This window comes from Malaclemys terrapin, chromosome 2 (assembly GCF_027887155.1).
Source record: "Malaclemys terrapin pileata isolate rMalTer1 chromosome 2, rMalTer1.hap1, whole genome shotgun sequence".
In the NCBI taxonomy this organism is placed as follows: domain Eukaryota; kingdom Metazoa; phylum Chordata; order Testudines; family Emydidae; genus Malaclemys; species Malaclemys terrapin.
The window spans coordinates 138,587,499-138,711,926 of NC_071506.1; the positions used below are offsets into that span (position 1 = coordinate 138,587,499).

Genomic DNA, 124,428 nt, shown 5'->3' on the forward strand with positions numbered 1-124,428 from the left:
CTGTCTGTACCCCACCAAGGGATGCAAAGCAACTGAAGACAGTCCCAATCCTGAAAAGCGTACAGTCTAAGTAAAAGAATAATTATTGGCATCCCACATTTTGGGTCTTTGTCCCCCCGCACCTTTGGGCCTTGGAAGGTTGAGAGGTATAAAAATAACAATAGGTAACGGAAAACTTCTTGAGTCAGTGAAGGGTGAGCCTCAGAAAGGTAGTAGTATGGATTCAGGAATAGATCCCTATTCAGGACAGTACTTAAGGATCTGTTTACATTTAAACACCTCCCTGGTCGGATGCTTTTGGAGGAGGTTTATTTTTTTTGCAGGACAGAATTTTTTTTGTTTAGCTGCTCCTATAAAGACTTTCATTCCAGGACTCTCAAGGCCGCAAAATATCCTTAAGCTTTCCCATTGGCTGCTAAGATAGCCAATGACTATGAAGGGTGTCGTCATTTTATCCCCTGACCTGTGGGCATGTCTAGGCTGCGTTAGCTGATGCATAAAAACTCCAGTGCCTGAAACGGTGCCTCCGTGTGTGAGACTGGAGCACTGAGATTGAAATATTGAAAGCGTCGTGATGAGTTCGAAGGCGGTAACGCTGCCCTCTGGGGGAAGCATGCCTTTACTTGGCCTAGGGACCTGGCAGGTAAGCTCCATAGCAGCAATTCTCTGGTCTCATTTTCTTTCCAGACTAAGAGAACATCAGTAGTGTCCTGGCTCCCAGGGAACGAGGCGCACACCCAAAGTTAATCTCATCGGACCGTTCTGCACTTGGGGCAGAGTGAAGTTTCTGGTGAGGTGTATCTGACGCTGTGGTGAGCAGCTGAAAGCCGAAGGGAGAAAAGTGCTGTGGAAATACATCCTTGGCAAGCTTTCTGAATAGCCCGGGCCCCCCAGGTGGCTGGATTAGACAGGGTGATTGTTGGGTTTATTTTTTTAAATCCTCCATTTATGCTCTTCTAATTGTTCTTTTAATTCCTGAGGTTGACCACTTGAGTGCGCATAGAGCGAGGGTGGAAATCTGCATGAAAGCAACGGGAAGCTTAAAAATCGAAACCCCTAAAGGCCAGTTCCTGTTTACACTAAAGCCATGTCACAGGGTGGCCGGCCCCTTTAAACGAGGCAGGACCAGCACACCTGTGTTAGAACAAGGGCTCCCAATTAAGAGGGTGGGGCAGCAGCTGGGACTACATAAAAGAGCCAGACTGTCCCTAAGGAAGGGGGAGAGGGGAACTATGGGGCAGAAAGGTCCTGCAGGGACAAAGCCATGGGAGGTGTTGCTCAATGAAAAGGGCAAGGAAGTATCCAGCAATAGGCCCTGACACGGACTGAGAGAGTCAATGGGAGAATTCTCCTGGGAGCTGTAGCCCAGGGTGGGCTGAGGAACTGTTTGTGTGTGTTTGGCTTAGGTGTGGAGAACAACACTTTGTCTGGCAAGAGACTCTGGGTGGGGCTGGCGATTCCCAAGCTTGGTGAGGAAGGCAGTGTCTTACAGGCCACTTTGCGTAACTCTGGCCATGCCAAGGGGCTGGGAATTAAGTGTTAATATTCACTACCACAGCCAGGCTGCCTTACCCCGCCAGCGTGATGCAAAATGGCCTCCGTGTAGGTCAGAATCAGACAGACAAAAGTGAAGGAAAACAGTTGACAGTTCTCGTTCCCAGGTTAATCCGCCTACACAGCATGTTTGTACAGTCAGGGCGGGAACGGCCTGAGCTGGCGATCTTTACTTGGGTAATTCTCCTCCACGTTAATGGTTGTGCTGCCAAAGTCTGCAGCTCTGGATCTGGCAAGTCAATATTGCAGGGAGAATTTGTTGTGGGGGCGGGGTAGAGTCTGCGAACCGCTCCCATTAAAACAGGTTTGTGCCTTTAAGAGGCAATTACGGCCATCTAGCTCTGCTCAGAGGAGGTCTAATTGACGTGGTGCTTAAAAGGCTGGTGGATCTGCTCTAGCAGGGGGGCCCGATTTTCCTAAGAGCCCGTTCTCCTTTAGGCACATAGATGGAGAGAGGAAACAGGAGCTGCTGTTTGCTGAGCTCGCCTTAAAGTCAGACCCTGGGCTCCCACCGGAGCCAGCTGGTGAACGTGTGCCAGGTGGGTCCATCTTTCTGCTCAGTCTACACAGCATAGAAAGTGGTTACACCTGCAGCTAGCGAATCTGGCTCTTCAGTTCTGGCTGTAGCAGTTGATGCTTTTCAGCTCACTCCATTCCCAGTACATTGGCCAAATCAGCAGCTGTTGCACACCCAGCACTCTTGGAAAAATAACCCTCGTGCAGACCAGATCTTGGGCAAATCACTTAAACTTTCTCCTTCCTGTTTGGGGCAGGGAACGCATTTTTATGATGTTTGTACAGGGCCTAGCACAGTGGGGCGCTGATCTTGGGTAGGGACTCGAAGTGCTACCGCAATACGAATCATTCTACTTGCCTACTAGCTATTAAATAACAGCAAACAGCTGTATATCAAACGGCTGTAAAGCTGCTGGAGATCTCTGGCCAAACAGATTCTTACGGTCTAACAAGGGAACCCAGAGCCCTCTTTCCCCTGCTGTTCGTGTTAGAACACTGGGTGTTCAGTTGGTGCCTGGCTTGTCTGGCACCACATTGGGTAGCAAGCACTGGGTGGTGTGTGACCGTCTCTTTGTCAGACAGGCAAGATAAGATAGTCTGCTTAACTGAAGATTTTCAGGGTGCATTGGATTTTTTTTTTTAAAAAGTTAATTACATGAAAATAATTCAAGTTCACATGGTCTCCATTTAAATTTCCTGACCCTGGTGCCCGTGAGAGCTCGCACCGCAAACCCAGCATTGCTCTAAGACACAATAGTCTTCCAACGAGCTATATGGACTTCTCATTGAAATCTCTTGTGTAGCACCTACCGAAAGAACCCTGTTGTAGAGGGGCTCGGCCAAGGCTCGTTCCTCCACGGGGCTGTGGGGTTTCCCACCGCCTCGCAATAGTTCACTATGGGCCCAGGCCCTGGGTCAGGGCGGGCCAGTAAACAAACAGTCAGGAGCTCAGGCCCTTAGGCAGGGGCTGAGCCAATAGTTCAATATGAGCCAAGGCCCTGGGTCAGGGCAGGGCAGCAAACAAACAGTCTGGAGCTCAGGGTTCTGAGCATCTGAGGCGAGGGGGAGACTGCCTCCCATGAGTGGGGTAGCAGGGGGGATGCAGACCCACCCACTCCACTGCGTCCCAGCCCGGGGCCCTAGCAGCGGCAGAAGGCTCGCTGCTGTGTCAGTGGGGATCCTGACCGCAACACACTGACATTGGTTCTGGCAGAGCTGTGGCCAGACCAGGGTCAGCTGCCCCCGGGCTACTTCCGGACTCCCCTTCATAAGGTACCTGGCTTAGGGCGGTGTCCTTGGAGGTTTCCAGCACAATCGGTTTTTCCGGGTAACTGGTGAGGGGTAGGCTCAGCTGATCCTCAGGGTAGCCGGCAAGGGGTAGGCTTGGCTGCTCCTCTGGGTAGCTGGCCAGGGGTAGGCTTGGCTGGCCCAGCCAGTCCTCGGTTCCGCCGCAGCCTGCTGGCGTTTCCCAACCCGGAGCTAGGCCACAGACATTTGGCCTCTCCGGCGGCTGGCTTTCAAGTGAGCTCTGCAGTTGGGCTTTTCTACTTCCTCTCCTGCGCCGTGACCTCTGGGGGGCGGGCGCAGGATCCATTGGCTCAGCCCATGTTGGTGCTAGGGGAGGCTCGTCCCTCAGCGGGGCCGTGGGGTATCCCACCGCCTCGCTACACCTGTTATCAGTAGTCAGAAGGGGAAGGAGAAAATGGTGCTGCTGAAACAACACCCCTTCTCCCAAAATAGCTGGAGCCTTCTGCTGAAATGGACAGCGCTGAAATAAGGAGCAAATTGGCATTTTAGTTGGTCAGTAGGCTTCAGAGTTAACCCACAATTGAGCTGAATGGGGCATCCACATCTCTTGAAACTACTGCTTTAGAAATATTGCTACCTGAAGACTCAGGAAGTCAGCACTACGGAGGATCAGGTTGGGGAAAATTTCTTCAACTATAAGAGGTTAGAGTGTTTTAAATATAAAAGCTTACAGTCCGCAAAAAGCTATGGGGCTGGCTAACTAACTACTGGCGCAGTGTGCTGGTCAGTATCGCATCAACCTCCCTCCTGCCTTCCACTGCTAAATGTGAGAGCCAGATGATGTTTGGCAAAAGCAGGGAGTCTGTCAAAATACATGTCGCCATGTCAGTCGATGGCTGGGAATTCAGCAAGATGCCTGGTATACGGAATTTGGCTTTGTCGTTTTCTCAAAAGGAGAGTCTCATCTGCCGGGGAAAGGCAGACGTCCCCAGTGTCAAATGAGCCATGTTATCGCCTCCCTTTTCTTTATTTTTCGCTGATATACTATGTTGGGCCCAATCCTGTGGTTGCAAGATGAGGCCCTGAAATACAACACCTTCCACTACCCCTAGAATTCACTTTATACACCGAAATATATGCACTATAATAACCCCGTAGAAGTGTTTGCCACATCTCTCTTAATCCCAAGGGAGCAGATGACTTATCAAAAGAGTCAGTAAGATTTAGAACTTTGTTGCTGAGGGATTGTTAGCTATCTAAAGGATTATAATAATTTATTTGGATTATGGTAGCATGTAAAGGCTTTGTCCGAGCTTGGGGCTGTATTAAACACTTCTTGTTCCAAAGATTTTACAATCGAAGGTCCCAATCTTGCAACTGACTATGCATGGACAGAGCGCCAGTGGCTTCCTTGGGGGTCTGTATTGGGCACAGCAGCCCACCGTTTGCAGGACCAGGGCGTAACTAGATAAGACAGGCAAAGGAAGCATTTTCTCCATTTGCAGAGGAGGAGCTGACCAGAATGACTTGCTCAAGATTGCACGGCTGGGGATAGAACTCACAAATAACAGTTCATTGCTTTAACCACTAGGCAAGGTGTCTTTCTTTTTTGGGAGGGTGAGGGTGGTAGGGATGAGTTTTAATTTTTCTAAAACTTGTTTCTTCAGGAGTTATAAATGTGACTAGTTTATGAAATGACCTCATTCAAGCAATTGTATAAAATACTCCTTAGCACATTTTACTTTGTTTTTTAAAGATTTAGCCTTTGATTGTACTCCCAGTATTTCATTTTTACTACAGCGACCTGGCAAATGAACAATGTGGTTAGGAATGCATTTGCCATGCTTGTAATTAAATTTTTTTTGAAAGGTGACAGAAGCATTACTGAAGTGGAGAGCTTCCTGGAAATTGGACATTTTATTTTGGTATCCGTTTGTTTTGGCAATTGTGTTTTCAAAGCAGATTCTCTTGGAGGTTAAATTTTGACTGGAGGACAATGGAAGAGTCTGCTTGTTTTGCAGTGGTTCTCAACCAGGAGTGGTACGCATACTCCTGGGGGTACGCAGAGGTCTTCCGAGGGTAGATCAACTCATAGAATTGTAGAATATCAGGGTTGGAAGGGATCTCGGGAGGTCATCTAGTCCAACCCACTGCTCAAAGCAGGACCAATCCCCAACTAAATCATCCCAGCCAGGGCTTTGATATCTAGATAATCTGCCTCATTTTACAACAAGCTACATAAAAAGCCCTAGTGAAGTCAGTACAAACTAAAATATCATACAGACAACGACTTGTTTATACTGCTCTACACAGGGGCGGCTCCAGGCATCAGCGCACCAAGCGCATGCCTGGGGTGGCAAGACGCGGGGGGGCAGCCTGCCAGTCACCATGAGGGCGGCAGTCAGGCAGCCTTCGGCAGCATGCCTGCAGGAGGTCCGCCGGTCCCATGGTTTCGGCGGCAATTTGGCGGCGGGTATGCCGAAGGCGCGGGACTGCAGGCATGCCGCCGAATCCGCGTTACCAGCGGACTTCCCGCCGAAGGCTGCCTGACTGCCGTGCTTGGGGAAGCAAAATACATAGAGCCGCCCCTGGCTTTATATGCTATAAGCTGAAATGTAAGTACAATATTTATATTCCAATTGATTTATTGTATAATTATATGGTAAAAATGCCGGGTTTGTGGGCATGTGGATGGAGATGACAAATATTATGGCCCAGCGCTTATGATATTTCAATGCCACTTTAAACTGTTTGATTTTCATAAGGGCAGAGTGACCACAGCTCCCACTGGCCCTGTTTCAGAATGTTTCGTATTGGAGATGGGTCTGTACTGCTGGATCCAGTTCTGGGATCCAAACACTGCAAAACTCAAGGTATTAAGTGCTGGGATTCTAGCGCAGGGGGGCCTCTGATTCCCTCCCCCCCAAATAGCACTGATGTGCTGGAGAGCTAACCAGGGAAAGCTAACGTCTGGCAATGCTCCAGTGTAACAAACCAGTGTCATCCCTATACGTGTGTCTTTCCCCATCTCTGTATGTCTTTCTGCACGTTCCCATAATCTAACAGAAACAAATCACCGTAGGACAGAGCCCATTTTACTCTTAGTCTGACCAGACAGCACGTGTGAAAAATCGAGACAGGGGGTGGGGGGTAATAGGCACCTATATAAGACAAAGCCCTAAAAAATCGGGACTGTCCCTATAAAAATCAGGACATCTGGTCACCCTAGCCTTCCTGAATTTCTGTGCACTTGGGTGTCCAGAGCATCCATTGGATGCAAATTTAAAGCCTATTGCATGGCATGTAACTCCCGGGCATAGTCAGCTACAGGATGGTTCTCTTAAAACAAGAATGTGGCATCTACATGTTTGCAGAGGGGACCTGAATCTTGTCACACCTCTGTGCTCTACGACTGCAGCATCTAAATTAATCGTTTCATATTTGGAATTTGATTTTGACCCTGTGCGACTTCCATGGTGAGGTACTTATCTGGTCCCCAACACTGTAGGGTGTGGGCACCTCCCAACCTTGAATATTTTTAGCCTCACAACCCCCCTGTGAGGCAGGGCAGTGCTATTACTCCCACTGTACAGATGGCGGAAACTGAGGCAGAGAGGCTAAGCCAACTTGCCCAGGTTCTCACAGGATGTTTGCAGCAGAGCAGGAATTGGACCTAGGTCTGCCACAACCCATGCTAACCACTGCCCCTCCTCTTCCTCATTATAGTGAATCAGATTTCCAGCTAAGTGTATTAAGAGCCACATATCTAAGCGATGCCAAGAAAAGACCCCAAGCCACACAGTTTGGATCTGTCTCCAAAACTCGTGGCTGGTGGATTTGGGATTTTAGTGTGAGCCAATAGCTGTGGGAAAATGCAAAGTTTGAGACAAGATAGAACAATGGTCCAATACAGAATGGATCTTCCCACATATCCCAAATTGCCTCTAGGACCTGAGATTCTGCTCTATTAACTAGAGCTATTTGGGAAGTGGGTCCCATACCCAGTGAACGTTTGGATTTTTAACTCAGAAAAATCAAACAGCCCCCGAAACTGAAGATTTTCTACCAAAATCCTAAAAGTTTTCTGACAATTTTTCTCCAATGTTCTCTTTTTGGGGGAGGGTGATTTGAGGGATTTTTTCAGCTAAACACTGTTAGCAAAACCATTTGGTTTTCTGCCAAAACGATTGGTTTTCCAACAAAAAAGTTCAAAGTATTTTTTTCAAATCTATTTTCTAGACACTTTTCATGAAATTTCTCACTTTGTCCAAACCCCAATTTTTCATCAAAGCAAAGATTCAATAAAAAATTTCCAATGGCTCTCAAACCCTGCTAAGCGTATGCATCACCGTTCTGCCCCTTTATTGGGCGCCAGGCTGGGTGCTGGGCAAATCAGAACAAGACCCTGCAGGCCTGGATACCAGCTGCCACGTGGGATACATGGCCTGCTTCTTTGACTTCTAACCCCAGCCCACGTGCTCTCTCGTGGACGGCTCTCTGCTCCTTCTTCTGCATGCCACGTAGTCCAAATCTAAACCAAGGTGGCTTGAATTGAAAGCAACTGATTTGTCAGGCAAGGGGCTCTGGTTTGAACGGAGCTGAAGCTTAGCACAGAGACAGGTCGAAAGCAGAACCACTGATCCAGACCACGCCCCACTGGGCCCCTGGAACTCTGAGCTGACATGAACCCATCAGCCTTTGGTTCAATGTTATCTTAGCCTGTTTCCTCCTGTCCTCTCCCTTTGTGTGTTTAAAATCAAAGCTGCCAAAACAAGAGAGAACACAAACCCAGAAGCCCAAGGGCCTGATGACTAAGGGGCATTAGAGACTGGCACTAGTTGAATTTCAGTGCTATTGCTGGAGTTCAAATAGAGTTTAAACCCTGCATGGCATCTCGCTGTCTTTTCAGACAGCAGACTCATGTCAGCTCTGACAACACAGACGTGTTAGTCTGTATCCGCAAAAAGAAGAACAGGAGTACTTGTGGCACCTTAGAGACTAACAAATTTATTAGAGCATAAGCTTTCGTGGACTACAGCCCACTTCTTCGGATCCGAAGAAGTGGGCTGTAGTCCACGAAAGCTTATGCTCTAATAAATTTGTTAGTCTCTAAGGTGCCACAAGTACTCCTGTTCTTCTTTCTGACAACACAGGCTCTCACACAGCCCAGCGGCTAGAGCTGTCCTGTCCCCGCAGATATGCTAGAGGTTTGCTGCGGCAACCGCCATTGTATTACCAGGCAGGGAAGGCAGCAGCGTTCTGGGCTGCAGTTGGGTATTTCTGGGTCTTTTCCAAGGGGTGGTTCAGAATCCGGGCAATGCAATCTTATTTATTTATAACCCGTTACTAATTCCTTGGGCTATGGATGCTCCCATTCTCAGTCACGTCTTTGCTAGACTTTTTCAGCTCCGGGTCACTGACTCGCTGGAGGTACGGAACACATTTGTAAATACTAGCCAGGATGTTCCCCTCACACTTGATCCGGGTGGCACGTGGTTGTAGTTTACCGTCAGCTGATCCCTCGAGAGAGCTCTCTTGAAGCAAAATCCTACTGGAGAGAAGGCAGTGGTAGCTTTTATCTCCATGTAGCTAGTTGGGGTCAACCCTCTTCCCCACCCTTCAACCATCAGGAGTTTACTTTAAGGGGTACATTGGGGTAAAAAAATAAAGCCCTGTGCCTTGTCTCTACTTGGAATTTACATTGAAGTAGCGATCTCTGCGTAAATGCACCTCTTCTTGCAGTGAAGACATAGCACCAAGTAAGCCACAAACATGCAGGGCCTTGATTAGATGTGTGAGGAGTGTCCATACTAGCCTTTACAAACATGTTAAGTACCATTGCCCCCTTGGTCCCAGCCGTGAGGCAATTTTCAGGGTCCGGCAAGTCTCTTTCAGTTAGGAAAAGAAACTGACAATATGTATTTGTTTGGTTGGATCCTGTTTTGTTAACAAAGAAGGCATGCATACAGTTTGCTTGTTTCCCTGAACACAATAGAAACAAACAGCAAGCAGTTTCCTGGCTTTCAGTTTCCAGCAGTTACAGGCCACAAGGAGCTCTCTCTCTGCTCCCCCACACAACTGCTTCTCTCGCTGGCTGACACACACACACACACACTTGGGCCTAGCCTCTGTGTTTGCAATCAGGGAAGCCCACATGGCTCAGCTTCTGATCTTGCCATTGACTTGGGTGGTGACTTCTACTGTTGCCATGTATCTCATGACATAAAGGGGCTTAATTGCTCCTTCTATTGAGCCTGGAAGAAAGGTGCTTAGCACATGTTTTGGCTTTAATCACAGGGCTGTGATTGTATGTAGATCAAAGAGCATTAACATCCTCCACATAACAGTATTTTGAGTTCCCTAGCAGTCGATTTACAGGAGGCAGATACTCATTCGAGGACCACATTCTAGACCCACTGAAGTCTAATGCTTAAACTCCCATTGACTTCAGTGGTCCTAAGAAAGAGAATGGGACTTGCAGAATAAATGCATAACACCTATGTAAAGTGCTGGCTTGCCAGTGCTGAGAAGCGCTGTCCTCTGTTTGTTCTCATTGGGTTCAATCAATGCAGTAAATGCTGATTTTTTTTTTAACAGCTAAGTACAAGCGGGAGATAGCTAAGGTGTTCCTACAACTCTAGCAATCCTGACAGCCAAAGTGGCGCATATGGGGTGTGGGCAGGCAGGGTGCATAGAATCATAGAATATCAGGGTTGGAAGAGACCTCAGGAGGTATCTAGTCCAACCCCCTGCTCAAAGCAGGACCAATCCTCAGTGCAACTGTAACCCGAACAGGGGGCAAAGAAGTCTGAATATAAGGGAAGCACTAAATCTGTCGTGTGATGAGTGGAACTTGAGAAAGAGGGTCAGGTTTCCGGAGGGATCTGGTTCGGGGAGGCACCAGGGGCTTAGCAATGCATGCTGGGGCCAGGCTGCTGGGGCACAAACACCGGAGCTTTGGCATGTAACACTGGCCTCTTAGGCATATTTGATAAAGTGTTATCTTTTGCACCTGTGCCTGCCTTCCTCCTCCCTTATTGTTAATGACACCCCCGGCCCTGGTCAGACCTTACATGCAAACTGTGAACAGATATGAGCTAGAATCACTGCAAGCCAATAAACCTGGCAGCTCCTGGTGCCATTTCGGTCACTTTTCAGAGCACTTGAGCATTTTTGACGTTGAATATCAGTATTTCTTTCTGTGAGCTGGAAGATCTTCTGCTCTTCCCTGAGGCATGAGTCTGAATAAGTCTCTTAACTTGAATCCTGGCTGGTCCAACTGCAGATGCTCTTTGTGTCTAATTCTTCCCTGAATTGTGTCAAGTGTTTGATGAGATCCTTCAGCAGTGAGTCCTACAGGCTAATCACGTACAGGACTTGCCTATACTACAAAATTGTGCCAACCTGAACTATCCTGGTACAATTTTGAAGTAATACAATTCCCCTATAAAGATCAGGGCAGCTTATTCCTTTTCTGTGTGGTTTTAACCACACTAAGGTAAAAGGCAAAGCCACATCTTTGTCCGACCTGACTATTTTGGAACAAAATTGCACCAAGCAAAATAATTTGACTGGTCTCACTTTCAAGTGTTGATGAGGTCTTAATGGAAGGCCCTTCTGCAGCGATAGTGTTAGCCTGTACCAAAAAGAGGAGCCAGGAAAAATGGGGTGGGGAGTTGGATGAGAGGGAGAAAATAAGAGAGAAGGGACTGGGGGGGGGAACCAATTCCACCGGGCCCACACTGCTTTTGTTCTGAAACTTTTTCGCCAGAGTAGACCTGTTGGCAAATACTTGGATGTTATGGTCTATGAAAAAGCTAAAGTCAGCCAACCAATCGACCAAATGTTTTTTACTGACTTTTTTTGGATTTTGATTTTTTTTTTAATCCCATTGTTTTTGTTGCTCAACAAATTTGACAGCCGTGGAGGGTTTTTTCTTGCAAACATCTCCATTTCATCCCAAAGGCATTTAAAACAAAACACAACAAACTTCAGACAGCTGACCCAAAGTCCTCTGACGTCAATGGGAGTTGTTCCATTAGGATCAATCCATGAAACTATGTTGGCTACTGAAGTGTAGAAAGCGGCCAGCAAAACCGTTCCTTTTGGTAGCCCGCTGGCCTACTGGGGTCACAGAGTAGATGTAGCTGCTCCCCAGCCCTGGTCCTTACTTTCACAAAGGATCCTGGGTCCCCGAGGTGGTTTTCATGTCTCCGTGCCAGGGCAGAGCTCCGTTTGAGGTGGAGGAAAGCGGTGTCCCATCGAGGCTAATCGGGATCCGTTTGCTTTGTTGTGCAATTAAATAATCATTGTCGGTTTAATCCTTTAATAAACTTCTCTGGGACACAGAACGCTTGTGGGGTGCCTTGGGGCTCTTTCAGCCTTGTCTCAGGCATCTGCTGCCAGCTGCGCTCAGGAGACCCGAGAAAGAGCTGGGAGAGGTAATTGTCTACCTTAATCTCCTTTCGAAGAGGTGGTTGATGGGAATTGAATTCTGATGAAAGACTGCTGAGTTGGCAGCCTTGGAGATGGGATGTTCTCTGTCAGCCCCATGGGAGAGATACAGGGCGGGAGTCATCTGCGCCAACGTACCATGCCACCCATGGCGCAAGCCCTGATCTTGTTGAATTGGTATTTTGGGATGAGAGGGGGGCGAATTTCCAACCAGGGCCTGAGATCTAAAGCTCAGTGTTGACACATGAGACTGCGGAAGACGGGAGAGGACAGCTAGAGCGAAGAGCAGGACATTGGAAGAACAGAGGTGCATGCAAAGTCTTGAAAGCAAGAAGATCTGGAAGTAGAGACGCACAGCAGGACGCCGGCGAGCGGGTGGGAGCTGGGAGAGGAGGGGTGGCTTGACTGAGGACTTTAGCAATGTTTTGGCTAGATGGGAGAGGGAGGCAGGGAGCCCACCCAATTACGGGCTCTCTCATGTACTGATCATCCGATAGCGAGAGCAGATTAAACACTGATCACTTTCAAGAACAAGAGAGCCCTGGCGCTACAAGGGGTGGTGCAGCTGTGTTCAATCCACTTCAGGGATCCTGCCTCTTGACATAACTCCTGCTGGGTCTACACTTCTCCCCACCTGCTTTCTCTTTGTTCCAAGGCAGGAACAACCGTGTATAAGTGCTGGTTAATCGGGTTGGGTCGGACACTGCGTTTGCTCTTTGTCTCTATGTTCTTTGCAGGCAGAGGCATGCCGGCCTCCACTCTTGGGTAAATGCTTTAATTAAAGCAGGCTTGGTACAGAGAGGGCTCTCAGCAGCTCTGTTCCCCACACAGCCAGGGTGTGGCTGGGTGTCAAAGCAGATGAATCTGCCTGAGCATTAACTCAACCTTGTAAACAGCCTGTGAAATTAGTGGAAAGAGACCCATTGAATTCAAGGGACATAGGATCAGCCTTTTTGATCAAGAGAGAACATGGTAATTCCCGAAGACTCTGCTGGGGCTGGTAGCAAAGAGAGAGGCAAAGACTCTTAGCCTATTAGATGTGCGTGAATGCTTACTGCAAACCCATAAAGGGCAAGAGCACATCGAAACTAATGTTTGAAGTGCCTATGAGCCTATGGATGTTGGTAGTTTGGCGTATGAGCCCCCAGGGACCAGTGAAGCAAAGGACGACCTTGTTATCCCCGTCTATGCAAAGCCCTTTTAGTCTCCAAGGCAACAAAATATTCCATGAGGCTTGGCTCTGCAAAGTTGCAGCTGAAGCTCTCTTGCCTGGAGTGCCGTGGGACCCTTTTAACAACCGAATGTGGGCAGGAGTGCCACTATGCACCGTAGCTGAAAGGTGGCATCATGGGCACCACAGCGCCCCCTAGTGCCATGCTGGGGCCTTGGTTGAACACTGACTTGGAAGTACGAGCACCACGTGTGGAGTTTGCAGCACCTAACCGTTCCGTTAGGGTACCTCCTACCCAAGTGTGGACAAGGCCTGGCCCTGGGTTTGGCTTGACAGATCCCAAGCTATTGGGCTGGTGTAAATCAATGTAGCTCGTTAGCCCCAGGAGTGTGGCTCTGGGGAAGATTACATAGCAAGCAGTGATGCATCTATTGCTTTCTTTACAGTCTCCCCCGGGGGCCGTTCAGGAAGCCGTGGAGGTAGCTTTAAATGCTGGATATCGGCACGTCGACTGTGCTTATTTTTACCAGAACGAGGCCGAGATCGGAGCAGCCCTTCAGAAGAAGCTGGGGGAAGGGAGGCTGAAGAGAGACGAGCTTTATGTGGTGAGCAAGGTGAGCCCCGTTTTCCTTCCAAACAGAAGCCCAGGATTGCCAATTCTTTCTAAGTTACCCCAAGACTTGGGATACTGGGTGGTTGTTGTTTTTTCTCATGGCCTCTGCGCCTGGACTCATGATACGGTGAAAATTTCAGCCTCCGCTAAATAAAAAATGATTTCCTAATCCCCTCGGTTATTCACAGAAGCTGCAAAATGAGACCCACGAAAGGCCAGAAGGCAAATAAGACCCTATGGCTTTCTAAGCCAATCTCATGAATTCTGGGGGACCTGACTCATGAAGGCTTGATGTTGGCTGTACTGTATGTCTTGTGGATTGAAATGCAATTATCAAAGGGCTGCCACTCGCAGTGCAGAACAACAACTTTATTAAACTTTCTAACTTACTAGAGATGATCAAAAATGGACAATGGGACCGGTTTCCATTGGAAAATGCAATTTTGTCAAAATCTAAACCATTTTGCAGAAACATCTCAATTTTGGTGAAATTGCGATGGAAAAATGTCAAAACACATTGTTTCGACTGTCTCATTTCATTTAACTTCCACTTGCATATGTTTGTGTTGTTCCAGACTGTATTATGTTGACCTTAGTAAAATGAAAAGTTTCAATGTTTCCAAATAGAAACTTTTCAGAATTTTCACCCTACTAGAAATTTCAATTCGTTGGAATTTTCCACGGATTCAAATTCTGTTTTTTGCCCAGTAGTGCTCCATGTTCTTATATGCCATTCGATAGTTAATAGAATTAGTGCTAGCTACATATATACAAACATCTCACTTTTGTGGAGCACACCCATAGCTACTATAGAATCAAGAAATGTCAGGCTGGAAGGGACCCTAAGAAGTCATCAAGTCCAGTCCCTTGCACTGAAGCAGGACCAGGTAAACCTTGACTATCCCTGACAGGTTTTGTCCAACCTGGTCTTAAAAACCTCCAGCAAGGGGATTCCACAACTTCCCTTGGAAACCTGTTCCAGGGCTTAACTACCCTGAGGCCTGGTCCATACTAACCCCCCACTTTGAACTAAGATACACAACTTCAGCTATGTGAATAACATAGCTGAAGTCGAAGTACCTTAGTTCGAACTTACCACAGGTCCAGACGTGGCAGGCAGGCTCCCCCTTCGACTCTGCGTACTCCTCTCGCGGAGCAGGAGTACCGGCGTCGACGGCGAGTACTTCCGGGATCGATCCCAGAAGATCCATTGCTTACCGCCGGACCCGGAGGTAAGTATAGACCTACCCTTAGAGTTAGAAAGGTTTTCCTAATATCTAACCTAAATCACCTTTGCTGATGGTTTAACCCATTACTTTTTGTCCTACCTCCAATGAACATGGAGAACAATTGATCAAATATTTTATAACCGCCCTTCACATATTTCAAGACTGGTATCAGGTCCCCCCTCTGTCGTCTTTTCTCAAAACTAAGCCATAGTTATGATATTATCTCAGACTCTGTTTATGATGCAAGTAACAAAGGCCCATGGTAGGTTCCTACAACAATAAGCGGCAATGGAATGCTAAATAGAAGAGATTCCCAAACTGGGTGTACCTGAGAGCTGATTGGTCACATGGTGCTGGCTCCTCCTCCTGGTTTCTTGCTGAAAAGAGCAGACCAATAGGAGCAGGGACATGGAATGAAGAGCAACATTTGACTTGTTGCTCTAAGGCCCGGTGGGAACACATAATCTGTATAGAGTAAAATGCTGGGGAAAGGGATGTCGGTTTTGCTCTTGGAGAGGAAGGATGGTGCTGGGGTGAAGCCACTGGACTGGGATTCAGGAGATCTGGCTTCGGTTCCTGGCTCTGTCACACCCTCCCTCTCTCTGTGCCTCGGTTCCCCATCGATACAGCTCGTTATACTCCCGTTCTCCTACTCTTTGTCTGATTATGCCCCCATATCACAGAGGCAGCCTGGTCCACTAGAACAGATGGTGGATTGGGAGTCTAGAAACCTGGGCTCTATCCCTAGCTTTGCCACTGACCTGCTGTGTGACCTGGAGTAATTCACTTCCCCTCCACGTTTCTCCTCCCACCCCGGGTCTGTCTCTTCTATTTAGACTGAGCTCTGCAGAGCAGGGACTGCCTCTCTCTACATGTGCGTATAGCGCCCAGCATAAGGGGCCCTCATTTTGGTTAGGTGCTCCTGGAATACAACTAATAATGCAACTATCTTCTCTGGGCAGCTGTGGAACAGCTTCCACGCCCCACAGGATGTGAAACCAGCTTTCCTGAAAAGCCTGACGATGCTGAAGCTGGATTACCTGGATCTCTATCTCATGCACTCTCCAATGGGCTTTCCGGTAAGGTGGATTCTCTCTGAGCTGATGGCATTTATTTCCCTTTCTTCCCCCCAGCCACACAGCAGTTTACATGGCGACGAGTCAGTGCAGGACAGAACTGGGTTTCCGTTTGTAATTGTCAAGAGGCAAAACAAGGAAGGCTGGGTTGTCCCTCCGTGGCAGGTCGACAGCCCCTGAGTGTGTTGTCTGGTTTCCTTTTGCAGTTCTAGGAAGCATGCTCGAGTGGCTAAAACGCAAAGCTGGGACTCAGGATTACTAGGTTCAACTCCCAGTTTAACCACAGACTTACAACACGACCTTGGGCAAGTCACTTGATAGACCCTGGGCCTCAGTTCTTTCTGTGTCACATGGAACTAACATTACTGTCCTGCCTCACAGGGGCGTGAGGTGCTCAGATAGTATGGTGATAAGATAAAGGTTCTGTTGCACCTTCCATCCAACTAGCTACAAGGGCTTTAGAAACATGGAATAACTGGGCCCCTGTAGCGGGGTGAACACCCGCTCCAGCCCTGAAGGGGCTGGAAAAGCCCTGCAGAGGGCTGGGGCTGTAAAGGAGCAAAACCCTGGCTGATTAGGGAAGTGGCTGCAGCTGGGGCCATGCCCCAAACTGAGCCACTCAGCCTTATAAGAAGGCCAGGATAGCCAGAGCTGAGGAGTCTCCCTCTGACAGGAGAGAGAGACAGGCCTGGCTGCAGGGAACTCACCTGGGACCTAGAATGAGGTGGGGCTGGGAAGCCCTAGGCCAGGAACTCCCCAGTCTGCAGGGCCTGGTCCTAGGCCCATATAGGTATTGGGGTTGCAGAGGGGCAACCTGAGGGTGGGTAAAGGCAGCCAGTCCAAACCCCTTGTTGCCTGTGATGATTGGCTGATAGACTGCAGTCTGCCCCAGGGCGTGGGGGCTAGATGGTGACTGGTAATAGCCATGAATGAGGTAACATTGGGATAGGGGGTGAGGAGACCCAGAAAGAGAGTGGGGTACTGCCAGAGGGGCAGCACCCAAGCCAAGGGCACCAGGGTCTGGGAGGGACACGGGGGCCAACGACAGGTGGATCACCGGCCTGCAGAGGGTGCTCTGGATGCTGGGTGAGCTAATTCCTGAGACAACCAGCAGGAGGCGCTGCAGAGGTGAGTCCACGCCTGATTACAGCCCCACTGTCTGACTTCCATGGATGGATGGCATGAGCCGACAGAAAACTTGGCTCATGTAGGCCCATGGGAGACAGTTAAAGGATAGCTTCTCTGGCAGCTGGAACACTGCCACCTCTGGGGTGGCACACAGCAACTATTTAACAGCAAAATAATCTAGGCTGGGAAATGAAGAAAATGAGAGGATCCAATTGAACTGTAGGGGAAATCGAGGGTAATCGGGTGTTGGGCAGGGTGTAGGTGGGTCTTCTGGATGGGACATAGAAGAGTCATCCTGACCAGGCATGATCAATGAGGATCTCTTGGCGATTTTGGTAAGAGGAGGGGGACTTGTGAGAACACCAGCGTTACACTCCATTGGGGTAATTACGCTTACTGCTGAATTGGATCTGCACTGACTCAGCAACACCAGAGCAGGGGAGTCTCCTATCCAAGTCGTGACCCAGCCTCATTCTCCTTTGAGCTCAGGAGCCTGGACTGCCTCGCCGTGACTGCAATAGCGGGAGCGGGGTCAAGCAAACAGGCCGGGATATTCACTCTCTAGAAAAGCCTCATGCAGACCTCGCTGACGCTGCATCATCCAGCGCCCCTGCCTTTCTTTAGCACTTCCTCCTATTGCAGTAACTCTGACAGAGGTGGTGAGTGTTCCCCGAGGATGGACGGGCCAGCTGGGGTGTTTGATGCCTCGCCACTCATTCGGGTCAGGACTCTTAGCAGTTCCAGAGATGCACATGGGATGCTTCCCCCTAGAAAGTGGCTCTTGGTCTGTTCCCCTGCAGAATATCAACGGGGAGCTCGTGCCTCAGAAGGACGGCTTGCTTCTGCAGTCGGATGTGGACTACGTGGACACCTGGAGGGTAAGAGGCAGTACATCAGGCCAAGTGCAATGATGTTCATTGGAGGTCACAAGCAGGAACAGAACCTGGGACCTTCTGCACCTCAGCCCAAGCTGCTACTGCGTGAGCTAAAGGCGCAGTAGCAATGGGATATGGCACCTGAGCTACATGGAGGTATTTAGGATGGAGGGGGTCTCTCTAGGGTTCCTTGAAGGGGTCCCTTACCAGGGGAAGCTCTGATTTTCCACCTCCTGCGTGCCTCGGTGACGTGCACTATTGATGGATACCATAAGCACACAGGGCCTGATCCAAAGCCCTTTGCAGCCAGTGGAAAGACTCTCATTGGCTTTGACGGGCTTTCCCATAGCGCACAGTGAGCGGCGGGGAAAGAGCAGCGTAGGCTGCCCATCCCCCTCCAGTCGTAACGATCTTCATGGCTGGCTCGCGTTCCTCGCATATATTTCCCATCAGCAACCTCTGCTGTCTGGTTGCGAGAGACAGAGAGACAGGCTGAACGCGCCCACCGCCGTAGCAACTGTTAATTACCAGCGAGGTTAAGAGCCACGAGCTGGGGCAGGGTTTTCGTCTGGCTGGAGATAATGGAATGGCCTCATTTAAAATGTACAAAGGCTCTGAGAAGGAGCTAATTCGTCACGGGAGGAGACAGGCGGCGCTCGCATGCCGACAGAAATATTTTTAAACCTGTTCGGAAGGGGAACTAGAGCTATGATTCCAGTCAGCTCCATTTCACCTCTGTCGTTCTGGGTGTGTGCAGAAGGCCGAATTCGGGCACAGCACTGCAGCTTCAGTGGCAAAGCTGTCCTGTGTGGGCGCCCGAGGCGGAGGCTGCGTTTTAAGGCGCTCCGTTCTCAGCACTGCCTGAAGGCCCAGCCTAAGTACGTGGAGAGATGGAAATCTGCCACTTGAATCCGATTGATCACAGTCATCCTAGGAGCTGCACACCTGCCCTGGGTGGGCATGGAGGACAGAATCAGGGCTGGCTCCAGGCACCAGCCGACCAAGCACGTGCTTGGGGCGACACCTTGTAAGGGGCAGCCAATCTTGCAGGGCGGCGCTCGGGGTTGGTTGGTTTTGGTTCAGCGGGGCAGTGCTCAGGGGGGAGCGAGGGGTGTTTGGTTCAGCGGGCCGGTGCTGGGTTTTTTTTGTTTTTTGGTTCAGTGGGACAGTGCCTGGTGGGGGTAAGCACAGGGGTAGGAACTTCTGTTGCACATGAGAGCACCAATTGCTGGGCCTGGTCCATGCACATGGGCCCACCTCCTCAAAGGTATACAGGCAGACGTTCCTAAGGAGGTGGTGGGCTTTGACACAGGTGCTGAGCACCCACAGCTCCGGGTGGAGCTGGTGGCAGCTGCAAGTGTTCCTGCACCCTGGCAAAGCCAGCCAGAGCATTGTCACTCGCCCGTTATTCCAGCATCCCTCTGGGTTTCCCTAGCTGTGCGGGCCCAGCCCATGACCTGCTGCATAGAATCATAGAAGATCAGGGTTGGAACTTGGGACCTCAGGAGGTCATCTAGTCCAACCCCCTGCTCAAAGCAGGACCAATCCCCAACTAAATCATCCAGCCCCTCTTTGTTTTCTTGGCAGGCGATGGAGAAGCTGGTGGACGAAGGCCTGGTGAAATCGGTAGGGGTTTCCAACTTCAATGTCTCCCAGCTGGAGAGGCTGCTGTCCGTGTGCAGGATCAAACCTGCCGCCAACCAGGTAAAGGCTTGTGATTGGGCAGCATCTGAGTTACACCTGTAACGGTGTAGTTTGCCGTGGTGTTCTAGGCTGGTCCCCAGCTATGAGAGAGACAAGGCAGGTGAGTCCCCTTCAGCTCTGTGCAGCTCGAAAGCTTGTCTCTCTCACCTGCTCTGCCTGTAGCAATGGTGTCTCCGCTCCAGGGAGTGCTTATGCTAGCTTTGCATCGGGCTGCTTATAGTTGCAAATGTAACCCTTCTGCCCATCTAAGTTGGCAGCAACAAGGGCCGGGTTCTGTATCTAGGGGTTCCGTTTCAATAACTCAATGCAAAACCGGCTCGAGCCCCCACCCAGTGACCTGGGATAATTACATACCACCCCCTGGGCGCCTCTAAGAGGCAATACTTCCCCTCTCGCAAGCACAGAGTCTGAGTGTAATAGAAAATGTTTAATAACATGAGGTAAACGACATCAGCGTTAAATTGGAAAAACACCACAAACAGGCTTCATGAGCAAAAAACTCACCCCAGCAAATTGGGCTGTGTCCTTTCCCTTTGGTTCTTGAAACCAGCAACCCAAGGATCACCAAAGTCCCAAAAGTCCAACAACCCCCCAAAGTCTCTTGGGTCCAGTAACCCAAGGATCACCAAAGTCCCAAAAGTCCAACAACCCCCCAAAGTCTCTTGGGTCCAGCAACCCAAGGATCACCAAAGTCCCAAAAGTCCAACAACCCCCCAAAGTCCCTGTCCCTGGTCAGTGCAGCCCCAGAGTTCAAGCAGGGGGGGGAGGCACGCAGGGTGTTAAGGGGCACCTTACGTGATCCAAGGCCGACCAGCTGCCTCTCCGTGGGGTTCCGCCGCAGCCTTCTCCACGAGCCGCTCCACTCCACCAGCTGTCCCATGAGCCGCTCCCGCCGTCCACGAACTGCTCTGGCAGCTGCTCTGCTCACCGACCTGTGAGCCACTCAGCTCTGCTCCACTTCAGCCGTTCCTTGGGCCGCTCCCACAAGGCTCCGCTCTGCTCACTGCTTCTCCAGCTGCTCTGCCCTGCTCACCGACCTGTGAGTCGCTCAGCTCCGCTCCAACCGTCCCCATGAGGCTCCACTCTGCTAGCTGCTTCGCCAGCCGCTTAGCAATATAGCTTCAGGCTCCCCCACTAGTTAACACAGCCTCAGTGATCTCAGCTCTTTTGTGATTTCAGCTCATAGTAGGGGAGCCCCAGTGCTAGTGCACCATTGGCCCAAAGTGAATTCAGCTCAGTAGTCTGTAATTAGACTTCTAATGGAATCAAAGTTAACTCTGACATTCAACAGTGGAGAGGAGGTAGTGCAATTGGTGTTTCAACCTCTCGGGGAGGGGGGCTATACCATCAGGTACAAATACCTGTCCCCATCCTCTCTCTATTCACTGGGTTTTGTATCCCATGCCCCTTGTCAAGCAAGTGCTACTTAGGTAATGGTGATGGACTCACTCAGTCCTTCTGTCATACAACAGGTTCACTGCCCTTGATTCACAGAATCAGGGTAACAAAACTTTATTCTTCCTGCCCCAATAACAAAGAAACTGGGGATCCCACACCAGCCAAAGTAACCACTTTGAGTTGCTGTTGTTTCATGCCAGGCGAGTGGGTGTGCCTATGCAAACAAGATCAGCCCCTGGAGTTCTTTTCCACACTCGCCATAATTCACCACCAGATGTCAGGGTAAAGCTCATCCTGACTCTGCTTACACAAATAGTAACTGAGAAGCTGCCGCTGTGGCGTCCTCTGTACTGTGCTAAGCAGACTTTGGGTGTTTAATGCAGCATTCGAATGCCCGGGTTCGCAGCTTGGGCAGAGCCAGAGAGGTTGTGCTCGCTCTTTGAGGGCGTGGCCCAAAAGGACTTCTTTGTATCCCAGAAGCACAGAGCCCAGCCAAGCTTGGGACCCCACTGTGCTCAGTGCGAGACAGTCCTTGCACTGAAAAGCCAGCGGTCCAAATAGACCAGATGGGCAAAGGGGAAACAATCATGGAGAGGGGGAAGCTAAAGCCCAAATCTCATGGCTCCGAATTGCCCCAAACTAGGCCAAGCTGCCTCTTAACATGGGGGGCGTGGTGTGGTGTGGAGAAGGCTGAGAACCACCGGCCTAATCAATTAGGTTCTGTCTTCCTGCGGCCAGTCGCTGTCACTGCCAATAGCTAACTCTGCAGAAGGAGGCCATGGGGAATGCTGTGAAGGGGGATTGATCGGTCCTGATCCACTAGGAGGGTGGTGAAGCACTGGAATAGGTTACCTAGGGAGGTGGTGGAATCTCCTTCCTTAGAGGTTTTTAAGGCCCGGCTTGACAAAGCCCTGGCTGGGATGATTTAGTTGGGGGATTGGCCCTGCTTTGAGCAGGGGGTTGGACTAGATATCTCCTGATGTCCCTTCCAACCCTAATCTTCTATGATTCTATGTTCTGGCAGAAAGCTGTAGCCTGAGCCTTGCTTCCCCTCTCTTAGGCCAGGGTGTGGAGGAAGGAAGCCTCATCTGATGTTCGGTCCAGAATGCTGGGAGAGGCATGTGGGATTGAGAAGAGAAGACTTGGCCAGGGCAGGAGGGAGGCTCATCTGACCCTGGGGTTATGGGGGCTCCTAATATTCAGCAAACCAGGCCCCAGCTTTGGGCTTTCCGATGAAAGCTGCACCCATCCCTCCTAGGGAAGGACTTCCTGGCACTTCAGAGCCCGCTCATGAGCACCTTGAGGCAATGGGACGTGGGCATGAGATACAATAATTGTTTCTCCACCAGGTGGAGCTGCACCCCTACCTGACCCAGTCCGAGCTGGTGGAGTACTGCAAGTCTAAGGGGATTGTCCTCATCGCATATAGTCCCTTGGGCTGCCCTGCCCTGCCCTGGTAAGTCATCCCTAACGTGCACCCTCGGAGGGTAGATCGAAAGCAGTGGGCTATGCTGGAGGGTGATGTAGCAGGGTGGACATCTGCTCCTGCCTGGAAGGGCCTGAGAGAGCCCAGGGAGCAGACAGCATGAAGGCTGAGCTGACTGGGGGAAGTGGCTGCAGCTGGGGCCATGCCCCAAACAGCCTCAGCAGGCCCTATAAAGAGGCTGGGAGCCAGGAGCCCAAGAGTCTCTCTCTACCTTCAGGGAGAGAAGGGCCTGGCTGCAGGGAGCTAGACACAGGGTACCTGTAGTGGAGCAGGGCTGGGAAAGGCTGAGGAGCTGGGGAACTCCAGCCTGGAAACCCCCAGGCCAAGGGGTACTGGGGGTTGCAGAGGGCACCCCAGGGCTAGTCCAAGGCAGCAGGTCCAAACCCCCCTTTCCAGTGATGAGTGGCCTATACTGCAGTCTGCCCCAGGGAGCGGGGGCTAGTTGATGACTGGCAGTGGCCTTATTCTGAAGCGAGGTAGGGATAGTGGGTGGGGGTTCCCCAGGGAGGGGAGACCCTAGTATTGAGGGATGTACTGCCAGGGGGCAGTGCCCCAGATACAAGGGCACCGGGGTCCGGGAGGGACACGGGGGGCCAGAGGACAGGCGGATCACTGGCCTGCAGGGGGCGCTCCAGGACGCTGGAAGAGCTGATTCCCCGAAGCAACCAGTAGGGGGCGACGCAGGGGTGAGTCCAGACCTCTACAGGTGAATACACACAGGACCCAGGCAGTGCTGTTTGCAGTCCTGTCTGCTTGTTAAAGTTCAGAGATCAGTGTTTCCTCCCGCTAGGGAGCCGGATTCCAGTCTGGCTCGGGTATCCCTAGGGGAACCACTGCCTGCATTCCAGCAGGAGCAACTGCCTTGTGAGCGTAGGCACCAGAAGGAAGCCAAGGTCTGGGATCCTGGGGTGAGGTTTGCACGGCCGTTAGGGGAACACGGTGCACGTGTGATCTGGAGTCACGGACGCCAATGATGTTGGTTTCTCAGAGCGGAACTGTGCTCCAAAAGTGACCTGTAAAGGGAGAATGTCCAGTGAGCTAATCAGAGACGAGGGGGAGGTAGAAGGGGTGGGGGTTTTGCTGCTCCACAGTCCATGCTGGTGACTGGCTAAGCAGCAGTTCTGCAGAAAAGGAGTAGGGGTTACAGTGGACAAGAAGCTGGATATGAGTCAACAGTGTGCCCTTGTTGCCAAGAAGGCTAACGGCATTTTGGGCTGTATAAGTAGGAGCATTGCCAGCAGATAGAGGGACATGATCATTCCCCTCTATTCGGCATTGGTGAGGCCTCATCTGGAGTAGTGTGTCCAGTTTTGGGCCCCACACTACAAGAAGGATGTGGAAAAATTGGAAAGAGTCCAGCAGAGGGCAACAAAAATGATTAGGGGGCTGGAGCACATGATGTACGTAGAGTGTCTGAGGGGACTGGGATTGTTTAGTGTGCAGAAGAGAAAAATGGGGGGGGGGGGAGGGGTTTGATAGCTGCTTTCAACTACCTGAAGGGTCTCAAATTGCAGTGGGGGAAGTTTAGGTTGGATATTAGGAAACACTATTTCACTAGGAGGGTGGTGAAGCACTGGAATGACTTCCCTAGGGAAGTGGTGGAATCTCCATCCTTAGAGGTTTTTAAGGTCAGGCTTGACAAAGCCCTGGCTGGGATGATTTAGTTGGGGGATTGGTCCTGCTTTGAGCAGGGGGTTGGACTTGATGACCTCCTGAGGTCCCTTCCAACCCTGATATTCTATGATTCCATGACTCAGAAAACACCTTCTGGGGACAGTAGATGCCCACAGCACACAGTTGTAGCACAAAGGGGCAGTTCTGCCCTGAACTGCCATCGCAGGGCTCTGTGTTGACTGTCTGGCAAATGGAGTGAGTGTGAGCTGGAGGCCTGAGAGGTGTTTCTGTAGCCTGGGCTGGCTCTGAGATACAAGCTGGGTCCTCTTCCTTCGTGACTGGTCACGCTGGCCCACCCAGCCAAGGTCTGGCTGAGATCTTCGCTAGGCTAACTGGGCCGGATTCTGCTCTCACTCCGGTTTGATTTCACTGACTTGGGTGGAGTTGCTTGGCCCAAGAGCATTTACTGGATTCTTTTATCTTTATCAAGAGCCTGGCCAACGTAACAGGGGTCCCACTGCGTGATGAGTTCTGGGGTACAGCCCCGCCACACGGTGACAAAGCAGGGGAGAGGCTGAGTGAGCTGGGCCAGGGAGGGCTCCTGGCTGTTATTCGCAGCTGTTGTTTGCACAGCAGCACCAAGGGGCATTTGTCGACCCTGTCGCTGGCTCAGGGGGAGTGACAGACTCCCTCAGTGCCTTCCCTTCCCTGTTCCTCCAGCCAGCAGCAGGAGGCTCTGCTGCCTCCCAGCGGTGCTGTGAAGGCGACTGCAAACAGAAGGCTGGTGGGGAAAGTGCTGCCTGCTCTCCGAGAGCAGCAGCCCTTGTTCAGGACTCTCCATATCCTCTTCCCTTAGCCCTTCGGGGGAGAACAGCCCTGTGCCCCTCCTGGAGAATCCCACGGTGAAGGAGATCGCTCAGAAGCATGGAAAAACCAGCGCTCAGGTGAGGGGGGGACAGCACTGGCCTTAGTGGCGTTTCTCTATATAGACGTGCAACATCCTCTCTAAGCTACACTGGGGCGGGGGGGGTTGTGGGTGCAGTGTGGAAAAGCAGGTCTCTTGGTCTCTTCACGCTGACTGTGCTCCTCCTGGCCACCGCGCCAGCCACGTATCCTGGCTAACCAGCTCCTGCCCTCTCCGCAGGTTCTCATCCGCTTCCACATTCAGAGGGGCATCGCCGCCATCCCGAAAAGCATCACCCCGGCCCGCATTGTGGAGAACGCAGAGGTAACGGGGATGGCTAGCGAGCCGGGAGCCCTCTTCCACTCCTTGCAAATGGCTGAGGTGTTACTGTCACCAGAGCGGGGTGAGACTCTTCACACAAGCGACGGCTGGAGACTTTGTACCAAAGCCGAGCTGTACCCAGCAGGATTTGAACAGCTAGTTTGAGGGACCCTTAAGTATTGCTAGCCTGAGGGTTAGCCCCTCTGTTCGGGGATACGCTCGTAGGCCCTCTGCTTGGAGACCTAAGTGGGTTTGCTCCTCGCAGAACACACAACACAGAGCAAGGTCTGGCTGTTAAACAGCCTGCGTTGGCTGTGAGAATAGCTTGTGGCCCAGAAATCTGGGGGTGGGATTTTTGTCCTTTCACTGAAGAGTTGAGTGGGTGGCCATGCCCATCTGGTAGAGCTGTGCTGAACAAATGCTCAGGGCCGGGCACCTAACAGAAGATCTGCCATTTGCCTCAGAGAGAGAGAGAGAGAGACACACACGCAAAGGCCGGGGGTGAATTTCAGCACAGCAGCTTGAGACGCAGTAACTTCCCATGCACGCGCTGGGGAAGTCCCATGCCCACACCCTGCCATTCCCCGTATCCAGCCTCCTGGTCCCACTCAGACTCCAAGGGGCTGCATTTCCCAGCCTTACAGACTATCCGCCCGCGTCTTCCATGCTTTGCCGTGGACTTGCGTCTCCTGGCAGACTTGGGAGCCTGGGCTTGGAGTCAAAAGCTGTTTCTTCTGTGTAGGTATATGACTTTCACCTGACACACACCGAAATCCAGACGCTGGAAGGACTAGACTGCAACACACGATTTATTAAATGGAACCTGCTGGGGTGAGTGATTGAAACAGGCTCTTCTAACTAAAAAAACGTAGCCTTCAGAGCTCGGCTAACAATATTACACAGGGAAGCTTGCAGGCTAGGAAGCAGTGGGTGCTTTCAGTCATGTGGCACTGGATGGGGATGCAGGAGACCTGGGTTCTATTTCTAGCTTTGCCTCTGGCCTGCTGGGTGACCTGGGACCAGTCACTTCCCATCCTTTACCTCAGTTTCCCTAAATGCAAAATAGGGATAATGATACTTTGCTTTTCCTCCACAGGGATCAAGGTAGATAGGCGGTAGATATTCAGTAGCATCTACTCTTTAAGGCTTTCGAAGCACCTTCCCAACGTTAATTAACCCACAGTGAAGTAGGTAAGGGACCAAACCCAGCAGGGATTGTCCCCGTTAGCTTCAGGTGGGGTTGTTCCCAAGCCAGTGTGGGTCTCCCCTATTATAAAGGGAGCTGTTTCCTCTCGGGTGCGAACCCATTCAGAGGCAAGGAATACATCACAAAGGTTTGAGCAGCACATTGAAGCTCCAGTGTAATACGTGCGGAGTATTGCTATTGTTTGTTTAAGCACTGACTGTAGGCTTGGCCCGCGTACAATACACACAATCAAATCTTACTTCATGGCAGGGCTCGCAAATAAGGCCCCGATCCTGAAATCGGAGAGGCCAGCGTGGGACCCAAAGAGATTTCATCTGGGTGGAGGGCAGGGGTCGGTAGATGCATAACCCAAGCTAGGAGAATGTGGATTTGATGCTCTCTAGTGGCTGGTGCACAGAGATGTTTCAAGCCGCTATAGAGCTGGTTAAAATATAAAGCTGTCTTTCTTTCTGAAAATATAAACAAAATGACCCCCACCCTGAAAACCTTGCTACAGAACTTCTGTTTTTTTACTATAAGAACATTGGAAAAATTTCCCTTCCTCTTCCCTGTTTCCACTGAAAAGAGGGAATGGACCCCAAAAAGAAAACTTCTGGTTTTCAACAGCTGAAAATTTTCAATCAAAGTACATTTTCATTTTGATCAAAAAGCCATTTTTAATTGGGGAGGCAGCATTTTTGGTGAAAAATGCTGACCAGCTAAGGCGTGGGTTCTCAACCTTTCTCCTACTGGGTCCCCTCTACCCTCTAATCAAACCTAGCTCCTTATATAACCCTTTTCAGCAGTAGATCTGAGAGGTCCAGATTCATGAAAGTACTTAGGCATCCCAACGTCTTAAACCACCCCCCACCTCCCCTGGGGCCCTGCCAACAAGTGGAATTCTCAGCCCAGCTTTGTGAATCTAGTCCAAAGTGACTTGCTTCAGAGTCATCCAAGCAAAACCCCCATCTCCCGTGTCCCAGTCCACTCGGCCATGCTGCAGGGAGGGCAGGGATTTCACAACCAAACTCTGTTGGCAGCCCATGAAGTTGAGCCCCTTTTCGTCGTTAGAGGTTGAAGTTAATGGGAGTTTTTCTATTGACTTAATTGGGAGCAGGATCAAGGCCCTTAAGTCTTTGACTGCAACAGGGGCTAAAAAGCAGGATTGGCTCATCCTTTTAGTTGGAGAGATTCTGGGTTTAAACGCCTCTGGTGGTGCAAGGTATCACCAGCAGATCCAGTTGCAGGATGGGCACCTGATGGAACAGAATGCACCGGCAAATCCAGAGAGGGATGGGCTTAGTTTATTTGTGTTTCTTTTAATTAAACTCATGGGTTAATGTATTTTAAATTAAAGGTTTGAATTCCACTAAAATTCCCTGTTTTGGCTATTCCTATCACATATATAGAAGAGGTGGCTGGCTACCTGCACTGTTTGCTTCTTAAAAAGCTTTTACATGGAAGATTCTGAATGGTTGTGATAATTATTTACTTAGGATGTATTTGTCTCTTATTCCAGGATGGAGACACACAAACACTTCCCATTCAGTGACAAGTAATTATCGCGGCCTAAAGAAATGGCAAGTCAGTCCTGGAAGATTCGGTTCCCAGTAAATCAACTGCATGTATTGGCAAGCTTTTGAAATGATCCATATCAGCCTCTCAAAATCCTTCTGAAATGTCCTAGGCAAGGTAAACTAAAATCTACTTGCCTACCTGTACACTGGGGCTAAAACTAATTATGTTTTATGTATCCATTTTAAGTGATGTGAGAATGGAGGAGAAGAATTTTACAAGGGTGATTTTAAATATTTGCTCAGCAAAGGGTAAGGGGGGGATCTTGATAAGCTATTTGTTCTCTGGAGACAGTTTCTAGATGTGGGGGTAAAGGATTAGACCCTTCTGTAAGGTTCCCCTGATTTTCTTTCAGTAACACAATAAAAAACAGCTGCCCAATGACAGCATTTAGCATTCCCAGGTTCATGTGTTGATTTTTCAGGGGACTTTCACCATGCACTGAACATACTGAGGTTTTGTTAAACAGCAGACTGTACCAACGCGCCTTTAACTTGATGCAACATGGGATTTGCAGTCTCCTGTTCAAAACCGTCAGCAATGTAAAGGCTTCAGCTATATTCTGCACCACCGTGTTATAAATCAGTTAGTTTACTGGGGGGGGAGAGAGTCATACCAACCGGAATATTCCTATCAATTGGAGTCACAGACTTCTTTTACTGTGGGCAGAATTCACCCCTGTACTGGAGACCAACCCGATCACTTCAGTCCCACTTAGGTTGTGCCTGTTCTGGCCCCTTACTCCTGATTAAATGGGATGTAAGCGAGGTATAGCCCTTGTGCTGGATAGCCCTGGATGCATAGGTGAATGTCTGTTGGAGACAAGAGTCACAGTTTTCACTGCATGTTGCTTACCTTTTGAGAAGCACCCTTTCCCTTCAAGTGCTCAGCAAACAGGCTAGTTCACTATATGCATGTGCATAAAAGTCAGCATGTCCTGATGGACTGCACAGTACAGCAAGCTGACCTTGACAGATCACTGGGAGCAACAGTTTTGCGGTGGACTTCAGTGAATGTATGGTCAGGCCCAGTATTAACTTGGAGAGACTTAAACCCTTTAATGTACATTAGATTTATGTGTATTTGGGTTTTTCACCTTCCTCTGCAGCGTAGGGCATGGGCAGTGATGAACTGCCAAAATCTTAGGAACCAGTTCCCTACCAGCCTCTTACTCCCACGGGGGCCCAGCCCGGAGCCAGGGCCGGGGCCCGGGGTCAGGCAGTGCCGCGCAGCCGGAGTTGGGGCTGGGCTGGAGCCAGGCCAGAGCCAGGCAGTGCTGCACAGCCAGGGCTGGGCCGGAGCTGGGCTGGGCCACACGGTGCCTGGAGTCCTCCTCACGCCCCACCCCCACCCCAGCTCACCTGCAGGAAGCCCTGCTTCCCACAAATCTAGGGTTACCATATTTTGTGCCTCCAAATGGAGGACACTCCAGGGGACCCCGGCCCCGCCCCCAGCCCCGCCCATGCCCCCGCCCCAACTCCGCCCCCTCCCCAAAGTCTCCGCCCCCTCCCCTGCTTCCCGCGAACATTTAATTCGCGGGAAGCCTGAAGCAGGTAAAGTGGGGGGGAGGAGGTGCGGCCTAGGCTGGCCCCCCCGCGGCTCCAGCCTGGGTCGGCTCGGGCCCTGGGGTGCCAGCCGGCCCCGGCCGACCACCCCCGGCCCGCCCAGCACTGCCGGCCGGCCCCCGGCGGCCCGGCGCACCCCCCGGCCCCGCGACCCCGGACCGGCTCCCGAACTGGCCCCCCAGCTCGGCGCACCCCCGCGGCTTGGCGCACCCCCGCAGCCCGGCGCGCCCCGCGACCCCGGACCGGCTCCCGAACCGGCCCCCCGGCTCAGCACACCCCCGCACCCCCGCGGCTCGGCGCACCCCCGCAGCCCGGCACACCCTGCGACCCCGGACCGGCTCCCGGACCGGCCCCCCGGCTCAGCGCACCCCGCGGCTCGGCGCACCCCCGCAGCCCCGCGACCCCGGACCGGCTCCCCGGCTCAGCGCACCCCGCGGCTCCGCGGCCCGGCGCACCCCCGCGGCCCGGCGCACCCCCAGGCCCCGCGACCCCGGACCGGCTCCCGGACCGCCCCCCCGGCTCAGCGCACCCCCCCGGCCCGGCGCACCCCCCAGCGGCTCCGCGGCCCGGCGCACCCGCCCGGCCCGGTGCACCCCCCAGCGGCCCAACTCCGCGGCCCGGCGCGACCCCGGACCGGCTCCGCAGCCCGGCACACCCCCTGGCGGCCCAGCCCCGCGGGCCCGGACCGGCTCCCGGCACCGCGCCCCCTGCTCCCCGCCCGGCCCCGCGCCCAGCCCGGCCCGGCCCTGCGACCCTGGCCCGGCACCGCGCGCCCGGCCCTGGCTCCCGGCCCCGCGACCCCGGCCCGGCCAAAGAGGCCCCGGCCGAGCCCTCCCTCCCTCCTGATTTTCCCGGACATGCCCGGCTTTTGGGGATTTCCCCCCGGACGGGGATTTGAGCCCCCAAAAGCCGGACATGTCCGGGAAAATCCGGACGTATGGTAACCCTACACAAATCGGCTGATTCACAGGAAGCAGGGGACGGGGAGGAGAAGCGGGGGGGAGAGGGGGGAATGTCAGGGGAGGAGGCGGACCTAGGTGAGCTGGGGCCTGGAGCAGGGCAGGGAGCTGCCAGAGATTTTTTTTTTTAAATGTAAAAGCCCTTTTAGAACCAGTAAAAAGCAACAGAGGGTCCTGTGGCACCTTTAAGACTAACAGAAGTATTGGGAGCATAAGCTTTCGTGGGCAAGAACCTCACTTCTTCAGATGCAAGTGAAGGACCCTCTGTTGCTTTTTTACAGATTCAGACTAACACGGCTATCCCTCTGATTTTTAGAACCAGGACAACTGGTTCTAAAAGGGCTTCTAAATTTAACAACTGGTTCCTGCGAACCGGTGGGAACCGGCTCCAACTCACCACTGGGCACAAGTCACTTACTGGAGGATTCTCTGCACCTTGCAGTCTTTAAACCACGATTTGAGGACTTCAATAGCTCAGACATAGGTCAGGGGTTTGATAGAGGAGTGGGTGGGTGACCTCCTGTGTTGTGCAAGGATCATAATGGTCCCTAGTCCATTATGAAGGGATCATAATGGTCCCTTCTGACCTTAAAATCTATGATTTGGGTTTTTAAGGTACACAAGTTCACATACCTCAGGTGTTACAATACACTAGCCCCTGCTTAGTGTTGTCTATTCAGTTTGTTTGCCAGATGACCATTATGTGTGTTGAATGGATGTAGCGTAAATTTGGACGTATAGTCTAGGAGTGTAAAGCTGTGTGTGTGTGTGGTTAGAATTAAAACAAAATGGAAAGATGTCAGATGAAAGTTTCCTATGGACCTAGTTGAAATAACTTGCATATAATTAGTTATCACGGCTGTTTCACATTGAATTGGAAAGGGAAGGATTCATTCAGATGGCTAATACTTAACAATATTTAATACTTTGTACAGGGCTTTGAAGATGCGATGTCTTTAGCTGAAATCTCACATTTAAACTTCCTCTCCAGCCTCTTCAGTTTGTTACTGCACATTGTTCTCACCGGGCAGTTTGTTTTAAATTGAAGTTAATTGTTCCTTAATTATAACAGATGTGCAAAAACATCTCTAGGTTGCCCTTCAGCCCTGTCTGTTAGTGCCCTCTTGTGGGGTAAAGGTAATTCACTCCTGGTCTGGTCTAAAGCTGAAAAGTTACCCCAACCCTGCTCTTCAAGGACACCCGTTGCAAGATGGGGGTCTATAACTGTGTTGGGACTAACCACAGCACCTCCCGCTGGTGACTCCGGGAATTAGCTCAGTCCAGTGGAGCGCCCAGTCCTGGTGGTGTCCCGGCCGTTGTCTCAGCCTCGGTTGGCGTCTGAGCCTGTGTCGCTCTCAACTTGCAGCATCCTCTTCGAGCCACTGCCCTCCAGCAGTGCCCCTTAGTCCATCCTCGCTCCCTTCCGGGGGGAGTGGGGGGTTGGGGGAGGGGTCACTTAGCTGTCTCTCTGTGCCCTGGCCAATGTGGGCAACTACACCCCTAAAGTCACAGCCCTCTTGGCAGGGGGTTGGTGCAGCCCAAGACAGCCACTCCCGTCAGCTGGGTATAAGGCAAGGGGGAGGGGGGGGAACCCAGGCCCACCCACTACTCTGGGTCCCAACCCAGGGACCCTCTAGTGGTAGCCATCCTGCCATCCCTCTGTCTGTCTGTCTAAGTCCTTGGGCCGCTTCCCCTTCGGCCCCTCGCACAGGCTAGGCCCTTCCCCTCAGGGCCTGCAATCTGGCAGACACTGGGATGAAGTTCCCTTCTGCTCCCCCAGGCCTGCCCAGCACTGCGCTGTCCTAGGTGCTAATCTCCCCACCTCTGGAGACAGACCTTCACCCATGAAGGTTTGGGACAGACTGACTACTCCCTTCCTGGGCAGCCTTTATATAGGGCTGAGCCTGGCCCTGATTGCCTGTCTCCAATCTGGGCCCCGATTGGCTCCCAATAAGTCATTCTCTGATTGGCTGCCCATCTGCACTGGCCTGCTGCAGCCTAAATTCTCAGGGAGTGGGGTAGCCACCCCACTACCGGGTCCTACTTATTTGATCCTGCAGACTATATTTTTCCTCCACCTCTTAAGTCGGAGGCCAGGAGCCCAGCTTTTCCCATGGTGCCCTAATGCAAAATGTCCTGTGGGAAGCCCAGCTCCAACCAGGGCTAAGTATGCAACTGAAGCTGCTTCCCTTCTTCCTTGCGTAGATCACACAGAGCCGGCTTCTTTAGAAGCTAAGAACAGCTTTGTTGGACTTAACTGGGTCCAGAACAAGGCTTAGAGCTTGAGGAGTTGCTTTGAAGGGGTCGGATTTGTGACAAATGCAGGAATTAACGTTGTTTATATGGCAAGGAGGACAGAGTTTGGGCAAATACAAAAGGCAACTCCCCCTTCTCAAGCACCCAGCATTTACCTTTTAGCCTACAGCCAGATTTAAAAAGGAGTCTTATTAATGAGTTAGAGTAACCCATCAGCTAGAAAAATGTCATTGCGGTCACACATTAGGCACAGAGCTGGTGGTCATCACTAGGGTGGATGGAGATGCTGGAAGTGGTGCAGTTTTCCCCATCACATAATGTTTAAAGGTTATCTGGCATCCAACCTGGAAAAATCATAAAATCCCAAAAAGGGCCATAACTGGAAGCAACATTGGCTAATCTTGACCAAAATTGGCAGAAATCTTCTAAATATAATTGATAATGCAACTATGTACCTAAAATAGTAGTGTTTGGGACCTGTTTAGCCCCAAATCACAATTTTATGCATTTCCCTGTACTTTTTTGCCTTCAGTTAAACAAAAGTCTGTAGTCACATGACAGTAGGAGCCTCTTTCTACCATGTATTACATCAACATATTGGCCATTATTTGTCATTATGATTTGAGACGTCGGCTGTCTGCTATTTTATAAATGTTGGCTACTGCTCAACGATTCCTGCACCAGCAACTCATGTTAATACAGCGTACACCATGATGAAATATTTTCCGGCTATGGTCCAGTCTCTGGGCCAAGACTGGACCTGTGTCATCTATGATGAAGCAATCTCCTGCAAAGCCTGGTTGATGAAATGGAGGAATCAAAATGAATTGGACAATGACCACCTTGAGACGGGAGGCAAGCATTGTGCAGTGAATTTCATGTGTGATGGAGGCCATGTGATGCAAGACAGTGGATTTGAAGACATCCTTGTGGAAGGTAGCCTCTGTAGTGCTCCAGTCATCAGCCATGCTCCAAGAGGGAACCATCTAACCATGGCATTAAAGTCCACAAACGTCTAAATGTGTCAATAAATCGATTGAAATGGATGGCACTTAGTGATTCCATGGACAATGATGTTGTCCCAGAAGATGAAAAGAGACATCTTGGAGAAAGCGCAAACATGCACAGAAGCATTTGAAGATGTGGAGAAAGCACAGGACGAAAACAGAGTGGAAGCACAGAATGCTCTGGCAGGCTTTATGAACCAAGCCCGATCACTCCACCGGCTCATGGACACTTACCTTACAGTACCGGTCTGGGGTTCTCACCCTGCTGAAGCTGTTATACTAATTCAATCTTATTGGGCTGACAAAAACCTGTCTCTCCCTGTATAATGCAGGAGAGAGGCTGCTCACCTAGGTAGCAGCCCTGGTGGGTTCAAATCTGCCCTCTACTTCTCATGGAGGACTGTGAACAGGGGCTCCAGCCACCCAGGTGAATGCCATGGTGTCTGGTGTATAGGGATGGGGAGCTCCCTTGCTTTTGCCTGTGGAAACTCTTCCACATGAATTAACTATTGTTTGAGTGGCAGCAAAACCAATACTCCAGCTATAGGCCAGTGGTTAGGCTAGGTGCTTCAGTTCTAGGAGCTGCAGATTCAACTTCTTCCCCCCCAACACCCCACCCTGTTAAGCAGGGTAGGTGTTGAATGCAGCTGTGGTGGGTGTGCCTTGAACTTTCGGCTCATGTCCTCTTGCCTGTGGAAGCTGTTCCACTTTAATTAAATGGTAGTTGGGCCAGCAACTACCTGCAGCTTTCCCTGCAGTCCAGTAGCTAGGGTGTGGGAGAGGTGGGTTCATATATGCCCTGGTGTTTGTATACCCTCATCTTTTTGTTAGACTGACTGGGGCGGGGGTGAGGGGGGGGGGAGGTAGATGACCTCCCTCTTGCCTGTTGAAGCTGTTTCACATTAATTAAATATGATTTGGCCAGCACCATCCCCACTCTCTAGTGCAGTGGTTAAGATACTCACCTGGGGTGTAGGAGATCCTGGTTCAGCAGGGGTTTGCACAGGGATTTCCTGCCTCCTTGGTGACATCCTTTGAGATGGGCCATCCTTGTCTGAACCCCCCTTTCTTTCTCAGGAGGCCATTGTCTTCTTGGGACAGGGAGGGGATTTGGACAGGACTCACGCCCCTGTGACTCTCCCCAGGAGGTGGGAGCCCCAGTTCACACCCCTCAAAAGAGCAGGGGAGTGCCCTGGGGTCTGCCATAGCCTGGGTGTGTATCCTCATCATGGTGGACAAAGAGTGGGGGGTTTTGCAGCCAGCTGCAATTACTCTTTAATTAAAGCAACAAAAGGCCCTGTAAAATGGCCCTTCTCCAGGGACAAGGGCTTTACCTCATTAGCTAGAGACCTTCTGAGCAGGCACAGTGGGGATTTGAACAAGGGTCTCCCATATGCTAGCTAGCACCCTAATCCCCACACCTTAGGGGGCTTCAGTAGGGTCTGTTGACCCAGTTAATATGTAGTGAAAGTGGAACAGACTCAACAGAAAGGATTAAGGCAGTTCTCCCATCAGATTGCCTCCTAGCCCAGCACTGAAGCTATTCATTTGAGTGGGAAGAGATGAGGTTTCAAATCAAGCAGAAGGGGGAAGTGAACCTAAACCTCCTACAACCATTGAATACTTCCTGTTTGATTTTGATCCTGCCACTCTTCATCTTGCGTGTTTTGCACACACCCGAGCTGCTGTTGAACAGGAAACACGTGACCAGAGCTTGGAGGAAGGGCCTGATCCAAAGCCCACTGAAGGCTGTGGAAAGACTCAGCCATCAACAGCCTTGGGATTAGGGCCTAAAACTGGCAGGAGAAGAAAAAGCAGCGGCCGTGCAATGCAGTGCTTGGTGCGGCTGCTGCTCTCTGAAGCAAGTCTTACGAACCCTTCTGTAGCCACGTTCACCCGCCCATCACAGGCATGACTGGCTAACAGCATTTTTGTAAGTCCAAAAACAAAACGGACAAAGGGACCCTCTTACGGGGGTTTATCTCCTTTTAAAACTGCCTTCCTCCCGCCAAAAGAGGTTGAAATCAAAAAGCAGCACCGTTTTCCAGTGTGCTTTATTTAAAAAAAATATTTTAACATCTGGCATAAAAATCAGACTATGCCATGATGGTTCATGTAGTAATACAAGGATCTAGCTCCCTTCGTAATATATTGTCTTCTCCCATCTGTGAGCTGTAGATAAGTCTGTTTTCCAGGGGGAAGCGATAGAAAGGAACTACAACCCAAAGGTTTGAATGCGTCCTGGTGACTGGGAATGCAGAGGTGTGTTCTGAATACAGGACAGTTTGAGTGAAGACTACATGTGAAGCAGCATCAAGGTATGCTATTTATAGAGCAGGTGAGGTGTCTTTCCTCTAGTGTAGGTCCGGTGGCTATTTAGAAATCAGAAAACTTCAGCTTTACGGAGCAGTTCACTACGGAACCCCATACAAGTTCAATGCTAATACTGCCCAGGGCCGAGAGCCCACGGAGCAGGGCTGTGCAAACTTAGCGGGGAGAGGGGCTGGGTGTTAGGTCAAGGAAAGGTGATGGTGGTTAGAGGCGTCAGCTCCAGGGTCTGTTCTAGTGAAGGGCGTTGCTCCTGGTATTCAGTGGTATGTCCATTCCTGTGATGGCCATATTCAAACTTAATCCTCAGCTCACCAATCTTGGACTGGGGTAAAATATCTGGGATCCACTCAATAGTGAACGGGGTCGGTTCCTTCTGATCAGGTGATGTGTTGCCTGGAGGAAAAGAAGCAAGAGGAGGTAGCATTTCAGCCGTATCACGCTAACAGTGTATTAGTCAGAGGTAATAAAATGACCTCACAGACAGGGCTGGTTAAAGCTAAGCTGAAAATTAAGGCTGGGTATCTGTAGGCATAGCCAGTCATTTAGATGTCCAAGTACCCAATCTGTGGGCACACCCAGGTTGCCCAAGTGGCATTAATTGTGCCATACTAATGAAGATTGCTTAAAAAATGAACCCCACAAACATGGGCTCAAACCAGAATTCCTGGCCACTTTCGCCACAGAATTAAATCATGTCACCTGAGACTCAATGCCCCACCCCTTCATTAGAATAACATTTACTTGCTTTCAGTTGTTGTCATGTCTGTAAGATTTTTGGATGGGGCCTGTCTAAGGACATGATTATACAGCACCAAACACAGTGGGGCCTCTAGGTACTACCATGATGTAAAACCATCCCCATTTTGCAACAAAAGGGTTTTCTCAGAGGTCTTTAACAAGACGATGATACGAGTGGTGGAGCTGACAGTACTTGGCACTTGATTTCATCCAACACATTTACAAAGGAGGACAAAGCATCACTAGCCCTGTCTAACGCTGGGGACACAGAGGTGAGGCCACTCACTCAGACTGAGGCAGGGTGAAGTTTATCAGCACGAGGCCTGGACACTAGTGGAAATAAGTGGCGCCTAGATCTTGTTCCGACCCTCTGCAAGGATGTGAATTTCGTCCACAGAGTCAGTGGTAGAGCTATGAAATTGCCCCGTTCTGTTCACTCCCTCTGAAGCATCTGACCCCAGCCACTGGGCTAGATGGACAACTGGTCTGACCCAGTATGGCCAGAACTAAGGACTCCTCACACACAAATGAACCCAGGTGTCCCGTCTGTTTCCCCCCACCCCCCTATGCTCAGACCACTGGATGACCGTTCTCTCTTTTCTCAAACAAGAGTGGTAGGATCTGGTCAGGAGGTAAGAGCTGCTTTGGTTGATTTCACTCTTCTTCCCTCTGTTATAAACTTACCAACTTTGAGGAAGGTTTTGAGTTCCAAGGGCCGGAGAATCGGCTGCTTCTCCAGGCGCCCGTATGTCTCCGCGATGCTCTCCACTTCAACCTTCGGGCACTTAAACAGCTCATAGGTCCCATCCCGGTTCTGGATGAAGCTGCGTGTGATTTCCAAGGGCATCTTGCAACAGAAGCCAGGCACAGATGATCAGCATAGAGCGTTAGTGGCAGTGCCAAATACAACTACTACCAAGCTGTATTTGGCACTGTCCCTTAGCCTGCAGACTCTCAGGAACAAGGCAGAGCGGGGGCGTAAAACCTCAGCTTCACACGCGCCTGCCCACCACTTCTACAGACCCAGAAAGTGGACAGTGGGGGGTAAGCCCATCTGAGCTTACAGTCCCTGCCCAGAGCTCCAGAAGAAAGAACACCCCATCCCCCACCCCCCCCGAATCCATCACCAAAGCCCTTGCTTCTAAGCTGTTAGGAGGTATTCCTGCCTGACCCCAGCTCTGGTGATCAGTTAGTCCCTCTAGCTGAGGCTGGACTAGGCTCGCCTGATCCCTGCTCAAATGTTCCCACCGAAGGAATTCTGCCAAATAATGCTTTCCGCTGATTGCAGACTTTCCAGCTCAGAATCACTCTGTTGTGAAGCAATTGAGGGCCCCAATTCTGCAAACTCTATGGGCTTGTCTGCACTATTAAGGCATTGCCAATATAACTAAACCAGCAGCGCCCCCTAGTGGAGATGCAGTTCTTTTCCAGGTATACTTAAGCCACCTCCCCTCCCTGAATGACACAAGCTATACCAGCAAAAAGACACTTGCTGGTATAAGCTGAGTCTACATAGGGGGGTTTCAGGCTGCTACATGACAAGGCCATGCTGATAAAACTTGGTTGCATAGATCTGACTTTACCCAGGTGAGTAGCCCTGTTGAACTCAATGCGTGTGTTTGCGGGAGCAGTGTCTAGCTCTGCCCTGTCTCCTCTCCAGCCTGCTGACCTAACCAGCTGGGCTCCCTGCTTGGTCTTTAGCAAGGAACCAGGAGAACAAACAGGCCTTACCTCAGGAGTGTCAAATATTTGCTTGACCTGCAGGATGTTGGTAATGTGCCAGGTGTATTTGGAGAAGGTACCCAAGGGAAGGGCATCTTTCCGGACAAAAGCTGTAAACAGGAAGACCATATTACAGATGTAGGGCCATCGCTGTTCTATATCCGATGGCTCCATATCCCACCACCAATCCCCAGAGATAGCCAGTGGTCCTTTCATTTTCTTTGTAACCTGAAGGAAGCACGGTGCATTGCAGCCCGGCTAACAGTGTACCCCCAACCTCACCTATAGATTTTAGATTTTATACTCACACTCCCAATACAGGGCCTAAAAACACTAAACTAGTCAGATTTCTGCATGGAAACCACCAGAGATTTCCTGGTGTTTAGATTTCCAAAGCTTTGCGCTTATGAGATCATAAGATCTTGTACCTGTAGTGGAATTAGGCAGCCGTTTCTTTGTGCTTCCTATGGAAATCCTCTGCTGCAGGGCATCGAAGAAAGACTGTGGTATATGGAACACCAGTGGCTCTGGTTTGCCTGCACATTAAACCAAGAGGAGAAAAAAAAGGAGCAGTGTGACTGGAAACAGGTGGTATGGGACAGGATATGAATAAAATTCTTAAGTGCTTCTACAAGGATTTGGTTTCACTAGCACAAGAGATAATCAGTTTTGTTTTCCCTTTAAGGTCTTGTCAGATCTCACAAGCTAAGCAGGGTCAGGGCCCGGTAAGTAAACTGGATGGCAGACCTCCCTAGCTAACATTGGGTGCTGCAGGCAGGAACGTACCCTCTGCGTCAGTATCAAACCAGTGTCCCAGCATGGAATTAGGGGGCACTGGCCAAATTCCTACTTGGACAATTACATTTTGCCTAACTAAATTGCTCCTTAAGTATCAGGGGGTAGCCGTGTTAGTCTGTATCTACAAAAACAACAAAGAGTCTGGTGGCACCTTAAAGACTAACAGATTTATTTGGGCATAAGCTTTCGTGAGTAAAAACCTCACTATGCATCCGAAGAAGTGAGGTTTTTACTCACGAAAGCTTATGCCCAAATAAATCTGTTAGTCTTTAAGGTGCCACCAGACTCTTTGTTGTTTAAATTGCTCCTGCAATTTCAATGGGCTACGGAGCTTTTTGCTTCTTGCCCTAAATGGCAGTGTAGCATTGCTGTGTGCTGTTAACTAAGCTGCCACATCCACTTTCAGTAGAAGGTGAAATGATTCATGGTTGCGAGGACAGATCTTCAGCTAGTATAAATCCACTGATTTCAGTCTACACCGAGGATCAGTAAATGGGTCCCACTTTACAATAAGATCCCCTTTACAAAGAGTTCATAAATGATTAACAGGTATAATAAACAGTTAATCAATAGCCATAGAGTCCAAAAAGTTGCTTGTAACCAACTACAATAACCTTCTACTGACGGGCTTTTATATCCGTCCGTAGCACCTTCCTCCCATATCTGTAGCATGCTTCTAACACCACTTATGAACCCATGTACCAAGTGTGAACAAGCAAAGGTTTGTAAAGGACTTTGAGGCCTATCCGAATGACATGCACTATACTGAAGTGATCTAGTTCTCATTAACGTTTGCTGCAGCAGACCCTGACTATCCAGGGTGCATTGGCAACAATGGAGATGTACAGACTACAAATGATGTGCCAGTAAAGGATTTTTGTTTTAAAAAACCTAGAATTCCTGCTGGCCGGAAGAAGTTATTCAGCCACTGGACTGGCTCATAAAAACTGTGCCGAGGCATATCTTTCACCCAACCCCACCCAGACTTTTCAGGAAGAAAATCAGCGATAAGGTTGGTGTTCCCCACACTTGAATTTCCTCAGTACTGGAAAATCTTTGGTTGCTAAAGATCATAATGTTTAAGATCCCAAATCATGAATGGTTTTAGATTGTCCTCAGCGGAGCACCCCGCTGCCCTGCACAGCCAATAAGGCCTACCCAGATTTTGGGTCCAAGTTAGGTGCAGAGCATATCCCTGTGAGCCCATGGGTGGGGAGAGGACAGAGAAGAGCTAGGATTGGATGGAGCTTCGGCCCAGCTTCACCCGCCCCAATCGCGCCACCAGCTGTCAGAGGAACAACTCAATGCACCCTTGTAAGGACTGCAGCAGCGTTCTTTATTCCAGACACACCTCCCCGAACAAGAGGAGAACAGGGGAGGAGCTGTGTATCCGAGAGGTCTCCACGGCACAATGCATCCTGCAGCTAATGCACCACTCCTTCGCCTAAAGACACAATCTAGCCTTAAGGACAAAACTCATCCCAGTGCAGAAGGCCAGCACAAAGCCTAGGGTGACCAGACAGCAAGTGTGAAAAATCAGGACGGGGGTGGGGGTAATAGGCACCTATATAAGAAAAAGACCCAAAAATCAGGACTCTCCCTATAAAATCAGGACATCTGGTCACCCTAACAAAGCCCCATGCAACAATTCAGACCATGTTTGATATTTACAGCAGTGGTTCTCAACTAGGGGTACACAGAGGTTTTCTAGGGGGTACTCAACTCATCTAGATCAGTGTCTGGGGGATTGTGACTCCCAGGAGTGGGGGTGTCACAGGATGGGTTTAGGGGAATTGCAAGTGCAGGGCCGGTGTTAGGGGGTGGCAAGCAGGGCAATTGCTCAGGGCCTCGTGCCACAGGGACCCCTATGAAGCTACGTTACATGCTTCAGCCCTGGGCAGTGAGGGGGGCTCGGGCTTCAGCCCTGCCACGCAAGGCTCCGGCTTCAGACAAGGCTCCCAAGTGAAACACAGGCTCAAGTATCACACTGACATGTAAGTACAATATTTATACTCCAGCTGATTTGTAGTTCTATGGGAAAAAGGAGAAAGTCAGCAATGTTTCAGTACTAGTGTGGCAGTGACACTTTTGTATTTTTGTGTCTGATTTTGTAGGCAAGTCGTTTTAAAGTGAGGTGGAACTTGTGGTACGCAAAACAAATTAGACTCCTGAAAGGGGTACAGTCGTCTGGAAAGTTTGAGAACCACTGCAGAGAAAATCAAGACTGAAGAAAACACCCACATCAAATGAAACGCTTGCCCCACCCCAGCCACATGCTCTTCTCTCTTTGACCCAGCAGATATTTAAAGCTGATCACAACTTAGCTGCTTAACTATTGTTGCTGCTTTAAGAATGAAGCAGCAAGAAGACAAGATTCTAGGCTCTCACGAGGTGGCTCCCAGACAACACTTACCATCAAATTGGTAATGCATAGTTTGATGGATGCGTTCGGTGACACTGGCCAGCCATTCTTGGAAGGACAAGGTCACTTGTGACTCATCCAGCAGCTGATTACAGGCTAGAAGAAAAGGAAACCCTTCATTAAATACAATTGCTCTCTTTAAACAGAGAGGATGAGCATTCTTCACTTCCCCAATGCGGTTCCCAAAGGAAACAATAAGCAATGGAAGGCCACATACATGCTGGATTCACACCAGAAGCTTTCTGTGTGCATACATATATACCAAAGTATATTCAGCATTACATTTATCAGACAGTTTCCAGAACTTGATGCCCTTCACTAAATGCAAAGCAGAAATACAGGGTGCAGAGTATGTGAGAGCAATGAACAGCAACATTTCTGCTATGATGAAGAAGACATTGTATCCACTATGCATCCCATTTTCAGGGGGTTATAATTACAGTTGAGTGAATGTTTTTTGACTAATTGTTTTTCTGCCAAAATTATTTTTTTTCGGGATCCAAAACTATTTCTGAATTTGGGTTGAATATGATGAATAGCTTCGGCTGGGGAAGAAAATTCGGAAACATTCTGTTTCAACAGGAACAGAGGGTCCTGTGGCACCTTTAAGACTAACAGAAGTATTGGGAGCATAAGCTTTCGTGGGTAAGAACCTCACTTCTTCAGATGCAAGTAATGGAAATCTCCAGAGGCAGGTATAAATCAGTATGGAGATAACGAGATTAGTTCAATCAGGGAGGGTGAGGTGTTTCTCCTCCCTTGGTGTTCACACCTCAGCTGCTAGCAGAGCACCTCACCCTCCCTGATTGAACTAACCTCGTTATCTCCATACTGATTTATACCTGCCTCTGGAGATTTCCATTACTTGCATCTGAAGAAGTGAGGTTCTGACCCACGAAAGCTTATGCTCCCTATACTTCTGTTAGTCTCAAAGGTGCCACAGGACCCTCTGTTGCTTTTTACAGATTCAGACTAACACAGCTACCCCTCTGATGTTTCAACAGGGTCATTTCAAGACTGAATTTAAAATCAAAATGTTGTCGGCTTTAAAAAACAAACAAACTTTTAAAAAAAAAGGTGGAAAATGCCCAAAATGAAACAAAGGACTCAAGACATTTTGGGTCAATTTGATGAAAATATTCACTTTGGCTCCAATCTAACCAGATTTCTTTTTCAGATTTTTTGGGGCAGCCCCCAACCTAAAAAGCCATTATTCACTCAGCTCTACTATTACAAGTCATTGGGGCCCGACAGTTGGCATGTACAGCCAAGTGTTTGTGTAACTTACACACCCACCCCTGCAACTTGACACCTGATTTTCAGAAGTGCTGAGCTCAACTCAATGGGAGCTGCAGGTGCTCCGCTCCACAGAAAAATCAGGCCTTTCATATTGCATATGAACTTTCATATCAACTATATCCCAAAATCAGAGTCGGAACTCAAACCGGCACAGACCTGTGTGTGTGGTTCATTTTACATGCTGTGAGAAATTGTATTGAAGTCAGTGGAACTATACACAGTGCATAAAGTTAGGCAAGCATGTAAGTCTTTGCAGGATTGGGGACATAATTACATTTTGCTCAACTAAATCCTCCCTGAAATGTCAATTGGCTGTGGTGCTTTTGCTTCTTGTCCTAAATGGCTGCGTAGTGTCAGTGTATGCTATTAAACAAATTGCTATATCCAATCCAGAATTGAAAGCACTTTCAGTAAAGGGTAAGCACCTGTTATGAGCTGGGAGAAAACCTTGCTACACGTTGAATTAAAACCCCATTGAGGTTGATAGGTGCAAACTCACACTTCAGTAAACATAACTGTAATCATAAGCCTCCATCTAAGACAAAAAGTGTGTGTGAACCTGCCCAGTGACTCCTATTTTAGCTGAGGGTGTGTGTGTGTGTGTGTGTGTGTGTGTGTGTGTGTGTGTGTGTGTGTGTGTGTGTGTGTGTGTGTACATACAAACAGACAAGGACAGAGGCAAAAAGCAAGATACCCAAGTAAGAGCCTGTATGAACAGCTTGACCCTAGAAAAAGCTAGAGTGTGTGTTTTCGGGTCTAGTGTTGGCCCAAGAGGCTTGAGGACTATAAGCTAAGAAACTGCTCCTTTTGTTCTTGGTTCCTCTTGCATTCACAGGAGCAGGACGTTGTTCGTTCCTTGTGAATACACAAGATTGCATCAGAGAAAACACCAGACTCCATCAATGTCTATTTCCAACTGGAACATTCCCAGGGCCCTGAATTCTAACTGTCCGATTGGGTCAAAAATGGGCAAATTCCTCTTACTACTGCTCGTAATCCCATTGAACTGTAGCAGGATCAGGCCCCCAAATAAGAAAAAGTAAGATGCAGAGACAAGGAACAAAGATATTTTCAGCTGAGAGTTGATGAGATACAAGAGGGAGTCAGAGATTGCAGGAACTGGTTTTAAGCAGAGAAAAGGAAAACTGATTTGTTCGGTCTTTGCTCTCATTTACTTTTTCTAGGAAAGAGCTAGAGTACTAAGAAAAATCTAACAAACCACTGGCAATCATGAATTTCAGGTGAATAAGGAAAATGAATAAATAGGAAAAGAAAACGTTTATTTTATAAGACCCTGATCCAAATACCATTAATGTCAATAGAAAGGGTCTCACAGGTTTCCAAGGGAATTGGATTGAGCCTTAAGTCCCTAAGTATCTATCACGGTAAACAGAAATAATCCTAAATATAGAGAGAAATAAGCGATCCTAAAATGAGAGGTAAATAAACAGTTCTAAAATATACATGTATAAATAACCCAAAGAAAGCCAGGAGTTATTTGAGTTAGTGCCGTTTGCACTTGGTGTGTCCCCAGCCAGAACGATCGTGTTGGCTCTCCCTTACATAGAATACACTGGTGTAACTCTTCTGGCTTTGATGCAGTAACTCAAGAGTAAAGGAGAGGAGAATCAGGCCCCCAGACTTTAGAAGATCAGGAGACAGAACCTGGTTTGTCTTTTTGCACAAATATTTGCCACCGCGTGGTTGTAAAATGCATCTGTTCGCTGATTCTGGCAAAGAATCATCTCACACAGACATGCAGCTGGGAGATGACACAAAGACAGTGACAAAGGGCAAAATAAAAACTCAAGTCCGTTTTCTATTCCCATTGGGCCAAACTGTTCAGTTTCATCTTCAACAATTTTTTATGTTCTATAAACACAACACTATCCCCGCTACAGACACATTTTTTTTAAAAACTCGGTATGAGAAGGCACAAACCCGAGCAGCTACACAAGAGAGAGTCAGCGCCATCTTTCAGACAGACACTGTTATTCAGGTGTATAGTTTTGCCAATATGCAGGAGGAATTACAGAAGAGCAGCATGGAACCATCAATTGCAATAAGAGAGCTTAGGAATATAGGGTCCGATTTTCATTTGCAAACCTGGAGTTATCCCAATGGAGTTACACCAGCGTAGGCAAGAGGCGAATCGGGCCCATAGTGTTTCTTTCACATGGGTTATAACAACTTTGAGCCAAATCACCAGCTGGTGTAAATATGCACGGCTCCATTGATTTCTATAGAGCTATGCTAATTCACCACAATTAAGGATCTGGCCCGTGGTTTGCAGCATTTTTTTCCCCACTCACTAGATATTTTTATATTTCTGCTGCTCTTATGGCTGAGCGAAAGAGACCGCAGAAATGAAACTTACCTTGTCTTTTTAGTGAAGACGCAACAGCTGGCTTTTTCAGTCCGCTTTTCTTCAGATTGCAGTTGGCTGGATCTTGAGCCAGGAGTGGACTATTTCCTTGTGTACCTTAGGTTCAATTTAAAAAAGCTTTAGCGACACACTCTTTGTAACCTGCAGAGCTAGAATAGTAGCTTCTGATCGTCAAGTTTAACAACTGAGATCCCCAGGGGCTCCATCCTTGCACAGGGATGGAATCGACAAGGTGCTTCCACCTCTAACAACCAGCACTCCAAGTGCACATAGAGACAAGACAGAGGAAACATCTAGTTTCATTGAATCCCGTTAAAAAAAAATCACAGGCCGGTTAGAAGATTCAAATGTTCCTCCAAATCAGCAATGACCTGGTCCAATCTACAGACACCAACTGAAACCCCTATTAAAGAACTGAAATGGTCCCTTACCAGATGCTTCATCTTTTTTCCTCTTTTTTGGCTTGGAAGCAGTGGGCTCGCCAGCCTGCACGGTGGATTCAGGATGGCAAACTAACTGGGGCACTCTGATCCCTTTGAGACCTGGAAAAAACAACCCTTGAGTCTTTATAACTAATCAATTATAATTAAGCGCTAGGTTAATGCAACATCCCTGCCCCCATCCTGCAAACATGTATGTGCATGCTTAAATTGACAGACGTGCATAATCCAACTAAACTCAGTGGGGCTACCCACGTGTGAGGTTCCTTATCTGAAAGTGCAAGATCTAAACTTAGTCTGTATTTTCAAACATTCACAGCTTTGATCATTTCTAACCATTTCTCCCTCTCCACGTTAATAAGGGGCCTGTTTCTGCAAATCCTTACTCACCACACAAGTAAGGATCTTGGACTGTCAATAAGCCACATATCCAGAGTCCAGCTACCTTGAGTTACAGGTGTGAAAAAAATATGTAGCAGCTTTTAGAGTGAGAAAAGAGCTTCCTTCCCACATGTACATGACTGTTAGAATTAAAACAAACAAACAAACAAACAACTTTGGTCATCCCCAAAAGAGAATTGTTTGACAAGTTAAAAGTGGAAATAGGGTGAGGGATTGAGGGGAAGGAGTCATAACTAAAAGCATTTGCCATTTTAACAATAACACTTGCTACTAAGGAAATGCTAGGATATTAGAGGTGGCGGGGGTGACGTTGGAGGGGCAAATCAAAAGGAATACAGACATGGATAAGAATCATAGAACCATAGAATATCAGGGTTGGAAGGGACCTCAGGAGGTCACCTAGTCCAACCCCCTGCTCAAAGCAGGACCAATCCCCAACTAAATCATCCCAGCCAGGGCTTTGTCAAGCCTGACCTTAAAAACCTCTAAGGAAGGAGATTCCACCACCTCCCTAGGTAAGTAAGCTTAGGTCTCCATTCCTTCTGTGTGCGGCGGCTTTTGCTTCCATATTAGCGATCCTAACTAATATCAAACCACAACACATCTCTGTATGGCTGGCACAACAGCTACTGTATTCAAGGCAAGATTCATTCATTCCCAGTGCAAACAGATACAACTCTGACTTCAATAGGAACTGTACCTGCTTGCACCAGGGTTAGCTGATTTCCAAAATACGGCTGACAGGATTGCTTTGTAATTTAAGAGGTAATGAACTCAATAGGCCAATTCCTCTCCTGGGGTAGCCCCAGCAGGTTAAACGGTGTTACATGAGAGATTAACCAGGCCCAGTATGTACATGTTGGCAAAATGGTAGTGAAAATGGACATGGTAATGGCTGAGCAATAACCATAATACCTTGCACTTCTTTAGCACTTCTCACCCAAAGATCTCAAAGCACTTCACTAATCACTTAAGCCCCCAAAGTTACTAGGTATGATCAGTTCTATTTTATAGATGGGGAAAGTGAGGCACTGATGGGTTAAGAGACTTACCTAGGGTCATGCAGCAAGTCAGCAGCAGCATTAATGCATGTTAATATAGTTTGGCCAGTTAGAGCCTGGTTCCGATCATACACCAATTTCACACCATCTAGCACAATGCGACCTTGATCTGTGACGGGGGTTCTCCCCTGCTCCCCAATACAGATAATAATTTACACTGGTGTAGCACCAATGCGTAGTTTTGTTCCTGATCTTAATTACACTGGCATAAATCAGAATTAGTCCCGTAGGGCCAACTTTTTGAAAGGTATTTAGGCCCCTAAATTTAGTAAGGGTATTTATGCTAGATGCCAACTGGAATTTTCAAGAGCACCTCGGTGCCTAACTCCCATTATCTAACTTTAGGCCCCTAAATATCGAGCAAAATCAAGCCCTTAATGTTCACGTAGCCAATCTGGATTAGCTAGATGTTGGAAATAATTAGTTTACTCAGCTTCCACACAAGTGTTCTTTTATTAGTCCAAAGGCCACTTGATGTAGATTACCTCCAAAATACAAATACAAACATATACCCACTTTTACACTATGTCCTAGTGACAATATAGTTAGAAGCACTGGCCAAATACTCACAACAGTATACCTTGGGAGATACATTCATGTCACGGCATGACTCCAGAAGGGGAAGGAACAGCTCTGACAAAGAAACCCCTAAAGCCTTGCTTTTTATACGCTATAATAAATGACATTATTGCTGGTTAGTGGACCTTAGCTAAATCCAGAAGAGGCAGCTTAGGGCGGAATTTTGTCCTTTCCCTTCCATTGAAGACCTGATGAACCTCATCAAAGTTTTCTGTCCAATTAAGCGTGTTACCTCAACCCAAACCTTAAAGAAGATAACCCTGGTATTTCAAGGGTCACTACCGATTAAATACAAACAATCCTTCTTTCTCATCCTCTCTTCTTCTGGCCACATAGTTTGGGCTTGTCATCCAAACTCAGGTTAAAACTATCATTCATCCAGGCCCGATGGAGGTCTATATTCCTATCCTAGTGAAACTTTTTAACTTCTCCCAAACCAGGCATCCTTCCCTGCAAAATAAAGAACTTATCCACTCTAACCCAGGCCAGTAAGGAGCTTTCAGAGCCTGTGAGAATAGATTCTTTCAAAGCCAAAACAGCACAGTGCTGTATTTAAGCAGGTTGATTAGACAATCATCTCTTAACGTACATCACTTACAGGCCCAAATCCACCTCCCTACCCAAAAAAACCCTTTAAAGCCCATTAGACTTGTGTACCCATAACCCCTGAATGGAGAGATGCTCCCTCCCAGTTTAGCTACCCCAAAAGAAACACTCATCTGCCTCCCACTCCTGGGTTCTTGATTTTCTTCCACATAAGACAGCCCAACAGGAAGGAAGCCAGCCAGCAATGATCCACTGTGCTACTGCCTCTGACTCAGTACTCCCACCCAGACCATCCACGTAAGGTTTCTGCTTCCTCTTCTAAAGTAAGTTACGTACATGGGGATGAGGTGGGTAATCAAGCCCGGGAAGGGGGCGATAGCCCCCTGTGGTTCTGATCTGCTGCAGGCCACATTTGTTTTCTGAGCCGGAGATAGAAATGCTCAACAGCCGGCATGGTTTAGCAGTCGTCAGATGGGGGAATGGACAGCAGCGTTCAGGCAATCCATCCCCATGCAGACACTCCCCATCAGTTGGAATACTGCTCACCAAACCCTGCGCTCTCTCATTTCCCCCACCCGCCCCGCCATCTTCTTTCACTCGCTTTGTCATTCTAAACCTCCCCGCAGGCCCACCCCTGCCCTAGCCCCGCTTACCGCTGGAATCATAACTGAGGAAGTCCGAGAACTCCTGCGCCAGGGTCTCGTCGCTGGCAAAGGCAGAGATGCAGGCGAAGAAGTGAATGCATCTCTGGGCAGCCTCTTCCTTGGCAGAGCTGGCCTTGCTGGATTTCAGAGTCTGGCACGAGCAGAGAAACCTGTGCTCTGGCACATTCTTATTGCTCATCTTCTGAGCAAAGGAGGCGTGGAGATAACCCAAGCTGTGCTTCTGACTGGCCTTGCACTTCACTACCAGGATATTCTTGGTAATCCTTTGAACCAGGGGGCCGGTGGGCTCCGTTGCCAGCTGCCAGATGGTTTGCTTAGTTTCAGGGGAGGCCTGCATGGAGTTTAAGATAGAGCTTTTCAAGGTCAAAGGGGTGGCCTCGGTCTGACAGTTCACAGCCAGCTTGATGTGCTGGCACTGGTTTTCCACCACGCCTTGAGTGGCTGCCTTCAAACACGACGGGACATAGCAGCGTCCGGAGCTGAGCTGCGTGATGATGGTTCCATCCACAGTCTGGATGGTTGTCTCTGAAACCCCCAGCTCCACAAAGCACCGGTAGTCTGGCCCCCGGTCTCTCTGCCGTACCGAGTAGATCTGCAGATCCGAGCCTGTGATGATCTTCACGGCGTCGACGCCAGGCTGCTTCCGAGCGCCGTAGCGAAAAATCGTCCCGCAGGTTTTGTTCTTGCAGCTCAGCCCTCGGGTGCCGTTGTAAGTGCCGCAGCGGGGACATTTCCTTATTCCCCTGAGCGTAGCTTTTCCCAAGTCCGATAAGAAGGCTGGGACTTTAGTCCTCACTGAGTTTGGGTCCATCCTCCAGGGAGCCTGAAACATCAGAGAACTCAAGAAGTCAATCAAACTGGATCTCCTGCTTCACTCCCTAGCTGCTCATATTATTATTATTTGTATTACAATCGCATCTTGAGGCCACAACGGAGCTCAATGCCCCAGTGTGCTAGGAGCTGTACAAACACATAGTGAGAGACAGCCCCTGGCCTCAGCAGATCAACAGACAAAAGATGGGAAACAGAGGCAGAGAGAGGGGAAGTGACTTGCCCAAAATCACATGGCAGGTCAGTGGCAGAGCTAGGAACAGAATCCAAGGATTAAAAATTATATTTCAAAGAGTGTCCTTACCTGTGTTGTTCATCACAGCTTCTCTTAATCAAAGAACTGAAAAGAATTTAGGACTAAATCTACAAAGGGTCCCATAGATGCAGTCAGCCTCATGCATACATAGCCACTTTCCAAGCTGAGAGACTTGGATTGTGTGAAGCGGGGCAGCCACCAGCATATTCGTCGCCATGTCATCTAACCTGAAGAGCAGCACTAAAGGTGGGCTGGTGTTTTCAAACCCATGACGGGGATCTGGATGCCCTATTCCCCTCCATTTCCTTGAGAACTGGGTGTCCAAATCCCTTATGCAGCTCTGAAAATCTCAGTCACGTTGGTTAAAATAGTGGTGGCCGATTGATCCTAGTGCTTCTTTAACTGGAGGTGATGGTGGGAGCTCTTTCAAAAAAAAACATATAGCCCGAACATGATGCCGTGTGTGAGCCAGAGAGACAACGCTGTCTCTCTGGCTCACGCACGGCATCATGTTCGGGCTATACGTTATTTTAAGTCTCTTCAGTCCAGGAGAAAGTAAAGTTTAAAGACACCTACTATATCAATAGGGCCCTTCATTTTTGTTTTTTATTTTATTTAATTTTCCCCGGGAATTTACTGGTGTTTATTACTACAACAAAAAGAGGTGAAAATCAGTGGAAAAAACTATTAATAATTTTTCTGAGTAAGTATCAGGGTTTATTTAGGTGGACAGAAGGATGGGGGGGCGGGGGGAAGTATGCAGTAGATTAATGCTTTGATGAATGGAATTTAATGTGGTTTGCTGCAGAACTAAAACAGAACTCAAAACACAGTTTCTCCTCTGAGTTTAAGAAAACCATATCGCTCTAATAAACAGTTTGCTGTTGTAAACTATTAGCCAATAAATATTGACATTTAAGAATTGAGTCACATCATTCGTAGCGCATACATTCCACTTCATCCTTTCCTCCTGTTTTTGTTTTTAAACTTTCCCTGTGTGCTGAAACACATGCTGATACCAATTTTCATTTTCTTCCCATTTTAGTGGGTCAGATCTTTAAACCGTTGCCTGCTAACAGCTTGAAATGTGTCCGTGGTGGGCGTGAGATTCATCAGTACGTTCAGATGTGCAGGCATTTCAGGGCTTGCGTGGGTGCCTGTTTGTTTATTGTGTGCTTCTTCTAGTGTTACTACCACAGGCTGCTTTGCATATACACACAGACTAATGTATTATCATAATAAGATGCAATGCATGCGACATATGTATTTTCCTAATAAAGCAAGTTATTTTCTATATATTTGAATGATACAACAGTAGGATGAAAAACGGAAAAAAACTAATAATCTTTTTTGTAAAACCCAAGATTTTTTCAGTAAAAACCAGTTTAAATTGAAAGCAAAGGAGCCTATATATCCATAATACTACTCCGCCCACCCTGTGGCCTGGTCTACACACAGTTTTATACTGGTATAATCATTTTGATTAGAGGTGTGTGAGTTTTACCAATTATACCCAGTGTTACCTCAACATAAAGGTGCCTTATATATATAAGCTACCAGTATAACTTACTCCTGTTCCCTCTGTCCCATATGGGAAAAAGCTATACCAGTATAAGCACTTTTATACTGGTATAAATGCATCCACATGAGGAGGACGGTACTGTGTTACCTATACCCATATAATGAAAGCAGTATAACTTTTGTGTGTAGACAAGGTCTGAACTTAAAACTCTGATCAGAATGGCATTGCTATGATATTCTTACTAAGTAGGGATCTCATCTTTCAGCCCTGACTCAGAAGTAGGTCTGCTAAAGACACAGAGCCTCCCCCCTCTGGGTGTAAATCAGGAATAACTCCATTGATGTCTGTGTTAGAGGCAAATCAGGCCCCACGAGACAATTCAGAGTTAAGGCTGCAAGGATCAGGGTCTTGACCCTTTGCTAGCAATCTGGATAGTACTCTAAGCACCAGGGCCCCTCAAAAGTATATAGGCATCTAAATGGGATTGAAATGCAGGTAGGGACATCTTTACCCCAATATAACGCTGTCCTTGGGAGACAAAAAATCTTACCGCGTTATAAGTGAAACTGCATTATATCGAACTTGCTTTGATCCACCGGAGTGCGCAGCCCCCCGACCCCCAGAGCACTGCTTTACCATATTATATCCGAATTCGTGTTATATTGGGTCACGTTATATCGGGGTAGAGGTGTATCTAAATATCTTTGATGATCTGGGCCCAGGTGTCAAATGCGGGCAGAGTTGTCTCAGCTCTTCTAAGGCAGAAACACTGACTTCTATACAGCTTGTTATAAGGGGTCTTTTTAATGTGTCCTTTAAATAGATATAAAATCCCCTTTCTCCTCTGCATGGACATTAACAATCCCCCAGCAGCTTTCAAAGTGTAAGGGTTTGCTCCAGGCTCATGGCCAAAGTCTGCTCACTCCCCACTGCTGCAGAGTGAGCTGTGCACTGGTTCTCTGTAGGACAGCTGGCCTCCTGCCATGATGGCAGCCTCCCCTGTCTGTATGGGGCTGACAATGAGAGTTCCGTATGTGGCTTGCAGGAAGTAGTCAATAGCAAACTGAATTGGAAGGAGAAAAGGCACTTAGAAATGTAAGGGTACATCCTTAGTGGTTATTAAGAGAGTGCGAGTCAGTCCTGTGTGTAGTAGTGAATAGGGGGAATGACATGAAAGATAAGGTGAATATGAGAGCAGGAAAACGGATTAAAAAAATCAGTGAGATGAGGGAACAGTTGTGCAGAGCCCTGAAGGTGAAGATATGGGGTGATCAACTATTTTCCACATTTGATTATATATATATCTGTGGGCATTACAGCTGGAGTTCCCAGCATGCTGGGAGGTGCAGACAAAAAAGTCAATGTTATGTACAACAGACTTATAAATCCATCTTTGCCTCCACCCACACCACCACAATGTCACCCAATAATGCTGCTGACGCTTCCTTCAGAGGAAAAGCAACATAGGCCATAAGTTGTACTCACATCTTCAGCTAAGAATGTCTCATGTGGGCTCTATGTTTGGGGGGGATGGGAAAAGGTGCGATCTGATGCTTTCAAGTCTTCCTGGAATTCTGACCAGTGTCTAGCCTCTAAATTTTAAGTGTCATAATAAAGAAGTTCCGTTTGATGTGTTGGTGGCAGACTGTCATGCTGTTGCTGTGAGGGCACAACAGAGCAGAGCTGCACAGAGGGTGAAACCTGGATCTACAATTAATGCAGCAGAAAGTGACCTTTGGAACACACTGGACATCCAGGAGTAGAATGTATAAGGCTAGGACTTTGGCAAAAAAATGAGAGGACCAAGTGATCTAATGGCTTTTACTATACAAAATGAAATAAACTAGGCTAGGCAGAATCAAATTTTATTTATAATTTTGACTGGTAATATCAATGGTTCGTTGTAAGCTTTTTTAATTTTTATCTATTTAAATTTTCACAGTTGCAGGAAATTATGTGGGGGAGAGGGGAGGACCAAAATGATTTAATGACAGTAACTGTTGAGATTAAAAGTTAAAGTTTTATAACTGTTAAATACAAATTGTCAACGTCACATGTCAAAATACACAAAGTAAATACCCTTAAGTCAAACTCTAGTAAGTTCTCAAATAGTTCTTTTCTTACTTTGCCTATCTGTACATTTTGATCATTAATGAAAATAGTTTTGCATTGACTTCAGTGTACAGTGAAATCGACATTTACCGATAATTATCCCAAAAAAATCTCATTGTTCCAAGTCTAAACATAGCCAAAATGACTAGGTCAGAGAACAAATCCTTACTGAGACCATTAGCAATAGCCCAATGAACTTTGGCAGATTTCAGTTTTCTTACAATGTTTTGTAGGTGGGAAATTGAACTGAGTCCTCGCCAACTACACAAATGCACTGAGACCTATTCACCTATTTGTGCTCAGAGCTATCTTATGATGAAGCAAAGGATGATGTCAATTTATTTCACAGGATGTGGACCTTGTCATAAGTGTTATTATTTGTCCGTTCAGTGCCAGCAATGTGCATGTGGATGATTTAGGTTGGGGATTGGTCCTGCTTTGAGCAGGGGGTTGGACTAGATGACCTCCTGAGTCCCTTCCAACCCTGATATTCTATGATTCTATGATATTCTATGACAAAAGATGAGAAACAAAAATAAAGCCATTTCCTGTGCCAATGAGCTTCCAATCTAAGCAAGACAGAGTCGACACTGGGAACCAGATGAAGAAATAAGTTGGACATTTGTTTTTATTTGTATGGTAATATTGTCGACTCACTTGTAGGCATTCAAAGAGATGAGGGCTGAGGAAGGATTTTAATGGAATAAGGCTGGCAATATGACAGATTCACCAAGGACTGAATGAGAAGTTATGGAACTTTGAAGAACAGCTACCAAACATGTACAAACTTGGCTCTGGTAAAGTAATCCTATAATGGTACAAATTCAGAGGAATCTCTATTTTGTTATTTATATATATATAAAAAACCAGCATGCAGCTGATACACAGAGATAATAAGAGCTCAGAAAATACTGAAGAAGGAAATGTCATATAGTTTGAAAGATTATTTTGAGGGATTATTTGGTCTTTGTTCCTTGATTTATATTTAAAAGATGCAGATGAAGAGCACAGAAGTACTATGTAAGCAGTGTGTATGAATGCAGTTGTTTGCTAGGTGTCTTTCCTTCCTTAAACACACATGCCTTGAATTAAATAAAAAGATAATTTACAAGCTAGACTGAACAGATGGATCCAAATCATTTACAGTTTTTAGATCTTCCTAAATTAAGTGAGTCCAAATTTTGCTGCACTGTCAATATGCCAGGAGCCCGAGGGCTGTCCCTATTTAGCATAATCATGAAGCAGTTTGCATCCAGCCTCTAATACAGAAGGGTAGTTGGTACATCAGATGAGTCAGAGCACACGATATCCTGATCCAGCATTCTTTGGGATAAAGTTCCTTTCGCTTTGCCACTATGAATTGATTACATGAACGTGAGGCAAAAATATTGTTATATAACAACCTCTGCACCATCACATCACCAAATATTGAAGAAGTTGTTGTGTAGATTGCTATAGCATAACATCATGGTAACTCAATGGCTACTCTAGGCATTTCTGGCAACAACAACAACAAACAAACAAACAAAAAAACCCCACTATTGCTAACACTGGGAGTGCTGGTGTTTACAGTAAAGACACTAAAATAGACAAGGCTCCCAGTGTTTTTAAAACCCTATCATTTGGCAGGTGCTCAGATCAGGGTTAGACACCACAATGCTTAAAGTGACCACAGGCGATTTGTCTATCTGTACTAAAACTATCACAGATCTGCATTACTTTTAACAAAAATGAGCAAGTTTTACCAACCCTCCCACCCCCAAAACCCTTGGGTAGTCACAGCCTCCGATGGTTGGAGGATATCACATTACAGCACAGGTTGACCTGATAGTGGCATTTCATGGTGATGCCACATCATGATACAAAGGTTTGTGATTTCCCAAGTGTTTTGATGTTTACAATGTAGCAACAATGCACAGAGCTGTTGTGAAGTTACCATAAAGATGTCTTCAAGGCATCATCACATCACTATGCCAAATGATATGACATCACAATACAATGATGCCATGAAGATAATAAAGGATCCACAACCTGGTCATGTGCACCTCTACATCATCACATCAAGAGGCCAAACACTGTGATGTGATACTGATGTCATACCACAGTGACTTCATGGCATCACTTGGTACCAAACGTAGCCACATGCACTGCTGCATCTTTACATTGCGGTGTCACAGTGACTGCAGAGATGACACAGCATAGTGCCACAAGGGTACATGCATCACAGCACCATAGCGACACTGATGACATCACACAAGCGGTATCACAGCACCATGGTTACACTTCTGTGTCACCATGGCACTGATAACATCACAGAGGTGCATGTGCTGCAGCACCATGGTTACACCGATATATCACAGCGACATCGATGATATCACACAGGCGCATGTGCCGTATCACCATGGTTACACCTCTATGTCACAGCGACATCAATAACATTACACAGGCACATGCACCGCATCACCATAAACCGATATATCACAACGACATCAATGACATCACATGGATACATGCGCCGCAACACCATGGTTACCCCGGTTGTGTCACAGCGACATCGATGACATCACATGGGCGCATGCGCCACAGCACCATGGTTACCCTGGTTGTGTCACAGTGACAGTGTTGCTGATGTCACATTGGTGCACGTGCTGCAGTGATGTAAGGAGGGTGCTTGCGACAGCATCGACGACACATACTGATGTCATCACCTCTCCCATACCAGGGCCCGGAGAAAGGGGCCTGAGGCCCCCTATCATCCCCCCCCCCATTATTTCCCAATATCCTCTTCGGCCTCCCTGATGTCATTTCCTGTTCCGGGGGGGGCCACAGCCGGGCCTCTCCTGAGCGAGACCTCGGCCTCGCGTCGCCCTTACCTGGGCGGCCTCCCTAGGCCTCGGGTCCCAGCCGGGCCGCCTGCGAGGGGAGTCAGCGAGCGGCCTCCGCCATGGCTCCTTACAAACGGCCAGCGGGCTTCGGCTGTAACGGCAGTCCCCATTGGTCGGTCGTCCGTCACGTGGTGGGCAGGCTGAGCATGACGGGAAGTGTAGTTCCGCCTGGCAGCTGTTGGCGAGGTAGCTCGCTTGTAATTGACTAACGCGCTGGGGCGAGTGAACCCGCTCTGGCTCCAGCTCAGTAATACGTGGGAGTGTAATTAATCTAATTAATGAAATGAGCGTGAATGAGCATGCCAGTGAGTTAATGGGTGCGAGTGTAATTAGCACGAGTGGATGAATGAGCCAGTATGATCAGGGACCTAACTCCAGTATCCCTAAACCAGCAGTTCTCAAACTTTTGCCCTGGTGACCCCTTCTGCATAGCAAGCCTCTGCGTGCCAACCCCCACCCCTTATAAATTAAAAACATCTTTTAATATAGTTAACACTATTATAAATGCTGGAGCCAACACAGGGTTTAGGGTGGAGGCTGACAGCTCATGACTCCTCCCCTTACCCCCCACATAACCTCACAACCCCCAGATCGAGAACCTCTGCCCTAAATCTAGCAGAGGCTGGGACTGGACAAGGGATAGGTCACTCAAAATTGTCCTGTTCATTAGCCCTGAAGCATCTGGCCAGTCGGAAGACAGGATACTGGGCTCAATGGACTGATGCAATATGGCCATACATAGGCAACCTATGGCACCTGTGCCAAAGGCAGCACGCAAGCTGATTTTCAGTGGCACTCACACTGCCTAGGGTCCTGTCCACCGATCCAAGGGGCTCTGTATTTTAATTTAATTTTAAATGAAGCTCCTTAAACATTTTAAAAACCTTATTTACTTTACATACAACAGTAGTTTAGTTATATGTTAGAGACTTATAGAAAGAGATCTAAAAACATTAAAATGTATTACTGGCACGCAAAACCTTTATTCAGAGTGAATAAATGGAAGACTCGGCACACCACTTCTGAAAGGTTGCCGACCCCTGATCTATACTGACACCCTTAAGAGCATTACCACTGTAGCTGTTTAAGTATAGATGTAACTTTGTCAGTGAGTTAATGGGTGGGAGTGTAGCTGAGTGTGAATTAGTAATTATGTCACAGTGGGTGTGCAGAGGTGTAGACGTGAATTTGGGCTTGCCTAAATAAGAAAATGTGTACCATTTATGATACTGTACCAACATAATTAAACCACGTGGACCTATCGCTATAAAACATGCATGAACAGTTGTTCCAGAATAAGTGGCTTTTTGCAATTTAGCTTAATCGCTTTTCAAGGTCAGATGAACTAAAGACCACCCCCACATGCTTTTATACCAGAATAAGGGTGGTCATAAGGGCACTTCTAGTAGCATGGGGCTTTAAAAATCACACTTTACAGGGGTGTAACTTTCCCCAACAAGCCCAGGATTGCACCTGAGTTTAGGGAGAAAAACCTCATTAAAAGCACACTGTCACTTGTGTTAGTGAATTATACATTCACAGTGGACTCAGGGCCAGATCTTCAAAAGCATTTAGGCTCCTAACTTCCATTGATTTCACTAGAAGTAAGAAGCCTAAATAACTGTGAATCTGAGCCTAGGTATTCACAAGTATTGCCAACCCCAACTATCCAAAAATCATGTCAGGTACCCCTAAAAATCATGAGATTAGTTTAAAACTTATTTTAAAAATAAAAGGTTCTTTCATTTGACATCTAACTTTGAAGCTTACTGGTACAGCTTGGTCAAGCTTTTCTCTAACACTAAGAGCTAGAATTCCCCCCCCCCCCCCCCCCAATGAAAGCTGAGGATTCCAAGAGATATGGTTTCAAGAAAAACAAAGCAAGACTCTTTGTACAATCATGAGAGGTGGCAAGAGTGTGACCCTTTCTAAAGCAGTAACACCATGGTGCAGTGTGGGAACGTGGGTTTTTCCTGTATAAGTCTCCAATGCATCACTGTCTTCGTTTGGTCCTCAGATATATAGTTATAAGAAGTCACACACAAAATTCCTGTAGATAAATGAAGCAACAATTATCCAGCTACATACTTACCCTACAGGGAGCAGCAAAACTACTGCAAGTGTAGGACTGGAATGAGAGTTAAATTATATTAAGTCGGTAACAGAACATGGCCCTGAGATTTACAAAGGACCCAGGCATGAGCAAGAGCCACTAAGTTCCTATGGTGTTAGAAAAGTTTCAGGCTGAAAAAATTCTTATGTCTAATCCCCCCAATTACCAAATATTAAAATAGTGTGCCACTCATATATCCATTTGCCAGCAGTGCTGATGAGCTATTTTACTAGTCTACTCTAGTCTGGTGACAATGAAACACAGGCCACATTCTTATTGTCAATGGGCATTATGCCTGCAAAAGAAATGCCAGATCAGCCTCCTAGTATTTGACAACAGTTAGAGCTTGGGCATGCTAGAGGCTAAGCATTGTCAGCCAATGCCACTTACATTGGTAAGGGGATTGCATCTTTTGTGACTACAGAAGCAGACACTATTCATTACTTTAATGCAAATTCTATTATAGATTTTCTATATTAAAATTAAGTAGTGCTCATAAGCTGATTTTGTTACTTGGAGAGGAAGGTAAGTGACAAACTGGGTATTTGAAGACTTCTGAGACTAAAAAAACATCTTGGGGTGCTAGAAATACTTAAATTAGTTTATCCATGACCTCTACCCTAGACACATGCACAAGCCATTAATTGATTCACAAGAGGGAACAATCCAACTAAAAGCTAACAAGTTGTGAAAGTGACATCAAGCTCACCACATCTTTGGTATGGCGCTCCTAAAGGATTGGGCAGCATGCTTTACTAATATCACTGCATAAACAAATATTTTGTTTGAAGAGTAGAATTTAATTCCATCCCATAGGATGTACTGAATTACTAAAATGCTGCATATAGCTATTGGTGAGTCATGTAACAAGAGTACTGGTCAGGCATGCTGGGCCAAAGGGAACACAAATATGAAATCACGAAAATTATATGTATCAACACAGTACCCGGGCTACACCTTTAAGCACAAACAAATTCAGAGCCAGTATGATCTCCCTCTGAGGAAACAGGAAAACCGCTCACTGCCAGTATATACATCCCTACTGCATTCTGACATAAGGCTTATAATAAAGGAAGCATCCTCTTAGTGCCTGCTTTTCCCCTGAAGTACTGGAACCTCCACTGTGACAAGCAAAATAAAAAAACTGATAAGGTTGGGAATATGCAAGTTCACACAGTTTTATTAACATCCTTAACAGCTTTAAAAAAAAAAAAAAAGTCACCAGTTGTGGAGTTAAGAGTCTTATACCCCTAACCACAAATATCAAAATACATTCATTCAAGTGAAATTTAATGTTTCATACAAATATGAAGTGGGCTGCTAATGCAAAAATAGTCCAGGCTGCTACCTTGGAAATAAGCCATTTTATCCTTTTCTGTTGTGTGTTTGGGATTCTATAACGCATACCTTACATATCAAGGCAGCTGTGTCATTTCTGTAAACACCAAAGCCTGATAGAAGTGCAAATATTCAGAACAAAAAAAAAAAAAAAAAAGGGTGAGGAAGAAAGGAGAGCACTGGTAGGGCAGAGGAATGTGTTCAAATGATTGTCACCTCAATATTGCTTTAGGTGTTTTGTGGAGTGGGTGGGGACAAAAGGGATACAACACTAATACAAATATCACTTACAGCCCTCTCTGGCTCCCAATGCAAGACTTGTGAAAGAGCATGTCAAGTTATTTCACTTAGTAGGTTTGTTCCAAACATTGGTTGATAAATAGAACGGCGTAACTTCCATAATGTACATTTAGCAAGCTTTTTATAGAGCTGTTTACACCAAGGCCATTGCAAGGAAAGAGCCAGTGCATTGGGAGAATTCAAGAGGTGTCTCATTCTGACAATACTCTTCACAACTCTAGGCCTCAGAGAAATAAAGAGGTATCTTCTCCATCTACAGATCAGATTTTCCATATTGCATGTGACCTCTCAATTTGTTTCATTAAAAAAAGGTGTGTTCTTGTCTCTTGGAGCCTATAATTCAAGAGGTATTTCAGTCCTCAACAATCAGCACAGGAAGCCCTCCCCCACTCTGCTTTTAATTAAACCAAGCAGTAATGTGTACATTTTAATGACAGGAATCACGATACATTTTTTTAAATTTAGACAGATGCTGTTCATGCAGTCAAAATAAAAGAGGTAAAAATACACATTATGCATATATTGGTTTTAAAATCTGTATTCAAATACAGCATTGAGCTAAACTCCAGAGCCTACTCACAGATATGGATGTTCTTTGGGCAAAATATATGATACAGCACAGCTGGTCAAGCAGAAAGTAAAAATGTATGTTTGCATAATTAAAGTCAGAATAGAGCCCTAACCTAGAATAATCCATAGAAGTTAAAAAGATACTGATATACTTTGTGAAACATTTCACTTTTAAGCTTTTTTTTTGTTTGTTTTTTGTTGCGAGTACTATTTGCAAGAGTTACAAGGAGGAAAACATTTCCAAGTAAAAAAGTTGGTTTGTATTCACCCATCTTTAAAGCCAAGTTTTAAAAACAGCTGCATAGAAAAGTTCTCCAGAGAGTCACACACACTCAGGTCCTCCACACTTTACAGAACGTTGGCTACAAGATATAGGCCAACACAATCTCCTAAGAGATTTGCCCTATGCCTGCCTTCCCCCTCTCCCCAACCCTCCCATTTTCTAATAAAAATGTTCAAAATTTTAAACAGTCCAATATTATATCCTTAATTGGGGAGAAAAGGGGAGCCTGACCTCATTCCTGTCCCACTCCCCACTGTCCTCTGTTATTACTTCATATAAGACCCTGAAATACATTGTCACATAACTGTCAAATATAGCAAAAGTTTAATCCCTTGATACTCTGAGTTGCCCAACTGCAACTGATGGGGGGGGGGGGGGGGGGGGAAGGAATATGGGAACTCCAGAAGCCAAAGCTTAATAGGGATAATAAATAACAACATTACACAATGAAGAAGTTTTTGCTCTTTGAAGGCTGGTCAAGGAGGTAGGATAGAAAGTTTTTTGGCCTTTGAACATTTAAAAATGCTTTGCCCAGCTGGTCCTTCAGGCTAAATTGGAGCATTCCACATACCCCTCCCCCGCCTGATGCTTACACATACAATGCTACAGTTTTCACAGCTCTAATTGTACATGTTAAAATCAAGTCAACTTACTCTATTTGAGTAAAATTTACTATCAGTAAACAGTAAGACTGATTTGTTTTCTACATACAACTTTGTGTCTTTTACAGTTTCTTTAAAAAAAGAGCGGATGACTTTGTATTCAAAGACTACCAAAGTGTATATTTGATATTCACATGCAAGACCAAAAAAAACCCCTTAAAAATGTTATGCATAAAACACGTGAAAGGACTCTGCATCCTACCTTTAAATAAGGAAACATACAAAGTTTTCTAACTTTTGTGCAAAATATTAGTTTGCTAAAATATTTTACATGATAATGGATATGTGTAAATGTAGATTGACAGAAAAAAGCTGGTTCTTAGGAATTTGTCACATTGTGGTATTTGTAACAGGATTTTATATTCCCTAGTACACATCAAAGTTTATCACTGAAGATAAAAATCCTATAGAACAAATCCAACAGAGATTTCTCTAGGCACCTTCTCACGTAGAACACAATGTGACTTCAGTTAGATCCATCTGAGAGTTGTGCACACAATTTTATGCTGAGCATCACATTTTCCTCATGACATAAGGCAAAGACAACTGTTTGAAAAATGTCTAGATACAAAATGATGTAAAATAATTTATATTTGAAAACCCTGGTATAAACAAAAGTGGAGAGATGGACACTTTATACAATAGGCTATTTTTAAAACTAATTTGTGCACAGGCTGAAGATTGTAAAGAACCTTCAGAATTCACACAGTTTTGGCTTTTTTGTACAACTGTTTATAATACATTTTAAACCATTAGGAATGCAAACTAAAACTGCACACTACTTCAGAAGAAAAAAATGTTTGACTTTGTGCAATTTTCTGCCCCAATTTAACAGTGGCAGTAATCCCTGCATTTGTTGTGTTTCAAACAAGGATCTTAAGAAACACACATCAAAAGGAGGAAAAGAAGGCAAAAGTTGGCAGACATCCAGCATCTAGTTTTTCCTGTTTGTTTCTTTAAACAATGTGGATGACAAATAGTTTCATGATTAAAATGATTTCTTTAAATAAATACACTGTATCGGACATTTGCACTGACTTGATAAATCTAAGTAAACAAAGGCTTTACAGCACTCCTTGTTGCCTCAAGTCACTGGTGTTAGGTTCCAGAGTCCTTTTCTCTCACTGAGTTTCGAAACCTGCCATGCGATATCCAGTTTGATTAGTTAACACACTTCCATTCTGCCCCTGAGGTGGTGGAACTCCGTAATTTGCACCCATCCATGCGGCAGAAGACTGTGTCTGACTGTTGTGGAGGGAGGGGGAAGAGAGGTGATTACAGAAAATGTATAGTTCCAAAAGACTGAATTTACATTAAGAGATTGGAGAGGATAAGAACTGCCACACTACACTGAAAGCTAATTAGATACTTTCCAAGTTTTGGCCAACAGAAACTTGCCTAGTAAACAGAAAAATTCCTAAAAGTAACCCCAGTTCTGACACTGATGTCATGACTTTCGGCAAGCCATTTAGGACCTTACTTTAAGACATGTTAAGCACCACTGAAGTCAACTGGAACTGTAGATGCTCAGCACTTCTGAAAAAAATGCAGGCCCATTACAGATGGGAAAACAGACAAGTTCAGTGGAGAAAAAATCCCTCACAACACTTGTCAGTTAGACTGGTGTTACTTAAATGTTTATAAAGTGCAGATATAAGCATAAGCAAAAGAGGAAAACTGTTGACAACTAAAGGCAGTAAGTGTAAAAAACAAAGAATCCACGCAGGAATTCACTGCTGTTGTGTGTAGCTGAATTTTAAAGAGGGCCAGATTGTTTTATAAACATCTGTAGTTATATCTGGGCTGGCATGGGAACAGAGGGGAGGAAAGAGTAGAGCTCAAGTAGCTTGTTGCCACCAGACCCCTCAGAAGGGGTAGTTCAATGGATTTAGGTCATTATAGTATAGTGGTAGGCAACCTATGGCATGCGTGCCGAAGGCGGCATGCGAGCTGATTTTCAGTGGCACTCACACTGCCCAGGTCCTGGCCACTGGTCCGGGGGGCTCTGCATTTTAATTTAAAGTGAAGCTTCTTAAACATTTTAAAAAACTTATTTACTTTACATACAACAATATTTAGTTATATATTATAGACTTATAGAAAGAGACCTTCTAAAAACGTTTACATGTATTACTGGCATGCGAAACCTTAAATTAGAGTGAATCAATGAAGACTTGGCACACCACTTCTGAAAAGTTCAATTTTCAGGTACATGAGTGCACATGCACCGACATCACTTCACCCACAACTGGGAAGTAATAGCAGCTGTTTGAAATAACTAAATACTGATTTAAATTTAAAATTCAAAGGAATTGTAAGTAGGCATGGTGCAATTACCAGAGTTAGAATTTGGCTAGGCAAAGGAACAAAATGTGCCTATATTTACAAGAAGTTCAAGATGACCATTAGTAAAGAGAGTACTAGTTTGACCAGGACACCGAGGTATACATCCCCTACTCTAAAAGGTAGTTCTGGCATTTTTGCAAGGGTAGTAGTCCCTTATACCCTGAAAATATTTCAAGAATGGTAATTATTCTGCCAACCTAAAATTCCTATTGTACTTTCAGATAGATATGGGACCTGATCTTCTTACACCAGTTTACAATGGTACAACTTCCTTGTACTTCAATGAATCCCAAATTAAACTGATGATTTCCCCCAATGAAGCATCATTCTTCACAATTTATTTATAGCACACAGATCAGTTAGCATGCATACTCACTTAAATCCCTGCTGATTCCATGCCTGTCCATACATTCCATATGCAGGGACTTGCCAACCATTAGGCATGTACTGACCAATTTGCTGTGCATTTCCATACCACTGGCCCCACTGGCCATAAGCCTGTGGATATCCAATTTGATTCTGCAAGGAAAGTTGAAATATTGAATACACTAATAACAGTCATATTTATCTATTGATGTAGAAACTCCTACCTATCAAGCTAGCCTTTAATCAAGAACTTAAAAGGGCTTATATTCTAATACCTCATTTTGAAAGCTATTATAAAATTTAGCTGGGCAACGCCCTCTAACGCTATATATATGAAAAATCACCCCACCTCCTGCACACACATATTTTGCTGAGTATTCTCTGGAGTACAGCAGTCTAATATTACAGATAACTCTTCCAGAGACCTCGGCTGGAAAGAGCAAAGTTGAAATTCAGACAGAAACTTAAAGCTCTTCCCACTCTCTCTTTATCATTGTCCAAAGCAGGTTTCCACAAGTTCCAAACAGTTTAATTTTGATCAAGTATCTTAAAAGGCAGATATCATGGAAGCAAGAATTAATTTGGGAGGTCACATGGCACATGAAATCCACAACCCACCACCCTGAAACTAATATGTATTTCCATGCTAGAAATATGTTAAGAATCTCATTAATAAGATCACACTAATCACCATCTTACAAGTTGGTGAAAGTTTGTTCTCTGACCTGCTGGATTGGATTGATCATATCTGGTGTTTCTTTGCCCCAATAGCACTTCACAACATGCCCTTCTATAGTAGTTCCATTGACAGAAACAATTGCATGTGCAGCACTTTCATGAGAATTGAACCTGTTAAGATACAAAAGGAACATCAATATAAACCCACCTTCCATACACCTATAGAGACAAGACACTTCAAAGGAGACTTTCAGCCTAAAAGTGTGCCTGCACTTTACGTTTTAAGAGTTTCCAAGTTTGATTACAAAAAGAAAATGAAAAATAATTGTTTGCAGGAGAAACTAGTCTTTGCAAGGGAACTCAAATACTGCAGCACTGTAGTAGTACAAAGATTCAGAAAGCAAAACTGACCTATCTAGTTTCACTGTCTCATCTTGAGTGAGCTGCAAAAAGTAAATAGCATGCATGATAGGTAAAATCTGAAATTGTGTTAAGCTGCATTTTTGATTATCTACAGCGCTGTCTGTGAAAATAATGTAAGAAAGTGCATTTAAAAATAGGGTTCTGAATCTGCAAGAATCATATCCAATACTTACAACTATGAAATTATAAAAAGAAAAGTAGTACATCTTTGTTAACTCAGATCAACATTACCACACAAACAAGAGGAGACTATAGTTTAAACTGTAGACACTCAAGGATAGTCTAAGTCTGTCTAGGCTAGTTTCCTACTAGAAACATTCTGACACCAGTGCTTAACGAGTTTTCAAGGGAAAGGTAAAAGTAACGTTTTTAAAAGTGAGCAAAATGTAACCTACCGTATAAAAGAGTACCCTTTATCTGGGAAGACTCGAATTTCCATTATCTGCCCAAATGGAGAAAAGGTCTGGCGCATTAGCTGTTCTGCAGTGTAGAAAAAGTAGACAAATCAAAATTAGGAAGTACTTCTGATTTTTAGATACATTTTATGAGGAAACCCCAAAATTTACAAGATGCCATACCTGTTAGTCCTGAAGTAACACCACCACAATATACAGTACAGTTGCTTGGACTCGACTGATTTACAACATCATCATAAGACAGCTGCTTGGTGTTTGCTGTAAAAAAATGTTTCTTAAGTTTTTTATTTAAACAAATTATTTACTTTCCTCCTGTCTTCAGAAGTCTACAAAGAGCAAGGATCCTAGGGGTTTTTTGGGCGATGCCTAAATGAGACCAATACATTTTCTCCTGTAAATTTAATTTTACCATTAGACTTAGCTTACAAAATATACAGCTATAACATCCTCCCAAGTGGTAGTTTAGGAAGTGAGAGATATGTAAAGCAAAGAACTAAAAGCATTAAAAGGGACATGAAAAGTCAGTGAGGTTTCCCAACTGAGTCATTTTCACAAAATAAAGAAACAAAAGTGCATTCAAAATACATGATGATCTCAAAATAGGAGACATGTAACTCCCAAATGATAAATGGGATGGATTACTGATGCATATAATGTTTAGAGGGATGTCATTTAAATTAAGCCCAAAATTCAGGTTTATAAATCTATTTTTAAATACACTTAATGGAAATATTTTCTTCCATCAGTTTAAGTCTAAATACACTCCTCCCACACCCAGTATTTTCACCACAAAAACTGAAACATTGGCAGTGCATGAAAATAAATTAAATCAAAAACACTACTTTCATTGTCCAAGCTGACTGAAATGCAAGACTGAATAAGTGCTGAAAAGTAACTGAAAGGTTTTTAAATTTTAATATTAGTGTTTAAGGAAATTTGTGTAAAGTTATAATTTAACATATCATATTTCTTCAAGCAAAATCTTTACTTCTGAATTCTACAGGGCATTGAATTTTTTCATGATAGAAGCGCTAATAATTAGAACTAATAAGAGGTTTCATTTCTTCCTTATTTGGGTGGGGGCAAGGTGGACAGAAACTAAAAACCTACATTCATATGTACTCTTTGGAGCTGGAGGTTTTCGTGTTGCCCAGTTAGTTCTGATTTGTCTTCCACCAAGCCACTGTCCACCCATCTGCTGAATAGCATTTTCTGCATCCTGTCCATAGGGGAAAAACATTTTTCAGCAAATTCTTTTTGAGCAACACCATACTAAAAGCGAATCAGCGTAGGTCTGTCAGACTCAGATATTGCCAACTTCTAACAAATATTGAAATAAAATCTGTTCTTCAAAAAGATGTTTAAAATACAGGATTAAGGCAGTTATTTTAGGCCAAACTGAATGTATCCCAAGAAGAGTCATGCACTCTTATAGAGCATGTTTGTGCAGTTGCTCCACTAAGTTTAAAGGCTGTAGGAACATTCCTTCAGCTGAGTCTCTAGCTCTTCCTCATCTGCATTTAGAATAAATCTCTCAGACCCAATATTTCAAACTGGTCTGGCCTACCACCACGAAAAGTATGTGGTGTTGTTTTTTTAAACTCCCCCAATCTCCCATTTTCAAAATATACTGAGACCACGTAATGGCTTGCCCTACTCTTTCTTCCCTCCAAAGTGTATTATTTCTGAATGAGAGAGAGAGAGATTTGGAGCTATAAGTTATTAGTACCCTGCCCATAAAGAAGCTGTAAGTAGGAATGTTTGATTATTCTAAGTTTAATACTAAACTGGTTAGCTCCATTTTCTCCCTTTATGTTGAATACCTTCCACCCCAGACCACTAATAAGGCTGTATAAAAACTGACTAATGATGTAATGCAAATCCTATAAAAGTATTTCCAAATACAAGTTGCTTTAGAGAGTAGTGCACCAGACCTTTAAGCACTAAAACACTGCCATTCTGCCAGAGCCAAATAACTCAGTCCAAAGTAATTTGTATTTAATGTAAGAAAAAAAAAGTAAAATTTTCAGATACAAATATCAGTCTGAGTGAGTATTCTAGTTTTCATCTCTGTACATAAATACTTTGCACTTACATAGGGATGATGCTTAGAAAGTGCTAAGTACTTTCCAAACATGAATGAAGCCTTATAATATCACATGATAGATGGAAATAATACTACTTACCTATTTACAGAAGGGGAAACTGATACAGTACCAGATATAAAAAGGGACCAAAAATGTACATGTTTTACACAGCTGTTCTCTTTAAAGCAACTACCAAGATTTTAGAACTCATACTATCTATAATGCCATTACTTACCCATTTATTGAAGAAGGAAACAAAGCCATATCCTTTAGATTTCCCTGTTGCCATATCTTTAACCACTCGTGCATCTCTAAAAAGCAGAAGCAATGGCCAATTTAGCATATTAAAAAAAACATCATAAAATGAACGTGAGTAACACACAGACCTCATTTTCATGTTTCACCTTTATTAAAGTGAACTGTTTAATGCACCAGCAACATATTCAAAACAAATTCCTCCTTTTCTAAACAAAAACATTACTAGTGTTTTGTCATGTAGTAGCAAAATTAAACTTAATTTTGTAAACATGCAAATCAATAGTTTCTCTAATAAACATATCTTACAATAGATGGTTCCCAGTTCAAAATGCTTTAACATATTGTTAAGACACTAAGCATGGTCAAAGCAGCTATTCAAATGACTCATTTAAGCCACACAGCTGACTAACATTAGCTGAATGGCTCTCTTTAACCATGCAATTTATAGCTTGCTAATTGCCAACACATTCTACCTACTCATTAAAAATATGAAATAGAAAAATGAAAAAAATAGGAATTAAAAGGCATACGTCGCCTGTTAACTGAATTCTTTAAGTTTCTCAGGTCAATTCGTTACCCCCTTTTTGGACTGTGGGCAGCTGTAAATTTTGAAAAATTGACATTTTCAGAAATGGTTGCATTATCGAAGGAAATAAAACACTAAAGACATTTACGTTTTAAACTATATACTATTATAAAGAATTTAAAACTGCATTCTCAAACAGCAATCATACAGGATTGATTGGAAACTACAAGATATAAAAGGCAAAATTTATAAAAGTAAATAAGAAAACTACAACGTTTGTCCACTGTGAACTGTAGCTTGTAGTTAGCCATGGCAATTCTGTCCATTCTTCAGAGACACTCTGCAAAATAACCAGAGGCCTATTATTTGAGATTGAGTAAAAAAAGGAGAGACCCAGCTACAATAGCTAAACCCCATTTGTGGGAAGTCTGATTTTATTAAATGGTGTTTCTCAGGCAATTCGTGTACAGTTAGACAAATATCAAGAAGTACACACACACACACACACTATCCTGCCCTCCCCAACCCCATAAAAATACAGGCACTTTTGAAAAAACAAGATAAATAAAACCAGTCAGCAAAGTCATGCAGTGTAATGTAAAGGCTTTATAAAATATGGTTTAGATCAACTAGATGCACAATATTCAGTATTCCAAGACTGGCAGAAAAATCATAATGAGAGTTTTATGATGCCAGTTTTAAAACCTTTTAAAATAATTGCATTCTGTATTAAAACCTAGTTCTTCTACACATACGGCTATAGAGAATATGTAGATCACTGAAAAGCTCAAATTAAGATCACTTTCACACACTACAGAATGAAATGTACCTTAAACCCTTCATGAAAAAGTGTTAAACTGCTTGCAATTTTCTGTGTTAAGAAAATTTGAATAATAATGTTACAAATTGCCTGAGAACAGTCATTTATGTAATCTTAGATCAGTTTGCTCTGCACAGCCTAAAAAGGAAATAAAAACTAAGCTATACTTACCCTCAACTGAAAACTTTGAAAATAAGACTTGAACAAGTGAAAACATGCATACACCAAACATAAAGGGAGACCACAATAAAGATGTATTTATATTAAAGATTAACTTGTATAAAGCTACCAAAAATTCTTAGGTGCTAATCATGCGTTGGTTCAACTTTGATTATTTCACAGAAAATCAGAAAAAAAATCTCAAATCACATTTCCAGGAATTAGTCAATGACTAAGAAGAGTTAAATATACAAAAAAATATTTTTTTTAATTTCGTTTTATAAATATGGAGTATTCTTCACACATTTAATTGAGTAACTGTGTGAAATCAAGGTCCACTCTATTACTATTTACCCTTACTTCTTTAGGACAACAGTTTACAACAAAGAGGGATCTTAAATCCTTCCCCGCCCCCCCCATGAAAAGTTAGCTTGAGCCAAGGTGACCTAAAAGGTTTTTCAGATAGTTAGCCCTACGATTCTGTACTGAATACCCCAAAGAGAAAGGATAAGAGGGTTGCTCACACAAGTTATTTGAAACCTGACTAAAAAAAAACCAAAAAAAAAAAAAACCCACACCTTTAGGCCCTGCAAAGTCTGGATAATCAGCTCTCTCACTGCAGAGAGAATCACCACTACGAGAATCTCTTTTGGAACAAAGGGAATGATATATAGGATCCTAGTAATCCTGTTTTTCAGACATGTGGTGCACAGTTTTAAGAGTTATTTTATACACAGACGCCCCTCGGAGGAACTGAAAAAAAAAAAATGAAGGCAGCAATTTAAATAGCCTATGTTTGGAACTAACCGCCCTCTTTACACTCTGAGTATCAGTATATAAACTGCAAAGTAAGGCAATGCCTACACTTAAAACACTTGCGTGGCACAGCTATGCTGGCACCGCTGCAGTACTTCAGTGCAGACACTAACCAGTGATAAGAGGGGTTTTCTTGTCGCTGCAGATAATCCACCTCTTCATGAGGCGGTACCCTATGCTTTCTACATTGAGGGTTAGGTTGGCTTAACTACATCTTTCAGAGGTATGGATTTTTCACTGCCTTGAGAGATGTAGTTATGTCAAGGTACGTAACTTTTCAGTGTAGACCAGCACTAAGCCAGCTCTCAAAAAAGCCTTGTGCAGTTGACTGCTAGACCAGTATTTTGGGGTGGAAAGATGATTGCAGCTCTGAAAGAGGATCTGCCTAAAACTATCCCTCCTACATTTCAGTGTACGACTTCCTCCTTCCCAGACTAATCCTTCTGGATGAGGACAGATAAGACCTACTTTAGAAGCCATGGGTCATTCAGGAGAGTAGATGTTCAGCTATGTGAAGCACTGAACCTCCTCTGCAAGTAAGTATACCTGCTACCTCTACAGAGAGAGACAGTGATTAAAATTAAAAAAAAAAAAAAAAATCTGAAATATAAATTAGTGTTTTCTAAAATGAGAATCTCCTGCAGATCAAGTTTGAAAACCCTATCATAAGAAACAAAATTAGGATTTAAGTCCAATATATTGGAGTTCATAAGAAAAACTTGTTTCAAATAAAGGCATCACTACACAACACTTCAAAGCACTTATCTTGGTACCTCACCATCAAGGAGCAGCAATCCAAATACAAGTAGTTAGTTCAAGGTAAATGAACAGTTTAAATTGGAGGAAGGAACAAACAAGCCGCTCTTAGCTCTGCTACAAAGCATGTATTTTTAAATGCTTTTCAAACTATAAGCATTACAGCTGTATGTTAATACAGCAAATAGTAATGAGTAGGCAGGTAGAGAGCTGTGATCACTACCACTGATCAGCTAAGTCTTTACACATACTGTTCTACTTGTTAACCCATCTCCCCACCTCACTTGTTTCTCCCTATCCACCTGTTAAATCTTGTCTTTCAGACTCAGCTCTTTGGGCCAGGGACTCTTATTTACTGTTTGTATAGTGACTAGTACAATTAGGCCCAAACTGGTTGTGGCCTTTAGATGTAACCACAAGGCAAGCGTTAAACAACCAAACTGATTATTAAACTAGAAGTACAAACTATTTTATTTAACAGAACTTTTGTATTAAATACCTAGACTATCATCAAAAAGCCAAAATCTGACTTGACCTGAATATGTACATGGAATTTGATCCATATTAAACTATTTTTTAAGAATGATTACATGTATTTCATTTGCCACTAAATGTAATCATACAAGACCCATGTCAGAGAAACTACTCAGTATGACATCCTCCAAGTTACACGAGGATTTCTACAGTATAAAAACAAAGCTACATATACAGTGAATTTTTCTAAAAAAAGAAAACTGACTGCTGGTGGGTAATTTTATTATGTATCCCTACTTATTACTCAAGTACAAGAACTCTGAAGTCTCTTTATGAACACAAAAAGTGTGCGTTGCAGTCATTTCTGCAACTTGACTGGACTTTTACTTACTGTAAGCTTGCCTCCAGTAAAAGGTAACATTTAATTTATTTGCCCTAAGAAATCACTTACGATATTCTTCCGAACGGTGCAAAAGCTGCTTTTATATCTTCAGTTGTAATTTCTGGACTGAGGTCTCCAACAAAGACATGGAAATGGTCTTATTGGGAAAAAGAGAGAAAATAATTTACAAGTGTGAAGAATGTTCCTGGAAACACAAGCAGTATAGCAACTTTATATTGCATTAACTTCCATATACCTGAGAGCTACATGGGAAACTAAAATCCTTTACCTATCAAAGGTAACATTTGTCACTGCTTCAAATATAACCATCACTTGGTGACAGTATAACAAAAGCAATAATTTTAAGGATAATGCTGTGATGTACAGTATTTAACTCAAATTTTGTTTTTGTAGTTATGTTCATAACCAGTCACTATTTTATCATAGATTGCAATTGTTTACTTAAAAGCCAAAGCTAACTTTAAAATCTTAATGTTACAATAGTAATGTTAAAATTAAACACATTTACAGATAGTTCATTAACTATCCAAAACTTTACCAACTAAAGCATCTAGTGGTTTTGTGAGCAATGCAGAATAAAATTTGCTTTAAAAGTAGGATGGATATTGAACCTAGCTACAAAATGTTTGGTGTAACCATATTTTGTGAAGAACAAAGAAATACCTTGCATTGCAATAGTTTGATGTTAAAGAATTTGACAGTTTTGTCAAAAGTCAAACAGTTTTGGTTGCCCAGCCATTACATCATGTGAATCCATGTGTATTCAATACAACTGAATCCATGTGCAAGTGAACTAAGACTGAAGGCAACAGATGAAAAGAGTAATCCTTCACTTTATGTCACAGACATTAAAAAGAGCACTGGAGAGAAATAAAGGTCCCACATCTCAGGATTTTTTCCACTTTGATTAAACAATTTTTCATAAAGCATATTTTAATAGTTAACACTATACAGACTAACTTATATTAGAGCAGGTGTGAAACTTACAAATCCACTACAATACTAGTTTGGTTAAACCGCAAATTCTTAAAAGCAGTTTAAGGCTGGCCAAGTACAGAAGCAACACACTGGGTTGCCATGAAAGGGGAATTTCAGAAGCAATTTAAGTACTCCAAATGAGTTTGTATGGAGCAGCACAGGTAACAGCCTTGAAGGCAGCTGATTTTCTTGCTCTCATAGTGGGTGAAATTCTAGAATAGCAGTCATGACTAATGGGGTCAAAGGACTGTAAGAAACAGCACCAGAATGAAAAAGAGTGGACAACAGACCACATTCTGATGCAATGGGGAAAGGAGAGGGAAATCTTGCCACAAACGTAAGAACAAAACAGAACAAAAACCCCCAAAATAGCTTCAGCTGGTTAGTGAATACCCTTGAGAGATTTCATTTTATGTTTAAGAAGATACAATTACCTTGTGAACGCAGTGTGCTGACAACGGTACTACCTGATGACAAAGATTAGATTTGTTCTTAAGTTTATTAACACAAACACATTTAATATCATCTTAGGATAATGATCAAAACATTACTGCAAACATTTGTATGATGCTTATTGCTTACGTTTAAAAACTATTTGTGCAAATAAAAAAATTACTCAAAAGCATAAAGGGCACTTACTGCTGGTATCTTTCTTCTGGCTGCTGGGGGTTGTTGCCCAGTTCACTTTGACCTCCTACAAATAACATTTGCTAAAGTAAATATTGGAACCATATTCTGATTTTGTTAGCTATTAATTTCTATACTGCAGGGGGAGAAGGTACACAAGTTTGTAGTTAAAGACATTAGTCTAAGTGGCTGAAGTTTCTTGGTAAAATGCTCTATTTCCAGCTACATTAAGCCATTTTACAATGAAGATAACTAATCTATCTTGCTTTATTGCTCTGCTAGTCTCCCTCACCTTCAAATGGAATTAAAATATTTATTACAACCATTTTGACTTCTTCCGTCCTACTTCTGTACCCAACGCTCCTATGAACTGTCACTATCCAGTTTTTACCACCACAATCGTAAAGCTCAAATGAAGTTAAAAGTTCTTCACTTTACAAGATAAAAAAAACAGGAGAAAGTGTTTACCTTTTGTGGCTCAGTTCTGCTTGGGGGTTTGTTTTGTTTATTTTAAAGATGTTTCATCCATATCATTGTATATATTGTTATTTCCACCGCAACTCACGCTTTAGACATGACAGCTTACCTTACCCATTATCTTCCGTCCATTCATAGCAGCTAATGCTGCAGCTGCGTGACGATGTTCATAAAACTCCACAAAACAGTATGGATCATTTCCAGCTGTCTGTTAAAAAAAGCACATGTTATTAAACATTATCACTCCCTCAAATTTTAACCAAATCGTAGTTGGTGCCCAGTTATATCTATGTCTGAAAGTCTTAGCAATTTAGAGACAGCTTTAAGCCAGTCACAATATTAGCAACATATTAGAAAAATATTTTAAAACTATGCTATGGTAGGCATCTTGGTTAGCATGTTTTGTGCGCCCCCCGCCCTTTTGATATAACAAAACACTAGCAAGTAACGTTTGAGTCCAATTACATCATATGCTCTATTCCTTTTACAATATCATACCCATCACTGAAGTTTGCATCAACAAGTTAAGCTCTTCAGCATCCTTCTTTAAATGGCTTCATTGTACTCATGAAAAGTTAAACGTATAGGAATTTCTTTAAACTGACATGCTACAAGGAGTGGAAAAAGTTATCCAAGTAAAAGGCCCTTACATCCATGATCATTTTGCAGTTTTTGCATGGTCCAATCTGGCTGAACAGCTGGAGGATTAGTGCCTCAGTCACATCTCTTGACAGGTTCCCTACATATCTGTAAGATTAAAAGGAACATATAAATATCTAAATTTTTATTTACTCCATTCAGCATTATTAAAAACGAAAGCAGGAACTTCTTGCTGAGCCAAGCACAATCCCTTAATTTAGCAAAATATTTTACTACGAGTTAGCAAATTCAACAGTTCTGAAAGCTTTTCAGTTTTAATATACGTAGATGCAAACTACATTCTAACTTCAGATTATGGAGATACTCCAATATTAAGGTGTTCAGATACTACAGTGATGAGTACAGTATAAAAACCTAAATAGCATAGATTACATTTTCCCATTCAAACCTAATGCTTGCAAGAAATGTTGGACTGATAGCTTTGGAGACAGAAGTCATCTGCTGCTTAAGGAACAGTTAGGCCCAGATTTTGCAAGTCCATATGCATAGACTTGTGCCTGGGCATATCTTCACTGACTTCAGTGGAGCTCCATGTGAGCACAGGACTCTCCAAACGAGGAGCTCCTTGCAGGACTAGAGCTTTAATATGGGCTGCCTCACCAACGTGCTTCAGCTCTGGCATGGATGAGAGCCACAGCCATCTCCATACATATTATCTGTATTATGGCAGTATCTAATCCTCAACTGAGACTCCATTATGCCAGGTATTGTACAGACATATAGCAAAAATACAGAAGTCCCTGCCCTATAGAGCCAACACTATAAATAAATAAGACAAAGGGTTGGAGAAATGGAGTATTATTCCTATTTAGAGGTAAGAAAGACACAAAAAGCTGAATCCATACTATGGAAAGAACCCCACAGCACGCAGGCAGCCTACACTGATGGCAGGGATTTTTCCCATCTGTGTAAGACTACCTCCTCCCTGAAGGAACTTAGCTAAGTCTACAGAAGCATTCTTCTGTCAACATAGCTGCATCTACACAAGGGGCATTGGGGAGAGAGGTAGGCATAGCTATTGAGGACCAAACCCAAACGACCTAGCTATGTCAACCTAACTTTTAAGTGTAAGCCAAACCAAAGACTAAGGCCCCAATTCAAAAAAGAAGAACAGGAGTACTTGTGGCACCTTAGAGACTAACAAATTTATTAGAGCATAAGCTTTCGTGGACTACAGCCCACTTCTTCGGATGCATATAGAAGTGGGCTGTAGTCCACGAAAGCTTATGCTCTAATAAATTTGTTAGTCTCTAAGGTGCCACAAGTACTCCTGTTCTTCTTTTTGCGGATACAGACTAACACGGCTGTTACTCTGAAACCAATTCAAAAAGGAACTTAAGTTTGTGATATTTTTATTAGGAAATGAACAGTAGATTACTTTTAAGAGGAGCTGGGTTAAATCCCTGTGCAAACCTCAAGTACCTAGTACTGAATCTTACTGCTCTATGATGGTTCTACCTCTAAAGGCCACAAATTTCTATCTGGATAATAATGGAAGACAAATCAGAATTTAAAAATGATTAAAATCATTTCAAATGTATTAAATAGAATCAACCTCCTTTTACTACATACTCAAATTCCATTAACAGAACCAAAAATGGTTACTAATGTAACAGTTTAACAAGTTACCCTATTAAATACTTGATATAGAATCAGAAAAACATAGGAAGGAAGGGACCTCGAGAGGTCTCCTAGTTCACTCCCTTGCACCCAAGGCAGAACTAAGTATTATCTAGACCAGGGGTTCTCACAACAATTTTTTTGGTGGCCTCAGAGCGCAGCCACCAACTCTTGCTGGTGGTCGCTTTGACAATTTTTCCTAAAATACTTAATTAACTTTAGGAACAACAAATAAATATGCACATATGAATGTCCAAATCATTGTAATTTATTTATGTAAAGGGTTTTTTTTGTTTTTATTTTTAAACTCAATAATTCAAATAATGTACAGTTGTCTCTATTCTTTATTGGACCTAACCAGAATAGAAACAAAAATAAGGTGCTTTGTATGCTCTTGTCTTTTGTTGTTGTTGTTTCTTTTGCCTTTTTGTTGCTTTTTCTTAAGACTTGCTAGCTAGTAAGTCTACTGCTATGAAAAGTGATATTTGTATGTTTGTTAATATCTTTTTTCACAGTAGCAGACTTGCTAGTTGGTTAGGAGGCAGTGAAAAGTGATATTAACATACAAATATTTTTCACATTTACAAAGCCCCAGCAAGCTGGGGGACAAATTAAGCCCTCGATGGTGAGGTGGGTAGTGAGGCAGCGGGGGCCAGGGCGATGGATGGGGGCTGCAGGAGGCAGTGGGGGCCAGTGGGTCCAGGACGAAGCCCTGCGGCCGGGGACCAGAGCCCACCGCTCCATGGCTGGAGCCTGCCGCCTGCCACCCCAGAGCTGAAGCCAGAAGCCTGAGTTCCACCGCTGCCTGCTCCTCCAGCGTTTCTTGCTACAGAGGGAGGCAGGATCCAACCTCTGCCAGTGGCCCCAGGGGAGGGGCCGCTGCTTCTCCCCATCCCCCCAGGAGCCTGTGGACGCAGGCAGCCACAGTAGCCACATTTGAGAAACACTGATCTAGACCAGTGCTTCTCAAAGCCGGTCCACCGCTCGTTCAGGGAAAGCCCCTGGCGGGCCGGGCCGGTTTACCCGCCGTATCCGCAGGTTCGGCCGATCGCGGCTCCCACTGGCCGCGGTTCGCCGCTCCAGGCCAATGGGGGCTGTGGGAAGCCGCGGCTAGCACATCCCTCGGCCCGTGCCGCTTCCCGCAGCCCCCATTGGCCTGGATCGGTGAATAATTTATAAACCACAACAGAATAGGAACTTGGTATATGAGAAGTAGAAGGCAGACACTTTGTCCACTCAGCTACCATGCCTTTAATTAACTTCTACTGGAATTTAATGTATTTGGCCATCTGCAAGCATGAATAAAAAAGTAATACATTAAGAAAAATGGCAACCTCAAGTCTGAGCCAGGGCCTGTATTTTAGGGTACGTCTTCACTACCCACCGTATTGGCAGGTAGCAATCAATTTATCCGGGATCGATATATCACGTCTCGTTAAGACGCAATATATCAATCCCTGAATGCGCTCATCGTCGACTCCGGAACTCCACCAGAGCGAGCAGCGGTAGCGCAGTCGACAGGGGAGCCGCGGCCGTCAATCCCATGTTGTGTGGACCCCAGGTAATTCGATCGAAGATACTTTGACTCCAGCTACGCTATTCGTAGTATTCTATTCGCGTAGCTGAAGTTGCGTATCTTGGATCAATCTCTCCCCCAGTGTAAACCAGCCCTTAAAAAGTTACACACATGGAAAATTTAATCAGGATCAGATTTTAATGTGTGTGTGGATGTTTTGATTAATGCAAGGATTTCTCTGCATCTGAGTGATAAAGATTTATCTTATAAATAGGGCAGCTATTATAATGTTTAAAGTGACGTTAGGTGGAGTAATTGAAATAAAAGTTTTTGTTGAAGAGTCCAGATGTTCAGTAATAGGCTGAGTAACACCCTCAGAGTCAGAATGTTTCCTAGAAACTGAATATCTACAAATTGATCACTCAGTGAATAATGTCACCTTTTCACCTGCAGAATTACATAGCAACTTAAGAGGTTTCTAGGATGTCGGATTTAGTTGGATAATCTCTTGGCAGCCATATAAAACTTTATATCAGCTGGAGCTACAAAAATATGTTCCTGCAGTATCAATATCTGCAATATGAATGGTGCAACACATTTCTTGACATTTTAGTGTCAGTGATGTCAAATATCAAAACTCAGTTCTTTGTGCATAGATGTCTAGAATTTCTGTATACGTATACAGAATGTCTTAATGGGCATTCAAGAGGTATAACACATCAGAAAAGGCACACAACTTGATAAATGGTAGTGATGGTTAATGGAGAAAGCCAAAATGGAAGCTGTAAAACATGCAAGTATTCTCAGAAATGTGAAGTAGAAAAATTGCTTAAAGATATCAAATATCAAGAGTATTTCCACTTCCCTTATTTTTCATTATAGCTTAACTCCTATAGTTGTGTACCTTTGCTACCTATGCTCAACGGATAGTAACTTTGCAGATTTTTTGCACTTACTGGCTAAAGAAAGGCATGCAAAGTTTTGGGCTGGTATCAAACATTCCTAAAATATTAAAAGCTCTGCTCAAAGAGTTAACAAGAAGCAAAAATGTGAAAGAGTTCATAAATGTAGTGTTCATAAATGGACCAGCTGCTATCATATTAATTGGGAAACTATGTTTTAAAATTATGCATGCGTAGTAAATCTAAAAACAGATTTGTCAGAGAAATATTTCATATGTATTTCAAATAAAGAATTCCCAAATACTATTTTTAAAAAAACTTGCACTATGCCAAGCTAATCAATATAAAACATAGTAGAAAAGGTGGTTTTCCATAGCTGCTGCTTCAACAGACCAACAGAGAAAAACTACGCTATTCTAAAGTTGACAGGTACCAATGTTCCTAAAAGTGGACTGATGTTTTTTTTCATATTTATTACTGAAGTCAAATATGCTAAATGAATTCTCTAACATGTTAACAGGGTCGTTTAGTTTAAGATTTGGGGCAACAGCAAAGGTGTAATCATAAAAAAAATGTAGTTCTGAAGACAGTATTGCTTGGTGACAAATTAACTAACATACTACTTCAGCAGTTGCCAGGAGTGCCAAGTTAAAAAAAAATTAACTTACTTCCAGTGTTACATTTATATGCATGTCAAATTCACAACAAGACATAAAACGGTAGCACTCTAAAGTATGTGAGGTGTATTACTGGGGGGATGTGATGGCTTTATAGAAATAAATTAACAATAACTTATGTGGAGTGACTGCTGGCGAAATAAGTTGCTATATTGCATTTACATTGAATAACCTTCACAAATGCACTAGAGAATTCAAATTAAGTACTGAATAACTAGTGAAATTTAAAATGGGTCTTAACTATGCCATGTGCCTGCAAACTGAAAACAGCATCTCTGGTATGGAAAGGACACTGCTTTCCTGCAGTGGTTCTCACCAATGCCATCCACCCAAGACCTGTCTCCCATTTAGCAAAATGAGAACGACATAGTGGTTGTGACACCGCTTCACCCTGACTGAGAACCCCTGCTTTATTGGCATTGCACATGTATACTGGAGTGTAGATTAGGCTCACTTGCTACACTATAACTCTTCATTGTGTTAATATTTAGATTAACAGTCATTACCCATAGATATTTCTACACTCCACTATCATTTCTACAGGCTTTTTTCACAAGGAGACAAAGCTACAGGAGAGCTACTGTGGAGAGGCAATGACAGATTAAGTACATTAAGGGTCCAGTCCTGCCATCCTAAGTGTAACTCAATTGAAGTCAGAAATAAGCATGTACATGCAACAATTAATTGCAGGAGCAGGCACCAACATCAATGATTCTTCTGAGCTGGACTGGCTAACAGTTCCATCAGAGGAGGGAAAGTCTCTCCAGATATGGGAATACTATGGATTTTCATACCCTCCTAACTATACGCTTCATTAATTAACTGGTACTTATTTCCTCAGTATAGGCTTCAGTATATATCTTCTTGAAAAGTGTGTTGCTAAACAAGCAGACGTAAATTGAAACTGATCTTTTTGAATATAAGAACAATATTAAAGAATCAAATAGCTACATGAGCAAACTGTTTCTGTGAAGTTCTACAAGTGACCTTAAAACGTGAATGCTCAAACATTTATTTAAACAAAAGCAGTGGTTACATAGCTTACTATGTAAACATAAATAGGCTACTCAATGATTGAGTTACTTAAACAATATAGCTATCAATCCAGCTCAGCTGAGCTTCAAAATATCAAGGCTTTAACAACCTCATATCAAAGCATTAGATTACACAAATATCTTTATAAAGAAAAGGCTGTTTTAAAACCAACCTATGTCCTCCAGAAAGAGCTACTAAAAACAACTATTCTAAGAAAACCAGAAAGATAAAGTTTAGAAGCTGGCAAACACCCAAGGACATTAGTGTCCTATCCAACTGTAGCAAGACAGTGTGACTGAACACTAATTTAATCCTTCTATGGATGGAGGTTTTAGTATTAGTAAAAGTTTTAGTATTAGTAAAACTGTACACAAAAATCCTATCAGCTATTCCAAATAAACTCCAGACTCATATGTTGGAAATTGGCCTTTTAGTCAAAACCCTGAGTGTGTGAATATTACAGATTGAAATTTAAATTAATGGCACAATATTCCAGATGCGTTAACTGTAATTCCCTGAAACTGACTCAAGAAAATACAATTCTCAGAATATTGCTCAATAGCTATTTTTTGCAGGTCAGAAACACATTCAGGCTTTTGCAATAAGCTGCATGTATTGAGTGCAGATAATTCATTCTTTAAAACAGAATCAGTATTCTCGGAGTAACTGGTAAGATCATTAATCAAGACTCCATATGAGAAAATCAGTTAGGGAAAAATAAGGAGTACAAAAATAAAACATGAGTATGGGGGTGAGAATGTTCTGAAAACAGATAGGTCACATGTTTCAAGCAGTTCAAATGGATAAAAAGACAATGGGACCTTAGTATTTTTTAATAGTGTTTACTTTATCACTTAGGGAATCGAACTAGAAAAGGTGGCACAAGTCACAAGAGTCCTGTTTTCCTATGCAGCAAGCCAGCCAAGACATTTATCATGCCTATGGGACATGTGCAAAGCATCATTCAAGGGCAAATGCAGGAACTTTACTCTCACTTTTGGAATGTTTCACCCCCTCCGTTTGATTCCCCCTCACAACCCCTACCTATACAGCAATACTCCTAAAAGTAAGACATAATAGATGGTGGCAGCAGCCTAAATGGGAGAAGAAGTTAATAGAACAGCAAAGCTAGAGCTCAGTGAAATCATGAAGTCAAAGCATTAGAAATCACTCCAGATAAAAAAAATCTGTCAGGAAGAGGAAGGGGGAAGAAATGTAGACAAGAGTTATACCTCCAGCTCTCCCATGTATTTCAAATGGAGTCAGTTGTGTAAATTGCTGATAGATTTTCAAAGCAGTGTGTTAACTACACCCACATTACAAGGAAAATTCATCATAATTTACAACCCTCTCCCATCTCTGTTTATTTTAACAGTACATTGCCCTATTGTAGCAAATACCTCTGAATCTATACAGATTTACCTACCCCTCTTGTTCATTTCCTAAACAGCTTTACTATCACTCTTCATGAAATGGAACCTATCACAAAGTTGGGTTGTTGTTTTTTTTAATTATACAGGGATTTGATTATTGTTTTGGGGTTTTCCCTCAATTAGAAGTCAGGATTATTTTAAATCCATTTAAGAGATCAGGCTTCGCATTTGCAAATTGGGTTAATACAACACAGATACAAGCAGACACAAATTAAGTCATATGCTCATGAAAAGGTACATACACTCAATCTACAAAAAAAAATGCCTTTCAGATAGAGAATGAGAAAGAAAGAAAGAACAGAGGGAAAAAAAGAGAGAAAAATACAGATGACAGAAAAACCCTGAATAGGGAAAGAACAAAGCCTTAAAAACAGGAAGGGGGTAAAAGATAATTAATGGAGAAAGGGCACTGTGCAGTTTGAGTCAATTCCTCACCCCCCCCCCCTCGCCCCCAGCTCCCTCTGAGGAAGTGGGGAACTAGGGACCCATTTAACCTGGGGGAAAAAAACCCAGCAGCCCCCCGCCTCTCCCAGTCCCTCCCCCTCGAGGAAGCAGCCCCCCCTGCAGCTCCCCTCCCCTGACAGCCCCTCCCCCCAGGAAACAGACCCCCCCCAGCTGCCTGAGGAGGCGGAGACGGAGCTCCCCTCGCCAGTGACGGCTGGAGATGGGGGTGAAGCAGTCCCAGCCCGAGGGGAAGCCCCTGCCCAGTTCCCGCCCGGCCAGGCGTGAGGAGGGGGCCCCTCCCCGCAATGCCGAACAATAGGCGCGATCGCCCCCTCCCCACTCACAGGGTCTTGGGCATTTCGTCCTCCATGGCTCTACCGCTGCCCCTCCCACCGGGGTCTCCTGCCGCGCCGGCCGCGGCCCAGTCAGCGCCTGGGGAGCCCGAGCGCCGCCGGCCCCGCGAAGCCCACAAGGCGGACAATAAGCCCCGATGCTCCTCTCAAAATGGCGGCGGCGGGGGAAGGGGCCCGGCGCGGCCGGCTCAGAGAGGGGGGAAGCAACAGCGCATGCGCAGGGGGTAGCCCGCCGACCGGCAACAAGCGCAGGCGTATTACTAACCTATCAGGGCCGTTCCCTCCGCCGGCTCTGGCATCAGATACCACATGCGCGCTGCATCATACGTTAGCCCTCTCCTTCCGCCGGTTTCTTTTCTCTCCGCCTTCCCTCAGCGCATGCGCACTACCGTCCGGTGGCGTTCCTTTCTTTCCAGTCTCCTAAATTTTACCGCAACCCCCTTCCGCCATTCGCGGCGGTGCGCTGCTATGGCTGGCTCCTCTGCTGCTATAGTTAAGCTATGGGGGGGAAGAGAGGGTGTAAAAAATATTCCATGCGCCGCCCGGGAATCGAACCCGGGTCGCAAGAATGGGAATCTTGCATGATACCACTACACCAGCGGCGCGGATGAGAAACTTGCCTGGCCGCAGCTTTCATAAGCTTTACAAAGCAGAAGGGACGTGAAATTATGCACACAATCTAATTCTGTGGTACCTACTGATGGTATCACATTGATCTATGTGTGTATGTAATATAGGCACCTTGTCTGTGCCTGTACTTGCACACGTGTGTTCACATGCCTTACAACACACTAATAAACAGTGCCTATATGCAAATTCATCATACAGTATTAGGTATAACATACACGTGCATTGCCCATAATTATAATTCTGTACAGTGTGAACATGCATTAGATCAGCTATTTACGTAGCAAATGTTCCCATATGCAAATACGGAATTATATATATGCATTGTGTAGAATTGTGCATAAAAGGCACAAACGTTAAAGCTGTGCATGTGTGTACAAATGCATAACTGGCAGTGCATATTCACATATCTGCAACTGTATATTTGCAAGCAAACAGATTATACTTAATTTCATACAATATTCACATGTATAGAATTATAATTACAAAAACATCCATTGCAGATATTTATGTACAGAAATAAACATGCAAATAGTAGAATATTACATATTAAAATGTAAATGCACATCATATTTCATTATATATTCAAAGGCACATGTAAGATCTAATGAAAATGTAGAAGTATATCTACAAATGCATTGTATGATATATTCCTATTTATCAATATATTAATAAAGTATTATTTGACTATGTATGTAGAAATATATCTGATATCTGTTAACATAGAGGCATATATAACACACACACACAGAGCCCTAATCCTGGAAAGATACACACATATGCTTAGCGTTATTTACTGCGTATAATGTTAAACAAGTGTGTACATCTTTGCAGAATTGGGGCCTATATAGGTATGAAAATATGAAGATTATATGTGCATAGACACTGGAAATTTTCAAACATTATATTTAATAATGTATAACATTTAGGCAGATATTTTGAATATATTTATTTTATTTCATCCTGTTCTTTCTACAGGAGTTGTAGGCCCAGATCCACAAGGCTGTTAACTTGTGGACCCTACTGTCATGGCATCTTCACACAATTTAAAAACACGCACCATATATACCAACTATGCAAGATACAAATATACATAAATATATTCATATATAAATACAAATATATAAACAAAAAACCATGACATTTAGTTAAGACAACAGTTCTTCAGAGCTTAGCACTCAACCCAATTAGGTTCTGTGTGGAAAACTAGCAGGATGTTTATAGCACAATAGCCACATAATCATGAATCCTGCATTCTCTTCCCTATCTTTCCTCTGCTACATCAACCCCTGGGGCCAGATCTTCCGTTTGTGTAAATTGGGGGAATACTCCAGGTGTGAAGCTGGCTCTGATGCTTATTTGGAGAGGGTGCCTGAAGGTACAGATATGTTGGAGGTATTTACCTCCTGGAATATTTGAAGCTGGAACAAAACTCCCATTCGTAGCATGCAGGGAATGCAGAAACCCCCATGTGCCTGCTCTACTATATCTTTCCTGCACCACCTCACCATGACTCCTAAATGCAGTAACCCTCTCTCTCTCTGTCCTGCATGATTTTCACTCTAAAGACCTGATCCTGCAAACTATTCCATACCAATGGACTCCTGAACCTGTGCAGCGTGCTCTATTGACTTAAGTGGAACTCTGTGCCAGTGTGAAGAGCCACTTGTATAGATTCAATTGCAGGACTGGAACCTTGACAGTAAAAAAAGTAAAATAATTTTTGCAAACAGCTGCAGCCAGGTCTATCTGGCTCTGACAAGGTCTTCTTTTCATAAGAAGTTAGCATAACGGACATAATAGTAAGGATAACAAAGCACTCCTGACTCGTTCCTCGATTAACAACAAAAAATGTCTTCGCTATCCTGGAATTAGTGTTCTCTGGCTCAAACAGATTATCACTGAGAACACAAATTTGTTTGTGATTGTCAAAAACAAGATTTTACCTTTAAAAAACAAATCTTTTCAAAGTCTATGTAAGTGTTTTTCTCTGTTCAACAAAAACGTTGGGTTTATTTTTTCTTAAAAATCAAGTAATTGCCAGCCACCTAGCACTAAGGGCAACCCCCTCAAAGGGAAAACAACAGCATGTGCAAATGATGAGTTGAGGTACACCAGTAGTTCTCAAACTTTTGGACTGGTGACCAATGTTCCCTCTAATTTTTGACAGTCCGTGTGCGCAAAAAATTGCTTCTGTGCAAATTTTTGTGCTTCTGTGCAAATTTTTGTGCACGCGGTGTTTCGCCATGTGCGCGGTGTTTAGGATCTGTGTGTGCGTGCACACGTGCACAGCTTAGAGGGAACAGTGCTGTTGACCCCTTTCACATAGCAAGCCTCTGAGTGCAATCCCCTCCTTATAAATTAAAAACACTTTTTTATATATTGAACACTATTAGAAACGCTGGATACAAAGCGGTGTTTGGGGTGGAGGCGGACAGCTCTTGACCCCCTGAGGGGTCCTGACCACCAGTTTGAGAATCCCTGAGGTACACCCCGGGACCACACTACACTGCTAATGCACCTCAGTCCTGACCTGGAGGGACTTCCCCTGAGAGGCTAGTCCAGTCTCCCCGATTTATTCAATCCTGAGCTCCTCTGTTGAGGCTGCCAAAAAGGATGAGTTAGAATCAATGTTGGTGAGTTATTTTGGGGACAGGGACACCTGCTCACTGGGAAAAGCCAGACACCCACCTATGTCACCCATCAGTTGAGAAAAAAAACACCCAAAACTTTAGTTCCCTACCAGCCAAGGGCTGGAATTCAAGTCCCCACCAGGCACAAGGGCCAGACACTGCGGTGATGGGTGTGCGCTAGGTACACTCTGAACAGTGTTACCCATCCAAGTGGGGCAAACACACTGCAGCCAGGCTCAGGCTGGGGGCTCCCTGGGATGCCCCCTCATGGGACGTTTAGGGGCTTCCCCCTGCCCTCCACTCATCCCTTCCCTAGGTCCCGCTGTCTTCCCGGCTCTCTCGCCTCGGCCCATAGGAAATCCTCCCCCCCCACGGGCATCTCCCCTAGCCCCGCCCCCGCCAGCTGGGCGCCGCCTCCCGAGAACCTGATGGGATTCCTGCCTGGAACGAGCATGCGGAACCGACTGCCTGCACCCCTGCTCCTGCTCCTCGCCTCCCTCTGGCGGGGGGCGCTGGGGGCCACCGAGCTGCGCTACCCGCCCGGCAAGATAGGTACTGGGGGGCGGGGGGAGGCCTGGGGCCCAGCTGCGGGGGAGAAGGGTGGGGGGTTCAGGAAGGCTGGGGCCCAGCTGCAGGAGAGAAGGGTACAGGGACTCTGGGGTGGGGGGTTCAGGGAGGCTGGTGCTCAGCTGCTGGGGCAGGGGCTCTGGGTGGGGGGGTTCAGGGAGGCTGGGGGGAGGGGCTCTTGGGTGGGTGGGTCAGGGAGGCAGGGGCCCAGCTGCAGGGGAGAAGGGTACAGGGGCTGTGGAGTGGAGGGTTCAGGGAGGCTGGTGCTCAGCTGCTGGGGCAGGGGCTCTGGGGTGGGGGGGTTCAGGGAGAGGGGGGAGAGGTTCTGGGGTGGGGGGTCAGGGAGGCAGGGGCCCAGCTGCAGGGGAGAGGGATACAGGGGATCTGGGGTTCAGGGAGGCTGGGGCTCAGTTGCTGGGGAGAGGCTGGAGGTTGTGGGGGCAGGGGCTCTGGGGTGGGGCTTTGGGAAGGCTGGGGGGAGGGGCAGGTCAATCCCTGGGTTTGGGAGACTGTACTGGTTCTGTGGCACAGTTGATGGTGAGAGGGTGGAGAGATGGGTCTGGGGCACAGTTACTGGGGGGTGGGGGGCAAGGATAAGGAGTCTGGGGACAAGCTGCCAGGGAGAGGGGAAGGGGGTGACTGGGACATCTGGGGTAAGAGGGCAGGAGATGGACCTGGAGCAACTGGCTCAGGATGGGAACCAGTGCGGTAACTGGAAAGAGCAGAGCAGTGGGTCGGTTCAGTCACTCCTCACTTAATGCTTTATCTAGGGTCCGTCTGCCCCCTGGGCTGCTCTGGCAGTGGCACTCTATAAGAAGCAGATAATGGCCCTTAATCTTGTTCTCTCCCTCCTGCTCACACCTCCCCTTTATGGTCTGCAACCTGCATATGGAAATAGCAGTGCCAGATGCTTGTGCCTTACTTGATCCCCCTCAGAACATATTTTTTTAAAGCAAACCCAACAGTTAAGCAAAACAGACCATTTCCATTTCTAATAATTGTAAGATGTTTAAAAATATAGATTAATTATTATTGGAGACATGCCTGATGTTTGGGGTAGTTTGGAGCCATGATTTTGTTTCAGCTCACTAAAATCCTATAAGTAGCCACAAAGTTCAGGAAACTCTCCAGTGTTCATAGACCCTTGAATTTCCGTGTTTGGCGTAGGTCCGTCTGTAACAAAAACCTAAGTGAAACCTGTGATATTGACTGGATGTCTAGCTTTGAAGTTTGTGAGAATCTGTTACTGAGCTTTAAAATACTTCCCGGATTCATAGTTGTTTATTACTTTCTTTGCCCTTTGGAGTCTATGTTCTCAATAGTTTCCCACCAAACACACAAACTTTGAAGAAACGAGCCTTGTGTCTCTGGTGCCTTGCACCTTGTGCAGTCATTTGCCCCAGTGCAAGGTGGTGGAATGTACTACCCTTCTGGTGTGGTAGCATTTTACACTCACTTTGCCTGTTTTTATGCTGGTGCAGATGACAACTGCCGAAGGAGCAAGACAGTGCAGGCCCAAGATGTAATTATGGAGCCTAGCTGACTGAGTTGAATAAACCAGTATTGGTGGTATTGCCTGTTGCAGACACTGTCTACACTTAAAACATTACAGTGGCACAGCTGCAGTGCTTCTTTGTAGACACTCACTACAGTGACGGGAAGGGTTCTCCCATCACTGTAGTTAATCAACATCCCCAGAGGTGGTAGTCTCTACCTAGCACTGTCTATGCTGGGATTTAGATAGGCTTAATTACATTTCTCGGGATGAGAATTTTTCAGACCGCTGAGTGATGTAGCTCGACGAACCTAACTTTCTACTGTAGACCAGCCCTTAGAGAGTGACCTGAGAACAGCTGAGTATGTATTCATAGAATCTTAGACTATGAGGGTTGGAAGGGACCTCAGGAGGTCATCTAGACCCACCCCCTGCTCAAAGTAGGACGAATCCCCAACTAAATCATCCCAGCCAGGGCTTTGTCAAGCCTGACCTTAAAACCCTCTAAGGAAGGAGATTCCACCACCTCCCTAGGTAACCCATTCCAGTGCTTCACCACCCCCCTAGTGAAAAAGTGTTTCTTAATATCCAACCTAAACCTCCCCCACTGCAACTTGAGACAATTAGACTGTTCTCTGTAGTACCAGATGACAGAACAAGGAGTAGATTAGGGGCGGGCAAACTTTTTGGCTTGAGGGCCACATCAGGTTTCTGAAATTGTATGGAGGGCCAGTTAGGGGACGCTGTCCAGTATCTGACTCTCCCCGCTTCTCGCCCCCTGGCAGCCAACATCCAACCCACCCTGTTCCCTGACAGCCCCCCCCCCCCCCCGGGATCCCTGCCCCATCCACCCTTCCCTGTCCCCTGACTGCCCCCTGCTGCCCCATCCAACCTCTCCTCTCATTCCTGACTGCCCCCCCCGGGACCTCTGCCCCCATTCACCCTGACTGCCCCCCAACCCCCCCTCCTTCCTAACTGCTCCCCGGAGACCCCTGCCCACATTCAACCCCCCTGTTCCCTGCCCTCTGACCGCACCGCCCACTATCTGCCCCCTGACCACCACCCTGAACTCCTCTGCCCTCTATCCCCTGCTCCCTGTCCCCTTACAGGCTGGCTACAGCCATGCCGCCCAGAGCACCAGGACAGGCAGATGCGCTGCCCAGCTGGAGCCAGCCACGCCACCCCGCAGCACAGAGCAGCAGGTCAGGCCGCGGCTCTGCAAGAGCCCCGCCACCCAGAGCATTGTGCCGGCAGCGCAGTGAGCTGAGGCTGAGGACTAGGGGGAAAAGCAGGGGGTAGCCTCCAGGGCCAGGAGCTCAGGGGCTGGGCAGGAGGGTCCCGCGGGCTGTAGTTTGCCCACCTCTGGTCTGGATCCATCCTCTTTGGAACCGCCTTTCAGGTAGTTGAGAGCAGCTCTCAAATCCCCCCTTGTTCTTCTTTTCTGCAGACTAAATAATCCCAGTCCCCTCAGCCTCTCCTCATAAATCATGTGCTTCAGCCCTTAATTTTTGTTGCCTTCTGCTGGACTCTTTCCAATTTTTCCACAGCTTTCTTGTAGTGTGGGGCCCAAAACTGGGCACAGTACTCTAGATGAGGCTTCACCAATGCTGAATAGAGGGGAATGATCACGTCCCTTGATCTGCTGGCAATGCTCCTACTTATACAGCCCCAAATGCCGTTAGCCTTCTTGGCAACAAGAGCACACTGTTGACTCATACCCAGCTTCTTGTCCGCTGTAACCCTTACGTCCTTTTCTGCAGAACTGCTGCCTAGCCACTCGGTCCCTAGTCTGTAGCAGTGCATGGGATTCTTCCGTCCTAAGTGCAGGACTCTGCACTTGTCCTTGTTGAACCTCAGCAGATTTCTTTTGGCCCAATCCTCTAATTTGTCTAGGTCCCTCTGTATCCTCTCTCTACCCTCCAGCGTACCACTTCTCCCAGTGTAGTGTCATCTGCAAACTTGCTGAGGTTGCAATCCACGCCATCCTCCAGATCATTAATGAAGATATTGAACAAAACCGACCCCAGGACCGACCCTTGGGGCACTCCGCTTGATACCGGCTGCCAACTAGACATGGAGCCATTGATCACTACATGTTGAGCCCGATGATCTATCCAGTTTTCTATCCACCTTATACTAATACATCCTACAATGTATCGATGTGTTGTCTCCTGAATAATCTGTGGGCTTGTCTACATTTAAAATGCTACAGCAGTGCAACTACACGGCTGCACCTGCACTGCGACACTACCTATTCTGCTGGGAGGGGTTCTCCTGTCAGCACAGGTAATCCACCTCCCCGAGAGGTAGAATTCTTTCAGCAACGTAACACTGTCTACACTGGGATTAGGTTGGTATAGCTACATTTCTAAGGGGTGTAGATTTTTCACACCCCTGAGAGACGTCGTTACACTGATATAAAAGCCTAGTGTAGACCAGGCCTGAGTGTTTTTTTTTCCCCTTTTTCTTTCATTCATTTGCAAATGAGGCTACACAATCCACATCCCCAAGAGAGGGTAGTCTCTACCTAGCACTGTCTATGCTGGGATTTAGGTAGGCTTATACACGTTTATCTAAGGTATTTAATTTATCTGGCCCCCATTACTGCCATCTGAGTGCCTCAATCTGTACTGTATTTATCCTCATCATGCCCCGGTGAGATGGGGAGAACAGCACTGTCCTGTTGTACGGCTGGGGAACTGAGGCCTGGTCTACAGTGGAAAGCGATACTTCCGTCAGGGGTGTGAAAAAACCACACCCCTGACCAATGTAGTTATGCTGACATAACTCCAGTGTAGCTGGAGCTCTGTCAACAGAAGGGGACTTCTGTCGACAGAGCTCACTTCATTCGGGGAGGGGATGGCCTTATAGTGACACGAAAACCCTTTCTTCTAGTGGAGCCTGCATTTACTCTAGGGGGGCTATATTGGCATAGCTATGCTGACATAGCTACACAGATACCTTGAGAAACACTGAGAGCCTAAGGTCCAGGAAGTTAGGAGCTAAATACTTTTGTGGATCTGGGCCTAAGCAACTTGCCCAAGTCCATCAAGTGCTTGCAAGTCCCTCATCTTGCTATCATAAATGATAAATATGAATTACTAATTGATGCTGCAAGTCCTGCCCTGCAGCAAAATTTGCCAACATTCCTGGAATGCTGAACCAGCTACGTGACACAGCCAGTTACGTTACCTACAGGATACGTGTTACCATGTGGATGTGTGCAACTCATAATCATAATGGGTTTGTCTACACTTGAAATGCTATAGGGGCACAGCTGCACCACTGTAGCACTTCAGTGCAGACACTACTTCTGCCAATGGGAGGGGATCTCCCATCGGTATAAGCAATCCACCTCCCGGGAGAGGCGGTATCTAGGTCGATGGAAGAATTTGCTACATTGGGGGTAGGTTGGCGTAACTGCGCCACTCACGGATGTGGATTTTTCTCACCCCAGAGTGATATAGTTAAGTTGACTAATTCTCTAGTGTAGACCAGGCCTTTGGAGTGGTTTCCTGCTTCTCTCAAATTAATGTTCAGCTGAAGGGTTGTGGCTTTAAATAATTTAGGGTGGGATTTTCAAAAGCACAAAAGAGATTTAAGAGCCCAAGTCATGTAGGTGTTTTTGAAAATTCTACCCTCAAAATGAAAACTCCATCTCTATAGTCCCAACAATAGAGACAGCACTGGAGGAAGAGAGCCACAATTGACACTAACAGGAGGGCTGCCTGAATTCAGAGACTTGGGATGTGTCTGTGGAAATTAACTAAAGTGGGGAAAATAACTTCCTTTTAAAATGTATTTTCAGCTGTTATCGGAGCTGGTATTGGGGGCACCTCAGCAGCCTATTTTCTACGCCAGAAGTTTGGGAAAGAGGTACAGATTGACGTGTTTGAGAGAGGGATGGTAGGGGGCCGTTTGGCTACTATAAACGTGGAAGGAAAAGACTATGAAGCAGGAGGGGCCATCATCCATCCTCTTAACCTACATATGAAGCATTTCGTCAAGGAGCTAGGTATGTGTCTTTTTCCTAAGGAGCAGAAGTCACTGGGCTCGTTTCTTCACTCACACCAATGCAAATAAGGAGGAACATCAATTTAAGTCAATGGCTTTACATTGGTATACATGAAAGGACAATCCATCAGGCTGCTGTGACATACTGGGGTGCAATCCAGACCAGTGGAGGGCTGTGTCACCCCTGCCTTCTAACCTGGAGTGCCTCGCAATGTCTTGCTGATGTAGCCTCCAACCCGGACTACTCACAAAGAGCCTTCCAGCATGCAGGTCACTCCCAGATGTGTTTGTGTAATTGCAGCTTGCCAGTCACACCCTGGCTCTCACCAGCCTGGGTTATACTGCAGGGTGATCCCAACACACTCCCAGTCCTGGATTTCCCCTCAGAAACGTATGTCTTGTACTGTCCCGTCCTCTCCTGGACAGTCCAAATATACTAAGTCTGTTAGTCCTTTAAGGGAATAATATACACTAGCCTATTATTTTAGAGTTACCTGGACACTTTAACTTAAACACACTGGAAAACACAATAAAACAAGATTATTAACTACCAAGAGAGAGATTTTGAGTACAAGTAATGAGGCATAAAAGTTACAAAGGTTACAAGAAAAATTAAGATAAAATGCTTTCTAGTGCCTAATTTAACAAACGATATTGAATTCAAGCAAAGTTTCTTGCCATATGCTTCAAAAAGTTTTATTGACCAAACTCTTTGGGTCAGGACTCCTCCCACAGAGTCCAAAGGCTGTTTCCTTTCTCTCTCAGGTGCAGAGAATGAGGGGGGCAAAGGTGTGTTTGCCTTTTTATAGTTTCAGCCCCCTCTTGAAAAACATTTTCAGCTGAGAACCAGGAGACAAAGTGTGAGGAAGGATGGTCTTTGCTGGTCTTTTTCACTTACGTGAGCTTTCTTTATTTTCTTGTTTCTCCCCTTCTCCTGGAGGTCTCTGTTTACTGCTTAAATGCAAATTAAGACAAGCATACACTCCTTTGTTCAAGACAGGTCCCTTTGACCAGTTTGTTGCTATGTGAGTCTAAACATGTATTTTTAACATCATACAGGGGAAATACATAACTTTATGCAGCAAGTTCAGGGGACAGGATTAGATAACCTCTTGAGGTCCCTTCCAGTCCTATGATTCTAAGTTGTTACACACATTTTACCATGACATTACTGATCGGCAAGTAAAGAGTTTTCAAATGATACCTCACAAGGCATATCTTGTACAAAGATTATTACAATAGTGTGTATAATGTGAACCCAGGGGTGTATTCGTTACATCTGCCCAACTAACAAAACTTATTAGAGTCAGTTTGGTGACTGTTATAAACAAACAAATCATGTGTATTACTCATGATATTATTTTAGAGGGTTGGGCCGCTTGATTTTTGTTTCTAGGCTTTTTTGCAAGATCCCTCTGTTCCTTCTAAGTGTTTAGGTGCTCTTGACTAAATGGGATGACCACAGCAAAATATCTAAGATATATTGTAACAAATCCATGAACTTCCTGGTTATTGTTATACTGTATACCACAGCCATTCTGAATTTTAAAGCTAGACAGAGACTAGAACTCAGAGCTTCTTGATTCAAAGCCCAGGTTCATAGTGCTTGAGCTGAAAGGGAATCTCTGTTAGCAGCTCGGGGCCTGTTTGAATAGCTTTGATTCTCTCCACTGAAGGATAAATACTGAACATACACACTATCCTGCTCATTACGTTATCATTTACTTGAGTTGAAATAATCCTGGTATAATCTTAGAGGAAGTCATTTCGAACTCCTGCACTCTTGGGGCGCCACTCACCTTTTTCAGAGTCAGCTTTGTTGCTAAGATTTGTAAAAGGAAATAATAAAAATCTAGAGACAGTGTGAACTGATAAGTCAAAATTATCGCACTTGTTACTGCTTATAAGGATGCATCTTGTATGCTTCCTGAAGCAGTATAGTGCAATAGATAGACCTGATCCTTTTTAAATTATGCCAGCAGGCCCTGTTAGCTTATGGCAGATATTTCTTTCCTTTGCAGGACTTTCTGTTCCTGAGAACCGACATGGCCTTCTGGGCATTTACAATGGAGATGAATTTGTATTTGAGGAGAGTAGCTGGTACATTATCAATATTCTGAAACTTCTGTGGCATTATGGATTCAATCCTCTGCGAATGAACATGTGGGTGGAAGACATCTTGGACAAGTTTATGAGGTAATGATGTAAAGCCTGAACTAAATTAATTCTCCTGCTGGAGTGATTAAAAACTGGTAGGTACTATCTATGATGATGAATGCTGTGGAAACATTTAATAAAGGAGTGGCAGTTGAGTTTTCTTTTTCTTGACCCTCTTTCTGTTTCTCTTCTGTGATCTTCTTGGGTCTTTTTTCCTACGAGCGTATGTCACAATATAGCTAGGGCAACCCAGGATTCATTCCTCATGGCAGTGGGGTGATCTCTAAGAGTAGTTTTTGTTGCCTGCCCTTTTACTTTGTAAACTGTTCTAATTAAAACAGGATTACCATTTAAACAGTGCTACTTTGTAGTAGTAAGCACAAACACAGCAATCACCACTTGTACATTGTACAATGTAAACCAGACAATATAATTTTGAGCGAAAGGAGTCATCAGTACAATTTGCCCTAATGTAGTGTGTCCATCACACTGGCATTTGGGTGCATAAAACACAGAAACAGGCGTTAATTTATAACTGCCTGCAGTGAGCAAAAGTACCCACCCACTTGGAAAGAAGTCAGGAAACTTATGAAAAGACCCAAAAGGGCTTTGTTTTAGATGTGTTAGGCTATGGTTTGGCTGGCAAGATGAGCCTTGTCCCTTGTTTCTGAAGGTTAAGAGATTCTGATGGTCCCATTGAGAATCCCTTGTCTCCAGTTCCCAAGAACGCCCCTCCAAGGACTATCAGCACAAACACTACACCTGATCTCAGTTGTCAGGAGGGAGCAGTGGGACAGAAGACAGTATCTAAAATGGTCAGACCCTTCCACATACTGGTCTTTGCAGAGAAAAACAAAAAACTGGAACTGCATTCAGAATTTTTGCTATTTCTGTAAATGTTTTTCATTTACAGTAAGTCAGTGTCTGCAAATCAATTGTTCTGTGCTAATCTATATAGTCCAGATTAGTCTTTTATTAATTGATTTATATGTCTCTCTCCTTTTGGATAAAGTATCTACCGCTATCAGTCTCATGACTACTCCTTCAGCAGCACGGAGGGCTTGCTTCATGCACTCGGAGGGAATGACTTTATCCAGATGCTGAATCGGACCATTGATGAGACTATGCAGAAGGCTGGCTTCTCCCAGAAGTTTATCTATGAGGTGGTTACTCCAATCATGAGAATCAATTACGGCCAAGGTGCCAACATTAATGGGTTTGTAGGTGCGTTTTTAATTGTCTTCCATACTTACATAGTTCTGTTTCTGCTGGCAGATGAAGCTGTCATTAAAGGGCTGGGTGTTGTGACCTCTGTTGTGCTATAGTGAAAACTCTGGCTTCATTGTTAGGATTCTTGCTCCCTAGACATGGGTAGGCTTTGAAGGCGATGCATTCAACCTTAAGGAAAGGGGGATTACTTCTATTGCTCAACAGTATCTTCGCTCACTGTGATATTCTGATAGGAAAGCAAATTGTTCAGTAGCTGTTTGGTACCATTATTTTTAGCAAGTTTTGTGTGTCACTTTCCTAGCGACCTATAGTTTTCTTAGCTCCATTTTACTATCCCAGCCCTGAGTGAAGATCAGTCCCCTGCTTAATTCAGTGAATGGGATGTTAGAACAGTGTGTTTGGAATTTCATTCTCTTCCCTGGCAGGCGCGGTGTCTTTGGCAGGTGCTGACTCTGGACTTTGGTCAGTAAAAGGTGGCAACAAACTTGTCTGCACTGGCCTTCTTTATGCTTCCAAAGCACAACTTATCTCTGGCACAGTTATCTCTATAGAGGAGAGAACGCGGCCCAAACGCACAGGTGAGGTGCACTCGCTTTCTTTGGACTTAAGCGGAAAAGGCTTTAAAACTAAAGATCGTCATATGCTGAAACATTTGGATGCCCATCTCAAGAGTCCTGGTATTCAGGTCACTACATACATATAAGGCCCATCTGATTTTTAGGCCCCTTATGAGGAGTCAAATTGGGCACCCAAAAATCACTAGTCTGAAAGACTTGTTCTAAATTATGTCAATAAAGGATCTGGTGTGCAACATGTGACGCAAAAGTTTAGTCCAATAAAAGGGAAAATTTCCCCCACTCTCTCCCCACCTCCCTCCCAAATATCTAGTTTACAAAAGCATTAACCCAAAAAAATACACATGTCCTGTTGCCAGGAGGATTCTGCATTTTCTTAAATATTTTTTTTCCAGGAAGTACGGTTAAGCTGTATGAAGTGAGCTACAACTCTGCATCAGGGTCAGCTACAGACATGTACGATATAGTTCTTATTGCTACACCACTGAATCGTAAAATGTCCAACATCACCTTCTGGAACTTTAACCCGCCTCTTGCACAGTTCTCAGACCATTACCATCAGATGGTGGCAACTTTTGTTCACGGGCGCATAAACGCATCCTTCTTCGGCTACAAGGACCCATCCCGCTTTCATTTAGCCGACATTGTCACAACAGAAAATCCCAATCTATTTATCAACAGCATAGGTGTTGTGTCTCCTGTCCAAAACACACACGAGGAAGTGAAGCAACCCATGGGACCTGCCGTTTGGAAAGTGTTCTCGAAAGAACCTCTCACCAAGGAGCAGATGAATTTGCTTTTCTCATCCTACGACTCTGTGAAAGAGAAGAAGTGGCTGGCTTACCCACACTACAGTCTCCCGAAGAAATGCCCACCTATAATCCTGCATGATAGAATATACTACCTTAATGGCATAGAATGGGCGGCAAGTGCCATGGAAATGAGCGCAGTTGCCGCCAAAAATGCAGCCCTCCTTTCTTACCATCGCTGGTATGGAAACGTGGACATGATTGACCAGGAGGACTTAAATGAGAAACTCAAAACAGAGCTGTGAGTTTTACCCAGGTATGAGCGGCAAATCCCTGTGGCTGATGAGTCTAGATTGCCCAGTGAGGGCCAGAGGAAATTGATCATGGTATTGATCAAATGCTACATCTTTCTGGCCCACCTTACTGTTAAAAATGAATATATGGCAATATTTTCCCCTCTAACCTGATACAGTAATCACAAGTGTTACCTATTACAATAGTGAAGGTGGAAAAATTCCAGAGAGGTGTAGGATTTTTAAATTGCTCCTTCTCCTATGTATTCTGACCCCAGCTCAGGAAAGCACTTAAGCATGTGCTAAAGCCCATCCCTATTCAAGATAAGCACTTAAGCAAGTATTTAAAGTTAAGCATGTGCTTAAGTGCAGTCCTGAATAGGGATACGTTCCTGGATCAGGACCCGTTTATGTACAATCACCTAGGCCCCGATCTTGTTGACACGTAAGCATGTGGTTAAGTATTTGCAGGAAAAGGCCTTAGTGTCTCCTGTGGTGTGACAGAAACTCTTAAATATAGGAAAAAGGCAGAGGGATATGGAGCCAGGTGTAACATATTAAAGTAATGTTATTTTAAAAATTGACAAAATCAAATTCTGAAACTAGCCTGTAAGAGGCTGTCTGGTCCCATGTTATTGGCTCACTTCATTTCCAACTGCTAACCTTTAAGTCCAGTACAAATTAATTCCATGGTTTCCTAATATAGTATCAGCTTTCCTTAAGCAATTGCTTTTGTTGCCACAGGGGTCTTATGTGAGTAGAAAGAGGCAATGCTCTACCATCTGAAAAGGTTTTGAGAGCCCTTTTACTAGATGAGACTTTGCTTCTTTTAAGGAAAATAATTTTAAATTGGTTTTAAAGGGGTTTTCTGTATTTAGTTTTAAAGTGTGGCGCAGTCTGGGTGCATGTTCTGTAATATTGATTTTTTTTCCCCCCCGTTCTTCTTCTAGCTTTATTGTAATCTTAGAAGCCAAATCTGTAAAACAAATAAAAGGAAGTTCTTCTTCACACAGCCAACCTGTGGAACTCCTTGCCTCAGGAGGTTGTGAAGGCTAGGACTATAACAGGGTTTAAAAGAGAACTAGATACATTCATGGAGGTTAAGTCCATTAATGGCTATTAGCCAGGATGGGTAAGGAATGGTGTCCCTAGCCTCTGATTGTCAGAGGGTGGAGATGGATGGCAGGAGAGAGATCACTTGATCATTGCCTGTTAGGTTCACTCCCTCTGGGGCACCTGGCATTGGCCACTATCGGTAGACAGGATACTAGGCTGGCTGGACCTTTGGTCTGACCCAGTATGGCTGTTCTTATGTTCTAGTGTTAGGTTCTACAGTAGAGAACCTGAATATAATTTCGATAACAGTGAATGTGGCTTCTTCCCAGCTGAAGTTAATATACAGCTTTGAAAAAGGCCCTAAGTCATGGGCTCACCAGGAACTGCAATTGTATTTTTTAAAGTTTGGTTATTCATACATTGTCAAAAAAAAGGTAAGATTCCAATCTCCGTACAGAGTACTTGTCTGACATGGCATGTATTAACAGTACTGTAATTTATTTTAAAGCATGCTTTTCAGGTGAGTGAATACAGGGGGGATTTAACAGGAGAGAATTTTTTTTTGTATAGAGGGCTACAGTAGCAGCATGGAGATGGTGTGAGTGCTACACATGATGATAAACACATTAATGCAACAGAATTCTAACTAGTCACAGTGGTTGAGACACACCAGAAATGTTATGAAAGTCAGCAGTCAATAAAATCAAAGCCATGCCAGCTATGCAGTAAAAAGGGAGATCCAAATAATTTTGGGATTTTATTTTGTAAATTGGGGGAGGGGTTGAGGGGGGGCTCTTGTTTCTTTTGATTGCACACCTTGTGTAAATTCTGTTGCTTGTAGGACATAGGGCACTAAGGCCATATTTTTACAAGTGAGGTGTAGCAGTGTTGGGACTCACCACTCAGAGCCTCTTGCTGGTCACCCTCGGGAATTAGCTCAGTCCAGTGGAGCGCCCTCTCCTGGTGGTGTCACATCCGTTGTCTCACCCTCAATTGGTGTGTGGACCCGCATTGCTCCCAACTTGCAGCATCCTCTTTGAGCCACTGCCCTCCGGCAGTGCCCCTTAGTCCCTCCTCGCCCCATTCCGGGGTGTGTGACACACACACACACACACAAAATCAGCTGTCCCTCTGCACCCCCAAAGTCACACCCCTCTTGGCAGGGGGTTGGGGCAGCCCAAGACAGACACTCCCGTCAGCCAGGTGTAAGGCAAGGAGGATGAGGGGGACCCAGGCCCACCCACTACTCTAGGTCCCAACCCAGGGACCCTCTAGTGGCATCCATCCTGCCCTCCTTCTCTCCCTCCATCTGTTCACGTCCCTAGGCCACTTCCCCTTTGGCCCCCTTGCATAGGCCAGGCCCTTCCCCTCTAGAAGGTCTGGGACAGACTGACTGCTTGCTCCCTGAGCAGCCTTTCTATAGGGCTGAGCCAGGCCCTGATTGGCTATTCCCCTGCGCAGGCCCACTGGCCTGCTGCAGCCCAGTCTAACATGAGGGTGGGGCAGATGCCCCACTGCATGAGGCTAATTTAACTGTGTTAATTCTCAATAGCTTTACAGCTTACACAGACTGATCAAGCACAGTAAATCTAACATATCTTAACTAAATCTTATTTGCTTTAAATACCAGAGCTCCAGAGAGGTTATGAAATGTTTGCAGAAATACATGGTTGTCAGTGGTCAGTTTTTTTAAAAATTAGTGAGCTGAATTCCTACACATAGTTTAAAGAGTGATACTCAATACTCAGCATACATTTTTATGGTTTTTTACTTGTAGCTCTACCTGCTGTCTAATTTCAACAGAAATTCAAGGTACCTAAAGAAGCACTGTTAATTTTGGGTTGGGGGGGAAGAATCACATTTGATTGAAACTTTATCAGCTATAAAAGCTAAGGTGACTAAATAAAATATTTTGTTTTCAGTTTTACTTTGTGATTTAATAGTATTTCACCTATCCCCAGGCAATGTCTTGCTGAATAGACATCAGCAAGGAAACAGAAGCCCTCCTCCTCCTTCTCTTTTTAAAGGAATCTTTTCGAGGTGCTTATCAAAAGGGAATTTTGTTTAAAAAAAATTGATAATGTTTTTAATTCAGGGCTATGTTAGTTTGTAAAATTAAAGCTTTATGGAAATACTTCATTTGTCCTTAGATTTTTTTCACTAACACCTGTTCTTCAACCATTAACTAGTCCCAATAGCTTTCAATCTTTGCAACAGTAATAACCTGAAACTGACTGGGCTCTCGAGCTTGCAAATGCTTATGGATGTGATTAGGCCCATTGACTTCTCAGACTACCTTCCCCTGTTTATGCCCCCTTTAGCGCTTGCATTTCATTCCGTAATCTGTGCTTTTAAAACTCAATATTACTAAGCTGCAGTGTTAGTAGCAGCATAAGTAAAGCCTTCCAACTGAATCTTCTATGTTTAAAGGTAATTAAATATAAACATTTCCTCTGAAACAAACTACCAGAGTAGAGGATGATATTGAGAAGCAAGCTGCAGCAGGGGCTTGATCATCCTTTAAACAGTAGATGCATATCCTGGGAAGATTAGGTTGTTTCCATGAGTCATGTCTGTGCCTTCTAATCTACTGTGGAGCAAAGTGTAAAGCCACAGAATCTTCATACCAGAATATTTATATTCATGCTAGTTATTGATAGTTTAATCTTTTGAAGATCCTTAGGACTGGCATATTCTTCAGCATTTTTAAGTCTGTTTCCAGTAGCAGTAGCTCATGTGTCTGTGCAAGTGATTCAGCAATAATGGAACTAGTTTTGATTTTTGCGTAATTAAATAGATGCACCTATATATGAAGCAAAAGGTGGGGCAAATGCGTCAGCCAAACCCTAGCCTATTAAAGGATTTCATTGTTTGAGAGGTTTTGCACCACAGTAGCAAAATTGAACTATGAATCACATGCCTAGAGGCCAAATTATCTGCTGCTGTAACTCGACTAGCTATAGATGTTAGTTCACATGAGGAGGAAACAGCTCATGGTGCACGAGTTCATCTATTATACTGTGCTAGAGTTGTTCACTATGGTAAATACACTGCTGTGTGACTATCAGGAACATCACAATGAAGTAGTAGTATTACCACTACACAAGACAAACCATGTTTACTGTTTTTGATTTCCCATGGGCCTGACGCACCCAGCTCATGTAGTAATCACTGAAGGTGAACCCGGAGGCTTTACTGGAGAGGCGGAGAGTCTCTGGACTTTTTCACATCCCCTCTGGACTCCATCAGCTGGACTCGTGACTGGACCAGGATAGCCTAAATCCTTTAGGCCATCCGTCCCCGGATAAGGAAAAAGATTAGTAATTCAGTACCTTTCTGCCCTAAAGCCATTTAAAAATAGGCCAAAATCGATGGGAAAGAGGCAGATTGAACTTCACAGTGCTACTAGTAACAACGTAGGAAAAGATTCATGGTCCAGATTCTGACTCTTTTCTGCTGTGAAGACTGGAGACCTGTTCCTAGACATTTTTCACTTGAAATAATGGAGAGGAAAGATAAAAAGTCTCTAGTCATGCTGGCCTAAAAGCTTGTATATTAATAAATGGTCAAATAAAAAAAAGTATAGCTCATCTATTGTACTACCACAGAAATATAAATCAACACAAGTCTCTCACTTACTTCTGTTGCACTCAAGAGCCAAGACTTCCTGGAATATGCTCAAGATACTTCAGCAGGCAACTGGCACCAGTTTTAAGAGGAAGTTAAATTAATTTACTCAAGTTATGTTAACCATTACAAAATTTATTTAACAAAAATAAGTTTACATGAGGAATGTACAGGTCCTGAAGAATCCTCATTAGTTAGCAAGACAGCTGGCGTTAAGGGGAGGTTTATCACAGCTCTAGGCAGGAGTTCACTGCTTAATCTATACTCGTTCCAAGGCTTCTAACATGATGATGCTGTTTCCTCGTATTACCTAAAAATAAGGAATATAAAAAAATTAGAATTCTATAATGACCAATGTGGTTTAGCAGAACTAGAGATGGGACAAAGATCAGGAGTATTTAATACTACCAAAAAAACCCAGCTAGGAAGCTGTCTACAGCATGTATATTTCTCCAGATTAGCTCTTCTAGAAACACGAACAGCAATTAACTTTGACCCATAAACCGCCCAGAGATTATTCAGTGACAGATATGGTGTGGACTAGCTAGTTTCCTAGAATTCACCTGGTTCAGGCACATTTGCTAGAAAATATTGCTCATCACCACGACGGGTGGGGACTAGGGAAAAAGAGAGTCTGAAATAAAGATCCCCCTCCCCCCTCTCTAAAAATGTTTCAACCCATACCATCCAATAGGGGTGAAAACTCTATACTTACCACCATCCCTATAGTGTTCTGTTGTCCACCTTGTGCCATCTCCACACACTCATCTATCACTAGATTCATGAAGGGGTCAAACCCTCGCAATATCCCTTGGACATGTCGGCCACCATTTAGCTTCACTAGAAGAAATATTTGATTAATAATAATAATAATAATAATAATAATAAAAAAAAGTTACCGGCATGCAGCTGTAGTACTTAGCTTTCTTGGTTACAAAGTGTTACCTTTGAGACCGGAGCTTTAGAACCATCTTTTAATGCTATGACAGTTTGAAACATTAGTCATACTGCATGTGAACGGCCCATTGCTTACTAGAACTAGTATTCCCCATACCACAGGCTTCATATGCAAAAATGCAGTATAATAATGAGGAAGTCTGGATGGTGGTCAATATTAGCAGACCGTGGTCTAATATTATCACGTATAATATCCCTCAAAATGCAGGAGTAAAGTTACATTAAGGCTTCGTAGTGGTTAGGCATTTAGTGTGCTAGTGACCACTGTTCTGATGTGTTCCTGTTATCCTTGGGGAATGTTTTTGTACCATTCTTGATATTAGGATGTGTTTGCGCGAGTACACTGACTAGCACTTCTTAGGAATGTGTACTTCTGCAATATCAGCCCTGTTCTTGCCAGATTCCGTGAGCAGGTCCTGCCTCATACCAGGCCTTTAATACAAGGGCTTATGTCTCAGGCTCTCTTCCTACTACAATGGGAACTTTAAAATGACAGTGATGCTTAGAATAAATCTAGGCACATAAATAACTCACGTGATAGCTTCTTGTCCATGAATCTGAAAGCATAAGGGGGAGGAGGGAGAGACAGACACACATTAACGGGGCAGAAAGATAGTACGAGTTAACGTAAAACACGAACAGCCTGGCCCACAGGCCCTCTCCCTGGCATCCCATTGGTTTGTACGCAGGTGTCAAGCCATGGGCAATGTATGGGCTTAGTGCGGTGTTCGCTGGGCATGTTACCACTGCACTGCAGCCAGCCTGACCAAGGGCAAACAGCCAGTTGCAGCTCTACATGTATTGGGGAAGGTGGGGGGCGCCTCTGGGGCACCCAGGCTAATGTCACCCAGAATTGAGCGGGGGGGGGAGGGGTCGGTCCCTACGCACGTGCCCCTTGCCAGGGTGGATGGGGCGGGGCTGCCCCAGGGCCCTACCCGAAGTGGCACCACGCGCCCAGCACGGGGGGAGGGGTTACTTCCCACCCCGCGCAGAGAGAGAGGCCCCGCTGGTCAGCGCAGTGCATGCCGGGACGCTTGGGGAGTAGGTAATAAAGGTGGGTCCTACTGAAATTATGGCCCGGGAGCTACCCCCGCTAGCTCCACATCCCCCCCGCCCCGGGGCGGCGATCCCCGCTTTCCCCCGGCCGCACTCACTTCTTCAGCTCGGGCGGGTGCGCTTTACTCATGGTGCTGCCTCAGTCCACCACAACCGCCTGGCGCTCCTCCGCACGGATCCAGCTCTGGCGTCACCGCGTCCGCGGCTCAGCAACCAATCGGGGATTACGCCGAGGCCGCGTGCTTAACCCCTTTCAGCCAATCAACAGTAACGCCGGGAACGCATGCGTATGACTTAAAAATCATCACTTAAGCCAACCAGCGTGATCGCCGGTATATTCTGCGGGTGACCTCACTGACCCGACAGCCAATGCGGGCCGTGCCGCTTTCCCGGCAGCGCCACAGCGAGGGCACGTGACTCACTTCCCCCGTATTCCTCAGAATAGAGGCTTTATCTACTTAGTGGCAGCTCGTGAGCAACATAGTTGCAGAAGGCACGTTGACAGCAGATGTTCACCACACGGAGCCGTCAGCAGCCGTCTTGCCATTGCACCATAAACACCGAAGCACCAAAAATATTGATGCGCGGCTCCCCACGGCAATACGACCCTGCTTGTAGTATTTAGCTGCCCACCTACAGCAGCTTATATTGGAGCCAGAGCAGCCCAAACGCAGGAGGTTTGGATCCACGTTTTTGGTTCGTCTCACTTAAAACGTTACAAAATCCAAATGCCAATTCGGGTTTCAAACACGTCCAAAATGTGGATCTCGCTCTGATTTAGAGGGGACTGGAAACCAATCAGAAATTTCAATGCAGGAGAAGCCTTTGCTGCCACCTCTTTCCCTGTCTTGTCTATTTCGATTGTAAGCTCGTTGGGGAAGGGACTCTCCACTGTTCTGTTTGCAAAGCGCCTAGCACAGGGGTCAGCAACCTTTCAGAAGTGGTGTGCCGAGTCTTCATTTATTCACTCTAATTTAAGGTTTCGTGTGCCAGTAATACACGTTAACGTTTTTAGAAGGTCTCTTTCTACAAGTCTATAATATATAACTAAACTATTGTTGTATGTAAAGTAAATAAGGTTTTTAAAATGTTTAAGAAGCTTCCTTTAAAATTAAATTAAAATGCAGAGTCCCCCGGCTTGGTGGCCAGGACCCGGGCAGTGTGAGTGTCAATGAAAATCAGCTCGCGAGCCGCCTTTGGCATGCGTGTCATAGGTTGCCTACCCCTGCCCTAGCAAGATGGAGCTCAATTTTGCATTGCTCCCACTAGGCACTAAACATGATTGCTAATAAGGTTGTCTTTTGGTTCCCAAGCAGTGAGTTGGAACTAGAGCTGTTTTAAATGTTAGCCAGTGGGTTTCACTCCTACAGCTATAATACAAAATGAAGACTTCAAGAGAGGAAAACACACTAGAACATGTAAAATCAAAATCTAGCACTTCTCACAATGAAGCCATGACGAGCCTTGGCGTAAGTAAAAATACAGAGGAGTTGTCATTTAAAATTTATTTTTGAATCAAACTTAGAAAATAAATCAGTTTTTAAAAGGACAGAACAAAATGGTTGTGTTCATTATAGCTGTTCCTGAGAAGGTACAGACAGGTCATTCAGCTCACAATAAATAGAACCATCCTAAGATACTTGCTACAGTGTCTCCAGCCACAAGGACAGGACAAGGTGGTGGTGCTGCTGTTTACTGGATGTCATTTCCCCTTTTTAGTTTGGTGGTGATCATCTCTGTATTGTGCTCATTTACCTTGAGGACCGCAGATTTCAAAACTGCCTCCTCCTGTAGCTGAGTAGTTCCACATCTGAGGCAGCCAGTAATGCTGCGCCATGACTAATGGAGCGCATTAACCTTGCCCCAGCATTCAAGCCAACCTCCTCTGCATTGCTTCCTGTCCCTGCTGCTCCAGGGAAGAACAAGGTCTGAAATCAACCTCAAGCCTGCACTGCAACATGCTGCAGAATCTGATTGTGCATTTACGCTGCTGTAAATCCATTGCTTTAGCAGAGAAACTCCTGATTTATACCAGGATGAGGGAGAACAGAGACAGGCTCTCTGTGTGTTTAATTAGGAATATCAGGTCAAAAAGGAGGAGAGAATCCACCTATTAAAACCTTCAGTGGTGGTTTTGCAGAGGCTCAGGTGAGGACAGTTATTTATGCCACACTGCATGGAACAATGTACCTGGTATAACTCTTAATGATAGATTTCAGGCCCAACACTGCTATTCCTTACCCCACTATAAATCAGGAGCAACTCCACTAAAGCCAATAGAGTCACACTGGTGTAAAACCAGCAGGAGTGGATCATTAAGTGGCATTGGCCATTCCTTTCCAACACACCATGCTACTTCTCGTGACTCATCGGCACTGGATGACCTTGCTCTCTTAGTAGAATTAGACACTGCAGGGTTGGTGGCCTGATGAGATCAGAGGAAGTCAAGGGGCTGATTCTCCACTCAGGCACACTGGGTTTACACACAGGCAAATCTCTATTTATTCCAGTGGAATTACTCCTGATTTATACCAGTGTGAGTGGCAGTAGAGGCCCAAGGTGTTTTAACTGCACAGACTTGACCTACCAATGCAAAAATATTCTCCCTGACTACTTCGTGTCTCCTGATGGAAGAAACATTATAAGAGAAACAGACTGATTATCTAATACATTGCATACACTCCCTTTTCAACTGTTCCTTCTAACAACAAAAGGCACCTGCACTAGAGGGACAAGGGGAACCTGTCAGTGCTAGACAATAAATTCTGCAGATGTGAGAACAGCTGAGGAGGAGAAATTCCTGTCCCCCTGTTCACAACAGCCTGGAGAACAAGTGAGGCAGGGACACTGGACATTTGAACTCTAGGGCATCAGTTCAAACCCAACCCAGTGATAGTTTCACTTCAAATCCTCCTAGCCGCTCACATCACCACCATGAAAAGGATATGGAGACTGGACTTTTGGAGCCAGATCCTCAGTGGGTTTACACTGGCACAGCTCCACTGACACTAACGGAGCTACACTGATTTACATCTGCTGAGAACCTGGCCCTTAACTCTTGCAGGGCACAATTGAGGCATATTGGTTAGGCAGCACTGGGGAAGCTTGCATTGCTGTTATACCTTCTTAGGGATATAGGCCCTTCAGGCTCCAGGCCTGTTAAACTGGTGCCTTCCAGCAGCTCTACATTCACGAGGGACGTCAAGGTCAGTGGAGGACACTGCTATTATCAGCATGGTCTGTATATACACTAACCATTAATCCTTTGAGGACTGGGGCAAAGTCACTAGTCTGTCCTCTCCACAACTGGTGACACTCCTCAAATCAGCCCCAGACCACCAAGCCCTTAAACCAAACCAGCTCTTGAATGGACCACTGCAATACTTGGAAAATACAAAATCACTCTTGTCATCCATTTTCATTCCTCAATTTCCAACACGAATCTCCGTGTGCACGTCTCTCTTTTAATAGGAACTACATGTCTCCCTCTCTCTCCCCAAACAGACACAGCTTTATTGTGCAATGGCTGCCAGAGTCTCCTTCATTTTCTTGGTCATGCTGGGGATGAGATGCACGTGATCGTCCACGCACTTCGTCACGCAGCTCTCCAGCTGTTGTTTCACCTGCTGCTCCTTGCGCCCTGAATCCAGGGAATCTTTGGCTTTGTCATTACAGTGCATCGTGCAGCGAGCCAAACGGTCCTGCAAACGAGAATTCCGGACAGTTAGAGTTCATGCAGCTGCGAGCAAAATGCATTGGGTGGTGGAGTGGCTGGACAAATGAGCTCTTAGCCTGCCATCTAAGAAGTGGCGGTCATGCCTTTGGACACAGAACAAAATTATTTCTAATAGAGGGGATGGATGGCAGAAGAATGAAGCTTGCTGCGGGCTGGAAGTTTATTACCATTTGCAATGAGACCTCCAAACTCATTTTAGGTTATCATGCTTAGGTTATCCAACAACTATCAGAGGCTATGCGGTGGTCTACATGCAATAAGTCGGGCAGGGTGTCTCAGCCTAGCTCATTGATTCAAGGCCAGAAGGGACCATTGTGATCATCTAGTCTGACCTCCTGTACTACACAGGCCAGAGAATGCCCCAAAATAATTCCTAGAGCAGAGCTTTCTGCAAAACATCCAATCCTGATTTAAAATTGTCAGTGATCCATCAAAACCCTTGGAAGTTGTTCCAGTGGTTAATTACTCTCACTGTTCCATGTGGCTAGCAGTTTACATGGAGACCGAGGACTGAATGATGTGTATTTGACACAGGGCATTTCACCTCTAGGTCATCAGTATTAACCAAACTCAGGTCGGTAGCAGCTTAGAGATGTTGCAATGGCTGCATGATGCTCTATGGGAAATACGCTTGGTGGGTCTCAGCCCAGTTCCTAGTAGGCATCTCCCCTGCATAAAAAAAGCTGTACCTAGGGTGACCAGATGTCCCGATTTTATAGGGACAGTCCTGATTTTGGGTCCTTTTCTTATATAGGCTCCTATTACCCCCCACCCCCTGTCCTGATTTTTCATATTTGCTGTCTGGTCACCCTAGCTGTACCACTGCTGGGACCCCTATTGAGATTCTCAGGAGAGAGGCCCTTGCAGATCACATTGTTCTATGACCCCAAAATGCCATTCTTCTGAAGCAGGACAGAGTCAAATTCAGTAGTGTGGCAAAGAGAGAAAGGACGGTCCTGTCGTTAAAACATGGGAGACCTGAGTATAAGTCCCTGCTTGGCCACAGACGTCCTGTGTGATCTTGGGCGAATGACTCTGTGTGACTCAGTTCCCAATCTGTAAACTGAGACCAGCACTGCCCTACCTCCCAGGGTGTTGTGAAGGGAATGTGTGAACAGACTGGGAGGCTCTGAGATACAATGGTAACAGGGGCCATCAAAATACCTCAGATAGATCAAAGCTTTCCCTCTGCCCACTCCATAGGTGCTCCAAGGACTCCCGCCTGCTCCAGCCTCCCTGCTTTCAGATTAGCACCTTTCACCAGCACTAGAACTGGAGCACTGAGAAAAAAAAATCTATCCTAACTAGACACGTTCTCTTTGCAGGAGGTTCTCCTTCCTGATGACCTGAGCTTTCAAGCCTTGTGCTGCATAATGAGCCTGGATTTAACACAGAGCAGAACCTTGAGGATCCAATACCCCCCTCCCTCACAGCCTTCTCTTTTCCAAAATGAGATGCGCCATTCATGTTACCAACTCTCTGCTTGGGTGCGTCCCCTTTTGTCCAGGTTACTTTTGCAACGGGGTTTGGCACAGCACTGACTCGCCCCACATCCCAAACCCGTCCACATCCACGGCAAACCTCTGCACACGGCTTGAGACTAAACTGGGAGAAGATTCCATCTGGAGTTGGGGCCCAGTAGACCGCCACTGTTGATGCTATTTCCCTATGGCACGTCAGTGCTAACCCGCACCGGGGTCCATCGGTCACCTTCTCCGCACCTGAAACCTCTCCAGCTCTTTGGTGACGACGGCCTGGGCCTGGGCCAGGGGTGCGTGGCAGCGCTCGATGCAATGATGCACCTGCTGCATGGAGGCCATGTCATTCTCGCAGCAGTCGGCGCTGCACCGAAACATGTTACCCTGCAAAGAGCGGGAAAGAATGCTGGCTGGGATCGGGCTGCGGGCTCTGTGGCACCAGAGGCTGGGCTTTTCCAAAGCTGTTGCCTGTAGCAACGCGCATCTGAACCCCTCACTCCCAATACACATATCCCATCCAGTGGGGGCCCTGGGCATATAGTGCAGACCTCCCAACCAGACTTGTCTGGCTTTGACCCCCAACTCTCCTTGAGCATAGCACTGACCCATCCACCCACCTACCCCAATCCGGTGAGGGGCCCAGATCCCTGCTCACACACTTCAGCAGGCCTGGGGGCACAGTTCACTGACCCCTTCCTCCAGGGTCCCTCTACATACATACACACACGGGGGGATGCGGGGGTGGGGGCCAGGCTCACTGGTTTCCTCCTCCCATTCCCAGAAAGGGCCAGGCCCCCAGGGCAGCCATTGCAATGGGTCAGAAAGCAAGGTGCTAATAGGGTTGTTGGGAGGAGAGGAGCAGGTAGATGTGGGGGGCAGTAAATGGGGGAGCTGCTGCCCACCCACCCCAATTCGGTGAGGGGCCTAGATCCCTGCTCACATACTTCAGTGGGCCTGGGGGCACAGCTCACGGACCCCTTCCCCCAGGGTCCCTCTACACACACACACACACGGGGGGGGGGAGGAGAGGGGGGGAGCCAGGTTCACTGGTTTCCTCCCCCCATTACCAGAGGGGGCCAGCCCCCCAGGGCAGGCATGGCAATGGGTCAGAGAGCAGGGTGCTAATGGGGGCTGTTGGGGGGAGAGGAGCAGGTAGATGTGGGGGGCAGTAAATGGGGGAGGTGCTGTGGCGGGCAGCAGAGAAGGGGGGGCGGAGAGGGGCCAGTGGGGACCCCATCTCCTCCTCTCCTCGTTACCTGCATCTTCCGGATGTTCTCCCGCTCCAGCCCCTGCACCATGCTGTCGATGGCCTCCTGCATCCTGCTCTGCTGAGCCTCGGCCATACCGCCCGCCCGGCAGCGCGCACATGGGCCAGAGGACACCGGCCGCCCCCTGTGTTCACCTCCGGGTCAGCGCAGCCCGGCGCTTCCGAGGGGGCGGGGGGAAAGGGGGTCCCTGCCTGGGGGGAACAGCGGCCTCTGGTGCCCGGCTGCGGGCATTGCAAGCCTGGGATCCCCCCGTCTGCCTCTGCTGAGAGACTCGCTCACTCACCGTCTACACATCACCAGCACGTCTTGTGTCATACTCGTGCTCAGCCACGTGGATAGCTAGATAGATGGGGTGGATGGGGATAGATAGAGGGGGTGCGTGGGATAGATAGATAGAGGGGGTGCGTGGGGATAGATAGATAGATAGATGGGGTGCGTGGGGATAGATAGATGGGGTGGATGGGGATAGATAGAGGGGGTGCGTGGGATAGATAGATAGAGGGGGTGCGTGGGGATAGATAGATAGATAGATGGGGTGCGTGGGGATAGATAGATGGGGTGTATGGGGATAGATAGATAAATAGATAGATGCGGTGTATGAGGATGGGTAGATAGATAAATCGAGGGGGTGGACAGACAGACAGACGAGGAGTGTCTGGGGATAGAGAGAAGGAAAGGACAGAGATGGCAGGAAGATTTGATCCCATCTGATCCCATCCAGTAGAGGGCAGCGGTGCACAAGCCAGCCAATTATAGTATAGAGGCAGGGGACAGGGAGCAGGGGGAGGGTTGGATGGGTCGGGAGTTCGGGGGGGAGGGGCTGTCGGGGTGGGGAGAGGGGGAGGGGGAGGGATCGGAGCAGTCAGGGGACAAGGAGCAGGGGGAGGGTTGGATGGGGCAGGAGTCCTGGGGGTCTGTCTGGGGGCAGGGGTGTGCATAAAGGTTGGGGCAGCCAGGTGACAGGTAGGGGGGCAGTTAGGGTGGGGAGGGGGTCTCAGGAGGGGGCAGTCAGGGGACAAGGAGCGGGGGGGGTTGGAGGTTCTGAGTGGGGTGGGAAGTGGGAGGGAGTGGATGGGGTGGGGCTCTCCCCCACGCTCTTTTTTGATTGTTGAAATATGGTAACCCTAAAAAAGCGGTGCCCTGGCTCAGCAGGGAGGAGCTGCCTTCTGGAGGCACCGGAGAGCCAGAGCGTTGGCTTGCAGGGGCGGCGAGCCCCAGCCATGGAGGAGCCGTCATGGTACAGGGCGGGTGCAGCCCTGCAAAGACGGCAGCACTGGTAGCAGGGAGCAGCTGCCCCCTCCCCCCCCGCCCCTCCTACCCAGGCTGTGGCCTGGTGCCCCCCCCCGGGGAGCTCCTGCAGGCTGCAGCAGATGCATGTGCCCCTCCCAGCTCCCGTGCGCTCCCTGTCTCCCCCCTCGCCACACTTGGGCTCTACGGCTCCCGGGCATGTGAGCCGCTGGGGCGCGGGGCCCTGAGCCTGTTCCAGAAGGGGCAGCGGTGGCTCACACTCCTGGGAGCCGCAGAGCCTGAGCACGACGAAGGGACAGCCAGGGGGCACATGGGGAGCCAGTGCCCGTATGCATCCACTGCAGCCTGCAGGAGCCCCCGGGAGGGGGCGGGGGGCACGCCGGGCAGGAGGGGCAAGAGGTGCAGCTGCTCCCCGCTAGCCGCGCTGCCGCCTTTGCAGGGCTGCTGCCCCCCTGCACCGCACCAGCTCCTCCATGGCTGGGGCTTGCCGCTGCCGCAAGTCGACACTCTGGCTCTCTGGTGCCTCCGGATGGCGGCTCCTCCCTGCCGAGCTGCTGCAGCAGCCCAAGCCCAGCAAACCCAGTGAGTGGACTCGGGGCGGGGGCTGCCGGGGTGGGGTGAGGAGGGGAGGGCTCGCGGGGGGGCTGTGCACCCTCCAGGGGAGTTCAGGGGGTGAGGAGGAGGGAACCTGGTCTGGGGAGCAGTCCCTGGGCACAGCTGGCCCCTGGGGTCTATAAAGGCTTGTTGGGATTTGCCCCTCAATGAACCAATGTGCGGAGGGTAGGGGGGAGTGGAGGGAGGGCACAAGCTAGAAGTTTCGCCTAGGGCGCAAAATATCCTTGCACCAGCCCTGGCTGTGACCCAGGCCATGACCCAGGCCAGTGGAATGGTTACAGTTACATGGTTACAGTTCTTTCAGACATAAGGCCGCTGGTGGCTTTCCAATCCAGTCCACTTGGTCAATGCCTATTGGTGAAGTCAGTCCGCAGATTGGGATGGCTCCATGTCCACTCTGGGCTGCTACGTCAATGTGTATTTAAGATTCTTAAGACTGTGGATTATTGATGTGACAGACCGTAACAGTCTGCTGTAGCAACAGGAGTTAGTGTAATTAATACTCAATATATTCCAGGGACTATTCTCTGCATTCATACTAAAAATCCTTAGGCCAGTGGGACGAATTCACTCATAAGCAACGGGCTTAAATCTCTCTTGAGGTGTTGTGCTGGCCCTCTGGTCAGGGCGAATTTCACGCCGTGTTCATTCATCCGGAGCAGTAGCAGCTGCGTAAATATTGTTTTCCTGCTCTTTTAGTTTAAAAATGTGGAATCAGAGGCAATAGCCTGCAGTGTGTCATCTATGTGTGAATCTTTGCTAGCCTTCAGCCTTGATTAGGAGAGAATAGTAAATCAGGTGACAAGGGGAAATACTTTACGATTCACAGGGTTCTGAAACTCATTCTGGCTGACAGCAGTGTGTGACTTACCTTTACCTGGAATTGTCTGACAAGTGACTTGCTCAAAGTCTCAACCGTGCTTTAGCCAATTTAAAGCCATCACCTCTCTGCCTCTAAGGCCTTGTGCATGTGGGGAAAGCTTTTTCAATATAATCTAAGGCGTGAATGTAAAGCGATACAAGTCTGACATAAGAGCAGATTTTTCCGGTTTAGCTTGTGTGCTTTGGGAAAAGGGTTTTAAGCTAAACCAAAAAAAGCTCGTACACTGGAATAAGAGTGTCCTTAGAGAGGGTACACCTGTCTAAACAGTAGGTCTTGTCTACATGGAAAAGGTTTTTAAGTCACTTCCTCCAACCTCTAGCGACTAGGGGTCAGCAATCTTTCAGAAGTGGTGTGCCGAGTCTTCATTTATTCACTCTAATTTAGGGTTTCATGTGCCACAGTAATACATTTTAACGTTTTTAGAAGGCCTCTTTTTATAAGTCTATAATATATAACTAAACTATTGTTGTATGTAAAGTAATTACGTTTTTTTAAATGTTTAAGAAGCTTCATTTAAAATTAAATTAAAATGCAGAGGCCCCTGGTGAGTGCCACTGAAAATCAGCTCACATGCCACAGGTTGCCTACCCCTGCTCTAGCCAGCCAAAATGTTTAGTGGAGGAAGTACAGTTGAATGGCAGGGCAATGGGTCTGAAAAGCAGGACTCCTAGATCGAGCCACAGCTCTGCTATATGAACATGGGGCAGGTTGCTTGGCCGCTCCGTACTTCAGTGTATTACCTGTAACTTTGGTGTGATAACACTGACCTAACTCTCAGGCGTGTTTTGAGGCTTGCTTTCATGTCTAACTACTTTGAGATGTTAAAGTGAAATATTTCAAGGGCAAACCCCTATTCATAAATATTTGCCACGCTGCTTGTCAGTTCTTTCCTCAACAGGAGACCAGTTTCGGGGGATCACAGATGCTTCAAAACAACGTAGTTTTGGTTTCCTAGACACGGAGCGCATTGTATCTACATTCTCTTTCAGTATCCCTGTAGGCCTGGCTATAGAGCTTGTGTTTCTGACCTCAAAGGTGAGGTTCTGTCACAGGAAACAGTAGGAAGAACAACGCTTAGAAGTCTTTAGTCAAACCAAAGGTGGCCCTGTAGCAAACATTCAGATGCCCAGACTTGTTACAGTTCATCAGCTCCTCCCTCCTATTTTATCTTTGTGGCTTTGAGGGTATTTATTTTTTGTTCCAAGTTTACCAACATCTTGTAAGAAATATGTTTATTTGCACATCTTTAGAACCATAGATTGAGATAGCCCCAGGGCACCCATTTGAGGCACAGCCAGTCAGCGTTACTATCCCTGTTTTACGGGGGAGTGATATGAGGCACAGGGAAGTTAAGTGATTTGCTAGGGACACACACTGAGTTAGTAGCAGAGCCAGGGACAGAACCCAGTAGCCTGATGAAAAATAAAATGTTATGTGTGAAAATCTTTGTTTTTTTACAAACATCCACCCGCCCCCAAATTGTGGTTAATAAACCAAAATTCAACAATTTTCAGTTTGAAACAAAGTCTCATTTAAAATTCATTGGAAGAAATCTAGTGTCATCACCATCAAACTGGTTTAGTTTCAACTAAATTGCATTTTTTGACTACGCTAGTCGTGTCCCCCGCAGTGGCCTCGCTCCTCTTGTTACTAGATTAGTTTGCCATTGGATATAGAACAGCGATGGCCCTACATCTGTAATATGGTCTTCCTGTTTACAGCTTTTGTCCGGAAAGATGCCCTGCCCTTGGGTACCTTCTCCAAATACACCTGGCACATTACCAACATCCTGCAGGTCAAGCAAAGATTTGACACTCCTGAGGTAAGGCCTGTTTGTTCTCCTGGTTCCTCTCTAAAGACCAAGCAGGGAGCCCAGCTGGTTAGGTCAGCAGGCTGGAGAGGAGACAGGGCAGAGCTAGACACTGCTCCCGCAAACACACACATTGAGTTCAACAGGGCTACTCACCTGGGTAAAGTCAGATCTATGCAACCAAGTTTTATCAGCATGGCCTTGTCATGTAGCAGCCTGAAACCCCCCTATGTAGACTCAGCTTATACCAGCAAGTGTCTTTTTGCTGGTATAGCTTGTGTCATTCAGGGAGGGGAGGTGGCTTAAGTATACCTGGAAAAGAACTGCATGTCCACTAGGGGGCGCTGCTGGTTTAGTTATATTGGCAAAGCCTTTATAGTGCAGACAAGCCCATAGAGTTTGCAGAATTGGGGCCCTCAATTGCTTCACAACAGAGTGATTCTGAGCTGGAAAGTCTGCAATCGGCGGAAAGCATTATTTGGCAGAATTCTTTCAGTGGGAACATTTGAGCAGGGATCAGGCGAGCCTAGTCCAGCCTCAGCTAGAGGGACTAACTGATCACCAGAGCTGGGGTCAGGCAGGAATACTTCCTACAGCTTAGAAGCAAGGGCTTTGGTGATGGATTCGGGGTGGGTGGGGGATGGGGTGTTCTTTCTTCTGGAGCTCTGGGCAGGGACTGTAAGCTCAGATGGGCTTACCCCCCACTGTCCGCTTTCTGGGTCTGTAGAGATGGTGGGCAGGCGCGTGTGAAGCTGAGGTTGTATGCCCCCACTCTGCCTTGTTCCTGAGAGTCTGCAGGCTAAGGGACAGTGCCAAATACAGCTTGGTAGTAGTTGTATTTGGCACTGCCACTAACGCTCTATGCTGATCATCTGTGCCTGGCTTCTGTTGCAAGATGCCCTTGGAAATCACACGCAGCTTCATCCAGAACCGGGATGGGACCTATGAGCTGTTTAAGTGCCCGAAGGTTGAAGTGGAGAGCATCGCGGAGACATACGGGCACCTGGAGAAGCAGCCGATTCTCCGGCCCTTGGAACTCAAAACCTTCCTCAAAGTTGGTAAGTTTATAACAGAGGGAAGAAGAGTGAAATCAACCAAAGCAGCTGTTAGCTCCTGACCGGATCCTACCACTCTTGTTTGAGAAAAGAGAGAACGGTCATCCAGTGGTCTGAGCATAGGGGGGTGGGGGGGAAACAGACGGGACACCTGGGTTCATTTGTGTGTGAGGAGTCCTTAGTTCTGGCCATACTGGGTCAGACCAGTTGTCCATCTAGCCCAGTGGCTGGGGTCAGATGCTTCAGAGGGAGTGAACAGAACGGGGCAATTTCCCAGCTCTACCACTGACGCTGTGGGTGAAATTCACATCCTTGCAGAGGGTCGGAACAAGATCTAGGCGCCACTTATTTCCACTAGTGTCCAGGCCTCGTGCTGATAAACTTCACCCTGCCTCAGTCTGAGCGAGTGGCCTCACCTCTCTGTGTCCCCAGAGCTAGACGGGGCTAGTGATGCTTTGTCCTCCTTTGTAAATGTGTTGGATGAAATAAAGTGCCAAGTACTGTCAGCTCCACCACTCGTGTCATCGTCCTGTTAAAGACCTCTGAGAAAACCCTTTCGTTGCAAAATGGGGATGGTTTTACATCATGGTAGTACCTAGAGGCCCCACTGTATTTGGTGCTATATAATCATGTCCTGAAACGTGGCCCACCCAAAATCTTACAATCTAACAGTCAAGACAACGGCTGGAAGCAAGCAAGTGTTATTCTAATGAAGGGGCGGGGCATTGAGTCTCAGGTGACATGATTTAATTCTGTGGCGAAAGTGGCCAGGAATTCTGGTTTGAGCCCGTGTTTGTGGGGTTCATTTTTTAAAGCAATCTTCATTATTATGGCACAATTAATGCCACTTGGGCAACCTAGGTGTGCCCACAGATTGGGTACTTGGACATCTAAATGACTGGCTATGCCTACAGATACCCAGCCTTAATTTTCAGCCTAGCTTTAACCAGGCCTGTCTGTGAGGTCATTTTATTACCTCCGGCTAATACACTGTTAGCGTGATACGGCTGAAATGCTACCTCCTCTTGCTTCTTTTTCCCCAGGCAACACATCACCTGATCAGAAGGAACCGACCCCGTTCGCTATTGAGTGGATCCCAGATATTTTACCCCAGTCCAAGATTGGTGAGCTGAGGATTAAGTTTGAATATGGCCATCACAGGAATGGACATACCACTGAATACCAGGAGCAACGCCCTTCACTAGAACAGACCCTGGAGCTGACGCCTCTAACCACCATCACCTTTCCTTGACCTAACACCCAGCCCCTCTCCCCGCTAAGTTTGCACAGCCCTGCTCCGTGGGCTCTCGGCCCGGGGCAGTATTAGCATTGAACTTGTACGGGGTTCCGTAGTGAACTGCTCCGTAAAGCTGATGTTTACTGATTTCTAAATAGTCACCGGACCTACACTAGAGGAAAGACACCTCACCTGCTCTATAAATAGCATACCTTGATGCTGCTTCACATGTAGTCTTCACTCAAACTGTCCTGTATTCAGAACACACCTCTGCATTCCCAGTCACCAGGACACATTCAAACCTTTGGGTTGTAGTTCCTTTCTATCGCTTCCCCCTGGAAAACAGACTTATCTACAGCTCACAGATGGGAGAAGACAATATATTACGAAGGGAGCTAGATCCTTGTATTACTACATGAACCATCATGGCATAGTCTGATTTTATGCCATACGTTAAAATATTTTTTTTTAAATAAAGCACACTGGAAAACGGTGCTGCTTTTTTATTTCAACCTCTTTTGGCAGGAGAAAGGCAGTTTTAAAAGGAGATAAACCCCCGTAATAAGGTCCCTTTGTCCGTTCTGTCTCTGGACTTACAATGCTGTTAGCCAATCAGGGGTGGCTCCAGGCACCAGCACACCAAGCACGTGCCTGGGGCGGCAAGCCATGGGGGGCGGCCTGCCGGTTGCTGTGGGGGCGGCAGTCAGGGAGCCTTCGGCGGCGTGCTCGCGGGAGGTCTGCCGGTCCCACGGCTTTGGCGGCAATTCGGCAGCGGGTACGCCGAAGCCACGGGACCAGCGGACCTCCTGCAGGCATGCCACTGAATCCGCATTACTAGCGGACCTCCCGCAAGCATGCTGCCGAAAGCCGCCTGACTGCTGTGCTTGGGGTGGCAAAATACATAGTCTTCCTCCGGGGCGGCTCTATCTGTTTTATGCTTGTATGCCTTTGTTATGCTTTTTGGTTTGTCTTCTTCATTGCAATTTACTTGATACAAAACAAAGTTTATACATTGCCTATTTCTTGTGTTAATTGCATACTGCAATAGAATAATAATATAAAAATATCTTGCATTTATAGAACAACTAAGGAATCCAAAATATGCTAAAGCTCAGAACATTTATGATTTTGTATGGTTATAAGGTTGTTGTCTCCTCTTCAAAATGTGGCATCTGTCCCAGTTTGACAGCCAAAAATAAGAGCTGGATTTAATCTAAATTCTTATACCATATCCATCACCATGGTATTTGTGTGCTGACGAATGAGTTATACACCAAATGGGGAAAAAAATCCATTGTTTGGTGTTGGAAAACTGGGCTCAAATCTGTGGAATGAGTTCAGTGCTCTCACCCTGTTTCTTGGCGTTTCTGAGCAAAGGGTATCGGAGGGGATCACTACCAGAACTGACATTAATTCAGCAAAACTATTGATCTGTCCTATGACAGGGTCCAGGACTAATATAACAGATGGTGCTGTAGACTGCAGTTGAGACTGTGACACTCTATACCTTGGGAGAGCGCCTTATAACCCACATATTCATCATTTTTATATAATGGTGATATTTCACATAAAGCATGTCATGTAAGGTATCATGGGAAAGGTTATGTGTTGAAAGCCACTGTTCTAAATATGTATATCATTAGTGCATATGCAGTTATGAGATTGTGTTGTATGGTTGTCACTAAAATCAGGGCTGGCTCCAGGCACCAGTGCAGGAAGCAGGTGCTTAGGGCGGCACGTCCGGGTCTTCAGAGGCAAGTCCCTCAGTCCAGACTGGCCGCTGAATTGCCGCCGAAGAATGAAGCAGCGCGGTAGAACTGCCACCGAAATGCCGCCGATTGCAGCTTTCTCTTTTTTTTTTTTCCTTCCCCTCTTCACCGCTTGGGGCGGCAAAAAAGCTGGAGCCGGCCCTGTAGCCAGTCATGCCTGTGACGGGCGGGTGAACTCGGCTACAGCAGGGTTCGTAAGACTTGCTTCAGAGAGCAGCAGCTGCACCAAGCAATACACTGCACGGCCACTGCTTTTTCCTTCTCCTGCCAGTTGTAGGCCCTAATCCCAAAGCTAGGGTTACCATATTTAAAAAAAAAAAAAAAAAAAAAAAAAAAAAAAAGAGGACACTCCACGGGCCCTAGCCCCGCCCCTTTCCCACCCCCGGCCCCGCGCCAACCCCGCCCTTTCCCCGCCCCTTCCCCAAAGTCCCCGCCTTAACTCCCCCTCCTCCCTCCCAGCCACACAAAAAGGGCTGCCCGAGCGCTACCGGCTTTACAGTTTGCTGCGCCGCCTCCAGACCCTGTGCCCCTGGCCAGCGTTTCCCCCTCCCAGGCTCCAGCTGCGCTGGGGAAGTGCTGGCTGGGGGCGCAGGGTCTGGAGGCTGCCCGGCAAACCATGAAACCAGTAGCACTCGGGCTTCAGGCAGCCCCTATGCCTCTGGACCCTGCGCCCCCGGCCGGGCACTTCTCCTCCCCGGCTCCAGCTGCTCTGCTCCTCCCCGGACTCAGACTTCGGCTCTGTTTAAGAGCCAAGCTGCCCGAGCCAGCGCTACCGGCTTCGGGCAGCCCCCGTGCCTCCGGACCCCAGCCGCCGGCTGGGCACTTCTCCTCCCCGGCTCCAGCTGCTCTGCTCCGGTGGCGCAGGGTCCGGAGGCACGGGGGCTGCCTGAAGCCGGTAGCGCTGGCTCGGGCAGCTTGCTCTTAAACAGAGCCGAAGTCTGAGTCCGGGGAGGAGCAGAGCAGCTGCGGGAGAGGAAGTGCCCGGCTGGTATTTTTCCCCGGACATGTTCGGCTTTTGGCAATTCCCCCTGGACGGGGGTTTGATTGCCGAAAAGCCGGACATGTCCAGGAAAAAACGGACGTGTGGTAACCCTACCAAAGCTGTTGATGGCTGAGTCTTTCCACAGCTTTGGATCAGGTCCCTCCTCCAAGCTCTGGTCACGTGTTTCCTGTTTAACAACAGCTCGGGTGTGTGCAAAACACTCAAGACCAAGAGTGGCAGGATCAAAATCAAACAGGAAGTACACTACGGCTGTAGGAGGTTTAGGTTCACTTCCCCCTTCTGCTTGATTTGAAACCTCATCTCTTCCCACTCAAATGAATGACCTTGGTGCTGGGCTAGGAGGCAAACTGCCTTAATCCTCTGTTGAATCTGTTCCACTTTCACTACATATTAACTGGGCCAACATACCCTACTGAAGCCCCCTATGGTGTGGGGATTAGGGTGCTCAACTAGCAGGTGGGAGACCCTTGTTCAAATCCCCACTGTGCCTGCTCAGAGGGTCTCTAGCTGATGAGATAATAGCCCTGGACAAGGGCCATTTTACAGGGCCTCTTGTTCCTTTTAATTAAAGATTAATTGCAGCTGGATGCAACCTCTCCCCCCCTCCCACTCACTCACTCTTTATCCACCATGATGAGGATACACACCCAGGCTATGGCAGACCTGCTCTTTTGAGGGATGTGAACTGGGGGCTCCCACCTCCTGGGGAGAGTCACAGGGGGGCAATCCCTGTCCAAATCCCCTCCCTGTCCCAAGAAGACAATGGCCTCCTGAGAAAGAGAGGGGGGTTCAGACAAGGATGGCCCATCTCAAAGGACGTCACCAAGGAGGCAGGAAATCCCTGTGCAAACCCCTGCTGAACAGGCAGCTGGGGGATTTGAACCAGGATCTCCTACAACCCAGGTGAGTATCCTAACCACTGCACTAGAGAGTGGGGATTGTGTTGGCCCAAATCACATTAATTAACGTGAAACAGCTTCAACAGGCAAGAGGGAGGTCACCTACCTCCCCCCCCCATCAGTGTAACAAAAAAATGAGGGTATACAAACACCAGGGCATATTTGAACCCACCTCTCCCACACCCTAGCTACTGGACTGCAGGTAGTTGCTGGCCCAACTAACATTTAATTAAAGTGGAACAGCTTCCACAGGCAAGAGCCCAAAGTTCAGGGCACACCCACCATAGTTGCATTCAACACCTGCCCCAAGCCCTACTTAACACAGGGGAGGGGTTGAGTTGAATCTGCAGCTCCTAGAACTGAAGCACTTAGCTGAACCACTGGCCTATAGCTGGAGTATTGGTTGTGCTGCCACTCAAACAATAGTTAATTCATGTGGAACAGTTTCCACAGGGAAAAGCAAGGGAGCTCCCCATCCCTATACACCAGACACCATGGCATTCACCTGGGTGGCTGGAGCCCCTGTTCACAGTCCTCCATGAGAAGTAGAGGGCAGATTTGAACCCACCAGGGCTGCTACCTAGGTGAGCAGCCTCTCTCCTGCATTATACAGGGAGAGACAGGTTTTTGTCAGCCCAATAAGATTGAATTAGTATAACAGCTTCAGCAGGGTGGGAACCCCAGACCGGTACTGTAAGGTAAGTGTCCATGAGCCGGTGGAGTGATCGGGCTTAGTTCATAAAGCCTGCCAGAGCATTCTGTGCTTCCACTCTGTTTTCGTCCTGTGCTTTCTCCACATCTTCAAATGCTTCCGTGCATGTTTGCGCTTTCTCCAAGATGTCTCTTTTCATCTTCTGGGACATTATCTTTGTCCATGGAATCACCAAGTGCCATCCATTTCAATAGATTTATCAACACATTTATACGTTTGAACTTTAATGCCATGGTTAGATGGCTCCCTCTTACAGCATGGCTGATGACTGGAGCACTACAGAGGCTACCTTCCACAAGGATGTCTTCAAACCCACTGTCTTGCATCACATTGCCTCTATCACACATGAAATTCACTGCACAATGCTTGTCTCCCGTCTCGAGGTGGTCATTGTCCAATTCATTTTGATTCCTCCATTTCATCAACCGTGCTTTGCAGGAGATTGCTTCATCATAGATGACACAGGTCCAGTCTTGGCCCAGAGACTGGACCATAGCCTGAAAATATTTCATCATGGTGTACGCTGTATTAACATGAGTTGCTGGTGCAGGAATCGTTGAGCAGTAGCCAACATTTATAAAATAGCAGACAGCCGACGTCTCAAGTCATAATGACAAATAATGGCCAATATGTTGATGTAATACGTGGTAGAAAGAGGCTCCTACTGTCATGTGACTACAGACTTTTGTTTAACTGAAGGCAAAAAAGTACAGGGAAATGCATAAAATCTGTGACTTGGGGCTAAACAGGTCCCAAACACTACTATTTTAGGTACATAGTTGCATTATCAATTATATTTAGAAGATTTCTGCCAATTTTGGTCAAAATTAGCCAATGTTGTTTCCAGTTATGGCCCTTTTTGGGATTTTATGATTTTTCCAGGTTGGATGCCAGATAACCTTTAAACATTATGTGATGGGGAAAACTGCACCACTTCCAGCATCTCCATCCACCCTAGTGATGACCACCAGCTCTGTGCCTAATGTGTGACTGCAATGACATTTTTCTAGCTGATGGGTTACCCTAACTCATTAATAAGACTCCTTTTTAAATCTGGCTGTAGGCTAAAAGGTAAATGCTGGGTGCTTGAGAAGGGGGAGTTGCTTTTTTGTATTTGCCCAAACTCTGTCCTCCTTGCCATATAAACAAGGTTAATTCCTGCATTTGTCACAAATCCGACCCCTTCAAAGCAACTCCTCAAGCTCTAGGCCTTGTTCTGGACTCAGTTAAGTCCAACAAAGCTGTTCCTGGCTTCTAAAGAAGCCGGCTCTGTGTCATCTACGCAAGGAAGAAGGGAAACAGCTTCAGTTGCATGCTTAGCCCTGGTTGGAGCTGGGCTTCCCACAGGACATTTTGCATTAGGGCACCGTGGGAAAGGCTGGGCTCCTGGCCTCCGACTTAAGAGGTGGAGGAAAACTACAGACTTCAGGATCAAGTAAGTAGGATCCCCATCTTGCAAAGGGTGTCCTTGAGAAGCAGGTTGGGGTAACTTTTCAACTTTAAACCAGACAGGGAGTGAATTACCTTTACCCCACAAGAGAGCATTAACAGACAGGGCTGAAGGGCAACCTAGAGAGATGTTTTTGCACATCTGTTATAATTAAGGAACAAATAACTTCTCAATTTAAAACAAACTGCCCGGTGAGAACAGTGTGCAGTAACAAACTGAAGAGGCTGGAGAGGAAGTTTAAATGTGAGATTTCAGCTAAAGACATCGCATCTTCAAAGCCCTGTACAAAGTATTAAATATTGTTAAGTACTCTATTAGCTATCTAAATGAATCCTTCCCTTTCCAATTCAATGTGAAACAGCCGTGATAACTAATTATATGCAAGTTATTTCAACTAGGTCCATAGGAAAGTTTCATCTGACATCTTTCCATTTTGTTTTCATTCTAACCACATACACAGAGCTTTGCACTCCTAGAATATATGTCCAAATTTATGCTATGTCCGTTCAACACACATAATGGTCATCGATCTGGCAAACAAACGGAACGAACAACACTAAGCAGGGGCTAGTGTATTGTAACACCTGAGGTATGTGAACTTTTGTATCTTAAAAACACAAATCATAGACTTGAAGGTCAGAAGGGACCATTATGATTGTCTAGTCTGACCTCCTGCACAACGCAGGCCACAGAATCTCACCCACCCACTCCTGTATTGAACCCCTGACCTATGTCTGAGCTATTGAAGTCCTCAAATCGTGGTTTAAAGATTCCAAGGTGCAGAGAATCTTCCAGAAAGTGGCCCATGCCCCAGGCTGCAGAGGAAGGCAAAAAACCCAAATACACATAAATCTAATGTACATTAAAGGGTTTAAGTCT

General features: G+C 46.0%; 6 protein-coding genes and 1 non-coding gene across 14 annotated transcripts; 2 read left to right on the forward strand and 5 right to left on the reverse strand.

Annotated features, from left to right (window-relative positions):
* The first annotated feature begins 560 nt into the window (after window positions 1-560).
* Window positions 561-28,448, forward strand: LOC128831774 (1,5-anhydro-D-fructose reductase-like). 2 transcript variants are annotated; one of them, XM_054018519.1, is made up of 10 exons: window positions 561-643; window positions 13,390-13,557; window positions 15,748-15,864; window positions 17,790-17,867; window positions 19,452-19,568; window positions 22,316-22,422; window positions 24,923-25,010; window positions 25,211-25,294; window positions 26,034-26,122; window positions 27,997-28,448. In XM_054018519.1, the coding sequence occupies exons 1-10, from the start codon at window positions 575-577 to the stop codon at window positions 28,034-28,036; spliced, it is 957 nt and encodes a 318-aa protein (XP_053874494.1). In that variant the 5' UTR covers window positions 561-574; the 3' UTR covers window positions 28,037-28,448. The 2 variants fall into 2 exon arrangements, with proteins under 2 accessions (XP_053874494.1, XP_053874495.1); XM_054018520.1 differs by lacking the exon at window positions 561-643 and adding an exon at window positions 12,715-12,744.
* Window positions 28,449-35,875: 7,427 nt separating this feature from the next.
* On the reverse strand, window positions 35,876-56,910 carry C2H2orf42 (chromosome 2 C2orf42 homolog). 5 transcript variants are annotated; one of them, XM_054016629.1, is made up of 9 exons: window positions 56,823-56,910; window positions 49,217-50,051; window positions 45,967-46,077; window positions 45,527-45,631; window positions 41,842-41,946; window positions 39,059-39,166; window positions 38,640-38,740; window positions 37,593-37,755; window positions 35,876-36,563 (listed from the first exon to the last, which is right to left on the reverse strand). In XM_054016629.1, exons 2-9 carry the CDS (start codon window positions 50,037-50,039, stop codon window positions 36,355-36,357), a joined length of 1,725 nt encoding a protein of 574 aa, XP_053872604.1. In that variant the 5' UTR covers window positions 50,040-50,051; window positions 56,823-56,910; the 3' UTR covers window positions 35,876-36,354. The 5 variants fall into 5 exon arrangements, with proteins under 5 accessions (XP_053872604.1, XP_053872608.1, XP_053872606.1 ...); XM_054016633.1 differs by lacking the exon at window positions 56,823-56,910 and adding an exon at window positions 56,548-56,666; XM_054016631.1 differs by lacking the exon at window positions 56,823-56,910 and adding an exon at window positions 56,483-56,665.
* A 3,199-nt stretch (window positions 56,911-60,109) lies between these two features.
* On the reverse strand, window positions 60,110-83,539 carry TIA1 (TIA1 cytotoxic granule associated RNA binding protein). Of its 2 annotated transcripts, XM_054017485.1 has the most exons (13): window positions 83,342-83,539; window positions 75,361-75,457; window positions 74,820-74,918; window positions 74,246-74,300; window positions 74,041-74,073; window positions 72,677-72,764; window positions 68,652-68,727; window positions 67,440-67,548; window positions 66,492-66,587; window positions 66,309-66,393; window positions 65,538-65,661; window positions 64,823-64,965; window positions 60,110-63,345 (listed from the first exon to the last, which is right to left on the reverse strand). In XM_054017485.1, exons 1-13 carry the CDS (start codon window positions 83,365-83,367, stop codon window positions 63,222-63,224), a joined length of 1,155 nt encoding a protein of 384 aa, XP_053873460.1. In that variant the 5' UTR covers window positions 83,368-83,539; the 3' UTR covers window positions 60,110-63,221. The 2 variants fall into 2 exon arrangements, with proteins under 2 accessions (XP_053873460.1, XP_053873461.1); XM_054017486.1 differs by lacking the exons at window positions 72,677-72,764; window positions 74,041-74,073; window positions 74,246-74,300; ... (1 more) ...; window positions 75,361-75,457; window positions 83,342-83,539 and adding an exon at window positions 69,205-69,273.
* Window positions 83,540-83,884: 345 nt separating this feature from the next.
* Window positions 83,885-83,955, reverse strand: TRNAG-CCC (transfer RNA glycine (anticodon CCC)). Its single transcript has one exon. It is a non-coding gene; the product is annotated as a tRNA-Gly (tRNA).
* Window positions 83,956-87,025: 3,070 nt separating this feature from the next.
* Window positions 87,026-100,881, forward strand: PCYOX1 (prenylcysteine oxidase 1). 2 transcript variants are annotated; one of them, XM_054019624.1, is made up of 6 exons: window positions 87,026-87,162; window positions 92,481-92,687; window positions 94,708-94,882; window positions 95,856-96,067; window positions 96,499-96,651; window positions 97,044-100,881. In XM_054019624.1, exons 1-6 carry the CDS (start codon window positions 87,039-87,041, stop codon window positions 97,700-97,702), a joined length of 1,530 nt encoding a protein of 509 aa, XP_053875599.1. In that variant the 5' UTR covers window positions 87,026-87,038; the 3' UTR covers window positions 97,703-100,881. The 2 variants fall into 2 exon arrangements, with proteins under 2 accessions (XP_053875599.1, XP_053875600.1); XM_054019625.1 differs by lacking the exon at window positions 87,026-87,162 and adding an exon at window positions 93,452-93,584 and having other exon boundaries at window positions 92,599-92,687.
* A 1,606-nt stretch (window positions 100,882-102,487) lies between these two features.
* On the reverse strand, window positions 102,488-104,574 carry SNRPG (small nuclear ribonucleoprotein polypeptide G). The gene is made up of 4 exons (XM_054018447.1): window positions 104,485-104,574; window positions 103,865-103,887; window positions 103,089-103,213; window positions 102,488-102,683 (listed from the first exon to the last, which is right to left on the reverse strand). Exons 1-4 carry the CDS (start codon window positions 104,514-104,516, stop codon window positions 102,633-102,635), a joined length of 231 nt encoding a protein of 76 aa, XP_053874422.1. The 5' UTR covers window positions 104,517-104,574; the 3' UTR covers window positions 102,488-102,632.
* A 1,302-nt stretch (window positions 104,575-105,876) lies between these two features.
* On the reverse strand, window positions 105,877-111,018 carry FAM136A (family with sequence similarity 136 member A). Its single transcript, XM_054017775.1, has 3 exons — window positions 110,857-111,018; window positions 109,844-109,984; window positions 105,877-108,087 (listed from the first exon to the last, which is right to left on the reverse strand). The coding sequence occupies exons 1-3, from the start codon at window positions 110,941-110,943 to the stop codon at window positions 107,899-107,901; spliced, it is 417 nt and encodes a 138-aa protein (XP_053873750.1). The 5' UTR covers window positions 110,944-111,018; the 3' UTR covers window positions 105,877-107,898.
* Between the last annotated feature and the right edge of the window lie 13,410 nt (window positions 111,019-124,428).

What these genes read in the sequence shown, in the direction of transcription:
- PCYOX1 (XM_054019624.1), top strand. Translation starts at nt 87,039, where the DNA reads ATGGGATTCCTGCCTGGAACGAGCATGCGGAACCGACTGCCTGCACCC. An exon ending in CTACCCGCCCGGCAAGATAG is followed by an intron (nt 87,163 to 92,480) that starts GTACTGGGGGGC and finishes ATGTATTTTCAG; the next exon opens with CTGTTATCGGAGCTGGTATT. An exon ending in GCATTTCGTCAAGGAGCTAG is followed by an intron (nt 92,688 to 94,707) that starts GTATGTGTCTTT and finishes TTTCCTTTGCAG; the next exon opens with GACTTTCTGTTCCTGAGAAC.
- C2H2orf42 (XM_054016630.1), bottom strand. Translation starts at nt 50,060, where the DNA reads ATGTTTCAGGCTCCCTGGAGGATGGACCCAAACTCAGTGAGGACTAAA. An exon ending in TATGCATTACCAATTTGATG is followed by an intron (nt 39,167 to 41,841) that starts GTAAGTGTTGTC and finishes TTTAATGTGCAG; the next exon opens with GCAAACCAGAGCCACTGGTG. An exon ending in AAATATTTGACACTCCTGAG is followed by an intron (nt 37,756 to 38,639) that starts GTAAGGCCTGTT and finishes TTCTGTTGCAAG; the next exon opens with ATGCCCTTGGAAATCACACG.
- TIA1 (XM_054017485.1), bottom strand. Translation starts at nt 83,367, where the DNA reads ATGGAGGACGAAATGCCCAAGACCCT. An exon ending in CAGCACACTGCGTTCACAAG is followed by an intron (nt 72,765 to 74,040) that starts GTAATTGTATCT and finishes TTTCCCAATAAG; the next exon opens with ACCATTTCCATGTCTTTGTT. An exon ending in TTTCCTTCTTCAATAAATGG is followed by an intron (nt 67,549 to 68,651) that starts GTAAGTAATGGC and finishes CCCTATGGACAG; the next exon opens with GATGCAGAAAATGCTATTCA.
- SNRPG (XM_054018447.1), bottom strand. Translation starts at nt 104,516, where the DNA reads ATGAGTAAAGCGCACCCGCCCGAGCTGAAGAA. An exon ending in CATGGACAAGAAGCTATCAC is followed by an intron (nt 103,214 to 103,864) that starts GTGAGTTATTTA and finishes TATTTCTTCTAG; the next exon opens with TGAAGCTAAATGGTGGCCGA. An exon ending in AGAACACTATAGGGATGGTG is followed by an intron (nt 102,684 to 103,088) that starts GTAAGTATAGAG and finishes CCTTATTTTTAG; the next exon opens with GTAATACGAGGAAACAGCAT.
- FAM136A (XM_054017775.1), bottom strand. Translation starts at nt 110,943, where the DNA reads ATGGCCGAGGCTCAGCAGAGCAGGATGCAGGAGGCCATCGACAGCATG. An exon ending in AGAACATCCGGAAGATGCAG is followed by an intron (nt 109,985 to 110,856) that starts GTAACGAGGAGA and finishes CGCTCTTTGCAG; the next exon opens with GGTAACATGTTTCGGTGCAG. An exon ending in AAGAGCTGGAGAGGTTTCAG is followed by an intron (nt 108,088 to 109,843) that starts GTGCGGAGAAGG and finishes TCTCGTTTGCAG; the next exon opens with GACCGTTTGGCTCGCTGCAC.
- LOC128831774 (XM_054018519.1), top strand. Translation starts at nt 575, where the DNA reads ATGAGTTCGAAGGCGGTAACGCTGCCCTCTGGGGGAAGCATGCCTTTA. An exon ending in ACTCTCCAATGGGCTTTCCG is followed by an intron (nt 15,865 to 17,789) that starts GTAAGGTGGATT and finishes GTTCCCCTGCAG; the next exon opens with AATATCAACGGGGAGCTCGT. An exon ending in TCAAACCTGCCGCCAACCAG is followed by an intron (nt 19,569 to 22,315) that starts GTAAAGGCTTGT and finishes TTTCTCCACCAG; the next exon opens with GTGGAGCTGCACCCCTACCT.